The sequence below is a fragment of the Barbus barbus genome (genome assembly GCF_936440315.1).
Source record: "Barbus barbus genome assembly, chromosome: 49".
NCBI lineage: Eukaryota > Metazoa > Chordata > Actinopteri > Cypriniformes > Cyprinidae > Barbus > Barbus barbus.
In genome coordinates, this window is record NC_136727.1 from 3,369,589 (window position 1) to 3,513,767 (window position 144,179).

The 144,179-nt window shown below is 40.6% G+C and overlaps 3 protein-coding genes and 1 long non-coding RNA gene across 6 annotated transcripts; 1 reads left to right on the forward strand and 3 right to left on the reverse strand.

Moving 5' to 3' along the window:
- Positions 1–4,956: 4,956 nt before the first annotated feature.
- On the reverse strand, positions 4,957–39,168 carry LOC306867160 (uncharacterized protein). 2 transcript variants are annotated; one of them, XM_079412712.1, is made up of 7 exons: positions 38,481–39,168; positions 37,466–37,771; positions 36,846–37,184; positions 36,334–36,651; positions 9,269–9,379; positions 9,132–9,179; positions 4,957–6,256 (listed from the first exon to the last, which is right to left on the reverse strand). In XM_079412712.1, the coding sequence occupies exons 1-6, from the start codon at positions 38,524–38,526 to the stop codon at positions 9,148–9,150; spliced, it is 1,152 nt and encodes a 383-aa protein (XP_079268838.1). In that variant the 5' UTR covers positions 38,527–39,168; the 3' UTR covers positions 4,957–6,256; positions 9,132–9,147. The 2 variants fall into 2 exon arrangements, with proteins under 2 accessions (XP_079268838.1, XP_079268839.1); XM_079412713.1 differs by lacking the exons at positions 9,132–9,179; positions 9,269–9,379 and having other exon boundaries at positions 5,366–6,256; positions 38,481–39,165.
- A 22,777-nt stretch (positions 39,169–61,945) lies between these two features.
- On the reverse strand, positions 61,946–76,509 carry LOC306867473 (T-lymphocyte surface antigen Ly-9-like). The gene is made up of 4 exons (XM_079413136.1): positions 76,363–76,509; positions 75,741–76,070; positions 63,179–63,466; positions 61,946–62,648 (listed from the first exon to the last, which is right to left on the reverse strand). Exons 1-4 carry the CDS (start codon positions 76,409–76,411, stop codon positions 62,521–62,523), a joined length of 795 nt encoding a protein of 264 aa, XP_079269262.1. The 5' UTR covers positions 76,412–76,509; the 3' UTR covers positions 61,946–62,520.
- Positions 76,510–80,289: 3,780 nt separating this feature from the next.
- On the forward strand, positions 80,290–113,329 carry LOC306867156 (uncharacterized protein). The gene is made up of 5 exons (XM_079412709.1): positions 80,290–80,458; positions 81,019–81,348; positions 99,658–99,804; positions 102,020–102,087; positions 112,307–113,329. Exons 1-5 carry the CDS (start codon positions 80,398–80,400, stop codon positions 112,358–112,360), a joined length of 660 nt encoding a protein of 219 aa, XP_079268835.1. The 5' UTR covers positions 80,290–80,397; the 3' UTR covers positions 112,361–113,329.
- LOC306867157 lies at positions 92,309–101,632 on the reverse strand. 2 transcript variants are annotated; one of them, XR_013783995.1, is made up of 6 exons: positions 101,526–101,632; positions 101,041–101,113; positions 100,455–100,518; positions 99,643–99,772; positions 96,640–97,524; positions 92,309–92,652 (listed from the first exon to the last, which is right to left on the reverse strand). It is a non-coding gene; the product is annotated as an uncharacterized lncRNA (long non-coding RNA). The 2 variants fall into 2 exon arrangements; XR_013783996.1 differs by lacking the exon at positions 92,309–92,652 and having other exon boundaries at positions 96,376–97,524.
- Positions 113,330–144,179: the final 30,850 nt, after the last annotated feature.

Here is a 144,179-nt window from a genome sequence, read left to right on the forward strand (position 1 = left end):
ACCTGCTATCTGCTCCTCCACCTCTATCTCATTACCTGACTCTGACATTATCACCTAAAATTTTTAACTCTAATGGCAGAAGAAAACCCCTTAGCAGATACGATAAAGCCCTCGTTATGAACTGTATAAACATAAAATATCAGAACATCAGATTAAAGTAGCTAGCACATATGCATTTACATATAGACACTCAAATAACTGGTAATTGTCAGTGTGAATACCACAATAAACAAAGTTATCAAAGTTCTTAAATCCAAAGTGCGAGAAATGTAAATATGAAATCCTCAAAAAAAACACATTTAACTAAGTGAATAAATGCAAAGTCCAAAATAAAAATGTCTATGGGTCCTTAATTAGAAAGAGTCCATGTGGATGCATGCAGGCATGAGTGCAAATGTAACCACAGTTTTTTGTTGCTCTCGTTGCTGAGCCGGTAAGTATTAAATGTTCAGTCCGAGAAGCCGTTCATCCGTTGTTCGCCTTATTGCTGTACTATAGACTGTATAATAGTGGGTTAATACTCACAGTCCCACATCAATGTCCGTGAGTGTGGCTGTACTTGACCATTGCACCGAATCCATGAGACCGCTGTCCAAAGTAGGTCAGGCGCGCGACGTGAGGATGCCTCTTGATGACACGATGTAACAGAAGCTGTAGCCGGCGCCGTGAAGACCCTCCGTGTCCCGTCGTAGACAACACGTCGTCAGTATCGATGCGGGTCAAGCTCTTACTGTAGCAAAACCCCAGCCAGACAATGGTGAAGCGTACTGATATTTCAAAAAGCCTTTATTTTCTTACGCTTTTTTCTTCTTGAAACACCGTAAGAGCTACAGGACAGATAAATAACATAAAATTAGCTCTTACAAACCCAAACATTAGCCGAAGGCCACATTAAACAATATATTGTAAATATATATATATAACAATATTACAAATAGCCATTTATAAAAACCTTTTTATGGCGTTGCCTCAGTCAATATTAACAATGCTGAAAAGTTTGTTAACATAACTTCACATGACATAAGTGATACACATTTAAACACTTCAAGTCGAATAAATTAACCTACATATCAATGCACATAAACATTAAACAAACCAAACACAATACTTGTTCCCGTTCCAGCTAGGTGCTTAATTATCCCCTCCTTTTCTTTAGAATGATTTCGGAGTGTTTAGAGCGACATGAGATTTTTTCCCCTTTTGTCCATGTGTGCGTCTCACTAACAAGTCCCCCTTTCTAGATGCGAAATTAACGTTCCACTATGGAGGCGGAAATAAAGGACTCATTACATTAACAGGGGAGACAATAAAGCGGAGAAGTAATTACCTTATTTACTCTCTTCTGAGAGTTAGTTACAGGCACCCTAGCGCAGTTATGGTCAGATCGAGGGACCAACTTCCGTGGAGGCGAACGGGAGTTGCGAGGAGCATATGCCGACTTAGCTCCTGATCTACAGCGGCATCTTGCACGTCAGAAGATCAGTTTTTGCTTCAATCCCCCATCAGCCCCTCACTTTGGTGGAGTTTGGGAGAGGGAGGTGAGATCGGTCAAGTCAGCCTTGTACACCGTTTTGGGTTCCCAGTCGGTTCCTGAGGAAGTCCTGACGACGGTCTTGTTGGAAGTCGAGGCTATCCTTAACTCAAAACCTTTGGGTTACGTATCCTCTGATGTGGCTGATGCTGACCCAGTGACCCCCAGTAGTCTCCTAATGGGGCGGCCTGATGGATCTTTGCCTCAAGTCATTTACCCAGAATCAGAGATGTTAAGCCGCAGAAGATGGAGACATTCCCAGATCCTGGCTGATCGATTCTGGTCTCGATTCATCCGTGATTACCTTCCTAGCCTACAGACCAGGCAAAAATGGCAAGCCTCACTTCCTGACCTCCGAGAGCACACATACGTCATGATTGTCGATCCTCAGTTGCCCCGAGGATTATGGCCTGTAGGTAAAGTCATTCAGACCCACCTCAGTCCCGATGGCCACATTAGATCAGCAGATGTGCAGATCAAGGATCATATCTATACCAGACCGGTGGCCCGCCTGGTTGTCCTACAGACCTTCCCTGCAGATGGTCCTGGGGTTCTGAACCCTCCAGTATAGAGTCGCCTTTCCTGAATACAAAGATGTTTCACATCTTTGGGGGCGGCTGTTGTAAAGGCTCCTTTAAGAGAGGGCTTTTATTCTGACGTCGTCTGAGCAGTAACGTTAGTTCAGCCGCTCCTGCCTGCTCAAGTTTACCTATGTCGAGTCGATCGCTGAAAGGACATTTCTACTTGTTGATTTGCGATATCCTGCAGCTGTTACATTGAGGTGTTAGTCATTGACCTACAAGTAAGCCTGTTTGCGTTATTTCTGTGTTCATTGAGATCGGTATTGAGTTATTTATAACTGCGTCACCCGCACATGTATAGACATGCCCGCAGTCATTGTTTCTGTTCATCTGGCTTAATGATGCCGCTCGAGATGATTATTTCTTCTTTTATTGATGTGTTTCTCACTGGTTTGCTTTCAATCATACTTTAGTGACGTGATATTTATTATTTTGAGCGGTTTATACCAAACTAGCGATCACAGTTGATGTATCGTGATTATAGCCATACATGGAGGGATGTTTATCATGTTAGATGATCGCTTATGGCTTATTGTTTGTACTATTACCCATTATTCTCCCTTCTTGAATTGTATTTTTCACTGAGGAAAGTTACAGATGAGGATTTAGTATACTTGGCTGCCTCTATATACCCATGGATGTTTATGATTGTGTATATGTTTAATTACTCTTATTCATGATGGTCTATTGTATTTCTTGTATTCCAGACTAATGCCTCTACTGCCTGTAACTTGATAATATCCTACCAATACAGCATCTAAACTCAACGCCTGTCTCCTCATCCTTATATAATATTGTGCTCTAACCGGCACCCAGGGGGTTCACTCATCCAATTGCAAATCAGATCCTGACAGTCAAAGTCTCTCCAATATACAGTAACAACTTTAGACAGTTTATATTGTAATAACTTTAACAATGTGCAGTCTGTGCAAAATATGAGTAGTGCAAATGCATGTGTGTAAAGTACTGTGACCAGTGCAGTAATAAGCAGGTGCAGGTTAGATTGGTGGTGTGGCGTTCAGAAGTGTCACAGCCTCGGGGAAGAAGCTCTTCCTGAGCCTACTAGTGCGAGAGCGTAGGCACCTGTAACGCCTGCCGGATGGAAGGAGGGTGAAAAGTCCATGGTTAGGGTGAGAGGCATCCTTGATGATGTTTCTTGCCCTGCCCAGACAGCGCTTATAATAAATGTTCTCAATGGAAGTTAACTGGGTGCCGGTGATCCGTTGAGCAGTTTTCACCACCCGCTGGAGTGCTTTGCGGTCAGATGCAGAGCAATTGCTGTACCATACTGAGATGCAGTTCGTGAGTATGCTCTCAATGGTACAGCGGTAGAATTCCACAAGGATCCTGGGATTCAGGTGAACTTTCTTAAGGCTCCTTAAGAAGTAAAGGCGCTGCTGTGCCTTTTTGACCAGAGTGGAGGTGTTATGGGACCAGGTGAGGTCATCAGAGATGTGGATGCCAAGGAACTTGAAACTCGACACACACTCCACTACAGCTCCGTTGATGTAGATGGGTGTGTGTGCATGGCTCCTAGTCCGCCTGAAGTCCACAATGATCTCCTTTGTCTTCTGGGTGTTTAGTTGTAGATTATTGGTGGCACACCACACAGCCAGGTGCTGCACCTCATCCCTGTAGGCTGATTCATCATCATCCTTGATCAGACCTACCACCGTGGTGTCATCTGCAAATTTGATTATGGTGTTGGAGCCATAAACAGGAACACAGTCATGGGTGAAGAGGGAGTACAGGAGAGGGCTCAGTACGCAGCCCTGTGGCACGCCGGTGTTCAGGGTGATGATGGAGGAGGAGAGGTTATCTAACTTAACGGACTGAGGTCTGTTAGTCAGAAAATCTAGAATCCAATTGCAGATGGGTGTGCTGATTCCAAGCTGGCTGAGCTTGGAGATCAGCTTGGAGGGGATTACAGTATTGAATGCAGAACTGAAATCTACGAACAGCAGAAATACAGTTATTGTAAGTAATCCATTCCAATATATATATATGAATAAATCTTAAATTATATGATAGCGAACATGTCTGTTCAGAAGAAAATATTGGTCTCCCAGACTTGCAATGGAGGACAAAAATGAAGAGAAAATTAAATATATTTATTTGTTTTCCAAAAATTAGCAGAGTTTGTATGGGTCTGGAACAACACGGGGGAGAGTAAATGTTTTGGTGAAATAACCCTTTAATAAGCAGCCCTCCACGTACATGGAAATTTGTGAGGTATGTGAATGTCTTGTCTGTTTTAACGTTTCAGTAAAGAAGTAGCTTTCTGAAAACAATATATTTATTTAAACAATATTACATGCCCTCACACTAGTGCTGCCATTATAGCATTCGAGAGCGCTGCGGTAGACAGACGTTAAACATCCACACAAAGCAGAGGAAATTATAAAACAGACTATTTACCTATCCTTACTGATGTGGATGCACCTCTATCTGAAAATGGATAGTTTAATAATTAAATGTTTTCTGTTTTCAAATGTTTTTCTCTTTTTAGGCCACTGATGGAGAACAGACGGTGACTGGGATGAATGCTGGTCAAAGAGGAGAATGACATTTCCCCCAAACTGATGCAACAATGGTATTAACGGAGGACGCTGCCCTGGATGTTGTAAAAGATGTCACATGCTGTGCTGATGGGGCTTCTTCATGACTACATAAGTTATGCTAAAGAGATCATGACAATTGACAGTGATACATGATCAGTATTCATGCATGGCATATGAAACAAACTGTAAGTGTAAAATTTGTAAAAACAAAATGTTAAATGTGTTGTTTAGTAGAAGTGGAGTTTACACGCTGTCATTCATACACATGCTCACACACTTTCTTGCACACACAGTTTCGGTTTATTATAAGCAAAATTCGATTGCATTAGTGACCCCGTTTATTGGCCGTGAACATCAGTTAATTTTGACACTTTTTCTTTGATGATGAACCAGCCAGGCCGACGGCCGTCGAACGGACTTCTCTAGAATGTCCAGATGGCCAGTACACCCATGCTCAAGAATATATGATCCATTCATCCATTTTCCAGTCCACTTATCTTCTGTAGGGTTGCGGGGATGATGGAGCCTATTCCCAGCATCCGAAGGCAGAGGAAATCACAGAAATAATATAATAAAAGCAACAGAACTTCACAGTCGACTAATTTTGTGAATAAAAAAAGACGCAGATCAGTGAATGTGACCAGGAGCTGTAAGGTAGGCTAACAAACACATAAGCACAACGACACCATATTACATTTATGCATTGTTTTATTGAAATTTGATAAGTATTTCAAAGAATTATGTAATTCTAAACATTGGTTCTACAAATATTTTTCCATTATATTTAAGTTTTAAGCCATTAACGAAACAACCCAGCACTGAGCTGACTCACACTAATACAAACTTTGATTTCAAACAAAACCTTTATGTAGATAAGAAAAAAAAAAAAAAGGTTTGCTGTCTTTGGACACCACAATTAAAGTGAAAATTCAGAACAGTGACTTTGCGTACTTGTTGTGATGGTACAGCCAGTTACTGCATTCATTAATCTGCATCAATGAGCTGAGTGTTTGTAGGCTAAGTGTTGAACAGTCTATTCATTTATTTATTTTTTTTCCTAAAAAAATAATAATCACAAACCATTTGCTTTATACTTTTAGTAAAACAGCTCAGTGCTACAAATAGACTACTTGTGATTTGAATACAAATAATGTAAAAAACAAACAAACAGTTAACTGTTTATTGCATGAGGGTGGGACAATAACCTGTCACTCACATGTGACTGCAGCAACAGTAAACTACAACTATCCAACCAATTCCAAAATCAAGTCCCACCCCACATTTTTTAATTGCCCATAGTTTGTAGTCCTTGCAAATACATATTTAAGGATTAAAATAGCCCAGCAGTAAAATCCCTCACAAATAGATAATAATATTACAAAGCAATGACCATCTAGAAAATGTTAAAATGATATATGCTTCTATTAATAAGTAAAATGTATATTTCCATAGGTTAAAGTTCTGAAAGCTCTGCTAAATATTTAGATGTTACAGTTCAGTTGCTTATGAAAACAGATGTTTTTAAAATGAGCTGAAATAATGTTGTGGGATCCTCTCAGATCATGTGACCTCCATATTTCTTCCTGTAAGAAAACAATGAATGAAAGAATGTATATACAGTAGAAAGAAATGAACACTGTGATTTAAAGGGCACCTGTTATGCAAAATCCACATTTACATGGTGTTTGGACATAAATCTGTATTAGCAGTGTGTGAACACAACCACCCAACAATGATAAAAATCCACCCGCTCCTTATTTTCCTTATTATTCTCATTAAACTAAATCAGTCTCACTAGGCCTGCCGTTTTGATTCTCTAAGCAATATGACGTCACATTGCACAGGGCCAGGCCACGGGGGCTGATTGACAGCCTTGCATTGCCATAGATTCCGCCCTCGGTGGTTGTACGCTGTCCTTCATTTTCTCCACGTCGCGTAAGAAATCTGGGTTCTCTGTGTCTGGATGTAAGACTGAACATATGAGTCTACATTTTCTCCCAACATCTGCGCTGCTGAGGATGCAGTGGATTTCTGGAGCACTTCTATTTTTGACAGTAATGTGCCTCAAAATCTACCTAAATACGTTTATGTCTGTGCAAATCATTTCACTCCAAACTGCTTTGTAAATGTTATGTCGTTATAATGCTTAATGTTTTAACTCTATTTGTGTGCGTGCATTATCAAAGTATTTTAATTGATCACAGCTTTGAGACACACCCCAAAAATGCCATTTTCCAGATGTTATAATAAAGTGAGTGACGTGACGTGGCCAAGTATGGTTACCCATACTCAGAATTGGTGCTCTGCATTTAACCCATCCAAGTGCACACACACACACACCATAAACACACACCCGGAGCAGTTGGTGATTCGGTGCCTTGCTCAAGGGTCTCATCTCAGTCGTAGTATTGAAGGTAGAGAGAGCTAGGGACATGTCTCTACCAATATACAGTGACTACCAAATAGTCCCTAGCAATAATTTTGATCAAACAATTAAATATATGTATACGTTTTTGTACCATTGATAAACCTAAGAAGTTAAAGTAAATACGTTATAAAACTGCGTGCTTTCAAGGACACACATTTAAAACAAGGGGTGGAATATGAACATAAGGCAGTCGTACACCGGATGAGAAGTGCAGTGCTGTGTTTACAACAACTCATAGGTAAGCTTATGGCACCTAGGTCATAGCAGTCAATAACAGTTCAAATAAAACTTGACTTTAGGAATTAACAAAATTGCGTCGATGAGTTTGAAATACGGTGTTTGATAAAACAGAGCAAAAAAAAAAAAAAAGGGTGATCTATGGCTATTATTAACTCTATATAAAGCATACAGACAGAAGGACAAACGTTGTGCAGAAAGATGCACAACCAAAAGTCTTTCAGCCTAGGAAGAAGTCATTATGTACGTTAAAAACAATTTGGGACAAATATAATTTGATTTTGGTAAACTATGTGAGTGGCGCTCTGTGGTGTGGCAAGATTTGAAACAACGCCCTGGATCGCCACGGACAGGCTTTAACTTTAACTTAATGTTGTTAAACTGAATGTACAATGCAAACTGTTAGTGGAAATATTATCAAAATAAAAAAACACTGTTCTGGGATCCCTAACAAAACACTGAAATAAGAGTGTGCAGTTTTTGTCAATCAGATGCTGTAAGAGGGGTTGTTTTTTGTGGTACACTCAACGGATGAACATTTAGAGACTGAAAGTCTAGGGGGGGATACATTCAAGGTTGCAACTGGTGCAAAACAACATCATTATCTCCTGAGAAAGAACAACGCGTTTAGGACCTGGTTACATCTCGACGTTGATATGTACTGGGTGCAGAATTCTGGCACAATATACTTACTGCGAAACCTCAGATATGTTGCTGAGTAATGGTTCATCTTTTTGTAATTGAAACAAGTGCACCCAACTGGGAGGAGGATCGAGTCTGGTACTTTCTCTCTCACTTGGAGGGTTGTTCTTAACCTGCACCTAATTTTGAAGTATAAAACATGGGGTTTCTTTCAGTTTCAGTGGAAGCTCAGCCGTGGGTTAAGTACACGTCGCCCGGCATTCTAGAACAGGTGTTGGTCTTCCGCTGTAACTGAAACGAGCTCCCCAGTCCACTGAAGAGTGAAGATGACAGCACAGTTCTGAGGTTGTATATTAGTTATAATACTTTTGCTTGGGGTTTTAGATTTAGTGTATGCTCAAGTTTATTATTCATTCACGTATATTATAATTTATCCATTCACTCATGATCATTCTTGTATTATGCACCGGTTTTATGATTATCTTTCTTGAATGTGTTTATGATTTGATTATCATCATTTTATGCATTTACTTATAATCAGTATCAGTATTATTGATATCAGCTGTGTGTACCAACAATAAACAGTTGTAATTGCTTGATTAGTATGGTGTACAGACCTTTTATTGGCACCTTCTCTTGCCGAATTAGCACCTCACTGGTCTCACATTAGTTTTGAAAACCAAAACAGAAACCATATAAAACAGATGCGCATGAAAGATTAATTAGCAGCGGTAAAGTTTTCTTTCATAATCATCCTGGTTACAATTCGATTAATATTAAAACAATGTTATGCGTGATTAACACACCCAGTGCTCTGATGCTGCTGTAATATTGTTGGTTCACAAAATCAAAATTGTGTAATTATTATCTGTAAAATATAGCCTACAAACATAAAAAAAACCTCTGATTATAAATTACGAAATTATGAATATGTTGGCTATCATAAGCTATAAATTAAGAGTTTAGATGACATGAAGCTGCCACCGGAGGAGATAGGGGGTGCTCTGCTCTGATGTCCCCTCCAATGTCAAAAGAAAATCTATGCCCTTGCTGTTTGAATTTTTTTTTTCCATTGGGATGCTTTCGTCAGCACAGTGAAATTAGAGAAATGAGCTGTCTACAAAGAAACACTACATGATGCAGTATCTTACCTCACATTTGGAATTTCTACAGAACTGCAGTATGTCTTCTTTCCGTGGCTGATTTGAAAACAATTACACACAATTAAATGCTAATTTTGCAAAATAGAGATGTTTTCCTTTTGCTATAGAATCTAGGTGATACTTGCCATTTTTATGTATCCTGTGGTAAATCCAAAAAGCAGCTACAGCTGCATTCACGAGCAGAAAAACAACAACACCAAAAATAATTGTTACAGCAGCTACAGACAGACCTGAATCTGGAACAGATAAAGACAGACCATCATTAGTGTGAATGTGTGTCTGATCTATAACAGACATTATGAGCAATGTTCCCTCTATGCTGCGCATCTGTCGTGACCCTGAAGAAGAAATAATGTGCCACGTACACGCAAAAATTAGTTGAGAAAGCCTACACAGGCAAACCACTATAGAATTGGTGTCGCTATAGAGTTTGGACCTGGTGAATGCGATTTATGAATGAATGAATGAATGAATGATGCATTTATATAGCACATTTATTGTGTATTGCCGTACACCCAAAGCGCTTTACAATCATGTGGGGGTCTCTCCTCAACCACCACCAGTGTGCAGCATCCACTTGGATGATGTCACGGCAGCCACACTACAACGGCGCCAGTGCGCTCACAACACACCAGCTACAGGTGGAGAGGAGAGAGTGATAGAGCCAATCAAATGGATGGGGGTTACTAGGAGGCCATGATTGATAAGGGCCAGTGGAGGGAATTTGGCCAGGACACCGGGGTTACACCCCTACTCTTTACGAGAAGTGCCATGGGATTTTTAGTGACCACAGAGAGTCAGGACCTCGGTTTAACGTCTCATCCGAAAGACGGTTTAGGTTATGTTTTGAGTCCCTGCAGAAATCAAATACTTTAAATGGAAATGGCTCAACACGAGAGTCAATGCAAACGCAATGACGTGTGAAATAAAACATCATCATGTAATAAAGATAGGCTTGATTAAGTGGTGGAAATAGTGGATGATGGGCACAGAGCAGTAACACAACTCGGAGACATTTTCAGTTATACACAGGTGTAGTAGTGTGCAATCTGTACTACATATAGGGATGTTTAGATAACTACATAAGAATTCACGTTCATGTTTTTTAAAATATATATTTAGTTTACAGATCTCAGTTTAAAGGTTTCAGTTTGTTTTCTATTCTATTCTATTCTATTCTATTCTATTCTATTCTATTATATTCTATTCTATTCTATTCTATTCTATCAGTTCAAATGCTTCAGTTTGTTTTTATATTATGTGATCCTCTCTGTGAAATCCAGGCTAAAGTCTCAAAATCTAATTATGAGATAACAAGCATCAAAGTTTGATTTAAACCATTTCACTATAATTTCAATCTTTGACATGGTCCTTCTCAGTCAATATTAAAGATATAAAGGTTACATTTTCACAGAATGTTCTTTACCTCAAGAATGATGATTTTATGTAGAAAATAGTAAATCACAAAAAAAATACTTTAGCTGGGTTTTCACAGAGAGAGTCACTTATATTATAATAGGCCTGTATTATAAACCCAATAAATAATTGACCTCAACAAAGTAATTCATGAGCAATATCTGCTTCATTTTTTCATATTATATTATATTATATTATATTATATAGTATTGTATTGAGTTGTATTATATTATTATAAATAAGTGAACTGTTCTGCAGGATTTTAAAAATTATTTGTAATAGAATTTCTTGGTAATACAGCACTGTAAAAAAAAGTTTTCTCAGGTTACCTAAAATGTGCATCATTTAGTTACATCATCATACATTGTCAAATCACATATAAATAACACATTAAAGTTAAAAGTTACACACTTTTTGTGTGTGTGCTGTACAGATCTGGTACAAAGAATGTTTTTGCTCAGGTGACCGAAATGTCTGCCCAACTGAGAAATGTTTTGCTCAAAAAAAAAAAAAAAAATTCATTTAGAATATTAAAGGGATTTTTAGACTGCGACGAGACGTGGCGACGAGACGTGACGTCTCCGTTCCCTCCTTCAGGGAATGAGGGTTACATACTTAACAGAGACTTTCCCTTTCTGTCGGTCACTATGAGTCACATCGGACCAACGAATTGGGATCCCTAACAAAGCGCCATGGATGCTGACCCTTCCAGTGTCTTGTACGAGCTTCCTGGGCCCCTTTTTGGTGTAGGCTGGGGCTTGCAACAACAACAATAATAATAATAATAATTCATTTTATTTGTAACACACTTTATATTACAACAAAATCCAAAAGTGCTACAATATAAAAAAAATCAAGCAAAAGCTCTGCTAATAAGGTGGGTTTTAAGGCCACATTTAAAAGCATCCACAGACTGTGGTGTCCTCAGATGGTCCGGGAGAGCATTCCACAAACTGGGAGCAGCTGAGCAGAAGGCCTGATCTCCCATAGTATGGAGCTTGGTCCTGGGGGATTTCAGGAGATGTGCTGAAACAGAGGGGGGGCGTCACCATGGACACACTGGTGGGTGAGGAGGGAAACCTTATATTCAATCCTGTTTGAGACAGAGAGCCAATGGAGCGATTTAAGGATAGGAGTTATATGATCATATTTGTGCACCCTCATCAGCACTGTTCTGAATGTACTTCAGGTTCTGGAGGCTTTTGCCAGGGATCCCAATGAGGAGAGCATTACAATAGTCCAGCCTGGAGGAGACAAAGGCGTGGAGAAGCTTTTCTGCATCTCCAAAAGTGAGCATAGGGCAAAGTTTGGCGATGTTCCTCAGGTGGAAAAAAGAGGTCTTACACAGATGTTTGATGTGATCCTCAAAGGTCAGATGTGAGTCCATTTTAACACCCAGGTTGGTGACTGATGTTGAAAGTAAAATATCCTGGCCAGAGAAAGTAATGCTGTTAATGACAGTTGTTCGGACCTGGTTTGGAGTGCCGATTAGGATGCCTTCAGTCTCGGAGCTGTTTAGCTGCAATAAATTTTGCTTCATCCACGCATTTATCTCCTCCAGGCAGGTGGTCAAAATGGAAGATGGCATGACAGAAGACGAAGTTGAGTTGGTCCTGATGTAGAGTTGAATGTCATCAGCGTAGCAATGAAAAGAAATTCCATGCCGGCTGATGACATGACTGAGAGGGAGCATGTAAAGGATAAACAGCATGGGGCAGAGCACTGAGTCTATGGTCAAAGTGTCTAGGTTGATCTTTTTCAGGTCCCTGAACTAATAGGGGCTAAGTTTGAAATGACCAGATCCAGTATGTGGCCCCTGAAATGTGTGGGGACATCAACATGTTGTTGGAGGTTGAGACAATCCCGTAATTGCAGAAACTCATCTGCAAAGTGGCAGGAGGGAGTGTCAACATGAATATTAAAATCTCCAAATATTAATGTTAGTAGAAATCGTGCAGAGTGTTGTAAGTAGATCATGAATCTCTGAAATGAAAACTGAGTTTTGTTTAGGGGTCCGATAAATGACAAGTATTGTCATGGTAAAGGGAGATTTACACTTAAATGCAAGCATTCAAAAGAAGACAATGTAGGCAAGGGGAGGGGGGACAATTACAGATTCTGTCTGTGTATTATAGCTAAGCCACCACCGCAACCATTGTTGCGGGCTTTCTCCAGGTAGCTGTAGCCAGGGGGACAGGCATCATTTAATGCTGAGTAGACCTCTGGCTGATGCCACGTTTCTATAATGCACATAAAGTCTAATCCCTTATCCATGATATGGTCTTGTATAAAGGATGATTTATTTGGGAGGGATTGTGTATTAAAGAGTTCTATTTTAAGCGTTAATGGAGTAGTAAATCTCTATAGAGGCCATAGTACACTGGAATTCACTCCACATTTTCTGTCCTGCTTGATGTGCAGGGATCTTGCGATGTTTCCCAATACAATCCAGCTTTGCATGCACAGATCTCGTGGTGTTTCCCGTGTTACTAACATCAAGAACAACACTGCTCTGATGACGCGGCAACCGAGCAACAGTGGTCCAGATGGATGGAATGGCTGAAGCAGAGCAGCCACGCCGGTGGTAAACAAGCTTTCGATGGAAACTTCTGTGGATATAACGCGGCCGTCGCAGAAGTACAAGTTCTTTAACAGCTTCAATGCACGTTGGAATGGTGCTGTTGTTGAAAGTCAGCAGAAGGAATACTTGAGCTTCATGCCGATCGCAGAAGCTCGCAGTAGCAGCACTAAACAACAAGAAAAAAAAGTAGGAGGGTAGGCAGCCTTCAGTTTGCTAAAATAATCCATGCAAAACTTTAGAAAGAGAAACAGCGAAAACTACAAACGCCAGCGCCTAACACTACAATTTAAAACAATCCGTGCAAAAACTGATTAAAACTTTTAAAACTATAAAAACAAACTGTTACAACGGAGAAGCGGCGAACAAAACACACCAGCGTCCTCTCTCATCCTTCACATATCTGGTATCAACATCTGGTAAACATTCATCAACAAGAAGGCCAGTCACTGTTGTCGTAGCACTAAAAAACGTATCCGTTCCACTTGGAATCTGAACGTGGCGGAAGCCCTATCCTTTTGGAAGCACTTACACATATGAACAAGCGTTTAGGTGCATATGGAAGATTAGAGGTGATTGTAACTATTGGAAAATGGCAGAAGTCTGCCGGGGAAACAGACTCTGAGGCTATACCATATTTACACATATGGGATCCACTTGGGTCACTACATATGGAACCCAGCCCTCTACCGGTTCTCACGGATTCATTGAGTGAGGGCCTAGCGCCGGATGTTCTGCCATGTCTGGCTGCCAAGGGGACGGAGGAGCTCGACAGGGTCTACAGTACAGACTCTCTGGGGCAGTTATAGCAAGCCGACTCAAGGCCGGGGCCTCTCAGTACTTCTACCCGTTTGAGGTGAGAACACAGGAGGATAGCGGCTCCACACGAAGGCTATAGAATCTAGCGAACGTGTTGGGGGTTGCCCAACCCGCAGCTCTACAAATATCTGTCAGTGAGGAGCCACGAGCCATCGTCCAGGAGGATGCAACACATCTAGTGGAGTGACCTTGCAACCTGAACGGGCAGAGCACACCCTGTGCCTGATAAACCAGGGTAATGGCATCCACTATCCAGTGGGCCATCTTCCCCTTAGAGATGGAATTCCCCTTCTGCCAGCCTCTGTGACAGACAAAGAGCCGGTCTGAGGTCCTGAAGCTTTGCATCCAGTCTACGTAGCATCTCAAGGCTCGGACGGGATAAAGCAAAGTCAGGGCTGGGTCTGTTTCCTCTGGGGGCAGCGCTTGCAGGCTCACCACCTGATCTCTGAAGGGAGTAGTGGGAACCCTGGGCACATAGCCAGGGCCTCAGGATTACCTGGCAGTCAGCCGGCCCGAACTCTAGGCACGAATCGTCGACCAAAAATACGTGCAGATCCCCAACCCTCTTGATGGAAGCCAGTGCAAGCAGGAGCAGAGTTTTCATTGATAGAAACTTCAGCTCAACTGATGGCAAAAGCTGAAATGGGCCCTGCTGTAGTGCTTTGAATACTAGAGACAGGTCCCAAGAGGGTATAGAGGGGGGTCGGGGAGGATTTAACCTTGTTGCCCCCCTAAGGAACCTGATGACCAGGTCTTGCTTCCCTACATACTTCCCTTCCACGGGGTCACAGACACATAGACTTTAAGGGTGGAGGGAGATAGCCTACACTCCAACCCTTGCTACAAGAAGGACAGCACAACTCTGATCGGGCATCTTTGGGGGTCTTCTCGGTGAGAAGAGCACCATTTGACGAACAGGTTCTACTTCAGGGTGTAAGCGTGTCTCATAGACGGTGCTCTGCCGAAGTGATGGTGTCGACTACCTCCTGGATAGAAGAAATTGCTCTTTTGTCAAGGTTTTGGGTACCACTGACTGTGAAGTCAGTTGTGGGGAAAAAAGAAACAAAAGATTCTCCCCCCGGCCCTCCTCTGGGGGAGGGAGTGGTGCGTTCACCATCTCCCGAAGATCAGCTTCCTCCATCTCTGGGTCGCCCGTCTCAGGGACTCTTGCTCTTTCGCTTGCCACAAGGTTTGGCGGGGACCTGGATGGGCAGGGCGGCTGCCCTGCAACTGGCTCTACGGCGCTGCTTTGCAGGAGGCTGCTGCATTTGCTGCGTGGGAGTGGGAGTGGGGGCGCTGGCGGGCGCGGTATGAAGCTCTTTTAGAACTTATGGGTCATGCCCACCCTCGTGCAGGTCCTTCAGTGCCTTGGCCTGATGAACCTACAACAACGCCATAGCATGTAGGGCTGAGGCAGCTTCTCCGCAGGCTGCATAAGCACTGCCGGTCAGGGTCGACGAGTACCTACAGGCCCGTGAGGAGGGCCCCGCGCTGCCCCACTGTCGAGGGTGGTGAGGGAAGACAAGCCACTGGGTTGGTTTCTGGCAGTGAAAGGTGCTGTCTACGACTCAGTGAGTTCGGGCCGTGGTGGAGGTTTCCACTCGAGCCCAACCCTCTCGGTGCAAGCCCGGGCAAGCATAGCCACCATTTCCGGATCTGTATCCGGTATTGCTGGCCACCCAGACGGATATAAATGGTACTCCACGAGAGAGTCTGTTCCCTGGGCAGCTCCACTGGCTGTGAAATGCCGGTGGAAGGAGGAGCCTTAAGAGGTTGGTTCCTTGGAGGGGAATTCCTCACTGTCATCATAATACCAGTCCGGCTACTGCCAGAAGTAGCGCTCCCCCGGCTGCCACCAGGGGGGCCCTAGATCTAGGCAGAGGCAAGGGCACCCCACCCCTTTGCAGGAAACGGAGCCTGGTACGCAACTCCGCGATGGTCATTTTCCCACAATGGGAGCATGACTAGTTAGGCATTAAGGCACGTGAGGCAGCGATCGTGGCCATCACCCGGCACCAGGTAACGACCGCCTCCAGAAACGCACGGGTGGAAGGGCATCTTTGAAAGACGCATCTTTATAAAGACGTCCACCCTTGAATGCTCTTTTAGAAATTACTCTTTTAGTGTGCTGAAGTACACAGGGGAGATGGCTGCCTACAACACAAACAGGGGGTTGTGCAGCCTGATGTGTGCCACCCACTAACATGGGAAGAACCACTGCCACTGAAGCGCCATACCACCAGCACGAGAGCTTCCGAAGAGCGTGCTCAAACTTGATGAGATTCACTCATCAGCAGAAGTCAGGAGCAAAACGATGTAATCACTCGGCTCCGAAGTGGAAAGCTGAGTATGCGTTTCACCTGCTGCCTATTTATGCTTGTTCTGTCATCAGTGGAAGCTGGATGCAATCATCATGTTCCAATGTGCATTGGTTCATTTAGTTTACACTCGAAGTAGATTGGTGTCTCTAAGCGATATCCCAATTCGTCGGTCCGACGTGACTCGTAGTGACCGACTGAAAGGGAACCCAATGACCCACGGTTGATGATTTCAAGTAGGACTATAAATCTTTGGGTAGACAGGGAATCGATTTGATTCATGATTCAAGAACTTTTTTTTTGCAAATTCAGAACAATTTGATTCCAGACAATTCACAATTAAATTTGACTCAATTAACAATCCGGTTCTTAATTCTTCATTGCATTCTTTATTTGTGCTTCCCTTAAATTCTTTAAATGCTTAGTCAGGGTGCAAATTACACGGCAACCTTTATGGAGTCAGAAAAAAATAAAAATAAAATAAACATTTGTCCATTGTTAGATGTTAGTTTAATGATGCTATATGGCATGACATATGGCATATGTAGAAATTTATGTAAGCCAATATAAAAAAAAGGCTTTAAAACTATTAGTTTGTGTTAACTATTGTCTAGAAAAGTTTTAATGTATAGGCTAACATTTTGTCACACCAGGGGCATCGCAGAAGTGAGGGGAACAGAATTGTCAAATGTAATAAATATATGTATGTATGTATTTATATATTTTTTGACAAAAAATAAATAAATAAATAAAATCATATCTCTTACTTTGAATTGGCTAAGAAATCAAATACACTGCTGGACTATAATTAATAATTTGTATTCTATATATACAGTGGGGGAAAAGAATATTTGATCCCCTGCTGATTTTGTACGTTTGCCCAATGACAAAGAAATTATCAGTCTATAATTTTACTGGTAGGTTTACTTGAACAGTGAGAAACAGAATAACAACGACAACAACAAAAATCGGAAAAATGCATTTAAAAAAGTTATAAATTGATTTGCATTTTAATGAGTCAAATAAGTATTTGACCCCTTTGCAAAACATGACTTAGTACTTGGTGGCAAAACCCTTCTTGGCAATCACAGAGGTCAGAAGTTTCTTGTAGTTGGCCACCAGGTTTGCACACATCTCAGGAGGGATTTTGGCCCACTCCTCTTTGCAGATCCTCTCCAAGTCATTAAAGTTTCGAGGCTGACGTTGGGCAACTCGATCCTTCAGCTCCCTCCACAGATTTTCTATGGGATTAACTTCTGGGGACTGGCTTGGCCACTCCATGACCTTAATGTGCTTCTTCTTGAGCCACTCCTTTGTTGCCTTGGCCATGTGTTTTGGATCATTTTCATGCTGAAATATTCATCCATGACCCATTTTCAATGCCCTGACTGGCTTCAATGCCCTGGCCCTGACGGTACATGGCCCCGTCCATCGTCCCTTTGATGCGGTGCAGTTGTCCTGTCCCCTTAGCAGAAAAACACCCCCAAAGCAAAATGTTTCCACCTCTATGTTAGACGGTGGGGATGGTATTTCTTGGATGCTTTGTTGAGCAGGGGGACCTAGCGGACGCTGCAGGATTTCAGTCCTTCACAGCGTAGTGTGTTACCAATTGTTTTCTTGGTGACTATGGTCCCAGCTGCCTTGAGATCATTGACAAGATCCTCCTAGTTCTGGGCTGATTCCTCACCGTTCTCATTATCATTGAAACTCCACGAGGTGAGATCTTGCATGGAGTCCCAGACCGAGGGAGATTCACTGTTATTTTGTGTTTCTTCCATTTGCGAATCATTGCGCCAACTGTTGTCTCTTTCTCACCAATCTGCTCTATTTTTCCAATCACAGAATAAGGTAGAAAATATACTTTATAGTTTCTGTACTTTAATAAATATGCCAATTAGCACTGCATCAAAGTCAAAATCGTGTGTTTATTGTCTTCACATTTTATCAGTAAACATGTTTCTGCTTTTTATTCAGCTTAGCTGGATGCCCTTGTCCATATCAGGGATTTCCTTATGGAGTGAATTTTGTGCTAAAATTCATCAAACAAATCCAGTGTTTTGCAAATAAACACAATCTGCTTTGCAAAGAAAAACTTGACTTTCAAACAAACGCAAAGTGATTTGCAAATACAAAACTCTATTTTAGAGAAAATGCAGAGGTATGGACAAATATATGTCTTGTGTGTTACAACTGTGAGACTAATTTGCCTTTTTATGAGGAAACTTGGCTTGATTTTCTCACACGTGTACAGGCAGATTTTCTCACACGTGCAATTGAGCAACTTTCATTTCCAAAAACAGCAGATGCGCTGTCGGTCAATTTACGCTAGTTTCCCGAGACCCGAAACACCTATTTACCTTTTCAGACCAATATGAGTGGGGAACAAGTGAGTTTCTGTCTTACTATCTCTTTAATTAACCATTTAGATGTTTTCACAAAGCGACCCTATAGTGTCAGTGAAATTCACAATAAGGGCTGTAAAGTTGTTAACATGATTGATTAGTTCAAAAATCAGTAGTGACATGGCTAAACATTTAACTAGGCTGTCTTTCCCTATAAAAACTGATCCATTCTCCGTACCTCTTATCCTCTGTTGGATCGTGGGATATAGAATATACATACAGTAATAATAATAATAATAATAATAATAATTCATTACATTTATATAGCGCTTTTCTGCTTTTCTAAGCACTCAAAGCGCTCTACATTGTGAGGGGTGGTGTCTCCTCGTCCACCACCAGTGTGCAGCATCCACCTGGATGATGCGACGGCAGCCATAGTGCGCCAGAACGCCCACCACACACCAGCTTACTGGTGGAGACGAGACAGAGTGATGAAGCCAATCAGTGTAAGGGGATGATTAGGAGGCCATGATGGTCAGAGACCAATGGGGAAGTTTGGCCAGGATGCCGAGGTCACACCTCTACTCTTTTCGAAAGACATCCTGGGATTTTTAATGACCACAGAGAGTCAGAACCTCGGTTTAACGTCTCATCCGAAAGACGGTGCTTTTTGACAGTATAGTGTCCCCATCACTATACTGGGGCGTTAGGACCCACACAGACAACAGGGTGAGCACCCCCTGCTGGCCTCACTAACACCTCTTCCAACAGCAACCTAGTTTTCCCAGGAGGTCTCCCATCCAGGTACTGACCAGGCTCAACCCTGCTAAGCTTCAGTGGGCAACCAGTCTTGGGCTACAGGGTGATATGGCTGTATGGATCAGTATATATTGATACAATTGTTCAACATTCAAAACAATGCAGGGGTCACAATAGATTGTAATACTAAAATGCAAATGTATCGGACAGTCCTTATTGTCGAGCCCTGCCATGGTATTTATTTAGTAAAACCATGGTTAATTTTTTTTTGTTAAATTAGGTTAAATTTTATTTAGTAAAACCATGGTTAATCTTAAGGGATAGTGTAGGATATCAGAACGAATCAGACAAATTAAGATTCGATCAGAACATCGAAACATGAGGAGCCAAAATTCCACAGAGGCCCAAGAAAACAGGACAATGTCATAAATCAGATCCCTAGCCCAGCCCGTCTGAAGAAAGCCTAACCAGCAAGCCTCTTTCACAGAACAGCTTGAAACATTAAGACAAAAGAACACTTATTGATAAGTCCAATGCAGGAAGGAGATCGTCAAATTTGGGGGCAAGTAATCAAGGCTGATAGTCAAAGAGATGGCCATCACGTGTTCCACAATAGAAATCACGAGCTTCCTTAGATTGACTTTCCCCCCACAAGACAAAGACTTAGACTGCAATTTCTTAGGAGACCCTTTAACCTCTCTCTGGTCTTCACAGAACATGTATTTATGTCCTACACAGAAATACACAGAGACTGTCTTTTCCATATGCACCTAAAATCATCTTAAAAGGACTTATGAGCAACTAATGATTTCTATGCATGACTCCATATCATGTATGTAACCCACACATTAGTCTATCATGTTTTAATCACATATTATGTATGTCTTTTTAATAACTAGGGAATAGCTCGAGGGTTAATATCCTTGTTTGGTATGTATGAGTTTGAAAAATCATGCTTTAAAAGTTTCTTCCAATCAATTCTTTGTCAAATGTATCATAGTCTTGTTATAGAAATCATGTCCAAAATTATACTTTGCAAGAGCGTGTAAAATTCGGACCATGTGACTGATACATGATTTATGATCAGGAGGAAAAACGAGCTAAGATCATATCTAATTGGTCAAGACACCCATTGGGATGGGTCAAGAGGCCGAGTTTAAAAACTCAAGAAACCATCAAATCACTCTCTTCTTCAAATCTCTCTCTCTTCTTCTGCTAACGTTTAGCCATGCTTTTTGCCATCACTTTCTGTGCTCTTTGAGCATGCTCTGGCCTACATGCCAGCTGCTAACATGATGAAACGAAAAACCACCAAGTCTCGTTACATCCTTTTATTCTTTTACTTTAGTTTCTTTTCTGCATCTTCAGCCAACGCCCAACCATTGGCTGCCCAAGAATTCATTACTAATGACCACTGAACTATCAGCCAATCAGCAACCTCGGGAAACCCCCTTTTCTGCAACTACAAAATGGAATCCCTTAACACACAGGCAACGCATTTTTGCTGAGCTGGTGCATTTAATATTAATTTTAGCCTCATTGAGAAACTCAGTGCGAGAGATAATTAAGTGATTGATGGTTGTTCAGGTCTATGCAATTGCACATATCGCTGTAAACTTGGGATTTCACATCCTTTCCTCAGTTTCTCTCTTTCTGCAACTTGTGTGAATGTGTGAATGCGTGTGTTCATGTGTTAGTTTACACGTCTTAAAGCCTTTCCACACTGAGAGCGAGGCGAAAAAGCGAGGCGAATCGCCTGCGAATGTTGCTTTCACACCGAGTGTGAAATGAATGTTCGCCTTCTGCTAATTCACTTCCCTTCTGCATGCTAGGGGGCGCCGTCCAACAATGCATTTTTTCCTTCATGTAGCATATGTATCTTGTGTGGTTTACATCATCCGCTGCTCAATATACAGCATTAAGCATTGTTTCTTCAGAAACACAAAATATCCATAATGCTTACAAGAATACATCTGAAATAATTAGAGGTACAATTAGCTACATTGAAAATGTATGTAATTATTAACGTTTTTTCTCAAAACCCACTTTAAATCATCATCGAGTGCTTGTAATAACTTCCGATTGTGATCTAAAATGGATTTTGATTCTATAATAGGCAGACATGCACTCTTTGCATGTTTTATAATGGACCGATCGCTTGTCATGTGTCATAAACATCCTTTATTGTTAAAATAAATACCACGAGCTGCATAAAAACATACAGAAAACCTATCTTCAAAATTATAGGTCTATTTGCTTTCATATTTCATGTGTAGAAAAATATTTATCTCTTTTTTTATATACAGAAGGGCAAGAGATATGATTACATGATTGACAGGTCTAGAGTGAACGAGTTCTGACTCATAAACACTCGCGCTCGTGGAAGATAGTGGACGATGCTCTTCAGATCACATAATTCAGATGAGAATTAATATGTTATTCTGTATAAAGAATAGGTGAGTATAGTCTGTTCTTAAATACCAACAATAACAAGAACTCAGCATTCACTCTCTTCTCTCTTGCAGAAAAAAGTCCTCTACTTCTGTGTTTTTACGCTCGTGCTCAATACAGTCTTCTGAGCTTTTAGCGCCACTGCGTCGACCTTTTGGGTAACAGCAGTTGCTCTGGTCATGTGACGTAATGCTCAAATATTATTGGACGGCCCGTGTTTTCGCTTAGCAAAACTCAAAAGATTTGTCGGACTGGACAAAAAAAAAAACATTTGCATTTTCGGTGCGCAAATGTTCGCAGTCTATGTGGAAGCATGCATAGGAAGCTGTTGTTATATTCCAGTGCGTCATCGCGTGCAAAATTCGTTTCGCTTTTTCGTGCTCAGTGTGGAAAGGCCTTTAGGTTTATATAAATAAAGTCTTATTTATATTGAAAAGAGAAGTATCTTGTGTTTTGAGCTTACAATTTAATGTCTTAAACTGCCTTTAAACTGCTAGGAAAACTTGGCCAACAGTTCTATGATGCCCAAAAAATTACCATTGTGAGCTGATCTCAGTAGCTCATTGTCTCCCCTGAAAGCGAGTCCCCTCTCCCCCAAAAACTGGATGACGGCGACAACTCGTTTTAAAACATCCCGCCAGTATTGTCTCTCTGCATCAATTTGTTTGATGATATCAGAATCAATTGTTGCTGTGCCTTTGGAGCGATTGTGTAATGCTAGCATGCAAGCTCTATGCTCTGCACTCCTCTCATGCTCACCAATCCGCTCTGAATGTTTCCAGTCAGAAAATCCATGAACAAAAGTATTGTCCTTAATGGAAAACAGTTTGCAAGCAAAACAATACACACAGCCAGTTGAAGGGGAGTAAAGTAGCCACTGCCTAGTCACTGTTTGCCCATTTGGTAGACAACAACTGAGTAAAGCATTTGTAAAGCTTCTACTGATACCCCCAATGTTTCTATCCCTGACTGAGGCAGGATACTTAGCACTTCTGTTTTGAAATGCAGCTACCCCTCTACTAAGAAGAATTGACTTGGCTGGGTCGGTAATGGTACTGGGCCATAAAGCAGGGTCATTGACAGTTTCACACCAGGAGTTGGGGTCTGTGCCCTCCTCATTTGAAAACTGTACCTCAGGCAATGCAGCTGACTGGTCTAATTGTGGCTCTGACACACCTGCAACTTTCATTTGATTATCTTTCTGTTGCTGGTGGTCTGTGGTAGCCTGGCAGGGTTGGCATCCGTGTCCTGTACCTGACTGGGTCTGCAAGGGTTCATAGACACTGTCAGATAACAATAATCCAGTGGTGAGCTCATCTTCATTGCTAGAACTCTGGTGACTGCTAACATTAGCAATACTCATCTCACTTTTATCCAGCGGCTTATCAAAAAAGTTTGATATTAAAGGAACGTCTTTTAGGAAAACTGCCTGCTTTGCCTCCTTCATTTTTTTGCTTTTCTTCTTGAAGCACCACTTTTTTGTTTGGGATCCATGTTATTTATGGAAATTGTGTCTTTATAAGGTGATCTAGAATTACTCTTGCAATACTATAGCTAAAATATAAAACAACAACAACCTTTTAAAAAGACTGTGAGTTGCTAGGTAGCAACTGCTACTTAGACTAGCCTTTAAAAAGGCCTGGATCTTTGGTGTACTGTTATTACAACTATGAAATATAATACAGTATAAAATAATATGCTAAGACTTTCAGCCTGTTATTAGACTAGAAAATCATATACTTCTGGTAATGAATAGTACAGAATATAATATGCAATATATAATATAGTATAATATAATTACAAATAATATATTATACAATTATATAGAATAAGAGAGAGAGGTTTAGAGAGAGAGAGAGAGAGAGAGGTGGAAAGAGAGAGTGAGAGAAAGTCAAGGAGATAGAGGGAGAGAGATGCAATATAAAAGGTAATGAGCCTTTAAAAAGGCTTTTGGTTGTTAATCTTGTGATAACAAAGAAGTATAGAAGACTGTATAGAGAGTACAAAGCAAGTTCTCAAGCTGAACTGTCTGAATGAGGAGTATTGATACTGTCAGGGGGTTTAATATCTGCAGTGAATTTTCAGTTGGATTTTGAAAAGTGCTCACAACACCTGATTGGCTGACCGGAGGAAATGTAACAATTTTGCAACAGTGAGAGAGTGGGGGAGGGGTAGCAACTGTCTACTACAGCATGCTGTCTGCTGTTCTAGCATCGAGTGAAATAACCATCAAACAGAAGTCAGAAAATATTAGAACTTGTCCAGTTTTAATCAACAATGCAAACTGATCATGCAGTTTGAATGTCATACAATTCATGCTCTAAATCAAAGCACTTTTGCTAATCATCCCATTTCTATTCAGCAGCCTGGTTATTACCATGAGAAAAGATAGGTCTCTCCCCATGATTTACGCATTGCAAGTTCTCCAATGTGAAAAAAAAACTGTTATTAACACCAACTTTCTCAATTAATTCAAATATTTAATATTTGGAGTGTCATTATTGATGTCACGTACATTCACATCAGATGAGACCAGAGCGACGAAAGTCATTATTTCTCTATGGAGAGTCGGCGAATTGGCCGAACAAAGCAAATTCACTGGCAGCGAAGCGAATTGGGCGACCAGAGCGAAAAAGAGAAGTTAAAAGTCAGTTAACCTTATGTAATGAGTTATGACGCGGTTCGGTGAAAACCAATTCTAATATATAGATTTACCAACGCCCCACGGTAACAGGCTAAATCAAACATTCCAATGAGCGAACAAAGTGAATAAAGCAAATTCAACAACGAAGCTTCTTCAACGGCCTTGGCGACGTGTTCGCTTTGGTCTCTCCTGGTGTGAACGTACAGTGAGAGCCATGTTGGGGCACGGTTAGTGATCACACTACATGTGTACCGTGTCCAGCTGAACCATGCCAGAATCCACCTGTTTACCATATCCCCGTACAGAACGGAGTGATCAGGGGTGTAGTGGTAAAATAAGAGGTGGGCGAACTACGAATTCTGTGATCACATTTTGTGCATAAACTATACTATGATGTGCATTTAGATCAATTGAGAAGTGGGTAAACTCTAATTCTGAAATTTCAGAGGTGGGTAAACCGTGTTTACTTGCGTTTAGCCTCCACTACAGCCCTGGGAGTGATTACACTGGTCAAACTCTTACACTGCTACACTGGTCTGGGGGCCACTCAGCGGGCAGGTTAACCGCCTCCATCCCACCATGCTACCGCTCACTAGTCAGAGGGCCTTCTGTAAGGCTGTTAACACGCCCCCTCCCCCCAGAAGCCAGGGGCCCCATGGTAGGGGCCCTTGTAATCAGATGGCCCTCTAAAGGTACACTACACCCTCCTCCCTAGGGCCTCCTAGTAGGGCCCTCATAATCAGAGGGCCCTCTAAAAGCCCCCATCCTCCCTAGGACCCCCTGGTAGCCAGAAGCCAGGACTATAATAGGAGGGCCTAAGAGGGCCTTCTAAAAGTAGGCTCCCATGCACCCATTTCCCTTTAAAGTTCCTATAGCAGGGCCGGGGGCCCCCTGAAAGCACCGACCCCCCCACCAGCACCACCACCACAACCACCACAATTCAAGGGCCCAACGCCCTCCCTATAGGGTCAGGGACCCTTGTAGGCAGAGGATCAAAGAATGTAGGCCCTCTAAAATAGACAAACGAAAATACATTGTTGATAAGCGTTGCAAATTGTTTTGGGCTAGGGGCCCCACGGGCCCCCTGCACCCCTAGGGCCCCTGGGCAGCGGCCCCGCTGGCCCGGTTCGTAATCCGTCCCAATGAATGCTGTCATTCCCCACAATGCGATTATGTAGTTTATATCTTTGATCTAACACATTACAGAGAATAATTATCAAAAGAACGACGATGATGGAAATTCTTGGATTTCAGATGGATTTCAGTAAACAAACAAACATATATGTCACATTTCTGCTCCGATTCCTATTTCCGTGTGCAAAATGTGGCCACAAGCTTTATATCAGCTTTTAGATTAGGTTATTATCTTCAAAATGAGACTGTGCTTACTTTTCTATGAGCTTACACGGCCAAACTACACCCTAATATGTCTCAGAAGTGCCGATCAATACTTGCATGGAGTTGAATGGTGCGTTTTCAAGTAGTTTTGCCTTAACACGATTGTGTAGGTGGGCGATTACGTCATCACGTAATGCATCGTATGTCTGAAAAGCCTCCAATCAGATCTGTCCAAAGAGACATCGATCAAACTCCTAGGTTGTATCCGAAATCGCCCCCTATACCCTCAAATAGTGCACTATTTGAGGTGACAGCCATTTTAAGTGGTGTTCGAAACCATAGTGGATGTTCTCGAGTGCACTCATTCAATCCCACAATGCACCGCAAAAGCGAGTGTACAACCGATGTACACTCAACGGCTAGAGAATCCCCAGAATGCACCGTAACTGTGCGTTCACACCATAGACATAATAAATACCTAGACGCCTCATTGGCCGCTCAACCGCACGTCAACGGCGCCGCCATGTTGGTCCGGGCAACTCTCCATAAATCTCATATCGGGACACAAGAAAATATACCTGACCCGGCGGCAGTTTGGGGATCTGCAGACCGTCGTACATTAATAAAAACAGATGTCGGGGTAGCATCTGTCTTTAATTTCACTACTCATTTACAAAGAGTAAGTTTATCATTATTAGATTATAAGGATTTCCTAGCTTATCATAAAACTGTGGACTGATTATATATATATAGGCTGTGGAGACTAAACCTCCACAGCCTAATGTTGTATTTGTACTAGTTAAAGCCCAGAACAGCCCTGAATGAATGGCCAGAATGACCCTGATCATATTCAAACCACACTCTCTTGGAACAGACTTCCAAGAGCATTTATAACCTTTGTAAGGGTAATTTTATAACAATAGAATTAGCTTATTAAATGTTTCTGTCGTTTTTGTCAAATATTTAAAAATAACCAGTTTCTTCAGTCAATCACAGTACTATAATCTGCATTTCAAATTATTTACACAGGCTGTTTAATGCTGATCATTTACTGTATGTGCATTTACACAAAAACTGCATAATGCAAATAGCCTAGTAATGAGAAACACAGGAACTCCTTAATGAGGGAAGCTGAAATATCATGACAAAATCATTGTTTATTTATTTATTTTTTTGAGGAGGGGGGGGGGGGGGGGGGGGGTCATATTCTGGTCTGTGTTAAACATAACTATACTTTGACATTTTGTTGTACAATGTAAACTACACACACTCACATTCCTATGTAGTAACATATATTAAAACATTTTTTTTTTACCACTTTAACTGTAAGTTGTACTGGATCCATAAAGGGTTATCAGTTACATTTGTTATTGTTTGTTGTGGAGTTTATATCTGTATAGAGTGCTATAGACTACCAGTGTGTCACTTTTTGATTTGTATTCGCAGTATTAATGAAAAAAATAAAAGCTCATATGTTGGGGTTGAAGACAGAGAAAGCAATGAAATAACTTAATTTCATTTAATGTACATTAAAATTACATTGCATGTATATATCACAGTTATACTACATTAATATTAGAATTATTAATTCAACACGAGTGTGATCTTTCACAATTTCTTAAGAAAATTAATAATTTTCCGAGCCTAAGTAAATAACTGGAGGATATAGTTATTTTTAACTCCATGTAGATCACAAACCACTGAAATCGGTTGATAAATGTTAACGTTATTGTAATTTTATCCCGAAAAATTCGCAGCTCCCCGTTTACCTCCATTTGTTTTTAAGGCAGTCTTGCCCGGATAAATATGGCGGACGGTTGACGTATCGCAGCAACGGCTCAAAGCGGCCAATGATGCGTCTAGGTATTTTATTTGTCTATGGTTCACACCGCCGCCGGCGAGAGCGTCAAAGTTCGCCCTGGCCGCCCTGACTGAGAAGACGCTGTAGAAACGATTTGTGGACGCGCTGACGCTCTGACGTAGATCGTATGCTCGTCTTGTATTTAAAGGAGCCGCAAAGGAAACAAGCAGGTTGATCCAATTAAAAGCCATTTGTGTGGTGTGGATTTGTGTTCATGGTTAAGTGCTAGTCTAATTTCAACATTATAGGAGACATTTACTAGCCTTGGTCTTTAATTAACATTAATTTGTGTGCAGCCTACATTACAAATTGTCCAGATTGAAGTGTAGCCTTAATGCAATTGGTCAAATCGGTGTTGTTTTGAGCAAATAAATTGCATTCCCGCTGAAAAACAAACGTTGTAGCGGGAAAATGTCCCCTATAATTTTTATTTATTTATGTCCCTGTACACAAACAGGGACACGTCAAATATTATCGGGAAACCCGCCACAGCAATAATTAATCTCTCTTCCATTTTGCTTGGGAACTAATGAGGTCGCAACCAAAGTTTACAAGGCTGCGTTCTCTGGAACCCTCTCAAGCGGAGGACTTCTACATTCCGATTGGTTGCTGCCCAACCGCGTCATAGCTCATTACCATAAAGTTGACCTGATTTCAACTCTTCTCGACGCTCTCACCGTCCAAGACTCGCCGCGCCGCTCTCGCCGGAGCTTGCCACCGGCTCACATTGAAAATGAATGACTTCCGGCCACATTGACGCTCTCGCCGGTGGCGGTGTGAACGCGCACAGTAAGAGTCGTGCACCGAGTGAATTCCCGCGTCTCACCAGAAGATGGTGCCCGCGGCTGAATCATCCATTCATTGATTTTAAAAGCCTTCGTCCACGGCGTAATACAGCATAATACAACACAGGTACAAAATTAATTGTAAATTGACTATTAGGGTTTATACATAATTTCCGTGACAGAGTTCAAGATAAATCCTTTAATCTTACTATTGGAGCTGCCCGTATCAAATGATTATTAAACAGCAAGTAAACTATGCAAAAGCGGCCATCCTTCCGGTGCACTCAGTGTCCGAATTCACTCACTCGTTTTCATTCACTCCTTCAAGTGAATTGTATGAGTGGACTAATGTAGGGAATAGTGAATGAGGGTATAGGGGGCGATTTCGGATACAGCCCTAGATCAATCTGATGCTGAGTTATGCCTATCCAAATAGAAGTCTGCAAGGGACTGTTTTTTGAGTCCCGCTCCCACCCATTCCCACGATATAGGCTATTCACTCTTTGTTCACCTGCTGTCCGCTTTGAATAATTTTCTTCCCGACCTTACCGTTCCCACTAAATTTAGATCTCGTTTTCAGAATCACACATTTAAATTTCCTCTACTGAAAGAAAGATAGGCTAACAAATAAAAGTATGCACAAAACTGTATTTGTTATTTTATTCGTCGTCAAGAGTTTTTATTGACAGCAAAATGTCAAACGAATTTTGTAAGACACAAAATTTGTTTAACATTTTGCTGCCAACACAGTAAGTGTCACAGAGAAAATAAAAATGTTGTACAAAAATTGTATTCCTTATTTTTATTCGTCTTGTCAGGATACAATTTGTTTAACATTTGCAACACAATAGGAACAAGTGTTGCAGAGAGGTTGTACAAAAATGCCCTATTATAATTTTATTCATCTTGTCAAAATACTACATTCGCTTAACATCTTAGCCTACAGGAAAAGTGTTGCAGAGAAAAATAAATAAATAAATTCGACATCTGTCATTTAAAATTATAGGCTAAGCAAAATATTAACAAACCAAATGAACGTTCTTCAAGGACAGCGCATCCACACTTGCTCTATCCTATCCTTATTAGATGGCGCCGCGTATGGCTGCTGTGGTGTGGAACACTCCCGTACTTTTGTTGTTTTTGTTTGTTTGTTCTGTGTTTAGTTATTCTCTTACTGTCAGTTTTACCAGAGACGAACTACTGGACATAAGGCAACACACACCGGACAATTTTTTCCGGTTTTTGATTATTCAGACGCTTTGTTGGATGTTTTGGTCGGAGGGGCAGCGGTCCTAGTCAAACGCGCGCTCAGACGGAAAAGAGGGAAGCGCGCCGGCGCGCTGGTTAAACTCCGCGAACGCGGCTTCCGAACTGCGCTCCCAAGCATTCATCTAGCGAATCTCCGATCCCTTCCTAACAAAATGGATGAACTACTTCTCCTCACCCACACAAATAAGGACTTTTCAAACTCTGCTGCATTGTGCTTCACTGAAACCTGGCTGAGTGAAAACATCCCGGATAACATGCTTCATTTGCCGGGATATCAGCTGTTCAGATCAGACCGCATCACGGAGCTAACGGGGAAAACGAGAGGTGGTGGACTATGTTTCTACATTAATGAAGGTTGGTGTTCAGATGTAACAACTCTGAAGAAGATGTGTTCTCCTAATTTGGAGGCCTTCTTCATAAACTGTAAGCCGTTCTATTCGCCCCGAGAGTTTTCCTCCTTCATTCTCGTGAATGTGTACGTGCCTCCGGACGCGTGCGTGAGCGCCGCGATGCAACAGCTGGCCGAACAAATATCTGAAACAGAGCAAAGGTACCCTGACTCTTTTTTTAATCATTCTTGGAGATTTTAATAAAGCAAATCTCTCCCGCGAACTGCCAAAATACAGACAGCACGTTACATGTCCCACCAGAGACAGTAATATATTGGATCATTGTTACACAATAATTAAAGATGCATATCACTCTGTCCCACGGGCAGCTCTGGGGCTCTCTGATCACTGTTTGGTTCATCTCATACCGACCTATAGGCAAAAACTCAAATCTTCTAAGCCTGTATTAAGAACTGTTAAGAGATGGACTAATGAAGCAGAGCAAGATTTAAAAGCTTGTTTTGACCTCACTGATTGGACCTCGCTGCCACCGATCTTGATGAACTCACAGAGACTGTAACATCATATATCAGTTTCTGTGAGGATATATGCATCCCCACCAGGACATTCTTATCATTCAATAATGATAAACTGTGGTTTACTGGGAAACTCAAACAGCTTCGTCAGGCCAAAGAGGACGCTTACAGAAGTGGGGATAAAATCTTGTATAACCAGGCCAGGAATAGACTAACAAAGGAGATCAGAGTGGCTAAAAAGAACTACTCTGAGAAGTTGAAAAAAGAACTTTCAGCCAACGATCCGGCGTCGGTATGGACTGGTCTGAGGAACATCACCATGTACAAGACACCACCCCCACAGTCTGTGGAGAATCAACAACTGGCTGACGATCTCAATGTGTTTTACTGCAGATTTGAAAAGGCCAGACTGACACCCAGCACCCACTCTGATCTGCACTTCACACATTCACCTTCCCCCCCTGCAACCCCCCTTACTCCATCCCCCACCATTCTACCTGCGTTTAAAGTCTGTGTAGAGGATGTGAACCGGGTCTTCAGAAAACAGAAATCTAGGAAAGCTTCAGGACCAGACGGTATTTCACCTGCCTGTCTAAAAGTCTGTGCTGACCAATTGGCCCCCATCTTTACACAAATCTTCAACAGATCTCTGGAGCTGTGTGAAGTTCCCTGCTGCTTCAAACGCTCCACCATCATTCCCGTCCCCAAAAAGCCCAAAATCACTGGACTTAATGACTACAGACCTGTCGCACTCACGTCTGTGGTCATGAAGTCACTTGAGAGACTGGTCCTGGCCTACCTTAAGTACATCACTAGACCCTTGCTGGATCCTCTTCAGTTTGCCTATAGAGCAAACAGGTCTGTGGATGACGCTGTCAATATGGGACTGCATTACATCCTGCAACACCTCGACAAACCTGGGAATTATGCAAGGATCTTATTTGTGGACTTCAGCTCGGCCCTCAATACCATCATACCTGACCTTCTCTCAGACAAACTGAGACAGCTCTCTGTGCCCTCCTCCATCTGTCAGTGGATCACCAGCTTCCTGACAGACAGGCAGCAGCTAGTGAGGCTGGGCAAACTCACATCCAGGACTCTCACCATCAGCACTGGCGCCCCTCAGGGTTGCGTTCTCTCCCCACTGCTCTTCTCCCTCTACACGAATGACTGCACATCAAAGGACCCCTCTGTCAAGCTCCTGAAGTTTGCGGACGACACTACAGTTATAGGCCTCATCAAGGACGGTGACGAGTCTGCTTACAGACAGGAAGTTGAGCAGCTGGCTGTCTGGTGCAGTCTTAACAACCTGGAGCTGAACACGCTCAAAACTGTGGAGATGATAGTGGACTTCAGGAGAAACCCCCCTGCTCTCCCCCCACTCACCATCATGAACAGCACTGTGACTTCAGTAGAGTCATTCAGATTCCTGGGAACCACCATCTCCCAGGACCTGAAGTGGGACAATCACATTGACTCTATTGCGAAAAAGGCCCAGCAGAGGCTGTATTTCCTCCGCCAGCTAAGGAAGTTCAACCTGCCTCAGGAGCTGCTGAAACAGTTCTACTCTGCAATCATCGAGTCTGTCCTATGTTCTTCTATAACTGTTTGGTTTGGTTCAGCTACCAAAACAGACATCAGAAGACTACAACGGACAGTTAGGACTGCTGAGAGAATTATCGGTGCCCCTCTGCCCAGCCTCCAAGAACTTTACACCTCCAGAGTGAGGAAAAGGGCTAAGAAAGTCACTCTGGACCCCTCACACCCAGCTCACTCTCTCTTTGAACTGTTGCCCTCTGGCCGGCGCTACAGATCACTGAGCACCAGAACAGCCAGACACAAGAACAGTTTTTTCCCCCAGGCCGTATCCCACCTGAACAACACATAACACACCCCGGTACTGTACATCTGTAAATAACTCATCAAATCTTCATCTGTACATAGGACACATGCACATTCACAGTTCTGTCTATGGTCATGTCTCTTTTCTGTATATTTTTATTTTTATTACTATTGTTATTCTTAATTATTGTATATTCTCTTCATTAGTGTTCTTTATCACCTTAATTATATGTTGTCTGCACTATGTTTGTACTTTCTGTACTGGAAGCTCATAACACCAAGACAAATTCCTTGTGTGTGCAAACACACTTGGCAATAAAGCTCTTTCTGATTCTGATTCTGATTCTGCAAATATCTCCTTACTATTTCCCGCAGACACATTCATGGTTATGTTTGCTAGGGTTTTTCAGCAAGCTTTAGCCTATTGCGTGCATTTGAACGCAGAAGTATTCAGCTGTGCTGAAGTCACTTACGCACCTGCTGCTGCGGGACACTAAACACCATCGAGCTGCTCTCAGTCGCAGCACGGTCTCGTGTTGTTTCCACCAGCGCGGCAATTTTTTTCATCGCTAATCGATAGATGTCTACAATATAAAATAAGGAGAAACCCAAAACAGGCCCGATGCCCAGCCCGCGTCTGAACCATGACGTGGAAATTGGCCCGAAGCCCGGCCCTAGAGGCGTAAAAAAGTCGGGACCCATCGGGCCCGGGCCGAAATGCAGGGCTCTACTGACCGCTACCGCATTTTATTCGGGAATTTAATCCCGCGCTTGCAGACCTCTATTTCCAAACACGAGGGAAGAGGGTGTAAAATGATACCATTTTTATCCCTTTATCCCAATATATGTGGGTTTGGTACTGTTTCAAATGCAGGTGTGCTTGATCTGGCAGAACGGAGAATGGAGTCCCCTTGTGGACATATTGCCTCTCTTCAAATAAATATCTGTAATGTTTAAAAAATAAATGATACAAATTATTTTTTCCCTTGTTTACTGGCACCTAGTGGAATCAAAAGAAACTTTCTGCACGGATATGGATCAAACAGATCTTAAATAACATACTTTCAAATAAAAACTTAATAAAAAAAAATTAAATCTAAATTTGAGTTTTTATTTGTGTTTATCATAAAATTATGAAAAAATTAAATAAAAAAGAATAATTCCACCCTTTGTACATTTGTACATAGGTTTTTAGACACATTGTTTTTGCTCCGTCCATGCAATAAATGCGCTGCAGCCTTCAACTGCTCAGGTAATGTCAATGGTATGACTGAAAGCCACTGAAAAACTACAGAAAAGTAAAAGTACTTTTAGTTTAGCTGTACTGGCCACGAGTACTAAGGAGAGATCATACATTGGCTGCTCAAAAAAAATTGTCAGTGAGAGCTACAAACTGTGCAAGTGCAATTCTGTGACAGGTGGCAAATAGTGCAGCAAGCATGTGAAGGAGATATGTGAGGGATGAATAATGCTGTTTAATGTCTCCATTAATTCGTGCTTGCAGAAATTTAATGTGTACTGAATATTTTGCTGTAGAAATAACTAATTAAATAATTAATTGAATTCTTAGCATTTTAAATCGATTACTGTTCAAAATCAACGATTCAAAAATCCATGTTTCAAGATCGATGCATATGCATCATGAGGGTTTGCAATCAATGCATCGAGAAAATGAGTGAATTGTACCCAGTGTTGGGTAAGTTACTTTCAAAAAGTAATTAATTACAGTTACTAATTACTTCATCAATATTGTATTTAAATTACTTTACTAATTACTCTATCTGAAAAGTAACTTAGTTACTCAATAAGTAACTTAATTATTCAAATCGCTAATTAGGCTACATCTTAAAATCCCTATAAACCTTAATAGAAATTAAACTCTATATTCTTTCAATTCGAGTCAAACATATAATATTTTAGCCTTTTAGCTTTAAAACAACTGTAATACTTAAACATTTTTATGAAAAAAATGTAACCACCTTTGGTTAACAAATAGAAATACTCTGCAAAATATCTGAATAACAAAAAGGCTTAAAAGTTAAACAATACATTTCAGTTTGGCAAGATGTTCAGGAAAAACCCAACTAGTAAAATCTGTACAGGTTTATGTCAAAATAACACGTTAACTGAAAGAATAAATTACAGAAATGATCTTCTCTGCTGAATAATGTCAGATCGCGCTGTTCTTATGAGGTAAATTTCTCATAGCAGGTCTTCTTTCAAAAATGATGAATATTAGATTTTTTTTTTTTTCTTAATATTTTACTTTTTTTTTTTGTATCTAGGTGAGGGCATATGCGCGCAGGTGACTGCATATAATGAGCTCAGACACGGGAAAGACTGTACCTTGCTTTAGTTTCATACGGATTGCATAATCAGAAACATTAGTTTTTAATTTGAATTCGTTCAAGTGTCAAGTAGACACTTCAAGATTTTTAGATTCTATTGATTTTAGCCTTATATGTATCTGAGTCAGAGCCGGCGCCAGGGCACCTCCATCTGTGATTGCGTGCAGTTTCTGACGCTCGCTAAAGCGTGCAATCGCTTTCTTATGTGCGCTGTTTTACCGGTTTCACTTTCGCTTTCGAAACGATCACGTTCAGCAAGAAGGGGAGAGGATGGAAAGTGGGGGGCACCGTAACTCTGCCCGCGAATGCCCCCTCTTGGTGCCGGCCCTGATTTGAGTATTTAAGGTTTCTCTGTGAATCAGGAAAATCTGAAAGTGAACGCACCCGCACGCGGAGGGTTAAAGCCGCCGCATTCAATATCTTTAGACGGTAAATTTAGATTTCAAATTCAATATTGCTTTTAGAACTGTTGAAATTATTTACTGTATGTAACGCAAGTACTTTATAAGTAACTGTAATTAAATTACCTAAAAATGAACAGTAATCCCTTACTTTACTTTTTCAGTGGATAAGTAATTTAATTACAGAAACGCGTTACTTAGTAACGCGTTACACCCAACACTGATTGTACCACCCCTAATTTCAAGTCTGAAAAGCCCTTAAGAATTCTGTTACATAATTTGTTGCATGAGTGGCAGTGATCACTAAGTGACCAGGGGCCCGTTTAAGTTTAAACAAACTCTGAGTTAACTTTGAGATTGGAAACTCTTGAGTTTTTGGTTTCAGAACAGCTGAATTGAATTTGTTCAATTAATTCTGAGTAGGTGGACTCTGAGTTAGGTGCAAGCGCCACAAGTACATAAAACCATGATCAATGGAGCTCCGAAATTACAATTCACCATGGCAAAAGCACCCGACAAAACGAGTTCTGCATACTTTTGAGTCAACATGTAAGTTTGATTCTGTTATAATATCAGAGGTGAAAACTGGCAGAATGGTAAGTTATTGAACTAATTTTCATGTTATCCCAAGAGGGAAAAAAAAAATTGGTAGTAGCAGCTTCAGTAACAAATGAGTATTAAAAACAATTCAAGCATGTAAAGCTTTAAGCATAAAAAGTTAATGGTTGTAGACTATAAGATTTTGCAAGATTTTTGTGTCTATTTCAATAATCAGTAGCTCTTCTCACATAATTAAATGTTTTACATTTCTTAATTAGGGTAATGGAATTTACGTTTGACTTCTACTCAAACAACATTCTCTGTGGGAATTTCTCAGGAAATTGTGGTTCATAACTAATCCCATTAAAATTAATTTTGCATACTTCCCTTTTTAGATTCCTGTTTCTAAAATAAACCATAAAGCTGTGATAATTAGTGAAATAGACTTTACCAATAATTTAAATAAATGTATAATAATTTAAATAAATTGGGGGAAAAATGTTGCTTTAGTAGTTAATAATATCACTTAGGGCCTTTAAGTATATTTTGCAAAATTTACAACACCGTGGTATTGTAAACAAATATTATTTCATTTAAACACTTGATATACTCACCACAGACAAAAACAATGAATTTTCTGAATATGGTGTGGCTGTTGCCGGTGATATCGAGGTGATAGAGTCCAGCATGTTCAGGTGTGATCTTTCTGATGGTCAGAGATCCAGTTTCATAATCCAGCTCCAGTCTGCCTCTGAATCTCTCATCAGCAGCATCAAATGTAGGGGATGATGAAGCTGATTTGTTGATTTTTGCTATGACATGGTCATCATGTTCAAATCTCCATTGTATCAGATCATCTCCTTCTAATTGAGTAAGACCAGATTCCAGAATGACAGTAACTCCCTTGTTCACTGGCACTCTGTTTAGTTTATCTGTCTCGGGATAAAACATGTAGAACATTCACAAGGAGATTCACAGATAATAATAATATTAATAATACTATTCCTATAAAATGTCTCTTTTTTTGCCTTGACATTTTGTTAATAATAATTTCAAAGTATTTAAATTCTTCACAGTGCTGATTTGATTATGATCATTATTACATTTAAATAGTGAACCAACTCACCACTGATAGTCACATTGAATGACTTGTGTATGGTGTAGCTGCTCTTCTTGAAATCAACTTCATAAAGTCCAGAAGTGCTGTTTCTGATGTCACTGATAATGATATCTCCAGTCTGATGATTCAGCTGCAGTCTGCTTCTGAATATCCTGTCAGTGCTTTTATCATATGTAGAGAAGATGTGTTCATATTTCTTAATTTTAGCAATAATATCTTTACGTCTAAATCTCCATAGTATCTCATCATCTTTCTGTATTTCAGGAACATCGGTGTGTAGGACAACAGAATCTCCCTCTGTCACTGATACAATCGTTACTCCATCAGACCCACTATCAGTCACAGCTGAAGAACAAACACAAATAGTTTTTCAGTCAGTTATCACTTTCATAACACTGTCACAAAACAGATTTACAGAATATCACCAGATTTTGCATCAGGTGACTTTCGGCAGTCTGAATTTAATCTATTCAGTCTGTTTACATTTTGTAAATGTTTAATGACAGTCTATAAATGACAGTTTGCCAGTTACATTGTGCATGTTTAACAATTAAAATATCACTGAAATTAAATTGTTCAGTGCATAAAAATTATGTAAATAACATCATCACATCCGAGACACTCACCACTGATGTTGAATATCGTTGATGATGATTCTGTGCTGGTAATCTTTAGTACATATTGTCCAAAGTCTGTCTTTCTGATATTTGTAATTTTGAGATCTCCAGTCTGAATGTCCAGCTGCAGTCTGTCTCCGAACGCTCCATTCGATTTAACGAATCTTGAGACCATGGACTCCTTATTGACTCTAGCAAGGAGATCTCCGTGAAACCTCCACTCTATCACATCAGGTATCTGTACATCAGTGTGTAGAGTGACAGAATCTCCCTCCTTCACTGACACACTCACCAAAGATGTCTCACCAAACACACCTGGAGAATAAACCGACATATTAACTAAAATATAATAAGAGATTGGCCTATTAAGTCTTACTAATAAAGCACACGTGAATTGCTGTATAAAAATATAGCCTTAAGGAACTGTCATGAATCTAGCTTCTATGGTTCCTCCCACTTGCCAGCAGAGGGCTTCCTCACCTGAGAATTGACTTTTGTTATCCTGCTGAACCCTACTTCCCATGATTCCTGTACCTCGAACTGCCACATTCACCTGTTCTCTATTCGTACTGTTTGCAGTGCACACATCATCTCATTGCAAAGTCGTCTTCTACCAAGGCTAATATTTCTGAACGTGCTATTTGTTTCCACTGAATTGCCTTTGTTTTGAATTTCTCTTTACCTTGTTTTGAGCCTTGTTAGCTGCCTATTGATCTATACGTCATTTGCCCAGTTTTTTGACTATGACCCTGTTTTGCCTTGGCCATTGCTATTGCTGAAGAATGAACCTTGGCTGTTGCTTTTAATAAAAACACAGATGGATCTCAATGCATTGCAGCAACAAGCACGATTTCAAAATAAATACTGCAAAGAAACAGTCACATTAACACGATGAAACACTATTTACTAAATAGAAATACAGGTACATAAATGTAATGCATCTTTAAGTTTTACTTCAATTCGATCGACACCAACGGAAAGTGAAAGTGTTGTAGTTATGTAAAAAAAAAACAAAAAAACTTACCGATCACGCATAATGGGATCAAAAAGAGCACAAGTGCGTTGTTCATCTTGATGTAGAATTGAGTATGTTATATAAATGATTCTTAGTTCTAATGTTATTAATGTTCTCTGTTTGTCAGCGCAAACGCGACTTACATAATGACTTCAACACACTGATGAAGTTTTATATCTGAATTATATCGCTGAGTTCTAATATGCTTAAAGGGCTATAATGTTTATTATTTTCAAGAAAAGCAAGAAGCGCAGCTCAGTGGGCTATCTAAAATGGCAGAATCCTCTCGCGCATAGCGAAACCTAACGAAAGACAAGTCCATAAATGGAGGAAAACTCCGGTAGTGTAACACCCTAGAAAGTCCCTAACATGGCCACCACCCATTTTGGATATTATAAATATGCGCATGACATGAATAGATGGAGAAACCATCTCTCAAAAGCATTAAAAGCCCAGGCGTTCTGTTGCCTAACGTTTTGAGAGCTATGTGTTTCCAGTGGTGTAGTCCTAAAGAAAAAAAAAGTGGTTTTACTTAGTCGCCCACCACCACCACAAAAAATAAAATGCATAAAAGAGACTTGTGTTGGTTTATTAGTAATTTATATAGTAATTTAGTCATATTAATACAGTAATACTAAAAATGGTTGACAGATTATTTTTCAAGTAGTCTACCGCGTGACTTCCTGGTTGTTCCAGCCCAGTTTTGTCAACCGCAATATTACAGTTCTATATAATTTCAACATGTTTCTTTGGATTTATATACATTGTGAAAAGTGCTTCACAGATGCATCTGAATTTAATTTAATGCAAGGTAGACTTTACTTTTACTTTATAAAAAATTACTTAATATGAAATACATATTTCCATATAATTTTTTTTAATTTTTTCCCCTTAAATTAGCATTGGCTTCAGTACAGTAGAAACTTAAAAGCCAATAATTTAATTTAAAAATAGTTTATATTTATGATATGATCCCCTCACACAGCATGGGTCTTTTATACATGTAAAAATCATAGCCGATTTTAATATTTGGGAGGGGAACTTGATTTTGCAGTGTGTAGGCAGGACTGGACAGGGGTTAAAATTTGGCCCTGAACATATCCGGCCCACAAGGTTTTTTTCTTTTTTTTTTTTTTTTTTTGGAGGGGGGTATAGGGCCTTCAATTTGGAGTAAATAAATGTAGAAATAAATCACGAACGAAACAAATACTGATAGACATTACTAAATTTACACCAAATGTAACAAACTTAATGAATTTTTGTCACAAAGAAATGCACTTATTCTATGACTTACATCTGTGGAACACAATATATATTTTGTAGAATACCAAACTGTTAGCCTTGATTTCTACTGTATGGACAAAAATATTGTGAATTTCTCAAATTATCTTTTTTTTTTTTTTCACAGTAGAAAGAAATTCATAGCTACAGGTTTGAATTTTCATTTTTGGGTGAACTATCCCTTTAAGAAATTTAATATTTGTAAATGATACACACCTAATTCATATTAGACGCTGATATTTGTCTTTAAATAGGGTTCTTAATTAATAACTTTCTATTAAATTTATTTAGAACTAAACATTTAAAGATAAATAAATTCTTACTTAGAATTAGGCTAGTAAGATGGTGGTCACAAGAAAACCATGGTAAATTACTATGGTGCTGAATTGACAAGCTTATTGTCAGTCCTGTCTTTCTGTGTTGTGTGTTTCCCCTCGTGCCAATATTTGGTCTGTTTCCTGTTCTCGTTTAGTTCTCCTCATTAGTTTACTAGTCCCCAGCCTTGTGTCATTTAATTATCTAGTTTTCCCCAGTGTTTATTAGTTCTCTGCTCCCCTGCCTCTGTGACTGGTCTCTATTGGGGATGGTGGCGTGACGTCACGGCTCTAGCGCCGCGGTGGCTGATGGGAAAAATCGCCATTTTGTGACCCTATTGACTTTTTGTGACGCACCGAGGAAGTTTTAATCATGGGAAGAACCTGTTGTTGTGGTGTTTGATGTAATGTCCGTTCACACGATAGACCGGGGGCATAATGTACAAGACGCACGGGCATAACGTACTCTTCGCAGACATCCCAAGGTCATTTAAAGTTTGTTCCAGGCATTTCATTCAGGTAAGTGTATAAACTTCACTAAGCAAATTATTGTGTTCTAATTTTGTTCTGTTCCCGAGAGGAGTAGTCATAGGTTCCTCTGCATTTTGTAACTTCGCACTATTCTGTCGACGTTGCGGAAAGTGAGCAAACTAAGTTAGATTAGTTCAAATAAAGTGCGCTGAATGAATGCGATCAAAACAAAGCACTCCGCTGGGCCACTCGGGTATGCCGAGGTGTAACGTTAACCCAGCCAGAACTAGAGACTGAAGCAGGAGAAATTCACTTAGCTAACACTTGTAAATGCAATCCAATAAGGTGTAAATCTAATAATCATTATCTGTACTGCCTTAGGCTACCCAAGACTTAGCACTTGCACGTTGTTGCTCTTTTGTTGGTTTTGATTGCTTATGTCCTCATTTGTAAGTCGCTTTGGATAAAAGCGTCTGCTAAATGACTAACTAAAATTAAAAATGTTAAGCACGTTTGCCATCTGTGAGTATTTTCCACACGAGTTCAGTTCGAACTGAAGCGTAACGTGTGTATGTGCATGCATGCGGCGCGCGCGCGCACACACATACACGTGTTTATACACCATATTGCCAGAAGTATTTATTATGACTGAATCAATCATGTCTTTTTGAACTTTGCCTTATACACAGGCACAGTCATGTTAGACTAGAAAAGGTTCATGTCCAAACTGTTGCGATATAATTAGATGCACAATTCCATAGAATATCATTATATGCTTAAACATTAAGATTTGTACTCATGGAAATTACTAAAGTAGTTCATTAGAAGGGGGTGACCCAATACTTTTGGCAATATAGTGTATGTGTATATAGTATTCCCACTGTTGATTGCAATTTGTTTCAATATGGCTACTTTTGTCTCCCCAAAGGTAAACCCGCATATGAGATGGACGAGTCTCATCCAGACCTGGCTCCAGCGCTGCACCTGGGTCACTCTGAAGTAACAGCCACAGTGTCTATTACTATTACGTAAAACAATACCAATTAGTTTGTTGCTTGTTTGTTCATTTATTTATATAGCACATTTAAACACAACTAAAAGTTGACCAAAGTGCTTTACATAAAATACAGCAAAGCAAAAATATAAACTAATAATTAAATATAATAATCCCAATAGATAAATACACAAAACACTTCATTTAATTTGCCACAAATCGGTCAAGAAGATGAGATTTAAGCATAACTTTAAAAATGGATAAAGTTGTTCGGATGGCAACCGGAAGATTATTCCAGAGTGTAGGACCAACAATTTCAAAGGCTTGATCGCCGCGGTGTTTTAATCTGGACCTAGGGATTGATAAAGTTCCCAAAAATCTGGATCTGAGTGGTCTCACGGATTTGTGTGTTTGCAACAACTCAGTGAGGTAAATTGGTGCAAGATTGTGAAGTGCTTTAAAAACCAATGTTAAGATTTTATATTCCATTCTTGCTTCCCTGTAAGGATGAAGAACTTTCCCTTCTTGATAAGTTAATATTTGCTGTATTCTAGTTAACATGTGTCCAAGTGTTGTTGTTAGGCCAGATGAAACTGAAAAGTGTGCATGTTGAATGGTAAGACCCCAGGTGAAATTTTGGGTTTCAATTTGGTGTGAGTGAATGTGTGGTACCCTCCTGAGATTGAACATGTTTGTATTTGGTGTGCGTGTACCTTACAATGAACATGGTATGCTATTTGTACATGAAATGCTTCCCTTGACAATTTGATCAAACTTTATTTTAATAAAAAATCTCCAGCAAAGTGAAAACTAAGTTTCTTGTGCTTCTTGTTTAACTACACCGAGAAACACTGAATTTCAAGTAACAGGCTAATACTGAGTCAAGTAAAGCACTTCTCAAAACTCTTAACTGAGTAGGCCTAAGTGCAATTCTTTCATAAACAACAGCCAATTTATTACTGCTCTTTCACTTGGAACATGAGGCTGCATGTCCTTGAGTAAGGTTTTGCCACCAGTTCCGGGAGGCACACTTTCTTGAATTCTTGTGTTTTTTTTTTTTTTTGTTTTTTTTTTTTTTTGTAGACGAGGTTCCCAGAACTCCTGGTCTGGGAAGACACGCACCACAGTGAAATCATTTTCAGTCCAAACAAGATCAGTGATTTGACTTGAGTAACAAATCTGAAATGCATCTTTACACAATGTGTAAGCAGAATATAATTAGTGCTGTGCAATTAATTGCATGCGATTGTCACGCACATCTCGTCAGCCGGTTTGTGCGCTATTATGAACGTGATATTGCGTAGCTTGTGAGTGAACTACGGCTCTCTGTATCAAATGCCGCCCCATTTGAAAGCACGTGATTGAGATTTACTGCCCAGCCGGCTGATGAGATGTGCATGACGATCGCATGCAATTAACTACATGGCACTAATTATATTCTGCTTACACATTGTGTAAAGATGCGTTTCACTAATCATAGGTAGGTAAGCAAGATGATACACACCTTTTGTACGAACAATGGTTTTCTCACAACTCGCCGGTTTGTAAGCTTCCAAGTCATGGACCCAGCCATTTGTGAACTGAACGGGGGCTTCCAAAGGGCTCCTGCCGTAGCGGAGGCGATCCCGCCATGGCCACCCAAGCTCCCTGACCCGTCATGGCCTCCCGAGTCCTGATTGCCATCTGTAATCAGTTTTTGGCAACTGTATTTTATGGGTTTTATTAACCATTTAAAAGGTATTTCAACAGATAAAAAGGACTTGTAGAAATTTTCCTCTATACTAAAAACCACGGTCAGAGACAGTTTTTTGAGAATTTACTCATGCAAGAAGGTCAGACAATACAGCAGTGAGCTCTGAAATATGTGTAACAAAAATAAGTGAGCATACTTCTCTGCTTTTATACCCTTTTGGCCCACTGTTTTCAATAGCTGTCTCCCAATCTTACCATATATAGCCAAGTAAGCTTGATTTAACACATTTGATTTCCTCACATAGCGTCTTCCTGAAATTCTTACAATATCTTTTTTTTTTCCCCCCAAACAAGCAGGGCATCGAGACATGTTCTCATGCAACCGTAGAAGCAGGCCTCATGCTCAAACAGTTATATGGTTACTCATATTATTCAAAGGAATATTGTACTGTAAATATGGAGTAATATGAAAAATACTGAATAATATCTAAATATTGAATAATACAATTTTCTTTCACCGACTGCATGAGCTCGGTCAAATATCACCCTCATGTATGCAATCGAGTCTCATGCAGTCCTTTTTATCTGTTGATAAATTACATATATGACATACCCATAAAATGCAGTTTTACACTCGCCAAAAAGTAGGTAACACTTTAGAATACTGTTTCTTACTTGCTGCATAACTAATAAAGAATTATTGAAGAACTAACAGGTACTTATTCATTAACACTTAACTCACTACTGTCAACTCAGTCATTCTTGAGACATGGGACAAAAAATGTCCAGCAATGGTAACTATCAGGTTTAAAAAAATAAAACAATTTTCAATTGTAAATGTTATGAGGATTAATAATAGAATGTATTTAACACAATCATCCCCTTCAATTTAATTGTATCATTATTATGTGAAATCTGACACATATTGTCTTCTCACTACATCTAAAACAGTGTGTCCACAGAGAAGGGTTCAATCATTCATATGCTGTAAATGTCACGAAAAACACACAAGGGAACGAAGAGACGAGGATAAACTTAACAACTGTCCTTTTAATAATCCAAACTCAAAATCCAGGGAACACAGAACAGGCAAAGACACTCAGGAACATGACATCGACTTTAATACCGGACACTAGACAAGGGATAACACAAGGCTTAAAGGGTTAGTTAACCCCAAAATGAAAATGATGTCATACTCACCCTCATGTTGTTCCAAACCCGTAAGGCCGTGTTCACACTTGGCGTCTTTTTCACATTATAATCCTATGGAGTAAACCGTGTTTTCAAAAAAGTCCTGAGCGCTTTTTAAAATGCCACCGCCGGCGTCTTTTTCTGCAGCTCAGAGTGTTTTTTCGAGTTGAAAAAAGTTAAACTTTTCTGAAAAAAACGCCCTACGTCAAGGCCTTTTTGACAGCTGACCAATGACAAGCGAGTAGCGAGATCTGTTGTTTCCAGAAAAATGGAGAAGGTGCCGCAAACCGTGCATCATCCAACCGGAGCTCCTGGACTAAATTGTTGTAAGCACCATATTGGTTTCTTCCTCGTATAATGTCGTGCACCCACAAACGTCGTTGTGAATCGACATTTTCTTTCCCGTTAACTTCAAAAGTCAACGCAAGAGCCAACTTTTTACTCTTTCTTGACATTTCTGCAGTACACAGCGCTAGGCTACTGTTGCAGCTGTTGCTATGGCAACAAAAGACGCTCTCGGCTGCTATTTGTAGCAGACGCTGCCAGCTTTGTTTTTCATTAAAAAACGCTCTTGTCAACTTTTTCTAGTCCAAAAAGACGCCAAGTGTGAACACGGCCTTAAGATGTTTTTGATGAAATCAGAGAGCTCTCTGACACTGCATAGACAGCAACACAACTGAAATGTTCCCAGGTCCAGAAACCTAGTAAATACATTGGTAACACAGTCCATGTGACATCAGTGGCTCAACTTCAGTTTTGAGATGCTACGAGAATACTTTTTTTTTGCGCAAAGAAAACAAAAATAACAATTTACTCAACCATTTTTTCTCCCCCGAGTTACGTCTCAAGGAGAACACAAAACAGGACTCAGGTCTAACAATGACATGGCTAAAAATGTTTTTTTAAATATCTCATATCAAAGCAAGGTTGTTTTTCACTGACACATGCATGTTTCATAAGGTTTCAAAGTTGTGTCCCTACTTTTTGTCAACACCGTCAGACTTTCATTAAAATGTAATAATATCAGGGAATATCAGGGGCAGCTGTCACTCTACAGCAGAGGACCCCAACCACCGGGTTGCGACCCACTACCGGGTCGCAAGAATGTTCGGGGGAAAATGTGTATAGATATGACGCTCTGTTATTTATTGTGCGTAAATGATTTTTCTAATTATTCTGTATTTTCGTTGCATGCAATTTGATATCGAGTAGCAATTTGACGATTTTGTTAAATTAGTAAATAAAAGATTGCTCTGATCTGTCATATAGGCTATTAGGGCTTAAACGGATCGCAGTTGATCAAATCGGTATGCCGCGCTGTCTGAAACACGTCTCTATGCTTGTGTGTGCTTCGGGTGTGTGCCAGTACAGCACAAGCATAGAGACATGTTCGGCATACCGATTTGATTCCTCTTTCATGTATCCCTGCGTTTAAGATACATATGCATGGGGGGTTGCCGTTACGTCGCAATATTGGAAATATTTCTGTTTTAAACCATGAAGGCGAGCCAATGGATTTCACAACAGCAACATGCAAACTTTGCGCAATAGTTATGCCGGTGAACGTCTTAACTAAAGTCATACAGAAAGTGAAAGTAAAAAAAACTGATGGAGTTTTCTAACACTACATTTCTAACGCTGCATTCTCAAGAAGCGAATATACTTCAACGTGCTGATAACAGTCTAAATGAATCGACCTGTTTTAATGACCATCCACAACAACAACCCCCCACCCCCGGGGTGTTTTTTTCAAACCGTAACCGGTCCGCGGTGTAAAAAAGGTTGGTGACCCCTGCTCTACAGGACCCCCTTGCAACAATCCTCCTCTGCAGAGTGCATCACTGTCAGACAGACTCAGTTTTATAGTTTTAGAATATTTTAAATCCTACTGTTATTATTTCCTGGTCACAACCATGATATGTCAACACCATATTCCAATTTCTGAGGAAATTATTTGAAATATTCAGATCATTTTATTCTCCTGAAGCTGGTTCTATTAGCATCTAGCATCAACAACAACAACAAAAATGGCTGCTACATGAATTTAGTGTTGTTTTTGGCGGCCTGTTTTAATTTTAGTTTTAGTCTAGTCTTTGTGTGAAGCTGTTAGGACGATTCTAAGGGCCCGACGATGGGGAAACATGATTTCAACCGAGGAGAACGCTATAGAGCCCTGCATTTCGGGCCAATTTTCACATCATAGTTCAGACGGGGGCCGGGCCTCGGGTCAGTTTTAGGCTTCTCCTTATTTTAATATTTTAGACATCCATCAATTAGTGATGAAAAAAATTGCCGTGCTGGTGGAAACAACACGAGACCGCGCCGCGACTGTCAAGAGCGACTTGACGGTGTTTAGAGTCCCGTAGCAGAGAGTGCCGCCAGCGCAGATGAAGAGTTCTGCGTTCAAATACACGCAATAGGCTGATGCTTGCCGCAAAGCCCCAGCAAAAGTAATTACCATGAATGTGTCAGGGGAAAATAGTAAGGATATATTTGAATTATTTACTAAAAACGTATGTTTTCTGTGTCAGTGTCGCAAAGATGAAGATGATGATCCTGATGATGATCTCCTCATTAGACGTGCCTTTAGAGAGAAGTGCATCTTCACGGATTATAATGAAAGAGTTTTTGTTTTCAATTAGATTTATTTCGTTAAGTAGTAATTTAAAGCTTTCTATAGATATATTTATCATGTCTGTGAGGCATGTATTCGCTGACTTTCGGTTCATTTTTGTGAAGCGCTCCTGTTCAAGATGAGATGGCGCATCATTTTTTTTTCTTTATTTTATAAAATTATTTTATATATTTTATAAAAAGTTTTGTTGATATTGTGAGTGCACACAAATAAAAGTAGACCCTTTATAGTTCCCTAATGATGTATTACTCTTACTTTTATGAGCAAAAATAGTGGCGTAAGTTATTTCCATTGAAAAAAATGCAATTGATTGCGCTGGTGCCTCCATGTCCTGCGCTTTCACTTCCACTCTCTGCACAAACTAGGATGCAGCGCACATTTATCTAGGTTTAACGTTTAAACATTGTTATATGCTTGAACTGTTTTCGTATGTCTATAGATTTTATTTTAGTCAAGTCGTGATGATTTGAGAAGGCTAAATTGATCAAACATGGCTATGATCAGCCTGCCAGTCTGCCGCTGGCCGCTTGGTCGTTACTTTAAGAAAGCAAAAAAACATATTTATCGAACAAAAAATAAATGCTCCAAACGTTTTTCTAAATTACCTTAACAATAATAAAAAAAACTTAACGAAATATAATCACTTTGCCATTACATACAAAACTGAACTATTTTAATAGCTGAAACAGTAGGCTATAACCTGATTTGGGAGAAGGGGAAAAAGACAGGCTTCTGACGGACTCGGGCTGCTAATTCTGTTAAGCTCTCATATTGTTACTGTAATGAGGAGTCAGAAGCGGTCGAATCCATTTGCAGTGTTTATTAAGATCAGTATCAACAGCAGGCAGTGGTCAATCAACAGCGTCTAGGATATCACAGAGAACCAGAATCATAAGTGTATTATCAGGCTTGGGTCAGGGCAGGCAGCAGGCTAGGATCAGGTCAGAAACAGAACAAACAAAAAAAGGGGCAGGCGGCAGAGTATCTCAAGGCTCAAGGCAGTCCAGGATCATACACAGAATAACAGACAAGGTAAACGCTCTGAAATGTCAGACGGGGCTAAACAAGACTTCATGTTGGAGGAGAGTGAAAGTGTGGCTTAAATAGTGGGGTTGATGAGAAACACCTGGCGTGATTAGTCCTAGGTACAGGGAGTGTAGGTAATGGAGTCCAAGAGAGTGTTAGTACTCGGGTGAGGGTGCCCTCTGGTGGTGATCGGAGAGAAGCATAAAGGCCTGACTGTGGGTGAGATACGGTAATTTGCAGGTAGTGCTAAACGATATGAGACTGGGGCAATTTGTCTAAGGATTTTGAATGGCCCCACGTACCTAGGGTTGAGTTTCTTGAAGGGACAACGGAGATGAAGGTCTCTGGCTGAGAGCCATACCCACTGACCAGGAGTAAAACTCGGTCCTGCTCTGCGGCGACGGTCAGCTTGTTCCTTTACTCTCCAAACTGCCCATTGTAGGTGTACGTGGGCTGCGTTCCATGTCTCCTCACTCCTTCTTAGCCAGTCGTTGACAGCTGGAAGCTCTGAGTGTTCACCTGACCAGGGGAACAGTGGAAGTTGGAATCCTAGAACGCACTGAGAGGGGGTAAGTCCGGTTGCTGCCTTCCTGAGTGAATTCTGTGCATACTCTGCCCAGATTAGATATTGGCTCCAATCATTCTGGTTGTTGTGACAGTAGGAGCGAAGGAAGCGGGTGACTTCCTTGGCCATTGGCTTTGGGGTGGTATCCTGAACTGAGACATATTGATGCTTAGTTGCGGACAGAAAGCTTTCCAGACCAGTGAACACATACTTGACCTGTACATACATAGTCGCCTATATTATATATTGTGTATTTTTTATTTTTTTGCTGCTTTGTACACTGGTTATTGGCTATTTGTTGTTATTTTGTTTTATTACCTGTGTCCTGTCCTGTTACTGTCTTTCTGTTGCACTGTGGAGCTTCTGTCACTACAACAAATTCCTTGTATGTGTAAACATACTTGGCCAATAAAGCTCATTCTGATTCTGATTCTGATTCTGATTCTGATGTGAACTGTGGTCCCCGATCGGAGACTATGTCCTCTGGGAGGCCATAAAACCTGAAAACCTGTTGTATTAAAGCTTCAGCTGTCTCGAATGCTGTGGGTAATTTCGTGAGGGGAATTAGACGGCAGGCTTTGGAGAAACGGTCGATCACGGTGAGTATGGTGGTGAAGTGATTGGAGTTGGGTAGATTTGTTACGAAGTCGATGGCGATATGGGACCAAGGTCGTTGGGGAATGGGAAGGGGCTGGAGGAGACCTGCCGGTCGATGATGGGATGACTTGGAGATATTGCAAGTGTCACAATTCTGCACAAACCGTGTTACATCTGATTGGAGGGTTGTCCACCAGAAGTGATTAGAGACGAGTTGAATGGTGGCATTGATACCTGGATGACCGGCGTTGCGGAGCTCGTGGACACACTGCATGACCCTTAGGCGTAGTGCGGAGGGAACGTAAGTTCGATCAGGTGGGCATTCGGCTGGAGCTGGATCATTAATGAGGGCCTTGGAAATCTCAGTCATAATATCCCATTGTACAGGTGCTAGAATGGTGGTGGAAAGCAGAATGGGTTCTTCCGTGTTTGATGTGGGAAGATGGTCGAACTGTCTTGATAGGGTGTCCGCCTTGCCATTCTTGGATGGGGGTCGATAAGTTACTTTGAAGTCAAAGCGTGAAAAGAACAAGGACCATCTTGATTTTCTGGGGTTGAGTCATTTGGCGGACCTGATGTACTCGAGGTGATCTGTTAACACGAGGAATGGTAATTTTGCCCCCTCCAACCAATGCCGCCACTCCTCAAAGGCGGCCTTCATGGCCAATAATTCTCGATCACCCACATCGTAATTCCTCTCCGCTGAGTTGAGTTTGCAGGAGTAGAAAGCACATGGGTATAGTTTGGGTGGATTACCGTGATGCTGGGAAAGAACTGCCCCGATTCCAGTGTTCAAAGCATACACCTCTACTGTGAATTCCAGGTCTTGATTGGGATGATGTAAGATGGGGGCTGAAGTAAACCGCTCCTTTGACTGTTGGAAGGATTGTTCGCTGACATGTGTCCAGTTTAGATGTTGTTTACCCCCTTGAAGTAAAGATGTGAGGGGGGCCGTGACCACACTGAAGTTCCTGATGAACCGTCGATAGAAGTTTGCAAATCCAAGGAAACACTGAAGTTCCTTTACCGTTGTGGGCTTAGGCCAATTGAGCACCGCCTGTACTTTACTGTCAAGAACTCCTCCTCTATGTACTGCTTCATCGTCTCTGACTCGGGTTGTGAGAGAGGGAAGATTCTGCCTCTGGGGGGGCGTCGATCCTGGGATGGGGTTTATGACACAGTCACTAGGTCGATGTGGAGGGAGTTTGGAGGCTTTGGCCTTACTGAAGGCCTCAGACAGGTCCTGGTATTAGATGGGTAATTCGGGGTTCGATGGGTCTCTCCTCCGCGGGAAGAGTAGTAGGTTTGTAGCTTGAAGTCAGACAGTGATGTTGACAGAAGGAGGAGATTCAATGGCGAACAGTCTAATGGATTCGGTGTGTAGTATTCCGGTTTGAAGTCTTAATTCGGGAGTCAGGTATTTGATGCTCCCAGAGCCCAACGGTCGTCCATCTAGTGCTGCCACCGTTACCCGGGATTCACATGAAATGAAAGGGAGGTTATGAGAATTGGCAAATGAAAGTGATAATGAAAATGAAAATGACTTGTGATAGTTACCTTATAGACTCAAGAATGCATCCATTCCAGACACGGAAGATGCTCTGATTTGAATTCCCAGTATTTATTTTACCAACCAAACATGTTACAAGTACACACACATCTCCTCCGGCTGGCCCGACCATCGGTCCCTTTCTCTGTGTCAGATTTAACTTTGTTGTCGTCTTCTAAATAATGCCGCGAGTGGGAAGTGGAAGCTTGAGGAAGTGACGTCGCCTGCGTCTGTGCAGTGCGACCTGATGCAGCCCCTGAAGTGAGGCATATGAAACAGAAATACTGCAAAATAATAATAATAATAATAATAGCGCGACTAAACAAGACAAAATAACGTTATAACATTTAGTTTTGTCTCGTTTTGGTCAACGAAAATGAAGAGATATTTTAGCATAGTTTTTATTTTGTAAACCACATTTAGTCTCGTTTTAATTTGTCAACAATATTGCATTATACATTTAATTAATAGGTGCGTTCGACTTCATGCAGCACTTCGCAGACCGATCGGCGGCTGACTTGAAGCAGTGCATGCCGGTTAGAAAATTTGTCCAACTTGAACAGGCGCCAACGCCACGTCACGGTCACGTGTGGCATCAAAGTACCGAGAGCGTTTCGAGGGCAGATGGCTCACTCAGCCACCGCAGTTTCTCCAGAGCGACTGTAGGAGTGCTGATGATGACACAACTGTTTCACGATTGGCCAAATTCACCACATGACAACAATAACGTGTGTTTCTAACATCTTCAAATCCAATACTGCTCATAAATCTGTTTTTAGAACAGTAAAAGCTTTTTTACTGTAGTCGCAATGTTATAATGAGTCACGTTTATCATTAAACACTGATAAAAGCATATATATACCCCCACATTATTAGTATTTAAATAGTTTACGTTGAACTTTATTCTTGAGCAGATGGCGCTTTATTAAGCAGTATATAAAAACTGTTTCTGTTGCTCATGAAAACGTTTCTGAAACGTCTGTGTATTTGACAAATATTGCATTTTATTCACTTCATCTGTGATAGAGTATGCAAACACCGTGTGAGTGTCACTAACAGGAGCAGAACGTGTCCGGCTTGACATATCTATTTTCAACTCCGCCCCTGACTGCAAGCGGCTACTCTCGTTGATCGCTGTCTGTAGCCGTGCTTCAAGTCGAACGCATCTATAGTCAACGTCACATGACCAGCATTTACGTTGCGTCTCGTTTTGTCATGTGATAAAGTTTCGTTGACGATGATATTTAGTCATAATTTTTGTTGACTAAAGCAAAACTACATGAAACTCCATTTGTTTTGTGAAAGAAATGCCAAATTTGTCAACAGCGTCAGATGTCACCACCATCAGATTTTGTGTTCCAATAATATATCAAAATACTTTATAAACTTTTGAATAAAAGCTTTATAAACAATAACATACTCACTGTTTGTTGTGTTTGTTTTAATATAGTAATTGATTGATTCAATGTATTTAATAGGTAAAAAGACTACAAATTCAGATTTTCGTCATCACCGTCAGATGTGTTAGCGCCGTCAGTTCTGTCACCTCCATCAAAGGAATATTTTGATAATATTTAATTATGATATTTTATATTTGTTGTGGAATTGTTGGTCACATGTGAAAGTGCAATCTGTCTGCTAACATGAGAATGTGTTTTGAAATGTTAAAAACTTATTGAATGCTGTTAAAGAAAAAGTTGAAATTATATTACACACTCCAAGGTAAAAAGCACATTTTGTTAAAAAAAGAGAAAAGTTGTGCGGTTGTATCAAATCATCAGTAGCTTAGTACATATAAGATACATAAATGTAGTTTCATTTGTCTGAGTACAAGGTTTTATTTTTTAAATTTTGCACCCTGTTTTGTCCCACTTCTCAAGAATGATAGTGACAGTTAGCTAATCAATAACTAATGTATTCTGTCATACCTCCTGAAGAACTACTATTAATTATCTACAAGTTAAGGTTCAAGAAAAATAATAATCAGGCTGTGGCCCACAAATCAAGTACTTAAGTAAAAGTACAGATACCCCAATAAAATATTACTCCCAACCCTCTACATTGGGAGTAAATCACTCGCATATGCGACTCAATCTTCACTCTAGTCACTAAATGATGTCTAATATTAGCCAATGGCTAATAAATTCTCAGATTTTACTCGCCAGTGTGTGAGTTGGAGGCAAAGTATAAATTTAGCACAGATATACTGTATTTTCACTCGCCGAACACACGGACTGAGCGCTTCAGAGTTTCTCTCTCTGTCAAGCAATCTGTGCTATTTTTCAACTCATCTCAATGGAAGCGCAGCGCACCTGTATTTGACATACCATAAACTCTAGTGTAATGGCACGACTCGCCGTCGCTTTGGTGAGCACACAGAGCAAGAGAGAGACTAACATACATGCAGAATTGACACACTATATGTAAACGATATTCCGTTTCACTTTATTTTGAAGGTCCCTTTAACACATTCTGTTGACTATATGTAACATTGCACCTACATTTATACTAAGTTAGTAGTTTATTAGTAGACTGGTAGGGTTAGAATAAGTTGACGTACTTGCAAAGTTACTTACAGTCAGTAGAGTGTCTGTTGGGAGACCATCACAATAAAGAGATTGCAGATATGAACTACAACCAGTCTACTAATACTCTAGTGAGAGTTAGTTGACATGTAGTTGCAACATTACTTAGTGTCAACAGAATGCTCAAAAGGGACCATCAAAATAAAGTTTTACCCGATATTTTTTGTTGTATTTTCCTGTCAAAATAACAGTTCCTTTTGGATTTTTTCAGCTTTTAAGAACTGCGGTTTTCCAGTAGTGGGCGGAACTAATGCACAAATGACAATCTCATTGGCTGGTGCTCACCTATTATCTTCTATTTTGATTTCAGGGAATCAGTTCGAGTGAACGCAACCTAATTAATATTCATGAGTCCAGCAGCTCGTTAATCCTTAGTGCGTTTTATACTGTTCTTATTAGCAGACTTCGTATTATTATTGTTGTCATTATTATTATTGTCTTATCAGTATTGTTAGTTTTTTTTTCCATTTTTTTTTAACAGAAACACTGAATGACCAAAAAAAGCACCACCACCTGCCCTAAATTCAGTTAAAATGCCTATTCATTCATACATGGTTACTAAGTTTTAATTCTAATGACTAAAGTTCTATCATTAAATAATACTTGATTATCATAATGTCATATTATAATGCTTGACTGACTGATGTTAAGTGTAATCTCAGATATTTAAAAAGCTGTTCCATTTTACAAACATACACAGTATATTACAGAGTGTGTGTGTGTGTGTGTGTGTGTGCGTGCGTGTATATATATATATATATATATATATATATATATATATATGCCTAGTATATCAGTCTGGCGAGTAAACTAAAAAATTTACTAGCCAATGGTGATTCAATTGCCAAGGTGTCCGTAGAGGGTTGCTCCAGTAAAATTATAAATAGGCCTATTCATTTTCAAAATTAATTGAGTAAAAGGACAAGTACATAGTGCTACAGTAGCAACTTTGTTACAGTCCACCACTACTATTATTAGCCTATAATGGAAATTAAATATGCATTTTGTGTGCTGCACAAGGACTCATTACTATAATTGTAAAATAATTGCTCATTAAATAATTGCTTTGTGCGCATGTTCTGTAGGATATCTGCTTTGGAAAGGAACCCCAGCTCCACTGTCTTGCCATAACTATCCAACTTACTACAGATACAGTATACTCTGTAAAATGGTGGTTTGTTTATTTATTTACCGAAACACTGGGATGAACCTGTTGGTGTCATGGTGCACTGGGGACGAAGGAGTGAGGAGTCCTTCAGAATAAAATATCTTTTAATAACGGTCATATTTTTTTGTTTTTTAGTCTTGGGTAGTTTTTGTGTTGTGTTAACACCTAACACCTGTATACTTTTGATAATAAAATGTTTGTTAAATTAGTTAAAATGTGGGCAGTATACAGTACATGTTAAAACGGAATAAAATATGCTGTATTAAGAAATGTTCTCATCTGAAATAAAGACCGTAAACGAGTTGTGTCATGAATTTTACAAAGTTTATGATTACTTTTATAGGATTTTTAAGAGTGTAAGTTTGATTTGAGTCAAAATGATGTAGTAATTCTTATTTACTAATAGGTTCACTTTAGAATACTGTTTCAGGTTCTAAGTAATTGACAAGGTCTTCACTGGGGATCAGTCTCTAATATTAGCGTAGATGCCATTCTTCTTACGATTTAACAAGTACATTGGGTGTTATGGGAAGTGTTCTTGGTTCTGGTTGACCTAATTAATGCAGCCTAACAATGCTTTAACGGATTTGAATATTAGAAGTGTATTAGTGTATTATGTGTAAGCCAGGTTAAAGAGATGGGTCTTTAATCTAGATTTAAACAGACAGAGTGTGTCTGCCTCCCGAACAGTGTTAGGTAGATTGTTCCAGAGTTTTGTCGCTAAATAGGAAAAGGATCTGCCGCCTGCAGTTGATTTTGATATTCTAGGTATTATCAAATGGCCAGAGTTTTTAGAACGTAATGCATGTGGAGGACTATAATGCTATAAGAGCTCGCTCAAGTACTGAGGAGCTAAACCATTCAGGGCTTTATAAGTAATTAACAAGATTTTAAAATCTATATGACGTTTAACAGGGAGCCAGTGCAGTGTTGACAGAACCGGGCTAATATGGTCATACTTCCTGGTTCTAGTAAGAACTCTAGCTGCTGCATTTTGAACCATCTGGAGTATGTTTATTAAGGGTGCAGAACAACCACCCAATAAAGCATTACAATAATCTTATCTTGAGGTCATAAATGCAAGAACTGATATTTCTGCATTTGACTTTGAGAGCACAGGTCTCAATTTATATATATTTTTAAGTCAGAACAATGATGTCTCACTCAGATAATTCAAACTGTCTTTATTGATCATGCATACAGTGTTGGGGAAGCTACTCTGAAACTGTAGCTTGATAAACTACAAGCTATGTTAAAGTAGTTAAGCTACAGTCAAGCTACCCTTCTGAAACAGTACCTATCTACACAAGTTACACAACGTTGTATATTAAAAATAACAGTATAAGCATTAATGAGGAATCTTTTATGTATAATATTTGAAATTTAAAACAATGTAGGATCAGAAGAAGTCAGACAAATTAAGATTCAATCTGAACATTGAAACATGAGGAGCCAAAATTCCACAGAGGCCCAAGAAAACAGGACAACGTCATAAATCAGATCCCTAGCGTCAGCCCGTCTGAAGCAAGCCTCTTTCACAGAACAGCTTGCAACATTAAGACAAAATAACACTTATTGATAAGTCCAACGCAGGAAGGAGATTGTCAAATTTTGGGCAAGTAATCAAGATTGATGGTCAAAGAGATGCACACAATGGCCCTTACATGTAAATGAATCATGTCATGATAGGAATCATGAGCTTCCTTAGATTTACTTCCCCCAACCAAACTAGCAAGACAAAAACCAGACTGAAATTCCTTCCTTCTACACAGAACTACACATAGACTGTCTTTTCCATATGCACCTAAAATCATCTTAAAAGGATTTATGAGCAACTATGCATAACTCCATATTGTGTATGTAACCCACACATTAGTCTATCATGTTTTAATCACATATTGTGTATGTCTTTTTATAAACTATTCAATAGCTTAAGGGTTCATATTCATGTTTGGTATGTATGAGTTTGAAAAATCATGCTTTAAACATTTCTTCCATTCAATTCTCTGTCAAATATATCATAGTCTTGTTATAGAAATCATGTCCAAAATTAGATTCTACAAGAGCGGGAAAATTCGGACCATGTGACTGATACATGATTTATGATGGGGAAACAGAGCAACACCCCTAAGATAATATCTAATTGGTCAACACACCAGTTGGTTTTGCCACCGCATTTTGAAGCTGCTTTTTAGCGCTCTTTGAGTATGCTCTGGCCTACATGCCAGCTGCTACTTAACACCACGATGAGAAGAAAAACCACTTAGTCTCGTTACATCCTTTTATTCTTTTACTTTAGTTTATTTTCTTTCCATTGAGATTCATGTTCAAAAGTTAAGTTTGCTGCAAAGTCCAGCTCCAACTGCACCCGCTTCAAACTTCAACTAGCAACGGACTCTGAAACCATTCGTCAGCCAACGCCCAACCATTGGTTTTCCAAGACTTCACTACAAACAACCACTGAACTGTCAGCCAATCAGCAACCTCGGGAAACCCCCTTTCCTGCAACAACTTGGGATTTCAAATTTTCATTCTCTAAACTCATCCTTTCATCACTTTCTCTCATTCTGCAAATTATATGAATGTGTGAATGTGTGTGTTCATGTGTTAGATTAGTTTACATATCTTAGATTTATCCAATAAAGTCTTATTTATATTGGAAAGAGAAGTATCTTGTGTTTTGTACTTACAAGTTAATGTCTAATACTGCCGATCTTTACTGTGCTATTTAATAGTGTTTTCACTATATTTTGGATTTTAATATCCAGTGCAGAGCCATGAAACAGTGAGTCTGTTCAAATTCCCTATAAAATCTTAAATGATTCCCTTTGAGATAAATTGACCCTTTTCCCTTACATTACAACAACAATGATTATTGACGGCTATTGAGCTAGCCGGCCTTACCGCCCACCGAGCCGACAGAACAGCTGACTCGGGTAAGAAGATCGGCAGAGGCTTGTGTATTTACACCAACAACTCTTGGTGCACAAACACCACTTAAAAGACTCTGTTGCCCTGATGTGGAGCTCATGCTGCTTAAATGTAGACAGTTTTATCTCCCGAGATAATTTTCTGTTTCTGTGTATATCTGTGTTGTGTACATCCCCCCCAGACTCTAATGCTAAACTGGCTCTAGCACAGCAACATGACAGCATTAATAACAGCCTAGCTGTACACCCTGAGAGTGTCTTTATAGCAGCGGGGAATTTTAATCATGTTGACTTAAAGACTGTATTTCACACATTCCACCGTAATGTGAACTGTGCAACCAAAGGAGATAAAACACTTGACCAGGTGTATAACAAATGTGACAAATGCTTACAAAGTCCAGGCATATCCTCATCTGGGTTTGAGTGATCATATCTCACTCATCTTCCATCCTCGGTATACACCCACTATTAAGCCTGTTAGGCCCATGGTGAAGCCAGTTAGAATATGGCCTAAAAATGCTATCACTGAGCTACAGGACTGCTTCCACCACACAACCTGGGATGTTTTCAGAGACTGGGAATTACTAACAAGTCAGGCCCTTGATGAGTACACCACCACAGTGATGGATTATATACATTTCTTTGTAGACAGGGTTACATCCTGGAAGCTGATTCATGTCTTTCCTAACCAAAAACAATGGATGACACATGAGGCCAGGGATGCAGCCTATAGGTCTGGGGACAGGGGGGCTTACAGCACTCAGAAGGGGCATCAAGTCTGCCAAACTGGATTATAAAAAGCAGATTGAAGCCCACTTTAACACCTCAACAAACTCCCGGCAGGTGTGGCAGGGAATTAGGGCAATATCGGACTACAAAGGATCAACATCTGCCTCTGTGAGTAGTGGTTCCACTTTATCAGAGGAATTAAACCTGTTTTATGCCCGTTTTGATAGGGAGAACAAGGAGACGTTGTTGCCCCACCTGCCCTCTAACGACAACACTGCATGAGTCCTGAGCCTTCATGAAGTGAGACTCTGCCTTAGCAACATCAACCCCAGGAAGTCATCTGGTCCAGACGGAGTGCTGGCCAGGTGCTAAAGGACTGTGCGGCTGAGCTGAGGTCTTCACCACCATCTTCAACCTGTCTGTGTCCAAGCCATGGGTCCCAGCATGTTTCAAAGCAGCCATAATCGTTCCTGTCCCCAAACAAGCCAATGTCACATGCCTGAATGACTATAGGCCTGTGGCACTCACACCTATCCCTGCCAAGTGCCTGGAGCAGCAGGTCATGAAACATAAAAAAGGCCTTACCACCTGCTTTTGACCAGTACCAGTTTGCATACCGGGAGAACAGATCAGCAGAGGATGCCATTGCTATTGTGCTTCACATACTTCTGGATCACCTGCAGCACAAAAACACCTATGCAAGGCTGCTTTTCATTGACTTTAGATCGGCTTTTAACTGGATACTGGACTTTTTAACCAACCGCTCTCAATGTGTGAAAATGGGCAAGCACATTTTAAACACCATATACATCAACACTGGTGCCCCTCAGGGTAGCGTGCTCAGTCCACTAATCTACACACTTTACACACATGAATGTTCTGCCTCCTTCCCCACTAATAACATCGTTAAATTTGCAGACGACATAACTGTGCTCTGCCTCATGACAAACAACGAGATGGCATACAAGGAGGAGACAAAACTACTGGCAGGGTGGTGTAAAAAGCAAAACCTGGCTCTTAACATTAAAAAGACAAAATAAATTATAGTGGACTTCCGTAAATTAAACCATCCTGGACATTCACCTCTCTACATTAACAGAGAGGCTGTAGAGAGGGTGAACAGTTTTAAATTCCTGGGTCTCACTGTGTCGGAGGATCTGTCCTGGGGAAATAACATCAGGACAAGCTGTAGGGAAGGCCCAGCAGCGTCTTTTTTTTCTTGGGGAAGCTTAAAAGAGCTAAACTGCCCAAGAAGCTCATGATACATTTCTACAATTATGCAATTCATAGTGTGCTGACTTATGGGCTGCTAGTGTGGATCTCCAGCTGCACTGTAGCTGAACAGCAGATGATTCAGAGGGTGGTAAAAACTGCTGACAAAATCACCTGGACTGTCCTCCCGGAGATTTCTACTGTGTACACCTCCTGCTGCCTGCGTAGGACATACAACATCATAAGAGACCGGTTTCACCCAGCACACAGCTTGTTCCATCTGTTGGCCTCTGGTAGGAGGTGCAGGTCCCTTCAGGCCAGGACCACCAGAATGGCCAATGGCCTCTATCCCCAGGCAGTCAGACTGAGGAATAAACACTATTCCCCTCTCCCCTCTCCACCCACTTAAATTAATATCCATTATGCACCATTCTTTAACAATTGCATTAACTGTGAACTCGTCTTTGCATTGCTGCAGCACACACAACAATACACATCTTTTGGTTCTTACTGTTTCTCTACCTCATACACGTTATTCCTTGCCAGTGTCGTATTGTCCTGTTTACATACTGTGCTATTGCTGATAATGTTGGACCTTATTATGTCACTGTTTACATTACTAAGTATTTGCACTTTATGAAATTTCACAGTCAATTGATGCTCTAATGTAATCACATTGTTCTATAGCAATGACAATAAATTATTCATTCATTCATTCATTCACATACGACTCTGATAGGGAAAGCACTGACAGGTGTGATTTGGTCTAATTGCGGTTTTTCTGCTTAAAATTACAATTTGTCCATAACTCTTTTTGGTTAAAAATAATCCAAAATCAATATTTGAGCAAGTACATAACCAGCCAGAGTTCAAAACTGTCGCCTTACTTTAGCCCGATTCACAATGTTAGTTTATAATGTTTTCTAATTTGAGTGGTACAGGTAGGATTTCGCAGGAAATTCGAGCACGGCACGTCACATCACGTCACGTCACATCACATCTGTAAATAAAAAGAAGTTGTCCCGGCTACTAGGCTATCGCATGTGAGGATCCTGCAGGTGGCGGATCATTTATATCTGTAGAATGTTGCTATCGGGTGATCATGTGATTGCTCTGAATGTATTCACCTGTGGACACAACATCAAAGGACTCTTTAAAAAGACGTGTGTGACACAAAGCTCTGTTTTCCGAGGTGGTGACTTGTGGGGTACGTTTTGCAGTCTCTCTGGGGCAATAGGCCCTCCGGAGATGAAGATAGACAGTTAGTTAAATTCCAGTGTGTGAGAGAGTTGAGTTAGGGCGGGGTGTTAACTACTAGAGTCACCATCACCTTGGTGTTTGGTTGGCGTTCTGCCCAAAATGCTATAGTTTAAGGATGATGCATATGATTCTATACTATTGGACTTGAGTGATTCCCCTGTTTTCGAATGCGAATGGATTTGTGAAAGAACTGTGAACTTCAACTCCGCCTCCTTACCATATGCTTTTCTCCTGACTGACTGTTTGCTGTGGACACTCTTCACCCCACGGTTGGGTCCTGCAAGCCGGGGGAGAGGGAAGTGTTTTAACTTATTCCTGTGCTAGTGTGTGAGTGAAGGAATGAATTGGGGGTGTGTGTGTGTGTGTGTGTGTGTGAGGGGCGATTGGTGTAAGAGGGGGAGTCAGGGAGCATAGCGAACAGAGTAACACACCTTACTATGCAGTGTAGGTTGATGAGCTTTTTTCAACAGGGAGCACCACTGTATTAATGTATTGAATTTGAAGACTCACTGTCTGTGTGTGTGTGTGTGTGTGTAGATGAATTGATGTGGGGGACTGCGTGTTGTCCCGTGCCTTTTTCTTCCACCCTCATACTTGCACCTGTGCCTTTTTAGAAGTTTTAAAAGGAAGTATTTTCTCTCTGGTACAACAACTGGTTGTTGAGGTCTATTTTGACAGACATAGATATCAACAAGGTTCATTACATAGCCTTTTCTCACATAGGAGCTAGAATAATTAAATTTATCATTTTGATGGCAGATTGTAATCCAGAAAGGATTGTTTGTTTATGAAACACATGTGAATTAAATTATATTCCAGTTTTAAATGCGTTTCTGATTACAGATAGCCTGGAATTACACAAGATTTGTATTTTAAAACCCTCATCTGTCCCTCGGGTCAAAACGACCCGAAACTGATTTTCAAAGATTTTTAAAAAAATTGAGCGTTGATCGTCATGATACAAGACTTCTTGACTTTTGTCACACTTGCACCGGGAACACACAAACATTGGAGAAAAACATCTTTAGGGTGAAATATTATTTTTCCCCAAAATAGGACTAAGTCTGTTTCATTCATACTGGAAGCCAGAGGGCACCCTTGTGCAGAAACTCCACATATGCATCACAAAGTAATAGAACTCATAACGCTCCAGGAAATCCATAATATGAACAAAGGCATCTATCAGTATTGTTTTTTTTTTTTTAAGAATTAAAAAAGGATCTAAATACCATTTCATTGTCAGAAAATAAGAAAGCAAGAAAACTATATAATTTTGCAATGACTTTAATTGGTATACTGTAATTGATGGTTAAATGTCTTACCCTCAAGTTCTTATGTATTTGTCTTTATTTTTTAATACTTTTTCTCTTGTAATCTTTAATACTACTTTGATTTCAGTTGACATAATATATATATTCTTGATACTTTGTGTATTATGTACAGACATCCTTTAAAATGTCAACTCTCTATTATTGTTTTGCATTAATAATAAAAAAAGGCATCGCTATTGCTAAAAGGAAGATTGAAATGCTTGAACTGATTAATCACAAGGACAATAATCCCACAATTTTCCCACAATTGTGACAATAAATGGTTTATCTGCGTTCGTCATGCCATCTTGTGTTTTTTCATAATAATAAAGTAAATTTATAATCCATTGCTAATCGACATTAAACAACATTAGTATGTGATCTTGTAAGAAGATCAACTAATCAGAGTAGCTGTCCAGTCAGGCAAGTAAAATTCTCTTTCACTTGCCCCTTTCAAAAAAGAGGTGTCCTGACAAACAGTGGACACAATTTGAGAAAACATGATTCATCTGGGAGGTTCTAATGATGATGAGTGCTATGTCATCTCTCCTGTTCAACTTTTCTGGATATGATGTCATACACTATAATAAAAGCAGAAGCCACGCCAACCACAGCGGAGATGGCCAGACGAGTCACAGCTTCAGGAACATGACAACAGAAAACACAATCTGAGGAAAAAAAAAAAAACTACATTAAACAGGACCGTACATTTTTACAAGAGGGCTATTTAATTTGAGAGGGAAACTAATTTAAGAGTAAATTACTCTTAAACTATACCTATTTATCATTGAAAGCGTGTCTTATTTCTGCACAGTGTAGTTGCAAAATAAATTAACCACTACCTGGTTTTCAACTTCAATTTTCAAATTGGTTTGAACAATTTGAACAAACTGATCAAACAAAGAAGACAAATACTTGCAAGCCCCACAGAAACACTGTGTTTTAATAGTTGGCTCTGAGAGAATATTTCATCATTTGAGAAAAAGAAAAACATTTATCCTCATCACTTTTATTTTAACAAATCACCTCTATTTTAATTAAATATTTATTAAAAAAAATATTTCAAATGAAATATCTCCTTAATCCAAGAACAATAAAACCAAAATACACTAATAATTCAATAAATAAAAATACAACAAATCAGCAAACAGGAAAAGATCTGCTCAGTGAATAAATGCTAATATCACAAGTGATGTACCTGGACATGGTTGACAGGGTTGAGTGTTGTTGAGATGTGTAGTCTGGTTGATGAATGAATAAGCCACAACACAGCTGTAGGAATCATCCAGACACTCAATTTCCAGAGGTAGAGAAAGACTGATGCTGAGATCAGACACACTGATGCTGGACAATACACTGTTTCCTTTGTACCAGGAGAGAGTCACATGACCCACATTCACCACGGAACACACCAATGAACAAGATGATGATGATGATGAAGAATTTTGTGGGGAGTCACTGATAATGACAGGAATGGGCAGACGAGCTGGAAAACATGAGACAATCAAGTGAAAATCCAAACAAATATAGACCGTTTCATCGGGCGCACGCGCCTGGTCCGAAGTTAACTTCTGGTCTGTGTTTGTTTATCGGTTTGGTTAGTGGTGCCCAGTGCCGATCCTAGACTTCTGGGGGCCCAACGCAAAACTGTGTCGTGTGAGTGTGTGTGTGTGTGTGTGTGTGTGGGGTGGGGGTAAAGATTGGATGAAATGCATTTGTCCGTGTTTCACTCCATCTCAAATTGTGCTCGCAGAAAGCGCTCGAGAAACAGTATCTCTTCCGTGGCTCAGTAAGCTTTCAACTTGTTTTTTTATTTATTTTTTTTTAAAAGTAAGAGCAAGAGACTGTACGACATTCACGTTACACGATTTGGCAGATTTTTACATAGAGAGCGTGACAGCGCACCGCATTAAAATAAATGATCATTCATGTTTTCATAACCGCTGACCAAAATCAAAAACGAAACTAAAATTAAAACATCTTTGAGAGCAAGGGACCCCCCTGGTGTTTCGGGGGCCCTACGCAGCTTGTGTATTCTGCATATAGCGAAGATCCCAGCCAACATTGATATGTGGGCCCCATATGGGTTATACCTGGGCAGCATGGGTTCCATGTGGGCATGGGCTGAAAATGGGCAATTTATGTGGGTCCCATGTGTGTTTCATAATGTGGGTCCCATATAGGTTTAAACATATGGGTCCTTTATGGGATCTATGTGGGTAAAATTATTTCACACTTAAAATACATCCTTATATCTTTAATTTTTTGGTTAATAGTAACTTTTTAATAAAGAAGATAGATTTTATGGATCTGATCAATATAACTATTTTTTAAATGAAAATGCATGATTTTCTATTGTGATGTCTCATTTTGTTTGAATTATCAATATTACAATGCTGTCTCATTTTGTTTGAATTATCAATATTACAATGTTAGCCTGCTTATACATTTATCAAAATGTATTTGTTTCCTTTTACTGTAGCCTACACATTTTAGCAGGGACGATCACAAATTCCAGAATTTATATGGGTCTCACATGGGAGCTACACGCTCAACATTATCTCATCCCTGTCTCTGAATTAACTCTAACAGTTAATTACGTAAAATGACGTGTAATGTTGTTTTTATCTGACATTTATCAAGTCGTATAGCCAATTTTTGTTTATTTTGTGCTTTCCTGTTGTAGTTTGTGGCTGTAGCCACCATTTTTTGTCCCCTGAGGGAAAAATGAAATTCCTCACCAGCCGATATATAGCACTAATTTTGAATGACATTCTGAATTTGCTTTCTGACATAAGTTAAGTTCTGAAATATGGGCTTTCAGGCTGTGTACCACCAAATTTATTATGGCTGTAGTGATTAAAGTTAAAAATGAATGATAAGTGTAGATTGCGGCATTACAGTAAATCTGCTTATGTTGCTAAGCCTTAAAACCAATCACACACGTTCATGTTGATTTTATGAATGTAGTGACCAATCAGCGTTTAGATTAGTCATCATGCCGTAGTATTGAATTTCACGCTCTGAATTCTGCACTCACTCTTATAAACAACAATGCAGATAGATTAGATTCAACTTTATTGTCATTTATGCAGAGTACAAGTACAGAGCTAATGAAATGCAGTTAGCATCTAACCAGAAGTGCAAGAATATAGTGTTTTATATACATATAAGTGCAGAGTAAGTGAAGATATGATTTACAGAATATACAGTGGAATTGCTATACAGGTATACAGTATTGAGCAGAGTATATACAGAATATAAATAGGAATGCAATGTAGGGATTGTATGTACATTATGAACAGAGCAATGTAGATTATATAGATTACAGATTATACACTCACCTAAAGGATTATTAGGAACACCATACTAATACTGTGTTTGACCCCCTTTCGCCTTCAGAACTGCCTTAATTCTACGTGGCATTGATTCAACAAGGTGCTGAAAGCATTCTTTAGAAATGTTGGCCCATATTGATAGGATAGCATCTTGCAGTTGATGGAGATTTGTGGGATGCACATCCAGGGCACGAAGCTCCCGTTCCACCACATCCCAAAGATGCTCTATTGGGTTGAGATCTGGTGACTGTGGGGGCCATTTTAGTACAGTGAACTCATTGTCATGTTCAAGAAACCAATTTGAAATGATTCGAGCTTTGTGACATGGTGCATTATCCTGCTGGAAGTAGCCATCAGAGGATGGGTACATGGTCAGAAACAATGCTCAGGTAGGCCGTGGCATTTAAACGATGCCCAATTGGCACTAAGGGGCCTAAAGTGTGCCAAGAAAACATCCCCCACACCATTACACCACCACCACCAGCCTGCACAGTGGTAACAAGGCATGATGGATCCATGTTCTCATTCTGTTTACGCCAAATTCTGACTCTACCATCTGAATGTCTCAGCAGAAATCGAGACTCATCAGACCAGGCAACATTTTTCCAGTCTTCAACCGTCCAATTTTGGTGAGCTCGTGCAAATTGTAGCCTCTTTTTCCTATTTGTAGTGGAGATGAGTGGTACCCGGTGGGGTCTTCTGCTGTTGTAGCCCATCCGCCTCAAGGTTGTGCGTGTTGTAGCTTCATAAATGCTTTGCTGCATACCTCGGTTGTAACGAGTGGTTATTTCAGTCAAAGTTGCTCTTCTATCAGCTTGAATCAGTCGGCCCATTCTCCTCTGACCTCTAGCATCAACAAGGCATTTTCGCCCACAGGACTGCCGCATACTGGATGTTTTTCCCTTTTCACACCATTCTTTGTAAACCCTAGAAATGGTTGTGCGTGAAAATCCCAGTAACTGAGCAGATTGTGAAATACTCAGACCGGCCCGTCTGGCACCAACAACCATGCCACGCTCAAAATTGCTTAAATCACCTTTCTTTCCCATTCTGACATTCAGTTTGCAGTTCAGGAGATTGTCTTGACCAGGACCACACCCCTAAATGCATTGAAGCAACTGCCATGTGATTGGTTGATTAGATAATTGCATTAATGAGAAATTGAACAGGTGTTCCTAATAATCCTTTAGGTGAGTGTATATACCCATTATGAACAGCAGAAACGTGAGAACAGTGGTAATAAATAAATACAGCTGGATGAGTGTGCAAAGTATTGATAGAACAATGTATTCTATGCAAAATAGCAGTAGTGCAATATTTTATAGAAATAGTTTACTGTGCTTCTACAGTAACAACTTTAGACAGTTTATAGTGTAATAACTTTAACAATGTGCAGTCTGTGCAAAATATGAGTAGTGCAAATGCATGTGTGTAAAGTACTGTGACCAGCATAGCATGCAAGTAAGAGATTAATTTTACAATGTGCACAGCTTCATTTATTAAAACGAGAGGTTTTACCAAGGTGCATAAAACCTAACATAAAGATTATTTGTGGTGTTAATTAATGTGACATTGTGAAATTTTGTGATATAATAAATGCTGTTGATTGAGGCTAACTTTTTTTAACCTATGTAGCGCCCCCTAGGCCTATCTCCTGGTACTAAAGGGCGTTCCTGGGTTCTTAAATGAATCCTAGTTAACTGTATATAATATATGGAATTCTTGCTGACCTCCTGTTTAAATGTCTGTTTGTATAACTTTACATGTGCTTTGAATAACTAATAAACTTTTAAACCACAACCCTGTGTACTTTTGTGTAACTGACTTAAACCATTTTCACATGAAATATAATTTACATATTCAATCTATTACTCAACGATATCTTACACTAAATGAATACTCAGGACTCAAGTTATCAAAATGTAAAATAAAAATAGGGTTTACTGAATAAATAAAATATTAAATTCACCAAAAGAATGAATTCTCACTATAAACAAAAAAAATACAAAATGTATCAATGAAGAAAAGTATTCAACAAATACTCACTTAGCTTATTGAATAAAATTAAATCACCTCAAACCTCAAGTTTGAATTATCCTCAAAATGTAAAAGAAATCAAAAGGTTACACGTACCTCAATAGCCTCAAAATGTAATAAGAGCTTAGAAACCTGTAGGCTATCTTAGCCTCACTTTAGCTAACATTCAACAGTAGGCTAAAATACAGTACATATCGCATCAGCATGAAACACACGCGGGCCCACGCGCACACACACACACACACACACACACACACTCACACGTGATTTACCCACCCCAGTCCTAGCCGGCAAAAGAGCTAAAACACAACAGTTAACCGTTGCAGGCCTGGAGCGTCGCTTGTATTCGGCGTGGCCAATAAACAAAATGACCCCTTCACTCCCTTTGGAGCAAGAAAAAAAACAATTAAAGATACCTTAATCCCAAATGATAGTTCTTCCGTCGATTACCACACCGTCACAGATAGGCAGTCTCTCACACGCGATGTCCATGGACTGGAAATCACTCACTCGACAGTCATCCTCTCGGCGGCGAAATGTTAGCTTTGGCAAAACGTCAATAACTACACAGTCTTCGGTTTCCAAGTTCACAATTCAGTCCGATTGTGTGCACAAAACATAAAGTCCAACTGGCAAATATACAACGTTTGTCACATTCTATTTTACAGTTTAAACACTAAAGCACGGAGCGAGTCCTCGACGCAACTCCTACTCAGCTATTCAGTCTCTCTCCTCTCCCGCGGTTGTCGACCTTTCACCTCACGTGTCATTCCATGCATACAAAAGTCATATAATAAATTTTTATTTTACCACCAAACATCAGAATATTACATGTTACATTATACATTTCACTTTACCAATGAAATTCTTTAAACAAAACCCTTAGAATAAATTTAAACAAACAATTGTATAACAAACTACAACTCCCATAATCTCTTTCACTTACCCAAAATGAATAGAATGGAGATGAACTACAATAAATTTGTTTCTCGATCTTACTTCTAAATTCTAATTTTTGTATATCTTTAAGATAATTTATTTAGTTTTAACGTATAATTATGAACCTTAATTAATCTAAATTATTTAGCACTTAGATAACTTAAATGCTTTTTAGCACTGGGCTACACCTAGACTATTTTTAACTGGTTTCCCATAATCATTAATCATGAAACATCTGTAAATGCTTAATATATAAATATATAAAACACCCAAACCAGTAAAAATAAATAAATACAATAAAAACTTCAACCACATTGGATGTATGTGATGTTAATTAATATTAGCCTACTCAGTACTTCAATTTAAAATTGCACTGCACCAAGGACACTGTAAAATAAAGTGTATTATTGTAGCTGGACATTTATATATCTAAACTTATGCTTTTACAGGTGGGCTGAGGAAGAATACTACGATTAATGATGTGAAGCAGGAGGAGGCAGAAAAGACTCCAAGTGGTTTACTGGGACTACAGACAGGTGGATAGAGATTAGAGAACAGCACAAGAAATACTGTCTCCAGGAGTGTTATCAGTTTGTGATGTTTTGTTGTGCGTTTCTAAACTGTGTAGTTTTTGAGACAGAATATATTTTATTATTATTATTGAAAGAGGCAGATCTTTAGTAACACCATGTGAGATTCAAACCCACAACCTCTGGATTAGAGCCAAGGTCCATCCACTGAGCCATACATCCAAACAAATTCTTTACATTGCTGAACTTGCAAACGATGTTGAGTCACAAAAACATGAATAATGTACTGTTTTTGGGCAGTCGTGGCCTAATGGATAGTGAGTTGGACTTGTAACCTGAAGGTCGTGGGTTCGAGTCTCAGGTCCGCAGGGATTGGAGGTGGAGGGAGTGAATAACCAACAGTCTCTCCACCCTCAATACCACGACTGAGGTGAGACCCTTGAGCAAGGCACCGAACCCCCAACTGCTCCCCGGGCGCCACAGCATTGGCTGCCCACTGCTCCGGGTGTATGTTCACTACTGTGTGTACACTTGGATGGGTTAAATGCAGAGCACAAATTCAGAGTATGGGTCACCATACTTTGCCACACATCACTTCCCTTTCCCTTTTTCTGTTTGCATCGTTTGAATAAAAATTGGCTTTAGCATTGATAGGATACCCTGCTGAAAAATCTAGCATAATCCAAAATAAATTCCATGTTGGTCCAGGCTGGTTTATACTGGTTACATAGTGCGGCTGTTCTGCTGTTTTGCAGCTACCAGAATCCCATGCTGTTCCCAGAATGCAAAACATAATTTAAGCTGAAAACCAGCAATGCTGTTTTTTCAGCAGGGTACAGACTTAATTCACTTGCACACAGTCAACCCCCCCCCCCCCCCCCCCAAAAAAAAAAACTACATATACACCTTTTTCTTCGCTTCTCCATGGAGGGCGCCATAGCGGTGAGTGACTTCCTGTAGGATGCTTCGAACTTCCGTTTAGTAATTGTCATCAGCTAGAGGACGTTGATGGTAATGGCGAATCGTGGAGGCTCAGCCTTTTAAGTTTGTGCGGTAAAAGGCTGTCACAACAGCTACAGAAAAATGAAAAACTTTCTCGATCAAGAGTGTTATGAACACAAGCAAACAATACGAGCAGAATGTCAGTGTCCAAGGCCATTTAAATTGCACAAGATGCCGTCCGACGACGAGAGTAAAAGACAATGGCTCGCAGCACTTAATTTGAAATGTCCCCCTCGTAACGTCAACTTATGCTCCTTCCACTTTGTGGACAGACAACCAACGACAGAAAATCCTCATCCCGAACTTTGGCTTGGATATGATCGTCCATTAAGAAAGAAGAGAAGACGACGAACGTGTCCGGACGAAGGTGAGACCATTCACTTAACGTACGTTATTTACACACTAAAGTGCTATTGGGACTTCACAATTAACCTTAATCGAAATGCGTCTTTTCAGTATGTCTGGACGACCAAGTTCTCATGATGTGTGCTTAAATGCTGAATAAAATTCTGGTTTCTTAAAGATGTTTAAGTATATTCGATAAGTAGCCTACATTCAATATATATTCAGAATGTAAACATAAATGTGTTATGAAAACAAAATGTTGTTGCAATGTTTTCATGGTCTGATTCAAATCGGAGTGAAGTCTGATTCATTTAACATATCTTTATAGAATTACTAATCAGAAATTAAGTTTTGATATATTTACGGTAGGAAATTTACAAAATATCTTCATGGAACATGATCTTTACTTAATATCCTAATTATTTTTGTCATAAAAGAGAAATGCATAATTGAGCCATACAATGTATTGTTGGCTATTGCTACAAATATACCTGTGCTACCGATGACTGATTTTGTGCTCCAGGGACACATATTGGTTTTATTCACCGTGATGAATCGTTTAAAGTCTGACTTGAACTTTGAACACTCCGCTTTGAGATTGTTCTTGTAAAGTGTTTAACCAAGTGTGCACACACTTAAATATTGAATACATATTTTGGCAGCAGAGTGTAGTCTGTCTGATCATTTTACCAGCTACAACAGTATGGCACCATAAATGTTTACCATTTGTAGCTCAAATCACAACATTTAACAAAATAATACCTAAAAGTATTTGTTCATAAACTTATTTTGGTTTATAAAATGTGGAAAGTCAGCATTTTGTTTTTCATAATGCCAATTAAAAGTGTATAAGTGCTAAACTAGAATTCTGCATTATTGTATCCAACATTAAATTAACTATTTTCAAAAAATCACATATAAATCTCGAAAAATCACCCTTTTCAAAATAGAAACTCACCCTGTACCATATAATAACCCAGCTAATGTTAGATGCTTCAATGTATAATGGATTGTCTGTATTTATAGGAGCTGGTGTTTACGAAGAGCACTCTGGAAAGGATGAACTGAGACCTGAAGAAGAGAGTCTTGCATCTGTCCCCAGTACCAAGCAATCAAATGTTGTTGACCACATCTCTAAAAACGTTGCCTCTGTTGGTACACAGTGGGAAGACCACATCTTCGAGGAGCATTGTTACGTCAAGAGACAACACAGTGTAACTTATGTAAACCAGTCAACGCAGTGCGATACTTTCAAGCCTCCTAGTCTGATGAATGACTATGACTCAAATCTGTACACTGGTCTCCCACTCCACACATTTCATACCCTTGTAGCTGTTTTGCGTCCCCATGGGAATCTGTCTTACCAGACTGAAATTGAACAGCAAATCTTGCTCACACTAATGAAACTGAAATTAAACCTGTTGATAGAAGATCTAGCCATTCGATTCCGTATATCAGTAAGCCAAGTGAGCAGGATACTTTCTTTTTGGATTGACACCATGGCTGTAGTCTTGAAAGATCTGATACCATGGCTTCCCAAAGAAACAATCAGGGCCACAACACCAGAATCATTTAAGCAACATTATCCCAATATTACCTGTATCTTAGACTGCAGTGAAAGTGAAGTGCAAAGACCAAGGAACCTAGACTCAAGGTCTGAATCTTACAGCCACTATTATGCTTGCAACACTATCAAGTATTTAGTGGCTATTGCACCATGTGGTCTAGTAATGTTTATATCTGCAGCATATGGGGTGCAGTGACAAAGTGACAAATTTATCACGTGTGATTCTGGCATTCTTGAATATCTCCATCCAGGAGATGAAGTGATGGTGGACAGGGGTTTTTTGATTAGAGACTTGTTGTTTGAAAGACAAGTTAATTTGATAATTCCTCACTTCGCCAACAAAACACAGCTGACAGAAGAAAAAGTCACATGTAGTCGCAGGATTGCAAATGTAAGGATACATGTTGAACGTGCAATTAGGAGACTGAAAGTATACAAGGTGTTATCACAAACTTTGCCTATCACCCTTATGCCAAAGATAGATAAAATTCTGCGTATATGTACAGCTTTAGTGAATTTAAGTGGTGAACTGATCCATGAATCAGAAAATTAAGTTATTTTAAAATGAAATCTGGTCTTCATTTACTCTCCCTCATGTTGATTTTTTTTTTCTTCTATTGAACACAAAAGATTATTTATTTTATTTTTTTGGAGAATGTTGGTAACCAGACAGTTGATGATAACCAATGACTTCTATAATCTTTTTTTTTCCACTATCAAGTCAATGGTTACCGTCAACTGTCTGGTTACCAACATTCTCCAAAATACCTTTGTTTGTGTTCAACAGAAGAAGAAAAAAACAGTAAATAATGACAATTTTAATTTTTGGATAAACTATTCCTGTAATGCTCAGACTGCTGTATTAGTCATGTATTGTACATACAAGTATTTAATAACAATACTTGACATTTGTAATTCTAAAAAAATCCATCTCAATATGATTTCTATTTCATTTTACTATGTACGTATATACACTTTAATCTAATAAAAAAAAAACATACAAGGAAATATCAAATAAATACAAAATTGTTTTGAAAACTTGTCTTGATACATTAAAACTTTTTTCCTCTCCATGTCAGCATCTGTACACTGTTTTTAAAACTCTGGTAATCTTTACCTTACCAATAGGTTAAGCTTTTTTGACTACATGTAAGTATTTGTCATTCAGTTTGAATCGTCTTGCAATGAATTCATCTACTACTCTGGGAAGCATCACTGAGAAGTAAAAGCCTCTCAGATGAGTAACCTGGTGTGTTGAATACTCCGCATCGTATGGTACATTTATCAGAATGTGTTCCTTTGGAGACCAGACAAGTAGTTTTGCCATTCTCAGCCCAGTACAAAACATCCCTAATGTATCTGTCTGTAGTAGCCCCTGACTCCGTTCCTCTGTAATTCAGGCTTCCCATCAACCACTTTGATGTCACTATTATTCATAGTGAAATTGTCTGATAGAGAGGTGGTGGTGTTCTTGGGAACAGGGCACTTTATTTCCAGAAGTTCCATACCATTTACTATGCCATCAGGGCTTGCAGACAGCCATGGCTCTGTCAGGCTGACCCTGATACCTGAGTGGGAGACCTGTAGACCTTTTTCTACAAGAAGGCTCCGAGCTATTGCCTCTTTCTCACTCCCATACTTTGTAGCTGCATTCCCCCGAAAGGTAGGAAAAGATGCTCTCTGATGAATTTATAAGGATTTGTTGTTGCCCGTACTGGTACACGTTTAGCTGAACTAGCAGTGATCCTTATCTGTCTTGCACTATGCCAAACCTCTGACAAACTCTGATTTTGTGTTTGAATCTCCAATTCAGCTGCCTGGTCACTATTCAGTTCTATGTATTTGCTGTAAAATGCTCTCTTCCATGTGGCTGGTGGAGTTCTAAGCTGTCATTGTCATTCCCTTGCACTGATACATTTGCATTGTAGCATTTTTCCAACAGACAGTTTTTTAGTTCAAAGAGTGGTTTTGTGTCTGATGAACTGACTCTCTCCCTGAAGTCATGATGTGTGTCATAGCTTGGTGTAGATGGTAGCCTTTCTCCCTCTCTTGTAGATGAAGCACTATACATCCTCAGCTTTGTGATGTTTAAATGTTATCTGACTAATTATTTTCTGTTGAAGGTTTTTTCTGGTTCCTGCATTCCATCTACACTGTTCATCATGTGCAAGATAGCCCTGTCATACCACTGGTTACAGCATTTTGCACCGTTAAAAAAAATCAGTACATAGTTTACTTTATTATTTCACAGTACATCACTATTAGCACTTTTTAAGAGCTAAATAATTTAGGGAAAAGTAATTAAATTACATTAATTACTTAGTAACTAATTACACCCAACACTAGTCACAACTGAATTCTTGATATCAAAAATTTGGATTTGAATGACAGCTTATGGTGACATTTAGCTAGTGAAAATACAATTACAGATATCAAGAATTCTAGTCTTCAATAGTTGAAATTTAATTCCTGGTATCAAGAATTAGCATTTTAATTAGTGAAAATTTAAATTGTTGATATCAAGAATTCATATCCTGTGAATGAAAGTTAAAACGGCTTATAATCTATTTATAAATACCCACCTTCCACAACACAGCAGCAGCATGCCTACAAGACCTGCCAGGGCCAGCTACACAGGAGCATCCAGCTGTTTCCACTACTCCGTTATTTTGTAACATCACCCACGCGATGTGATTGGGTTTATTTATAGACTGACTCGGCTCCACCTCCGCTTTCAGTAATGTAAACTGCTGATGTTTATGACAAAGTATTCGTCCAATTTTATTACTGTGTAGATAACTGTATGCTTTCGTGCTTTTATAATTTCTAAGCTCCTCGCTATCTACACCCTCAGACAAAACAAGATAATTGATTATGTCAACATATGTGACTGCTGGCCATTGTTTCATATCATCAATCCAGGATGTGGCGCTGGTCAACTTCATAGGATGAGGAACACACAAAGTTTCTTTGTTTACGGTCTTTGTTAAATAGTCTTGATTGTGCAGCCACCGCGATCTAATATTGTCATTGCTTGTTGCCATTGTTGACGTTAAAAGTACAAGTAAAACAGATTACAACCGCCGTTTCAGAGCTGTCCAAACAATTCTGTAACCATACATGCATATCTCTGTAACTAAACTCATCAAGCCGCTAACCGGAAGTTCGGAGCATCCTGCCTACATGTACACGCAAAGCATAATGGGTAATTTCGTGTTCCATGAAAAAGGTCTATAGCAAGTTTTGTTTTAATACAACAAAGAAATGCTATTGATACAGTCTGACTAACTTTGCTTTGGCTCGAAAAAAGTTTTGCGTGGTGAGTGGATTCTGACTAACTGAAACACTGTTGTTCCAGAAATCAACAGATATGCTGTCAGTCATGTGTCGTGTGAGTCATGCGGTTCCCTCTTGTGCCCTTGTGTCTGTATTAGTTTATTAGTTTCAGCTGTGTTTTAGTTATTATCTATGATTATCCTGTGTATTTATGGTCCTGTCTGTTCAGTTAGAGTTTGTCTGGTCTACTTGTTACTTCTAGTGTTCCTGTGTCTGCCCTGCCTTGTCTTGCCCTGCCTTGTTCGAATTAAAGACTGTTATTTTGAGTTTATCCTCATCTTCGTGTTTCTCGTTCCTCCCCGTTGTGTGCACTGTGACATATGCCTGTGATTGGCTACAATGTTCAATGCTGCAAAACACTCTGGAGAGCAAACAAATACACTACTGTGAGGTGGCTACCACTTACTTTTGTTTTGTTGTTTATGTTTAATTTCTTATTAAAATTACGTTTTCCGGTTCCTGTTGGCTTCTTCCCTAAATCTTGAACTTTGTTACATGCACATATACATTTTCATTAAATCATCCTGGCAACACATTTTTAAGTCTCCTGACCAACCTGAGGGTCACAACCCAGGGTTTGAAAACCACTGGTCTAATTATGACAATAAATATGCCAAAATCTGTAACATATAATACAACAGAATATAGCTGTAATTCTCTACTCACCATAGACAGTAACATTGAATATGATTTCAGTCTCCGTGTTGCCGCTGATGGTCACTTCATAAAGTCCAGAGTCTGTGGTTGTGGTGTCTGTGATGGTCAGAGATCCAGTCTGATTGTCCAGCTTCAGTCTGTCTCTGAATCTCCCATCAAGAACACCATCCTTTATTGAGATCTCATTGGTTGCTCTGTTGATTTTAACTAAAAGAGTCTTTTTAGTTCCATACTTCCACATGATAAGATCGTCTGTCAGTATTTTAGTAACATTAATCTGTAGAGTGACTGAATCTCCCTCCATCACTGACTTCATTGTATCTGTATCACCAAACACACCTGAAGAACACAGACAGTTTCTCAGTCACACATATTAATGTGAAGTTTAATCTAATTTCTACTGGAGTTTGCAGTAGTTGTGAATCAGATATTTTAATTCACATATATGTCTTAATATACTGTAAATTTAAGCTTTGGTTTCGTGGTGAGAGTTACAAAAGGAAATAGAACAGTGGGGGAAGAAAATCTCCATTTATTAATGGTGGAACTGAAACCCATTAGATCTTTACACAAATAACATGCAACTGTAATTGTAAATTTTTTTTGTCTATAACTCTTGTCTATAACTCACCAACCAGACTGCAACAGCACAAACAGCAAAAAACAAATGTGTGAATCATTTTCTTCAACTGTTCCGTGGTCTGAAATAGTTGAACTAAAGTAAAGTTGAGTACAGACGAAGCTGATGACAGTGTTAACTATTTACTTCCTCCAGACTGAATTACACCACGCCCCATGCCTTCAACCACACTTCCTCTCTCCAAAACCCTGCCCCCAAGACCTGTCAATCCAAAATGAGTCAAGTCAAGTCACCTTTATTTGTATAGCGCTTTTAACAATCAAGATTGTCTTAAAACACTTAACAGTATCAAATTGGAGGATAGAGTGTCAGTAATGTATAATAATAAGATTAAACACTCAATTTTCAGTTAAGACGTATCATTATTGAATTCAGAGATGCCATTGTCTAGCTCAGTTTAGTTTAAATAGTATCTGCGAAATCAAATTGACGATAATCATTAGAAATTAAGTGTCTCCAACTGAGCGAGCCAGAGGCGACAGCGGCAAGGAACCAAAACTCCCTCTGTGACAGAATGGAGAAAAAAAAACCTTGGGAGAAATCAGGCTCAGTTGGGGGGCCAGTTCTCCTCTGGCCAGGAGATTATCTTTTATTTATTGTTTACTTTTTGTTTTAATCAAAATTTTAAATGTATAAATGTATTATATTTCTATTTTATATTGTTGCCATTTCTAACAATAATAGTATTATGTAGTTAGGTATTTTATTATATTTTTAGTTATTTTTTTATTTTTATTTTTATTGTATTTAAGTCCAGGTCTTCACTAGGGATATGTCCCCGGGGCTCATCCAGGTGTCCCGGCCTCCACCAACGATCAACGAACATCATCTCCCGGTGCCGATCCACCATCTGATCTGGACACAGACTGAGAAACAGAATAGGAAAGAAACAGAGAAATATTAGCATAGATGCCATTCTTCTTACGATGTAATGAGTACATTGTGTGTTATGGGGTGTGTTCCCGGTTCTGGTTGATCTAATTTATGCAGCCTAACAATGCTTTAACGGATTTGAATATTAGAAGTGTATTAGTGTATTATGTGTAAGCAAGGTTAAAGAAATGTGTCTTTAATCTAGATTTAAACTGACAGAGTGTGTCTGCCTCCCGATCAGTGTTAGGTAGATTGTTCCAGAGTTTGGGCGCTAAATAGTAAAAGAATCTGCCGCCCGCAGTCGATTTTGATATTCCAGGTATTATCAAATGGCCAGAGTTTTGAGAGTGTAGCGGACGTGGAGGACTATAATGTGATAAGAGCTCACTCAAGTACTGAGGAGCTAAGCCATTCAGGGCTTTATAAGTAGTTAACAAGATTTTAAAATCTATACAATGTTAAAGAGGGAGCCAGTGCAGTGTTGATAGAACCGGGCTAATATGGTCATACTTCCTGGTTCTAGTAAGAACTCTAGCTGCTTTATTTTGGAACAGCTGTAGTTTGTTGATCAAGCGTGCAGAACAACCACCCAATAAAGCATTACAATAGTCTAACCTTGAGGTCATAAACGTATGAAATAGCATTTCTGCATTTGACGTTGAGAGCATAGTTTGCAATTTAGATATGTTTTTGAGATGGAAAAACACAGTTTTACAAATGCTAGAAACATGGCTTTCAAATGAAAGATTGCTTTGAAACAGCACACCTAGGTTCCTAACTGATGAAGAAGAAATGACAGAGCAGCCGTGTTAGATAGTGTTCTAGGTTATTACATGTGGGGTTTTTAGGTCTGATAATTAACACCTCTGTTTTTTCAGAATTTAGAAGAAGTTACTCGTCATCCAGTTTTTTATATCGACTATGCATGAGTGACTGGTAAGACAACCTTCATGTTTTCTGACAAAAAAAGTCCTACACTTAAATTCTTTCTTGCTATTGATATGCTGTCACAACATTGTCAGAAAACTATCTCTGATCTGAAACGGTAATCTGCCAGAAGGTACGTGCTCCATGTGTATAGATTAACAATTACATAATTTTCATTGCTGTAATTTAAATGTATTTGTCTTGTTAGTTAATTACACACACATGTTGTGAAACTGGACTACAGCCTAAACACGCTACACGCATGCTCAACTCAGCTGAGACACAAATGCTTTGTCCAAATACCCACACTTGCTGTCTTTGCACTTGACAATTTGCATGACGTATTTCTTGTGTTTGGTCCAAGTGTTCAAGTGAGGATGAAGACCACAAGTGTGTGTCAAACTTTTCATTACCTGATGGGACACACTTATAGTGTTGTAAAAATCCAAGTGTTTACATAGCTTTATTTTAATTTTAAATACTATTAAAATCAAATTTAAAAAAATTTAAATTGACTAAATTTACAATCAGCTTCTAAATGTCTGTTCAGTAGTCCCTATAACAAATTTTAATTTGTGGTGCTTCTAATTAAATGATAAAAAGCAGTTGCAAATGTACAACATAAAGGGAAAGAGAAGTGTGTGGTGACCCATACTGGGAATTTGTGCTCTGCATTTAACCCATCCAAGTGTACACACAGTAGTGAACATACACCCGGAGCAGTGGGCAGCCAATGCTGTGGCGCCCAGGGAGCAGTTGGGGGTTTAGTGCCTTGCTCAAGGGTCACACCTCAGTCATGGTATTGAGGGAGGAGAGAGTGTTGGTTATTCACTCCCCCCACCTACAATCCCTGCTGGACCTGAGACTCGAACCCACAACCTTCAGGTTACAAGTTCAACTCTCTATCCATTAGGCCACGACTGCCCCTAAATATCACCAATATCAGTAAATTTCTGAAACCTTGTTTTAACTGTTATTCCCCAACAATGTTTTTTTTTTTTACCAAACTTTGTATAAAGATGATTCTCAACTATGTTATAACAGAATGATTCGATATACCTTTTTTCTTTCTGCAAAACGTTCTGCAAAACTCTCTCGGTGACCGAGAGAGCTCAATGCGCTGCAACTTCAGAAAACACATGCAAATAGAAAAAGCACTAGCAAATCAAGAAAACATCTTCATCAGTTTGACAGCAGGTGGTGCAAATGCTCACAACACAAACAAATAAAGAAACATGCTGCAAATGCTCACAATACAACCAAATAAATTTTATTTGCAGTGCGTTTCTTTGTTTGGTTGTGTTTTGAGCATTTGCAGCGCGTGTGTTGTCAAAAATTGACGAAAGTTGTTCCTGAATTTGCAGGCGGTTTTTTTCTGTTTGCAGTGCGTTTCTTTTTTTGGTTGTGTTGTGAGCATTTGCAGCGCATGCGTTGTAAAATTGAGGAAGTTGTTTTCTTAATTTGCAGGTATTTTTTCTATTTGCAGCACGTTGAGCTCTCTCAGCCGTAATAATGGAGTACTAATTGACAAGATTTTCATAATAATATATAATATTTCATGGAATATTGAAATATAATTTCTTTCCCTATTCATTTGTTATGTCTTCCAAAATGCGTAATAAATATGCTTTTAGTTCCGGTGTCCTCATATGAGGACATGTATGAAATCAACGCCCTGTTTCGTAACAGAAAGTCATATTTTGATTTGAAACCCCATAACATTGTCCTGAGATGTTGATTTATGACACACAGGTAAAAAATTAGACAGATTTAAATGATAATTACAAAATATTATCATATGTCCATAAGAGTGTCACTAAATTAATTTCAGACATTTTTGAAGACCAAGTAGAGGGAGTGGTCATGGTGAAACATCCAATCATTTGTTATCTCTGAAAAGCCCTGAATGTGCTCTGTACAGGATATCCAGACATAAAACTGTGGCGTGTATAGTCTCAGAGAAATTCACTAAAATATAATGTCCTCATATGAGGCCGCAGGGTCTTAAGAGGTTAAGGGCACTTCGCTTTGCCGTTTTTAAAACCTAGGACAGTCTTGCGCACTTACTTCCTGTCACGTGCACATGCTCTCAAGTGGCCAAGACAAGTGTGAGTATTTGGACAAGGCAAAAAACTGAAGTAGATGAGTTTACAACAGTCCACAACACTCTCAGATTACCTTTTGTAACATCTTGAGTGACACTATTTAAAATCCCAGAGCTGTTGGATGGAAATGTTTAAAGAAAAAACATTGTTTTTCTTCTGGCTGTTCTCTTACCAGCTGGGTGGTAAGTTACTAATATTACTTTTTACAGTTAGTACAGAACAATAATACATCAGTTAATCAATCAAAAGGTGTTTTGTCACTTTTATTCTCAGATATTACTATGAAATGTACAGCAGTCTGGATTTAGATTTGTGATTTCATATCACAAACAGATTTTGTTTCATTTATCTAAATGCCCTGTTAAATCATGAACTTGAGGCTAGTATACCAAACACTGTACATTCAGTCAGTTATTCTAATTTAAAGGTACAAGGTGATTTATAATCTTTCAGTAATATGTTATTTGTGTAGAGATCCAATGAGATTAACTTCCACCATCAATAAGTTTTCCCCACTGTTCTATTTTTTTGTAACTCTTACCACTAAATTAAAGCGTAAAATGTACAATATATGAAGATACGCAAATTCAAATATGTTTTCCACCGTTTCCATTATTTTCCATTTCTATTTTTCTACCTTCCCAAAGTTTGTAATAATTTCACAACTACTGCAAACTCCAGTAGAAATTAGATTAAACTTCACATTAATATGTGTGACTGAGAAACTGTCTGTGTTCTTCAGGTGTGTTTGGTGATACAGATACAGTGAAGTCAGTGATGGAGGGAGATTCAGTCACTCTACAGATTAATGTTACTAAAATACTGACAGACGATCTTATCATGTGGAAGTATGGAACTAAAAAGACTCTTTTAGTTAAAATCAACAGAGCAACCAATGAGATCTCAATAAAGGATGGTGTTCTTGATGGGAGATTCAGAGACAGACTGAAGCTGGACAATCAGACTGGATCTCTGACCATCACAGACACCACAACCACAGACTCTGGACTTTATGAAGTGACCATCAGCGGCAACACGGAGACTGAAATCATATTCAATGTTACTGTCTATGGTGAGTAGAGAATTACATCACACTCTATTACACACTACCTGCCCAAAAAAAAAAAAAAAAAAAGTTGTCATTTGGATTTAAATAAGCAAATACTTAAACGTTCACATGATGCTATTTTAAAGATTATTATTTTGTGTGTTTGGTGTAACAGAATATGTCTGCTCTGATTGGCCAACTGGCACAGTGAATTGTGATTGGCCGCACACCACAAGCCGTGTCGGAAATGTAACGCCGCTTTCCATAATCGTGAGCTTCAGCTTTCAAAATTATAGTAAAGAAAGACAGTAAATAATGTCCTTAGTTTTACCATCAGTTCAAGCCCGAGAGGGAACAGAGTCGTGTGACAGATACAGTGATGAAGCTCATATGTGTTTGCACACAAGCCGCGATTGTGTGACCCTTTCTCCCTCTCTCACACATGCGAGCACACACACGCACACACATATACAACACATTTAAACAGTCACTAGCAATACTTAAACTAATAACAAAACACACAGTTGCTGATTCAGAAGCGCCAGATTGTCATAGCAAAGTCAGAATTATCTCCTCTCCTAGGTTCACGAAACGGTCGTCCATAAAATGTGTTGTGATAACATCTGGGTTGTACTGTTCTGTTGTGAGCAATCTTAATGATTCCTAATTGCATCTACTTTCGGAAGGCCAAATAAAATGCTTTTGCTTTCACCTATGGCGCTTTTCCACTGCATGGTACGGCATGGTACGGTTAAGTGCAGCTCACTTTTGGGGGGTTTTCCACTGGGTATAGTACCTGGTACCTTAGTACCACCTTGGCCGAGGTTCCAAGCGAGCCGTACCGTTACTAAAACGTGACGTGTAAACACTGCTGATCACTGATTGGCCGGAGAAAATCGTCACTGCCTGCATCATTTGAATTTTTTTTTTTTTTTTTTTGCGTAATTTGAATTTGCGGCACGAGACACAACAGACCCGCTAGCCAACGAAGGATCGAACGCAACTGAGCGCACCTTTCTTTTAACAATCAAAAAAATGGCTGTTTCGTTGTCGGTTGAGGAAGTACAGACGTTCCTCTTGTGATAGCCGATGAGGACCCAGTGAGAGCGTGATGGAGCGATGTGGAATTAAAAAGTTTTTCAGGAGTCACGGCAGTAGTGGCGGCGCAACTATAACGACACGTGAATAATCACGACCACTCTAAAGCGGTACTAAACTGCAGTGGAAACGCAAACCGAGCCGACCTGAGCCGTTCCGTGCCATTCTGAACCGTGCCGAGCCGAGTCGCACCACGCAGTGGAAAAACGCCTCTAGAAACACAGAGTGTCTCCCTGACATGGCTGCATCAACAATACTGCGGTTACTGAAATCACGGCTTCTTTCTTTGCGTGAACATTTGTGCTGCATTATGCAAATATTTCCATATCTTGACGTCAAGATGTGGGGGCGTGTTTGAACGAGCCGTTTTAGGAGGGTGTGGCAGAGTCTTAACTTTGATAAAGAATATCTCTTTGGTTTTGAGACTTTAGTCTTTGCAACTTCAGGAATCTTGTCTATGCACAATCAGCTTGTAACACTTGAAATCGCATCATATGACCCCTTTAAGAGTTTAGGATTGGATTATTGCAGCTATTAATATGATTTAGCCATGTTGTATCTTTGGCAACAATTCTTTTAACCTTAACTGATTCAGTGTGTAGCTATTAATTTCTTAAACAACCATGTCAAAAGATGTACCCATGTCCATTGACAAATTCTAAATTTATTGAGTTTAAATTGTGAAATAGTGGTTCAGTGAGCATGCAGAATCATTTTCATGTATGATTTGAGCTTAACCCTATGGGCTTGGTGCACAAGATGGCGCCGGTGAGCTTCGGCGACGCGAGTGTGTGCATACTTCCGGTCTTGCGACGTTCGCATTTACCGTAAGGGGAAACTTCATACGAAACTTGGCTAGATAGAAATAATTAATGTTTTTCAGATTAAAGAGCGGATAGTGGTACATCAAAGACAAGAGAAAACATCCTCGCTACATTATTGCGTACCTCTGTGTGGAAATTCATCAAGATAAAGCACGGAGATTTCTTATTTCTTCTGTTGATGAGGCTCAACATCAGCACTTATCAGTCTACAGGGATCTCTTCATTCAAACACAAATCATTCAAACGTGCAATACTGTACATTTTCGGAGAGTTGATTTTGTTCTGACTGCTAATTATAAGATCATAAGGTTTACGACTGTCAAACGAGATGCTCAGAGATATCTGCATGTATTTATATTATATATATTTATATAACTTTTTGATAACAATTTATAACTTTAACTGTACAATTTAACATAATATGGTAGGTTGACATTAATTAAAAGATCGGTGTTTGCATTACCTGTGTGTTTTATTAATATTTATCTGTTTTGTGAAAGCACATTTATTTTTACGATCTCTTTTGCATTAATTATCAGATAAAACAAATCTTTAAATTAGTCAATTAGTGTGTGTACACACCATGAGTTACACTTTAGTTTCGTGAACAGTAGGGATTAACGTTAGTGTAAATTTCAAATGCACTGGCCCAGTTAACATTTATAGTATAGTGATAATAGCAGTGTAGATCTTATTTGCCTTTTAAGTGATCTTATAAATCCCGTAAACATGTATAGAAAGTAATATTTGTATTTATCCGGTTCTCTGCACTGGCATTTAGCACAACCGGAAGTATCTATGCACACACACGCTAGACCGGAAATCCAAAATGGCGGAGATATGCAACTAGCACATTGAAAGTCTTTAAGATGTACTGGAGTCAACTTTACAGAATGATTTGACTCAAATTGTCAATACAAGGTCTTGGCCAAAAATTAATGCAACTCTTGATGGAAATAAATGTTGTGATGTTTGTTTGTCAAAACAATGCCGCAATGAAAGCACAATAAGGTGGTCCAAAGAAATATTAGAATGTGCTACTCCAACACATCCAAAAGACTTCATCTCGCACAATGAGCCTGATGAATCCTGGCATTGTCATCCTGGAATATGGACATGGATACATCTTCCAAGATGGTTGTTTGAGAAATAAAAAGCTACTGCATCAATTAGGGTTAAAGGAATTGTTGCCAAACAAAAACACTGCACTAATGATTCATTCTAGATTTTTATTTTTTTGACTAGGTATTGTAAATTACAGAACTTGGCATATTTAGTGTCATAATTATTCTTAACACTGAGAGATTTCTCTCTCCCTAATACCTTTTCAATAGTCCACATGACTACAGTCTAAATGCAATGAAAAAAAACGGACAAATCCTGACTGTGTGTAGCGTCGTGAATATATATATATACACACACACACACATATACATATATATATGTGCACACACACATACAGGTGCACCTCAAAGTGAAACTTTCATATATTCTAGATTCATTACATGTCAAGTGAAACTTTTTTCAAAAACATTTTTTTTTAATTTTGATGATTACAGCTTGAAACATTCAGTTTGATTACATTCATGAAAGTCAAAAATTCAGTATCTCAAAATATTAGAATATTTCCTAAGATCAATAATAATAAAAAAAAAAATAAAAAAAGAATTTGCAAACCAGAAAAGTTTAAGTTCTGTAAAGTATGTTCATTTATGCACTCAACACGTGGTCAGGGCTCCTTTAGAACAAACTCCAGCATCAGTGAGGTGTGGCATGGAAGCGATCAGCCTGTGACACTGCTGAGGCACTATTGAGCCTTCAGCTCGTCTGGATTATTGGATCGACTGTTTCTCATCTTTCTCTTGAAAATATCCTATAGATTCCATATGGGGTTCAGATCAGGCATGTTGGCTGACCAATCAAGCACAGTAATATCATGGTCAGCATCCACTTGAAAGTGGTTTTGGCACTGTGGGCAGGTGCTAAAGTCCTGCTGGAAAAGGAAATCAGCATATTCATAAAGAATTTCAGCAGATGGAAGCATAAAGTGCTCCAAAATCTCCTGGTAGATGGCTGCATTGACTTTGGACTTGATAAAACACAGTGGACCAACACCAGCATACGTCACGGCACCCCAAATCATCTCTGACTTCAGAAACTTCACACTGGACTTCAAGCAGCTTGGATTCTGTGCGTCTCCAGTCTTCCTCCAAACAGTCTAGTTCTTTTTCTCCTTAGCCCAGATAAGATGCTTCTGACGTTGTTTCTGTTTTAGAAGTTGCTTGGTAGCCCTTTTCCTGAAGACGTCTGAGCGTGGTGACTCTTGATGCACTGACTCCAGCTTCAGTCAACTCCTTGAAAAGCTCTCCCAAGTGTTTGAATCGGCTTTGCTTGACAGTATTCTCAAGCTTGCGGTCATCAAGCTTGTGTACCTTTTGCTGCCCAGTTTCTTCCTTCCAGTCAACTTTGCATTTAATATGCTTTGATACAGCACTCTGTGAACAGCCACGCCTGTTCAGGGGTGCAATGACCTTCTGTGGCTTATGCTGCATTCACATGCTATCGGAATTATCATAAATACAAGCTTCCTAGTCGGAAATTGGACATGAACTGACTTAGGGGCTGTTTACTCCTGGTCATTTCATGATTTTTTTTCTGATCAGATAGCTATACAATCGTTAAAAGACCAGGTGTAAATGCCCTCTGAAACGCATTCGAGACGGATATAAATCCGATTGCTCAAACCACTTCAGGAGGTGTTCTGGGCCGCATTCCAGACGAAACTGGACAAGTGTAAATGCATCTGGTTGCTGAAACCACATATGCTAATTTTACTCCTTCCAAAATATAAAAAATAAAGGTGTGAGAGCGTTTTATAGGCTCTATGGTATGTTGTAGTCAGACATGACAGAGTTAATGCAACAAGCATCACCGCGGATGTGTATCTGAGTATCTCTTCAGCAAGCTGGCGCGCAAACTGGAGTGAATTAAACTGAAAGTAAGTCGCAGACGCTCAACACACAATCATCCTCGTTAAAAGTAGTAAGACTAACTTATCTTTCCAGTTCTGGTGCAGCACTCTCTCCTGTTGCGGTCTCTGGTATTGAAATTATCTGCTAAAGAATAAAATGCACGTGCATATACATTGTTTTCATTGAAGTGAACTCTGTTAAATTTGCATATAGGATGGGAATTAAAGAACGGATTTATATCCGTTTTGCGAAGTGTAAATGGAAACGTTTTAACAAATCAGATAGATATCCGATCAGAGAAAACGCATGAAGTGACCAGGTGTAAACAGGCCGTTAGAGATGCCTTATATGACCAATTTCCGACTAGGAAACTTGTATTTACGATAATTCCGATAGAACATGAATGCAGCATTACCCTCTTTGTGGAGGGTGTCAATGATTGTCTTCTGGACCATTGCCAAGTCAGCAGTCTTCCCCATTATTGTGGTTTCAAAGAAATTCTTAGAATTTATACTGTAGGAATGATCATTTAATGAAACTTAAATGCAAATATTCTAATATTTTGAGGTACTGGATTATTGACTTTCATGAGCTGTAAACGCTAATCATCAAAATTATAAAGTAAAACATTTCAAAAGTTTTTGTTTTAAGTAATGAATCTAGAATATATGAAAGTTTCACTTATTGAAATGTTACAGGAAAAAAAATGAACTTTTTCCACAATATGATTTTTTTTTAGATGTACCTGTGTGTGTATGTATGTGTAGGTATATATATTTAATTTTTCATTTTTTTCCCATATAAAACCCCTGTGTCAAACTCCAAATTATGTCTTGCAAGCATGGACAGACTCACCAGCCACTTCATTATGTACACCTGGCTAGTACCAAATTGGACCCCCTTTTCGCCTTCAGAACTGCCTTAATTTTTCATGCCATAGATTCAAAAAGGTGAAGGAAACATTCCTCAGTGACTTTTTTACATTTTAACGTGATAGCATCACACAGTTGCTGCAGATTTATTGGCTGCACATTCATGATGTGAATAAGGTGCTCTATTGCAGTGGTTCTCAACATTTTTAGCTGTTATGTACCCCCTCAACCCTATACAAAAGGTTTAAATACCCCTTCAACAACCCTAAACCAGAGAATTGCATGCACATGTTTTGCTTTTGAATTTATATTTATTTAGGCAAGGCAAGGCAAGGCAAGTTTATTTATATAGCACATTTCATACACAGTGGTAATTCAAAGTGCTTTTACATAAAAGAAAGTGAAATAGACATTAAAATCAATAAAAACATATAAATAAAAATAATAAAAACAAGGAATTTTAAAATGATATAGAAAATGATTTAAAATAAATTTAAAGAAAATTATTACACCTAAAATTTATTGCAGTCAGTTCGGACATATAGCACAATGCTCATTCAACAAATGCACAGTTAAACAGATGAGTTTTGAGTCTTGATTTAAATGTGGCTAATGTTTTAGCACATCTGATCTCTTCTGGAAGCTGGTTCCAACTGCGGGCCGCATAATAGCTAATTCAGACTCCCCTTGTTTTGTGTGAACCCTTGGTATTTCTAACTGACTCGATCCTAATGATCTGAGTGGTCTGTTCGGTTTATATTCAGTGAGCATATCAGCAATATATTTAGGTCCTAGGCCATTGAGTGACTTATAAACGAGTAAAAGTACTTTAAAATCAATCCTAAATGTAACTGGAAGCCAGTGTAAGGACCTGAGAACTGGTGTGATATGCTCAGATTTTCTGGTTCTAGTCAGAATCCTGGCAGCAGCGTTCTGGATGAGCTGCAGCTGTCTAATGGTCTTCTTGGGAAGGCCGGTGAGGAGACCATTACAGTAATCCACCCTGCTGGTGATAAAGGCATGAACAAGTCTTGACTGGAAACAAAACATCTAATTCTTGCAATGTTTTGAGATGATAGTATGCTGATTTAGTTACTGCTTTGACATGACTACTGAAACTAAGGTCTGTCTCCAGAATCACCCCAAGATTTCTGACTTGATTTTTAGTTGTTTGACCCCTAGAGTCAAGGTATGCATTCACCTTGAGAACTTCATCTTTGTTTCCAAATTCAATGATTTCAGATTTCTCCTTGTTTAACTGAAGAAAGTTCTGGCACATCCAACTGTTAATTTCATCAATGCATTGGCAGAGGGAGTCAATGGGGCTGTAGTCATTTGGAGATAAGGCTAGGTAAATCTGGGTATCATCAGCATAGCTGTGATAGGCAATTTGGTTCTTCCTCATTATCTGACTTAGTGGGAGCATATACAGCTTAAACAAGAGCGGTGCAAGAATTGAGCCTTGTGGGACTCCACATGTCATGACCGTCCACTTAGACTTATGCTCTCCTACACTCACATAATAACCTCTCCCTTCTAAGTATGACCTGAACCATTTGAGTGCCATCCCAGAAAGCCCAACCCAGTTTTCCAGTCTGTCTAAGAGTATGTTATGATCGACAGTGTCAAACGCAGCACTAAGATCTAGTAGTACCAGCACTGATATTTTGCCAGAATCAGAATTGACGTGAATATCATTTATTATCTTAATGAGTGCTGTCTCTGTGCTGTGATGTGCTCGGAAACCAGATTGAAAATTGTCCAGGTATCCATTTGACTTTAAGTAGTTGTTCAGCTGATTAGAAACTACCTTTTCAATAATCTTACCTATGAAAGGAAGATTTGATATGGGTCTATAGTTGCTCAACATGGTGTTATCAAGATTGCGCTTTTTCAGAAAGGGCTTAACAACTGCAGTTTTAAGGGAGTTTGGAAAAGTCCCAGAAAGAAGTGAGGCGTTCACCACTTCTAAGAGATCAGCTTCTAAACAGTTAAGCACATTTTTGAAAAAGGATGTGGGAAGTGTGTCAAGATAGCAGGTTGAAGATTTAAGGTGCTGTACTATTTCTTCCAAAATTTTGTTATCAATTTCTTTAAAAACACACATAGTCACTTCTTTTTTAAAATTGCGGTCGAATCTGTGTGACCTCTGCATAACTTGAGGATGTGCCAATCTCCTTTCTGATATTATTGATCTTCTCAGAAAAGAAGGAAGCAAACTCATTGCATTTGCTGTCGGAGAGCATTTCACTGGGAATCTGACTTGGGGGGTTTGTCAGTCTCTCAACAGTCGCAAAAAGAGTGCGAGTGTTGTTTAAGTTACTGTTTATAAGGTTTGAAAAGAAAGTCTGTCTAGCTGTGGCTAGTTCCACATTGAAAGCATGAAGGCTGTCTTTATAGATGCTATAGTGAATTTCGAGTTTCGTCTTCCGCCACATCCGCTCAGCTTTTCTGCATTGTCTTTTCATGCTCTGAACTGCTGTTGATTTTCTCCAAATTGATTTATGTTTCCCCGTCTTCTTGCTGACCTTTATCGGGGCAATATCATCAATAACATTCTTAACTTTTGAGTTAAATGACTCCAGGAGAAGATCAACAGAGTCTGCAGAAATGCTTGGTGTTAATGATATTGCCTCCATAAATAGCGCACTAGTGTTCTCGTTAATGCATCTCTTTCTGATAGAGACAGATCTAGATTCAGTGGTGACTGAGATCAATATATCAAAGAAAATACAGAAGTGATCAGATAGTGCTACATCCTTGATTACAATGGATGAGATGTTTAGACCTCTACTGATGAGTAAATCTAGAGTGTGTCCACGATTGTGTGTGGGTCCATGCACATGCTGACTCAGGTCAAGAGTGTTTAAAACAGTTATAATTTATTTTGTAGTTTTGATTTCTGCATTATCTATGTGAATATTAAAATCCCCTGCAATAGCAAAACAGTCAAACTCTGAGGAAATCATTGATAACAGTTCAGTGAAATCATCAACAAAGGCTGGAGAATATTTTGGAGGCCTGTAAATAATGATAAACAGGGTGCGTGGAGCACCTTTCAGCACAATACCTAGGTATTCAAAAGTCAAATACTGACCAAATGACATTTGCTTGCACTGATAAACATCTTTAAACAGAGCAGCTACACCTCCACCTCTCCTAACAGTCCTGCAGACACTTATAAAATTAAAGTTAGGAGGGGCTGTTTCAGTGATGACTGTTGAACTGCAGCCGTCTTCTAACCATGTTTCATTTAGAAAGATAAAATCCAGGTTGTTTGTGGTTATTTATTATTACTTTCAGAGAGACGTTTTTAAAGCTGCAGTCCGTAAGTTTTGCCTCTTTGTCGCCATCTGCGTTTGAAAACCTGGAATTGCAGTTCCTTGCGGAATATTTTTTATTGCATGGGTTGTATTCCGGCATGGCTCCAGCGCAGATTATTCTAATGTTTTGAGGAGTATGTGTAGCTGTCAATCACCACACCGATGTGAATCCTGTACTTAGTAATCACAGATTCTAGCTTGCGTCTTGGAATATATGACCCAAATAACAATTTTCACCGTATATTGTCATCTGAAGAAGTAAGTAACAAGTCTGCCACGCTTGCTCTGACCAAATGAGGAAAAAAGCATTACAATAAATCGCGCTACCAATGGTGATTAAATCTAACGATCGGTTAGCTCATTCAGATTTCAACTGAAAGTTTTTTTCTGGAAAAGTGCCAGCAACAGTGACAAAAACATAAATAATGTATACATAATAATAAATTACAACATTTAAATATTGTGACTGTAAAGTTTAACTATAGATCTTTTTTGTACACGCCTACATGTTACATCATGGACAATTCAATTCAATTCAAGTTTATTTGTATAGCGCTTTTTACGATACAAATCATTGCAAAGCAGCTCTACAGGAATTTAAGTTTCCACAATATATTTATATATTGCAGAACCTTGATATGTTTATATTTCAAATTTGAAGACGATACCATGAAAAATGAGATTCCTGCAATATTTTTTATGAAAATATTTATAGTCCCCCCAGCCCCGCTGTTTGAGGAAAAATAACCACCCAATGTATTGCAGACTTATACAAACTATTTTAGTCATTATACATATTCCTGCATAGTTTTTCAATTATAGAATAATAGACAGAATTTTAGACATCTTATAAGTGTCTGCGTGTATTTGTGCACTAAAAAATACAAAAATAATTGAGTAATAAAAAAAATGCTTTGTATAGTATGTATACTGAAGTATATATTCTGATTGCCAGACATAAACTGATATTGGCAGACATGGTCATACAGTCAGTAATCACACGCTGATGTGCGTCCATACAGATGATAATCATACAGATGGGCCATATAATCAATAATAGCTGATCATTGAATCACAATGATAGCCGTCATAGAGTCGGTAATAAACACGCTGATGTGCGTCCATACATATGATACGGCACATTCCCCACACACACATATAAAAAATGTTGAAGAAAAAAAAACAAACAGTTTTTTATGGAAAAAGCAGATCGCTAAATTACGTCCCGCTCAGATGACAGCTGCGTCACAGCGTGCGTCACGCTTTCAGGAGAGAGCACCAAATTCAAATAAACTATATTCCGCTTATCTTAGACTTTTTTTCCGTGGACGGTCTCATTCTGTTTGTAAAACTGTATGCTACAACACCGTGTTGTTTTTTTTACCACCAAGATGCTGTTTTTGAGCGTAATTTATTCCATAACGGATGCAAACAATCCCAGATAGCACACGTACGTCTGCAAGATGTCTGTTAAAGATCTCTTGATCTGGAAAGCATCTGCTGTCTACAAACGTCTGACAGATGTCTTTAATATGTCAGTTTTACATACATTCTAAATCATAAACATCTTAAAGACATCTAATAGACATTTATTTGACATCTAAAAGGAAAGGTCCTATAGACGTATTGTAGATGAGCAAACAGCCTAAAAAATTCGTCTTGCAGATGTAAATGCAGACGTCAAATAGATGTCTCCGAGATGTATGTGTGCTATCAGGGATAACTCTCCCGAAGAAATGAAATGTAAACAAAGGAATATTTATCCTTATTACAACGTTATTGTTTCGTTGGACTAAAAGTGCTCGCTGGTATGTTGTTCTGTGGACCCTTATCTTTCTAACTAAACTGGGATTTCAGCAGTGGACGCGTTTGTGACTCGTTATTACAATGAATCTGGTACGTACTGCTTTTTTATTCTGCATGTTTTGATGTGTACTGCTTACACAAATGTAGCAAATACATACATCGGAAAACAGCGATCTGTCGTCGATGCTTGAGGCTTAGACCTTCAGAATGATATATAGTTTGTCAAGATTAACCCATTTCATTTATTCTATTTATTCTCGTCGGCGATCTGGTGCAGGGTAACAGGTCTTATGGCAAAGTTTGGTAATTCTGTATGTTGTCTGAGCGTTGGCATCCTCCGAAGTCCTCTGAGGGGTTGGCATTGTCTTTCCTCAGGTGTTTGGCCATCTCAGATCATTTAAGGGTTGGAACCAGACTGAAGCTTCTGTAATTCCTAGTTACGCAGAAACAGAGAAACAAATAGAGACATAATTAGCGTAGCTGCTGTTCCATCTAAGCAAAAATGATTTGTTCAACCCAAGCTAAAGAATAATAATAATAATGTACATTTGATCAGATATAACCGCAGTACAAGATTATAAAATGAATTATGTGAATGCTTGGCTAAAAAGATGTGTCGTTAATCTAGATTTAAACAGAGAGAGTATGTCTGAACCCCGAACGTTATCAGGAAGGTTATTCCAGAGTTTGGGAGCCAAATGTGAAAAAGCTCTACCTCCTTTAGTGGACTTTGCTATCCTAGGTACTACCAAAAGTCCAGAGTTTTGCGACCTTATGGAGCGGGTTGGATTGTAGCGTGGTAGAAGACAAGTTAGGTAAGCAGGAGCTAAACCATTTAGGGCCTTATAGGCAAGTAATAATATTTTGTAAATGATACGGAACTGAATAGGTAGCCAGTGCAGAGACTGTAAAATTGGGGTAATATGATCATATTTTCTTGACTTAGTAAGAACTCTAGCCGCTGCATTTGGGATCTGTAGCTTGTTTATTGAAGATGCAGGACAACCACCTAGCAGTGCATTACAATAGTCCAGTCTAGAGGTCATGAATGCATGAACTAGCTTTTCTGCATCAGAAACAGGTAGCATGTTTCGAAGCTTGGCACTGTTTCTAAGATGGAAGAATGCTGTTTTTGTAACATGGGAAATATGATTTTCAAAGGACAAGTTGCTGTCTAATATAACACCCAGATTTTTGACTTTAGAGGACGTGACAGAATCTCTTGGATTACAATTTACAACTAGACGGATCCACTGTGTACTGTTTTTTGGTCCAATAAGTAATATCTCTGTCTTATCTGAATTTAATAGGAGGAAATTATTGGTCATCCAATCTTTTAAATTTTTTTACACAATCTGTTAGCTTAGTTTAGAAGTTTCATCTGGTCTTGTTGAGATATATAGTTGAGTATCATCAGCATTACAATGAAAACCAATCCCGTATTTTCTAATAATATTACCAAGAGGCAACATGTATATTGAAAATAGCAGAGGACCTAGGACAGATCCTTGTGGTACTCCATATTTTACTGGTGATAATTGTGATGACTCTCCATTTAAATGAACAAAGTGGTAGCGATCGGACAGGTAGGATCTAAACCATCTTAAAGCCTGCCCTTGAATACCAGTATAGTTTTGTAATCGATCTATGAGTATGTCATGGTCTATAGTGTCGAACGCAGCACTAAGCTCAAGTAATACTAGCAATGAGATGCAGCCTTGATCTGAAGCAAGAAGTCATTTGTAATTTTAACAAGTGCAGTTTCTGTACTATGATGAGGCCTGAAACCTGATAGAGACCTCATAGAGATAATTTTTTTGCAAGGAGCAGCACAATTGAGCAGACACAACTTTTTCAAAAATTTTAGACATAAACGGAAAATTTGAAATGGGTCTGTAATTTGCCAGTTCATTAGAATCTTGTTGTGGTTTCTTAATAAGAGGCTTAATAACCGCCAGCTTGAATGGTTTTTGGACGTGACCTAAAGATAACGATGAGTTAATAATATTGAGAAGCGGTTCTTCTGCTACAGGTAACAATTCTTTCAGTAGTTTGGTGGGTACAGGATCTAATAAACACGTTGTTGGTTTAGATGCACTGATAAGTTTATTTAGCTCTTCCTGTCCTATAGTTGTAAAGCACTGGAGTTTTTCTTTGGGTGCGATGAATGAAGCTGAAATACTAGACGCAGTGGAATCTACATTTGTCATTGTATTTCTGATGTTATCTATTTTATCAGTAAACAAATTCATAAAGTCATTACTATTAAACTGTGAGGGAATATTTAGATTGGGTGGTGTCTGTTTATTTGTTAATCTAGCCACTGTGCTAAATAAGAACCTTGGATTGTTTTGGTTATTATCTATGAGTTTGCGGATATGCTCTACCCTGGCAGCTTTTAGAGCCTGTCTATAGCTGGACATACTGTTTTTCCACGCAATTCTAAAAACTTCCAATTTAGTTTTTCTCCATTTGCGCTCAAGATTACGAGTTTCTTTCTTGAGAGAATGGGTATAACTGTTGTACCATGGCGCAGTACGTTTTTCTCAAACATTTTTCAATTTGAGGGGGGCAACAGCTTCTAATGTATTAGAGAAGATAGTGCCCATATTGCTAGTTATTTCATCTAGTTCATGTGTATTTATGGGTACACAGAGCAGTTGAGATAAATCAGGCAGGTTATTTGTGAATCTGTCTTTGGTGGCTGGAACAATAGTTCTGCCCGGACGATAATGCGGAGCCATATAATTAATATCAGTAACACGCAGCATGCACGATACAAGGAAATGATCAGTAACATCACTTTGAGGTACGATATCTATATTGGTAAGATCAATTCCATGCGATATAATTAAATCTAGCGTATGATTAAAACGATGAGTGGGCCCGGTGACGTTTTGCTTGACTCCAAAAGAGTTTAATAGGTCAGTAAACACAAGTCCTAACACATCATTTGTATTATCAACGTGAATGTTAAAATCTCAGACAATTAGCAGTTTATCAACATTAACTAATAGATCTGAGAGGAAATCTGCAAATTCTTTTAGGAAATCTGTATATGGCCCTGGCGGTCTATACACAGTAGCCAGAGCAAGAGATAGGAGAGATTTCTTTTGCATATCTAACAGTGTAACATTAAGCAGAAGTATTTCGAATGAGTTAAACCTCCTGTATCCTGTTTTCTGAGTAACATTGAGAATATCACTATATATTGTTGCCACACCGCCGCCACGACCAGTCTGATGGGGCTCATGTTTATAACAGTAGCTTGGTGGAGTAGACTCATTTAGACCAAAATATTCATTTGGTTTGAGTCAGGTTTCAGTCAGGCAGAGTACATCAAAATTATTATCTGTGACTATTTCATTTACAATAACTGCTTTGGGTGCGAGTGATCTAATGTTTAGGAGCCCAAGCTTTAAAAATAGTTTTTGTTCATTTATTTTGCGTTTTTCTGGTTTAATCATGATCAGATTTTTTCTAGATCCTGCATTAGATTTATATTTTGACCTCTCTATTCGGGGAACAGACACAATCTTTTTACACTTTTCAAGAATTTTACACCTGCACCATCGAGAGCGTCCTGACGGGAAGCATCACTTCCTGGTTCGGGAACTGCACTATGCAGGACAGACGAGCCCTCCAGAGGGTGATGCGTTCAGCGGAACGTACCATCCACACCGAGCTCCCTGACCTGCAGGAGATCTACATCAAGCGGTGCCTGACCAGGGCCAGGGAGATAGTGAAGGACCTCAGCCATCCCAACAATGGACTCTTTTCTCTGCTGCGTTCAGGGAGGCGCTTCCGCTCCATGAAGGCGAACACAGAGAGAATGAGGAGGAGCTTCTTCCCGCAGGCCATTTGGAGTCTTAACCACTCTCCACTCTAATCACATCACCCCACACTTTCACTTGCACAATTTCAACTACAATCTGCACTAATGTCAGTCTCAGTTGTAGAAGGTTACGTGAGGATAAATGAGTGGGATTTACATAACATTTGTCTTTAGTATTCCTTTTACTCACTATACACTTTACTGCACTGCACAGCACACGGGCACTTTATCATACACTTTACTTTATTTTATAGAATCTATATAGAATCATTCTATTTTTATTCTCATATATATTTTTATTTTATTCTATTTTATTTTATTGCTAGTTTATTTCAATATATATGTTTACTGTACTTATTTTCTATTTGTATTTTTGTAAACTTGAGGTTTTCTTAATTTTGTTGGACAATTTGTTGGACAGTCGTACAATACATTTCACTACATGTCGTACTATGTATGTATATGTATGTGACAAATAAATTTGAATTTGAATTTTATCTGTATAGATTGGACAACGCAAGTACTTCTATCTTTTAAGTGGGTAGAACAAAAGTCATCATAACAGTTATTTGAGAATTGGCTTACTAGTCAGATGGAGCGTAGCGTCCTGGAGATGTTGTCTGACAGGAGTTCTGCTCCGACTCTGCTGGGGTGCAGGCCATCAGCACGAAAAAGCCTAGGACGCTCCCAGAAAAGATTCCAATTATTAACAAAGAGCAGTTTCTGTTCTTTACACCATGACAATAACCATTCGTTTAAAGCAAACAGTCTACTGAACCTTTAGTGTCCTCGTCGATACGTGGGAAGCAGTCCTGACACGATGATCGTCGTCGTGGGTGATGTGCTGCATACTGTCTCGATCAGGCTCCTGAAGTCCCTCTTCAGTGTCTCCGTCTGCCGCAGCTTGGTGCCATTAACCCCTGCGTGCAGCACGACAGCACCGATGCTCTCGTCGCCCTTCAGGATCGCGGGTATCTGCGCAGAAACATCGAGAACACGAGTACCGGGGAAACAGTGAGTGTGCACTTTACCTTCAGCTAACGTAGCACGGACGTGCCGGACGATGGAGATCACAGCGTCGTGTTCCGTCTCGCGGAGGTTCCGGGTGGAGATCTCGAAGACCGGAGGCGGCGGAGGGGGAGAGGTCATCGCCCGGGGTTTGGCGATGAAAAGTCTTCCGCTGATGGTACACCCAGGGTCCGTGGCATCCCGGCGCCGGAGTGAAGGACATCTGGGAAGATCGCGTCCTGGGTGCACAGGCTCTGTGCAGTGAAACACATGGAGTAGAGGTGGTGGGAGTGTTAGCAGCGTGATGTATACTTACCCCGGACTTGTGAGCGTCAGCCCGGGATGTTTCCAGCGCGGCTCTCCGCTCTCTCAGCTGGGCCTGCTTCTCCACCATGTCGCGGATCTGCTTCTCCACGGCCTCCAGCTCCAGCTGCACCGAATGCAGCTCGAACGTGTCCTAACCTGCACTCAAAGGTAGACACAAATCCGCCATTTAAGCAAAAGTGAAACAATGGTAATGTGTGTGAATAGAGTATTAGCAATCTAAGCGAGATTAGCGGCAGCCACACTGCCGATGCTAACGGGCTATAAGCTAATAGCAGGCACTAAAACTAGTGATAACAAGGCGCTCTGATTGGTTTTGTTTTAGAATGCTAGTGGATATATTCACACGTTATAGAAACTGATAGGGTATAAAATTGTTTTTAAGATAAAGACGATAAAGAATCAACTTGACGGAGCTCAAACTCAAAACACGCAGTCACAAATCAGCGCATGCGCATGATATAACTTGGTATGTGCACTTTAAAAGCTAATTTAATTATTTCTGTTAGTACATTACATACAAAGTCAATGCAAAGACGTGTATAATGCGAATTGGTTCAAGTTTCAAATTTGCATGACACGTTGGCTTTCAAGCCAATCAGCAAAGAGCTTATTGACATCTGGTTTGACACATGCGGTTTTATCAGAAAATGGAGGAGAGCATTGCTGTAGTTGTCTGCGGGCACCCATCATCCTCAAGTAGTGCTGGAAGCAGCCATCATTCCAGCATAGTTCCTGGAGAAGATAATGAAATTCACTGAGTTGTGTTGCACCTCTGGATGGAGCTGTGAACCAAGATATGTCGGAGTTTGGCTTTCTGGCATACTTGGGACATCCACAACATCTACAGCAAGCAACGTAATGCGAAAATACACTTCGCTTTTGGTGTGCACATATCGTTATATGAAAGGATGAATAAAGCAATTCTAGAAACCAGTTTGAGGTTATTTGAGCTTTGTGACATGGTATGTTATCCTGCTGGAAGTAGCCATCACAAAATGGTCAGGAATAATACTCAGGTAGGCTGTGGTGTTTAAACAATGCCAAATAGGTACTAAGGGGCCCAGATTATGCCAAGAAAATATTCCAATTACACCACCAGCCTGAGCCGTTGATACAAAGCAGGATGGATCAATGCTTTCATGTTGTTTGCTCCAAATTCTGAACAAACTGGATATTTTCTCTTTTTGGACCATTCTCTGTAAACCCTAGAGATCGTTGTGCATGAAAGTCCCGGTACATCAGCAGTTTAAAAAAATACTCAGACCAGCCTGTCTGGCACCAACAACCATGCCATGTTCAAAGCAACTTAAATCATCTTTCTTCCCCATTCTGATGATCGGCTTGAACTTTAGCAGATGGTCTTGACCAGGGGTCTCCAAACTCCTGGAGGGCCAGTATCCTGCAGAGTTTAGCTCCAACTTGCCTCAACACACCTGCCTGGGGGGTTCTAGCATTCCTAGTAAGACCTTGATTAGTTGGTTCAGATGTGTTTAATAAGGGTTGGAGTTAAACTCTGCAGGACACTGGCCCTGCAGGACCAAGATTGGACACCCCTGGGCTGCGTTTCCCAAAAGCATCATAAGCTTAAGCACATCGTAGACTCATTGAAACCAATTGAGCTACAATCAATTTAAGCTTGCGATGCTTTTGGGAAATGTAGCCCTGGTCTTGACCATGTTTACTTTAGTTGCTGCCATGTGATTGGCTGTTTAAATATGTGTTAACAAGCAGTTGAACAGGTGCACCTAAAGTGGCTGGTAAATGATGAACCATATCCATATAAATTCTTATTATTTTTGCATACTGAGGCATCTCTCCATTGTTGTACATTAAAAAAGAACATATCTAATCAGTATGGCTGCTTGAGGTCATGTGGGTCATGACCATCAGATTGCACTTAAAGGATTAGTCCACTTCCAAAATGAAAATTTGCTGGTAATTTATTCACCCCCTTTTCATCCAAGATGTTCATGTCTTTGTTTCTTCAGTTGCCAAGAAATTAAGTTTTTTTTTTTTTGAGGAAAACATTCCTGAATTGTTCTCCATATAGTGGACTTTAATGGTGCTCAACGGATTGAAAGTTAAAAATGCAGTTTCAATGCAGCTTCAAAGGGCTCCAAACGATCCCAGCCAAGGAATAAGGGTCTTATCTAGTGAGCTAAATAATCACAATAAACACTCACCGACTGTTTAGTGTTTGTGACAGATTTTCTACTCAAACACTTTATCACTTTAATGACTGTCCCTCTTTACCCATTACAAAACCAGAACCGGCCTCTACTTCATGTCCTCTAGTCTCTGGATCTCTGATAGTGCCAGTCTCTGCTGCTGCTGCTGCTGCTGGATCTCTGTTGATTGTTGCTGCAGTCGGGATCTTCTACATCTGCAGGAAACACAGAAAAACTGATCAAGAAGGCAAGTGTTACCTAGTGTTGAAACCAGGGGCGTAGCCATCATTTCAAAAGTGGGGGGGACGGAATGTCTAGTGTTATACCTGTTTTTTTTTTTCAGTTAACCCTTGTCTAATTGACAGGTTTTATTTTTAATCATACCTTTTTGCTTAATATGCTTTATGATTATATTATTATATATGATTATAAAACAGAAGGAAAGAAAGAGAGAAAAAAGAAAAAAAAAAGAAATACAACAGCTTGTCACTGGGACAGTACCCTTAAAAGGACATCTTTGTACCTTATTTACCCCAAAAAGTTTTATAGTTGTACATTAGATTCAAGATTTTTATTCGTCACATACACCATTATACAGAGTATAACCAGCAGTGAAATATAAGTCAAACGGTACAAAAGTCATTACGGTGCATATTGGTACTCTAATGTACTAATATGCACCTTTTTGAGTATAAGTTACAAAGATGTCCTTATAAGGGTACTATTGTTTAGATATTTCAGATTGTGAGTGTTGTATGTAGAGTACATGGCACACAGTAATGGATACTTGCACATTCACATACTTCTTTATTCTGTTCTGTTCTATTATACATTAGTCTGATTAGTCTATGTTAAAAGAAATATCTTATCATAGACAATGCCGTAAATAATCTTTACCTCTGAAGCCTCACTGAAACCTTCTGCCTTATTCATCCTCAACTGTATTCACTTCTGCCTCTGTCTACAGCAAATAAAGCAGTGTTTGAAACATGTACATACAGGGAATAGTGACATACAGAAGAAAATAACACATTAAGTACACTGCTGGACAATAACCAGTCATTTGTATCCTAAATTATTTTTTAACACTTTAGAATGATAAACACATTCACTATTAACTATTTCCGACTTTTGCCTCAATAAACTCTTAATTTACTACTTATTAATAGCTTGTAAGGTAGTCGTTATAGTTGTTAAGTTTAGGATTATGGGATGCAGAATATGGTCATGAAGAATACAGAATTAATATGTGCTTAAGTATTAATAAACAACCAATATGCAAGCTAATAATTACATACTGTGGTTAAAAATGATAGCTGAGAAGTTGTTCATAATACTAATGTTATTTTTTATTTTTCTATATTTGACTAATTATTTTCTATGATTGGTCCATATATAATCCTACAAACGCTTGTGTATTAATAGATTTTATACAATATAAAAACAGCCAAGTGTTAAAAGCCACTCTATCAGTTCTTCTCACCTGTTAAGTTTGTTTTTCTTGTGTGTCGTCCTGATTCTGCTAACAAACCTAGGCTGACTGTTTCTTGTTCATTCTTGACAACACATAAAAACGTCAAATTAGTGCAATAATGACAGAGCAGCCCTAAATTAAGATTGATCCTGTATCAGATCAGTGCTTGCATAAGTTACTTGATTGAAATACATCATGTATAGTATTGGCTGAGTTAAACATGTCACAATGCTGAAAACGCTGTAAAATCTCAGTTCAACATTATCTTTATTCTTATTTGAAGGGTTCTGATAACATACATACGTGTTAAAATAAAAGACGTTACAAAAGAGTTACGTAAAAATACACTGAAAATAAATAAGTGCATGTTTGTCCAGGCAGCTTTTTTCCCCTCCATATAATGAACATCAAAACTGGCTAATTATTCAGCAAGAGCAATAGGCAGAGTCACTCAACATTGTGCAACACTATTCGGATACCACATGACAACTTACGCTGCTTGACTTCTTTGTAAAAAACGAGTGAAGAGTTTGTTGCCGCTTTGAACTCATCTCGACCGAATAATGAATGATGGATACAGCGCGGGACCGCGGGCGCGAGCCTGGGCATGTCGTGACGTCACAAACTGAGTGACTGATTGCCATGGAAACGTAAACGTCATGTATACATTTTCTTGTCTTTTTGAATTTTAAATCATTCTGCATTTATATACATTGCTCCATTAAAACCTCAACATGTCGAGAACACAACTGTCCAATGAAAAAGTGCGGGGGACGACTTCACTTTTTATAAAAAGTGGGGGGGACACGTCCCCCGCGTCCCCCGCGTAATCTACGCCCCTGGTTGAAACATCTGTAAAAATACATAAAGTATTATATTAATTGAGTTTATACTTTAATATTACACCTCAAATAAAGTATTTGTATAACCAAAACAAATTTCGTGATTATGTCTCAATTTAATGCATCTATTATTGTTTCTGAAACAGCTGAGGCCCATGAAGAAGAGGTCACTTACGCTGATCCAACATTCTACAAGAGAAACTCACAGAAACCAGTAAGATAATCCACTCTTCATAATTTTCAGCAGAAACACATTTCAATTAATTTATTTTATTTTATTAAATTACAACAAATAAAACTACTTTTGATTATTAAAAAATAATTTTAAAAAGTATGAATATGACATTTGCCTATGACATTTAACTACTCTAAAAAAAGTGCACTAGGGTGTGAAATAAAATCATTCTTTGTTTTTGTTTTTGTGTGCATTATCTACAAGAAACCCTGGTTGAATCTGTAAAGAAGAATTAACTTCACATTTTCACTAAAAATACTGCTTTACCAGTTTAAAAGTCAGTGAGCAAAACTTAAGAAAAAGTGAAGTTAGTTTTTAAAATGTATTGTGTGGCACATATCTTTAACAGTAAAACAGGAAGTCCGCCCAAACTTAGAGTGATTAAAAAAAAGTGTGAAATGTTTCCTATCCTCACCCAATTTCCTGAGATTATCACAACTTTAAAAAATGCAGCTGAAGACAACCCTCTTTAACAAGCATTTAACTCAATGGCAGCTTTTTTATGTCTATATTGTTGCATTATGTATAATAGCACAGCATGCAGCATAGTATAACAGGCTAACAATCAAAAGTTACACTACCCTATTTCATAAGGAGATGCGTGACAGCTGTATACATTCATCTTTTGTATATTTTCCATTTTTTCTTTTTCTTAAACTGGGCTCCTGATGACTTATACAGTACCTTTATCCAATTAGTTCATTCGACATTGTCTCAGTAGCTAACGTTATAGGGATCATATAAAATCACGCTGTGTGAAGTAATGATGGTCTTATGTCATACTCCTTTGCCACCAGAATTGAATTATTCATGTTCTGGGGCCAGAGTCTGTTCTTGTCCCGTTCTTGGACAAGCGACCTTTAGCCTGTCGCAAACAGCGACTACATGCTGCTATGTGTTGCTTACCTGACTATAACCAGTCTATAACCAGTGTTTGTGCAGGCAGTTCAGCACCCCTGTTTTGCTTTTCATAGTACCAGGAGTAATTCTAGCATACCGGTAGCTCACATAAACCACCGTCTTGGGACCAATATTAGGGACCAACATGAAAAGCTTTTCAGAAAATCACAAAAGCAAAAAAAAAAGGAACAAAAACAAAGAACATAAACATAAACAACACTTACTTGAGGATGGTTAGCTAACTAACCTAAACTACAACTTGATTCATAATTCATATTCATAATTTTTCTCTACCTCATATTACTGCTATTTAAATACCATGGACAACTTTTTGCACATTCCTCTTATTACTATTTAAGTCAACAACATACTGACCTGTACTGACCTGCACATTTATATTTATATTTTTTATCTTTTATTTTATTTTATTCTCTTATTTTTTCTACTTTTCTTTTTCTTAATATTTGTATACTTTATAATTGCACTGTCCTTGGAGCGGACCTGACCTACATTTCACTGCTGGTTATACCCTGTATAATTGTGTATGTGACAAATAAAAATCTTGAATCTTGAAACTTCCACAGAGTTAAAATATTTTTCAGAGACAGCATTCATACCTGTGATTTCTATCTATTGTAATTTAACTAAACAACAACAACAACGCACCATTCTGTAACAAAAAAAAAAAGACAAAAAAATCTAAGCAGCTAACAAGTTTTCTGGGACAGACCAATATGAAGTGCCACCAACAACCCTTAACTAGGCAGAGACCTCAGGTGTTAGCAGTAATCAGTCTTCTACCCCATCCAATTGGCAACTGCACTCAAGAAAAAAAAAAGAGAAAACAAGAGAAAAAGAGCAGGGGCTTGTAACATAAACAGAAACTGAAAAGATGTAAGGGCTTGAGTTGAATCTTCCTGACCAAGAATCTCCATGAATCTCCCTTGCTGCAGTGCGCTTCTAGAAAGGACACAGGACAGGCCATTTTTCAGATCGCTAGTTCTCGTTTTGGTAGCCTATCGTTCACTGCGGCTTCCATACTGAGACTAGCTATACAAACGCCTGTCATCCGATTGCAATCCAATGACAGGGAGCACATTTTTAAAGACAAGACAGTTGGGTCATTCTTCAAATTAGTTTAATATGCTATATCCTGGGGGTGTAACGATTTGTTTTAACAACGATTCGATTCGTATCAAGATTCATGGTTGTTGATACGATACAAGGACGATATTGGTTCATTTAGAACGATACGATCCGAAATCGATTCAGTAACTTTTTATCCAAAAATTCTACCAGTGTGACTGAAATAAATACCTGGATACTGGACAGTGCAGGTTAAGTTTCCTAGATTCCTGTTGTTTCTTGTAAGGGAATCAGGTATCAATTAATTATGGATATAAACAAACAAGTAAACAACAATTAATGGCAAATGCATTCATATTTTATTTGAATAAAGTGCAACAAACACATTAGGTTGAATTAACAGGAAGTTAACCTTTTCTGCTCTCATTTTCAATATTCAATACATTTTCAATAAAAGTACAATAAGTGCAACCAACATTTCAACAGTAGGTTTGCCTGCTACTTCTGCTTTTGTTTTTCAACATAAAAATAATACAAATACAGTATTAATATAAAAAATAAAGTGCAATCTCCGTCTTTGCAAAAGCCAAAGTGTTTCCACACACTGGACCGCAATGGTGGCTTGATAATTTCGCGCTAGTCGACTTCTCCTCTGCCATCCGCCATGCTGTTTTTTTTTTTTTGTTTTTTTTTTATTAATGCCAAGGCAAAGATAGAAGTACAGAAAATAACAGCATTATATACAAAGAGGTGACATTACATGCAAAGCACCATTTCTAGATGTATGTAACAATTAAATAATCCAAAACCAAGTTTAACAAAGTAAGTCGAAAAAGATTAAATAAATTGAATAAATTAACTGTCTTAAGAGCTTTAAGATTCTTGGAATAGCTTGGATATACTGTTGAACCTCTTTTTTTAAAAACAATAAATAAAGGATTTTGATGAGTGAACTTACTGCGGTGAATATGAAACTTTGCAAGAAGTAATAATAGGTTAATTATAAAATATTCATTAATTTTATCTTTTTGTATATTAATGTTGGCTCATAAAAGCGTCACGTGATCCCCTGTGTGACCAACAGTCTTGTGTTCTGGGGTTCACGTTTGGTGGTTCCAGTGACGCTGCGCAGAACCATGGTCACATTAGCACATGAGAATCATCAGGGCATAGTAAGGACCAAACAGAGGTTGCACAAGCTGTATTGGTTTCCCGGAATGGATGCTATGGTTCAAACTCAGATTGCAGCATGTTCGTTGTGCCAAGAGTCAGACAGGACTGCAAAGACTACTGCTTCTCCATTACAGCCAGTTCCTCTCCCTGAGACTCCATGGTTGAAGTTGGGTTTGGACATAGTAAGACCCTTTGAGACAGCTGCTTATGACTGTAGATAAAGACTGTGTGCAAATGGCCATTCTTCAGGAGCTACCATGGAAACAAGCTGTCTTGGACTTTTTGCAGACCTATCGTTCTACCCCAAATGCAAAAACTGGCGTTTCACCATTTGAACTGTTGTACGGTAGAAAAATGAGGACCAAATTCACTATATTTACACCTCACTCCAAGAGCACACATGACAGGGAAGTCCTACAGCGATTGTTGATTCATCAAAATAGAATGAAGCAAAATTCTGATGCGAAACGAGGGGCTCGGATACCTACATTTCAGGTGGGAAATAGAGTGCGTATTCGGAAACCAAAGCACGTTCCCAAAGGTTATCCAAAGTTCACACAGCCTGTGGAAATAAACACCCAAGCACGTACAGATTGGCGGATGGACGACTGTGGCATTTTTCTCAAGTGTCCTTGGTCCCACTGGTTGGGAAGCCAACTTCAGATAAGCCGGCTGCTGATGGTTCAGAGGCAAATGTTCTTAATACTGATCAAGGCTTAGAAAGACATTATGTTAGACAGCGTAAACCACCATTTTGGCTGAAAGACTATGTGAGCAAGTAAAAGCATACAGTGGTTTGGATTACTGAATGTACTTACATAAATTGAAGATGGAGATTGAATATAGTCATTGCTATGTATTATTTTGTTCGATTCCTGAATGTAGAAGTGAAATGTCCTGAGAGTGAGAATTTAAGGGATGTAGTTACAGTTCCTTAGTTACTTTAAAGGAACTTTTGTTATAAGATGGAAGTTATGCATGTATGTTCCTATGGAAGTTATTAACTGTTTGAGTAATTGGTGCTGTGGAATTGTTACTTAACGGGGGAGAAATGGTGTCCCTGTTATGCAATGCTATGCTTAATAAGACCACTAGAGGGAGATTATATGAGTGGGAAGAGAAGGAGAGGAGTAAAAAAAAAAAGGAGCACAACATTAATTTTGTCCCGTTTCATTTAATCTATTCGTAAACAATGACACGTGCAAACAAAGAGCGTTCAGTGCACTGGCATCCTGTGCAGGTTAACAGGTTAAAAGAGAAGAATAAGATGAGTAATATGGCGTATTAAAATGAACTTAGTGTACTACATTACAATAGATTTTAAGACATGCTTAGTATTCATCTTACTATTATTTTATTATTTATAATGTGAAAAGAATATATACGTAGATAGATTCAGACTTAGATTCAATTTACTCCATTAAAACTTAACTTTGTATATCTGGAAATACATAAGACTTCATTTAACTCAAAATACCATCCCATATGAATTGATAAAGACAGGTTTACAAGCTAAAGAACCTGTATGCACTGCCAGTGCGCACTAAAATGACTGGAAACGAAATTGAAAGAATCACCGGTTTACAATTTAACGTAGGCCTACCTTTAACTCAATTTTATGATGCTTGCTTAAATGTAATTGTCATAAAATCGTTTGTGTCTTGACGTAGATATGACGACATGACAGACATGATATTCAGCACTAAAGGTCCTTGTAAAATGAATCGATTTTTCGTATGCGTTTTTTTCGTATTCGTTATCCTAAAAAATTGTCACTGAGTCCGATGAGTATTAATCCATTGCAAAAATATTCACAAAACAATACAAAATGGAGCCTTCAAGCTGTGAGAATGATTTTGTTGTCCTCTCTCTTCTTAAAAAGAGAAAAAGAAAGAGATATAGAGAAGAAGGAGAGTTCCACCTCCTTATTAAGGAACTGTGTGATTATCACTGGCGATTTACGCTTACTTCAGGATGCCAGTGCCTCAGTTTGATGCTTTGCTAGCAATATTGGAGACACATATTAAAAAGAAGACCACCAATTTCTGTGAACTCAGTGTGCAATGACCTTTACAGTGATTTGTGCTGCGAGATGAAGTGGATGAACTTGTCAATTGCCATTCTGGATTTTGGCGTTCGCATATACGGTGGCTCTGAACTGTGAAAACACCACTCAAAATGCTTGCTACGGATGCAAAAAATGTAGAAAATCAAACCTGATCTGAATTTTTTTATGACAGACGAACGTTTCAGGGGCAGTGTCTAAACATGATTGACACAACGTAAGGTGTTTTTTTATATTCATGCCAAAATTTCAGATGGAAATTTATGGACTCGGTGTGCAACGATCTTAATGATATTCAGCGCTTCACATTTAAGCCTAGGGCGAAAAAAGCAATAAGCCCCAAGAAGCCGTGGTTTACAGTGAATTTAGAACAGCTAAGGGGTGTTGTTGGGCACGAGGGGTGTTCACAGGGCTTATTGTTTTTATAAAACAGTAATTCCAGATACGTAGTAATGTTTCACAAAATAAAACAGAGCAAATACAGTGTAAAGATATTAATAAAAAAACATTATTCTTCTGCCAAACAATGTAGTTCCTCAAAAACGGTTATGGTTCCAACAAAGTGGTTGACTAGCAACACACAAATGTAAACAATGTTTGTAGAGTAGAGTAATGAGTAAATGTCTGTAGAGTCATTTACAACAACTTGGCTCAATCAGAATCAAGGACTGGAACTATCCGTTTTATAATGGAAGTTTTTAAACATGCTCTAATTTCATAGTTTTGCATTAGATAACGACAATTAAACGACTAGTAAATGTTCACCTCCATCTGCAGAAAGCATTTCTCTTTTGCAGCAGGTGCGACACTTCAACATGGAGACACAGAGTTATGCATATGCCTAACAAAAACAAAATTGTTTGCGCATTTTCAATGCATGGAAACAGCGTAATACTACACTCAGTGCTCTTAAAAACAAATATAAATTTACCATTTGATGAATTCTCTCGTCTGAGCAGAAAAACACCCAAATGTGGCTGCTTCAGACCTCAACTCAAGTGCCAGATTTGTAGTAAAACCAGACTTCGGCAGGAATGGAGGTGAGAGGACAATAAAACATGCGCAGTTAGTCATTTCTAATGTGTTTCAATGGCGCTTTAGCCTGCCAGAGAGGGCGGAGCCGACCTGTATATAAGTCGGCTCACATCGCCATTCATCAGAGATCATTCTCTTTCAGTGACAAGGATCATCTCTTCGCTGACTCTGGAAGAAGCCAAGAACCCGAGGAAGAAGAAGCTCCAGCTCTGCTCGCCACCGTTGAAGATGCCCAAAGCAGCGAGGATTCCCTGTGGCCATCCGGCGCCTGAAGAGCAAGGGGGGAGCAAAACAGCTCACTTTAATCCTCCATCCCTCCGAGATACTCTGAGCAATGGAGTTTTGTTTCCAGCGGGTCATGACCTGCTGGTGCAGCGCATACCCAAATGTTTTTTAAAAGATAAAGACATACAATAAAGAGCAAATTTCCTCTTCATACTCTCTCAAACACTCACGTGAATGCGAATTGCCCGTTTCCAGGCTGTTTCCTGTCAGGGTAGACCACCACTGTATCAAGGCTGTGGCACCCTTTACAACCTCTCGCCTGTTCCAAACAGGAATGATGTTAGGCCTGACCTCCAGAGGGAAGGTAGTCACAACGGACACGTCCAACTTGGGTTGGGGTGCCTTGTTGGAGGGCAATCTGGCTTTTGGCTCCTGATCAGCCCCGGAGCAATACCTGCATATCAACTGCCTAGAGATGTTGGCGGTTCTCTTAACCCAGAAAACCTTCCTCCCAGCCTTGAAAGGGCACCACGTCTTGGTCCAGTCAGACAACATGATGGTGGTGGCTTATATCAACCACCAGGGCGGTCTCAGGTTGCACACTCTTTGCAGGATGGCTCGTCGCTTCCTTTTTTGGGCACAGAAAGAACTCCTCTCGTTAAGGCAGATTGAACCTTGGTGCAGACATGCTGTCCAGAGGCAAGGTAGCCCTGGGCGAATGGGAGTTACACCCTCAAACGGTTCAAGAGATCTGATCAGTCTTTGGGAGGGCAGAGGTCGACCTTTTTGCCTCAAAAAACAACTCTCACTGTCCACCATACTTCTCGATACAGCAAGATGCTCTGGTGCACAACTCGCCCAGTGCTCGCCTATACGCATTTCCCCCAATCGCCCTGAATCAGCTCCCAGCGAGAGTAAGCAATACCATTTTGGAGGCAAGAGCGCCATCTACAAGACGCTCCGGTTACTGAGGTAACTTCGGTTCCCTGAGATAAGAGAACGAGTGTTGTCACTTGCCGCGCTTTAAGCTGCACGCGAATCGATGACTGTCGCTTCATTCGAATGATCTGATGAATGGGGCTGCGAGCCTGCGTATATACAGGTCGGCTCTGCCCTTTCTGGCAGACTAAAGTGCCATTGGTTTGTGCAGCTACACAAACGTGAACAAATCTGGCTTCAGTACAGAGTAAAACAGGAGTTTTTCCCATACACACGACGCTCGTTCCCTCGTTATCTCAGGGAACCAAGGTTACATCAGTAACTGGAGCGTTTTGCTAGGCAGCAGTCACTGATGGGCGGAGTCCAGAAAATTCAGGGTTTTTTGTGTATTTTTTTTCTGCACTTTCAGTGCAATAGCAAAATAATACCATGCAACTACACTGAACAGGAGTACCGTTAACACTGTAGATTGTTAATTAAACTCTTTGGGAATTACTAACTTTTAACACTGCCATAATATTACATAAAGTAATATCTTTATTTATTACTTTAATATTACACTGTTGATCTTACTGTAGAAGCTGTCATTACTAGTGGAGCTGGCAGTTGACTAACAGCCCTTCAGGTAGAGTCTGAACTCCCTCACTCATTTTTATTTACTCCTTAAACTGAACTTCTTTCTTTCTTTCTTTTATTTATAGAGCACTTTCACACAACTACCAGTTGATCCAAAGTGCTGTACAATACAGCAAAAAATACAACAGATATAAAACCAAAGTACATCACAACACAATATAACAATACCATTGACAAGGCTATGTAAAAGCTATTGACAGAAGATGGTTTTTAAGCTGGCACTTAAATACAGGCAAGGAGGGCGCAGCTCTAATAGAAGCTGGTAAATTGTTCCACAGAGTGGGGCCAGCAACAGCAAAGGCTCGATCACCTCTGCAGCGAAGCCTCGATCTAGGAACAGAGAGGAGACCAAGGTTACTGGATCTTAGGGATCTGTTAGGTTTATAGGTAGAAATTGCCTCAGAAAGATAGGACGGGGCGAGATTATGCAGAGATTTAAAAACAAAAATAAAAATTTTAAAGATAATTCTAAATTTAACTGGTAACCAGTTTACTGAAATAAGAATGGGCGAGATGTGATCGAACCTTCGTCTGCCTGTCATTAATCTTGCAGCAGCGTTTTGGACCATCTGCAGACGCATTATAGAAGACTGACTTATACCATAGTATAATGAATTACAATAGTCTAAATGAGATAAAACAAACAAGTGAATAATCTGTTCAAACTGTTTTACAGAGAGTAAGGATTTAATTTTGGATAAACGCTGTAAGTGGAAAAAACTTGATTTGACCACTGCGGTAATTTGTTTCTCAAAACCCAGGTTGCAGTCAAAAAGAACACCAAGATTTTTGGCACAGGGTGTAAGGTAGGAAGAGAGATGACCAAAGTGAAGGGCACAGTCTTCATATGACTTTAAACCAAACAGAATGATTTCAGTTTTGTTCTTGTTTAACACTAAAAGATTCTGCTTTAGCCATATTTGCAATTCGTTTAAACAATTCAACAGAGGTCCTAAAAATTCTTTACTTTTGTGTTTCAAGGGAAAGTACAACTGAGTATCATCCGCATATAAGTGGAAGGACACTCCATATTTCTCAAAAATAGCACCCATTGGTAGCATGAATATAGAAAATAAAACTGGGGCAAGAATTGAGCCCTGAGGCACCCCACAGACAAGTGGGTGTGAGGACGAACTATGTTGGCCAATGGAGACACTAAAACTTCTGTTTGCTAAGAAAGATTGAAACCATTTCAATACCTTTCCTTGTAACCCAACACAACTGTCCAACCTGGAAATCAAGATCGAGTGGTCAACCATATCAAATGCAGAGCTTAAGTCTAGAAGCACCAAAGCTACAGCATTCCCTTCATCTGTTTCTATTAAAATATCATTTACAACTTTTAGAAGTGCAGTTTCCGTGCTGTGTTGAGACTTAAAACCCGATTGGAATTTTTTAAGAATATTATTTGACATCAAATGGGACTGTTTTCTCAAGGATCTTTGAAAGAAATGGCAAATTTGATATAGGCCTGAAATTATTAAAATTTGAAGAATCAAGATTAGGCCTCTTTAATATTGGAGTTACTGTAGCTGTTTTTAAGCAGTCAGGAACAACCCCAGTAGTTAAACTAGTATTAAAGATTGATAGAAGATCGTGTCCAATGATATTGAAAATCTGTTTTAAAAATCTAGATGGAATAATATCTTGAGAAGACGAAGTTGGTCTTAGACGTTCAACAATGCCTTTACAGAATTCAAAGGAAACAGGCTGAAAGTTATTCCATAGCACTTGACCACTTGAACTATTTTAGTGGAGTAATGTAGGGAATGAGTGAGGGTATGGGGCGATTTCAAACACAACACTTGGTTTTGTAGTACACACGCTGAGGTTCAGGTGCACGCTATAACCAAGACATGGCTCTGTGTGTGCACTTTTGGAGTGTAAGCACAGAAAATAGCGCTTGAGCATAGAATTGAGTTATTTCACACCTTCTTCCATTTGAACAATTTAAATGTTACACATCACTCTGTTGTGGTTAAACTTTACAATTAATCCACATGTCACATGCATGCCGAACCGTGGGGCGTGATCCCTACGGATCAACGACAATCTGTTACACATCTAACTGAATATCAATCAATCTTCAGGATGAATCTGCAACATTTTTATTACTACATCTTGTGTCGTTTTTTACAGAAAGTTAAAGAGGAGGATGACGTGGAGTATGCCCCTGTCGCCATGAGAAGATGATCAAATGATCTGATGATCTATTGCTAGTACCAGATCAAGCTGTGTGATCATTTCTTTAGGAAACTCCTGTGAAAACTATTTTTGAGTTTTGAGATTGTCGAGAAAACACAATTTAGTACTCATTATGAAAACATATACACACGATATTAAAATATAAGATTCTTATTTTCAGTAAGATATTTTTTTCTTTCTTTCAGTTTTGCTCTAGGTTTACCTTGAATATTGCTAAGAAACCCCATGAAACATACAGCAAGGACCATTATGAAGAGTTTTAAGTGTGATACTTATAGATCGAGTAAAATGCTCTCCTAAAAACTGCTTTGTACCACTTTAACTTCTAAGAAAAATCGTATAGACAATCTTATAAACTGCAATATTACTGTTCTGTAAAAAAGACCTGGAGTTCAACTTCTTTTGAAGGTCCCTGGCATTTTGAGGTTCTGGCCCCCACTAGCTGCTCAGTTTGCCAGTCAAAGTGAAACTTTCTGTGGTCTGATTTATTTACAGCTGTACAGAGATATGGTTTGATCTGTTAGTGGACAAACAGCTTCTAAGCATATGTCTAATACTGGACGTCTGTGGTTGATGTCAGTTTGTGTGTGTGTTTGTTATGGTGCGTCATTAGTGTGTGGTTTAAAGGCTTTTTTTCCATTCCTGCCCATATAATGTTCACAGTTTGATTTCTGCTTTACACAAAACAGCTTTACTATAAAATACAGAAAATATAAATGCAAGTGTTTTACAAAAAAGGTTTTCAATGAAACATTGATATTACTATAAAATATATATAAAAAAATCATTTTGTGTGCATAATATCAATATACTAAATAAACAGTGCTGGTTTCGGTAGTTATTTCCAGCTCTAGCAGGAGAACCAAAAGTCATTTCTAAGAAGAACTATTCTTGCTATAACTCTTTCTTTAAATAAAGATCATATCCTTTTTTTGTCTGTCAATGCTGAAGAGAGCCAATAAAAAAAAAAAAAAAAAAAAAATTACAAAGTATGATTTACTGTGGTCATGTTCGTTCATGCATCATGTAGATGTTCAGTTGTTGTTAATTTCTTAAACGTTACATATGTTTTCTCAAAGTAATTTAGCTAATTTGCTCATATTCATAAAAATAATGAAAGCAGTTACAGCATTTTTACTTTGTAGGTGTGTAGTGTGACTCCCGAGTCATAATGCCATGGGACTGATCGCTCTGTATTACAAATCCTTAGGATACATGTCAGACACAAGTCTTCAAGATGTTTTTACTCTGAAGCATCTGCAATTATACTATGAATGAATGGCTCTATATCAAAGGGCTTTTACCCACATTATTGTGTAGATAAGATTTCTAACTGCAGTGGCTAACTGGCCATGTTAACCTTTACCTTTTTGTATTTCATTTACTGGAAAGTGGGGCACTGCATAGTGTGTCATCTAGTGTCCAAAATAAGACTTCACCTCTGTAACAATAACAGCTCTACCTTTGACTGACAGGGTGCGATATAAATACATCTCACAGCAGAACAACCAAATGTCAATAATAAACATTTATAAAAGTATAATACACCACTGACCACTCTAAACCAGGGGTGTCCAATTCATGAAGATGTTCATGAAGATCTACCTTCCTGCACAGCTCAGCTCCAACTTAGCTGTCTGTGATTATTAAGTGTTCCTGAAGATCTTACTTAACTGATTCAGGTGTCTTTAGTTTGGGTTGGAACTAAACATTGCAGGAAGGCAGATCTCCAGGAATAGGAACACCTGCTCAAAACAACTCTTGATCGGTCTGAATCACAATAACACACCCGCCTGACCAACTTGTAAAGAAATGACTCAAATAGGGAATTACTGGTTTTGATTCTAAATGTCCACCAGAAATGTCCCCAACTAACTAACAAAATCCAACACAATGAAAAAATACCCTGGCATATTTAGCCGACCTGTGTCACATGATTAAGACTCTAAAGAATAATATCAATTTGTGGAAAATGGGCATAATATGACCCCTTTAAAGCCTTGTGCCAAAACACCCCTGGCATATTTAGCCGACCTATGTCACATGACTGTGAAAAGTGAGCACACTCACCACATTGACTCTCACACCACACTTCTCTGGACTGCAATACCCATCATCCATTGCACAGATCACAGCTGTCACCATTCACTCATCACACTGAGCACACACATCTGATTCTCATTATTACACACACTATATAAGCCTGGGACTTGCTCTTGCTCGCTGCCGAGTATTGTTAGCCTGCTACTTTACCAAGTGTTCTTAGTTTTCATAGTCTTGCCTTGCCTTGTTTATCTTGCCGTGTCTGACCCTGCCCATGTTTCCTGGATTTACCCTTCGCCCTGCCGTTTGGATTATTGCTCTCGTTTCTGGATTTTCTCTCTGTCTTGCCCCTTTGGATACTGTTCGCCGATCGTTGACCCACGCTTGCTCCACGGATTGCTCTGTTTTACCCTTGCCATACTTGTTTGCCACTGTCTGACCTTGCCGGTTTTCTGACCATGATTTATAATAAATCTTTGCATATGGATCCGCACGTCTCACGTCTCGTCAGCTCCGTGACAGAATACTCGGCCCCAAGAGGATTCAGCGGCTTTTCAAAGGATCAGGAGAATGGTATGGACATAGCATTCCTTTTGTTGCGGTTCAAGCAGGGTACCCGATCGCTGGAGGAGTGTATCGAGGAATTCCTGAGGTTAGCAAATGACTCTGATTTGCCGGATTGTTTTCTGATTGATCTGTTTGGTGATGGCCTTAACCAACCACTCCGATCAAAGCTCTTTCAAGAGGGTCCGCATTCGTCACTCGCTCAGTTCATGGATTATGCTTTGCTGCGTGTTGGCTCTTCATTCACTGTGCCCCCAATTGCTTGGTCACCGCACTCACTCGCGAAATGGCGGTAACAACCACACCCCTTCAGGTCATCGCTGTCAAGCCAGAGTCCGCTCACGTCACGCCGGTCCAGCCAGAGTCCGCTCACGTCACGCCGGTCCAGCCAGAGTCCGCTCACGTCACGCCGGTCCAGCCAGAGTCCGCTCACGTCACGCCGGTCCAGCCAGAGTCCGCTCACGTCACGCCGGTCCAGCCAGAGTCCGCTCACGTCACGTCTCATGCAGAGTCCGCTCACGTCACGCCGGTCCAGCCAGAGTCCGCTCACATCACGTCTCATGCAGAGTCCGCTCACGTCACGCCGGTCCAGCCAGAGTCCGCTCACGTCACGCCGGTCCAGCCAGAGTCCGCTCACGTCACGCCGGTCCAGCCAGAGTCCGCTCATGTCACGTCTCAGCCAGAGTCCCTTCACGTCTCAGCCAGAGTCCCTTCACGCCTCAGCCAGAGATCTAAGGTGAGTCCTTCGAGTTCCCTGTCTGATATCCAGTGTGATGGACCCACCACTGATGTCAGTGCGAGTAGCTGGCATTCCCAGGGCCTCAACCCTGGCTGTTACTGAGACTGTTCCCCTGACCTCAGTTCTTCCTGTTATAGCGGTCGCCATTTTGAGTGTGTGGGCTGCACACTGTGCTCCTGAGGCCTCTTCAGTCCACGAGTCTGCCCTAGAACCTCCAGAGGAGGCGGCGTCCACTGCAGAACTACCAGAGGTGGCAGCTTCCGCTGCAGAACCTCCCGAGGTGGTGGCACCCACTCATGAACTCACTGTCTGCCTTGTCACGGTCACGGAGGTCGTTCCCGAACTCACGGTCTGCCCTGTCACGGCCATGGAGGCCGTTCCCGAACTCACTGTCTACCCTGTCAAGGCCACGGAGGCCGTTCCCGAACTCACTGTCTACCCTTTCACGGCCACGGAGGCCGTTCCTGACCTCACTGTATGTCCTGTCACGGCCAAAGAGACCGTCTGTAAGCTCACGCCCTGTTCTGTCATGGCCAAAGAGGCCGCCTGTGAGCTCTCGCCCTGTCCTGTCACGGCTCAAGAGGCCATCTGTGAGCTCACGCCCTGTCCTGTCACTGCCAAAGAGGCCATCTGTGAGCTCTCGCCCTGTCCTGTCACGGCTAAAAACGCTGTCTATGAATCCTCGTCCTGCCCTGCCACGCCCCCTGAGATCATGAAGGCTCTCCCTGTATTGTCTGTCTCTGCTCTCCCTGTATTGTCTGTCTCTGTTTCCCCCAGATCTCAGACTCTGCCGCGGTTTCCTGCCCAGTCTGCTTCCTGGCTAGGGTTTTCTGCTCAGGTCTGGTGGTCCTCTGCCCTGCCGTGGTGGTCTTCTGCTCGGGTCTGGTGGTCGTCTGCTCCGCCCTGGTGGGTTCCTGCTCCGTCTGCTCCGCCTTGGTGGGCTCTTGCTCTGTCCTGGTCTCCGGTTCCTGCTGGATGTCCTGCTCTGCCCCAATCCCCGGTCTTCCCACTTCCTCAAGGACCTGGCCCTCCGTCCCTCCCCCTGTTCCGCCTCCGCTCCACCGCCTATGTCACGAATCTGGTCCATGCTCTTCCGGACAATCACCACCAGATGTCATTCACTCACCACATTGACTCTCACACCACACTTCTCTGGACTGCAATACCCATCATCCATTGCAAAGATCACAGCTGTCACCATTCACTCATCACACTGAGCGCACACATCTGATTCTCATTATTACACACACTATATAAGCCTGAGACTTGCTCTTGCTCGCTGCCGAGTATTGTTAGCCTGCTACTTTACCAAGCGTTCTTAGTTTTCATAGTCTTGCCTTGCCTTGTTTATCTTGCCGTGTCTGACCCTGCCCATGTTTCCTGGATTTACCCTTCGCCTTGCCGTTTGGATTATTGCTCTCGTTTCTGGATTTTCTCTGTCTTGCCCCTTTGGATACTGTTCGCCGATCGTCGACCCACGCTTGCTCCACGGATTGCTCTGTCTTACCCTTGCCATACCATATACCATAGTATAATGAATTACAATAGTCTAAACGAGATAAAACAAACAAGTGAATAATCTGTTCAAACTGCTTTACAGAGAGTAAGGATTCAATTTTGGATAAACGCTGTAAGTGGAAGAAACTTGATTTGACCACTGCGGTAATTTGTTTCTCAAAACCCAGGTTGCAGTCAAAAAGAACACCAAGATTTTTGGCACAGGGTGTAAGGTAGGAAGAGAGATGACCAAAGTGAAGGGCACAGTCTTCATATGACTTTAAACCAAACAGAATGATTTCAGTTTTGTTCTCGTTTAACACTAAAAGATTCTGCTTTAGCCATATTTGCAATTCGTTTAAACAATTCAACAGAGGTCCTAAAAATTCTTTACTTTTGTGTTTCAAGGGAAAGTACAACTGAGTATCATCCGCATATAAGTGGAAGGACACTCCATATTTCTCAAAAAATAGCACCCATTGGTAGCATGAATATAGAAAATAAAACTGGGGCAAGAATTGAGCCCTGAGGCACCCCACAGACAAGTGGGCGTGAGGACGAACTATGTTGGCCAATGGAGACACTAAAACTTCTGTTTGCTAAGAAAGATTGAAACCATTTCAATACCTTTCCTTCTAACCCAACACAACTGTCCAACCTGGAAATCAAGATCGAGTGGTCAACCCAGGGCCGTAGCTAGAGGATTGGGGGCCCCCTGAAAAAATATTGATGTTGACCCCCACATCAATACATATAGATGTATACAGGGGCGGACTGGGGCCAAAAAGTGGCCCTGGACTTTTTGGCACAGAGCGACCCACCAAACCCCGTCCACAACACACCACACCATAAATGAGTGGCATAATCTTGACATTATAATTTGTCTTTTCTGGTGTATATGGCAAATAGTAAAGAATTTTAAAGAATTTTTACAAGGGACAGTTTAATATCACTAAAGTTAAATACCAATATTATCAGTCCAAATGACACAATGCTCTGGTATCGTCCAGAAGACTTAAATAGTGCAGAATGTGGACTGTTTTAATAGGCCTTTCTATTGGTCATATACAGTATTTGTCCTTTTGCAGGAGCTTGTCATCTATCATTATAAGTAATAGAGCTCCAATTGTGGAGAAGAGTATACAAATTATTTTGATGATGAAAAATTCACTAAACAGTACTGTGAAATATATAATGTTACAATTTAAAACAGCTGTCTTCTATGCGAATACATAGTAAAATATAGTTGACTGCTGTGATCTGCAGCTGAATTTTCAGCATCATTGCTCCAGTCTTCAGTGTCACATGATCTTCAGAAATCATTATAATATACTGATTTACTGCTCAACAAACATTTCTGATTATTATCAATGTTGAAAACTATTGTGCTGCTTCATATTTTTGTGGAAAATGTGATACCATTCAGTCTTGGGTAAGATTAAAAATATAAATTAATATTTTTCTTCAACAATGTTGCATTAAATCAAAGATTATAGAATACAAAAAGGGACTTTGATTTAAATTGATTTAAGCGACAGTAAATATATTTACACTTATTACAAAGTACTTATATTTCAAATAAATGCGGTTCTTTAACTGAGAACCATTATACCAATAATAAAACCATTATTAATAACTGATAATTAAACCGCAAATTAGGCATCATTGTTTTACTGTATTGTTGATCAAATTAATTCAATATTCTTTCAAATAACTAAATAAATAAATAAAAAACCTTAATTATTTCAAACTTTTAACTACCAGTGTGCTAATGGGTGTGAATTATTAAGCAAATTATATTTTTATTAGGCCTATAATATAAATCACTTTCCTATGCACAGCACTCGAAAGCAAAAGTCTTCAGATTTACAGTGTTCTAGAGTGAGATTGAGAATGATTTTTATAGATATTTAAACATTTTCTTAGACACGTAAAATCATGGAACAAAGCAGATTTGCAAGAACTCTTATCTCATGTCGACTGAAAACTGCATTATAGCCTACATAGTGACAATTCAAATAATGGCATTAAAATATGAGACATTTGAAAAGGCCAGTAATAGTTTGAATTCCTAAAAATTAATGTCTGTTATTTAACTAAAAGGTTGGCAAATATTGCTGAATTGTCTTGTCATGTTTAGCTGCTTACATCTTACCTCAGCTGGCATTCAAGTCGCGCGCAGCTCAGCATCTGTGAACAGTAAATCCCGCCTTCTACACTTTGATTGGCTGTTTCAAACATTTTGACATTGACGAGCGCTTTTGGGCTGCCGCACTGAGCTGGAGCATGCTAAATTAATTAGAATTAATTAGAATGCCCTGGGCCATTCGTCTGGACCGATGGAAGGATATACGTACATTTACTACAATCCAATTTTTTATATATATTACGCAAAGGGACGGACCACATTGTACAGCGGCCCACCGGTCTCAACTCTGATTGGTCGTCTTGTTCACTATATGGGGTGGGACTTCTGAGAATACTTCGTATTAGACTAAACCATTTTTCGGGAGGGTAGACAATTTCTTTAACCAAATTGCATGCTTTTTTTGTGGTTTTCATAATATCTTAGTTATACAACTACTAAAATATTAGAATTATTCACAGAACATGGGCCTTTATAGTATAATTCCTGGATTTTGTGGGGCCCCCTGGGCGGTGGGGGCCCCTAGAATTGTCCCCACCTTTCACCCCACTAGCAACGGCCCTGGGTCAACCATATCAAATGCAGAGCTTAAGTCTAGAAGCACTGTGATGAAGACGAGCCCACCAGCTCGCCTTCGGGGAAAAATGTGAGTCCGTGAAGGGATGTAAAAATGATGGCTCACTCGCAAAAGCACTCTTGTGCAAGGTGGAATTTATTTACAGTGCCAGAAAGATTGTCCACAGTGAAGAATATATACAAGTGTACCCAAAAATGTCAAAAATCCAAAGTATCAAATAAACAACAAAAGGGAAAAATAAACCAGAAAATAATCCAACAATGATATATTCCATAAACAGGTATCCACAATATACGAAGGGTTTTGCTTGAGGCACCGCAGTAGCACTCTTGCATCGACTTGGTAAACAAGTCCTGTCTCTATGTTTGGCCTCGGCTTATATAGGCCAAACCCCGCCCCTTTTTTGGGCCATACCATTCACCGGTAAGAATAACATTTAACACACAAATACCACATCTATTCGTTATCTATTATACTTAATACTAAATCACTTCCAATCTATTTATATATATAATAAACACTTAGTCCACTAACACACAATACATTTAACACATAATTTCCACACTTAAATACACCTATTCATACTAGACAATGGTTTCGCCAGCTTCCGGTTGCGCTGCGCGGCGCGACCAATCCCGAGATGTCATAATCGGCTGCCGCTTGTTTGTTCGGTTTGGTCGGCGCGGTGTTTCCCGCCGGAAGACTGACTACGCCCACACAGACAAACATCACAGGGACGAAACGACACGACAAGTGCAGTGTAAGTGTATGAAATGACTGGGAAATTGATATGTACAGAGAAGAGGGCTGCAATGGGAGAATGTCCAGGTGCTATCAGGATTGCGTGTGCACCCGCTACTCTGATAGCGGCAACGGCTGGGAGGATGAATGAGGTAAGTAGTGGTGTGTGTGTGTGTGTGTGTGTGTGTGTGTGCGCGTGCGCCAGTGCTGCTTCCCCAGCGGTGGCAGCTAATGTGACTTTATCACATCACCTTCCCCCTCTCCAAGCCGCGTACTGGCCGGAAACCTGGACAGGTAGTCGGCTACCACGTTGAGTCTGCCAGGTCGATGCCGTATCTTGAAGTGGTACGGCTGCAGGGCAAGGTACCATCGTGTGACTCTGGCATTGTGGTCCTTCATGGACTGGATCCAGGTTAGGGCTCGGTGGTCAGTTTCTAGATCAAAATCTCGACCAAGGAGGTAATAGCGCAAGCTGTCCAGGGACCACTTGATGGCGAGACCTTCCTTCTCGACCGCCGAATATCTTGTCTCCCTGGGGAGTAGCTTGCGGCTGAGGTAGACAACTGGCCTCTCTTCTCCTGCGCTTCCCTGGGCAAGGACTGCTCCAATCCCTGTTGCGGACGCATCTACTTGTACCAGGAACCTCTGAGAGAAGTCTGGACTCTGCAGGACTGGTCTGGAGCACAGTTTTTCTTTTAGCCTATTAAAAGCTGTCTCACAGTCATCGGTCCAGGGAATAGGGTTTGTCACAGTCTTTGACAGCAGGTTGGTCAGAGGAGCCGCGATGGAGGCAAAGTTTGGCACAAACCTCCGGTACCAGCCCACCAGTCCTAGGAACGACCTCACTTCCTTCTTGGTCTTTGGTTGTGGGCTCCTTTGAATTGCCTCCACCTTGTCCACCTGTGGTCTCAGCTGTCCGTTGCCCAGATGATACCCCAGGTAGTTCGCCTCTTGCCTTGCCCACTCACATTTTGCAACGTTTAATGTCAGTCCTGCTTCCTTGATCCTCTTTAGGGTTTGCTGGAGATGTTGAAGGTGCTCTACCCAAGAGTTACTGTGGATCACCACGTCATCCAGGTACGCCGCAGACCAGTCTTCACATCCTTGGAGTACCCGGTCCATCAGCCTCTGGAACGTGGCTGGTGCCCCGTGAAGGCCAAAAGGAAGGACCGTGAATTGGAATAGTCCTAGAGGTGTTCGGAATGCAGTGTAGGGTCTGGACTCAGGGTTGAGGGGTACCTGCCAGTACCCCTTACACAGGTCTAGCGTGGTGATGTACTGGGCTCTTCCAATCTTCTCCAGCAGCTCATCCACTCTTGGCATGGGGTATGCATCAAACTTAGATTGGGCGTTGAGCTTGCGGAAGTCAATGCAGACACGCAGGGATCCGTCCTTCTTAGGTACGATCACCATTGGGCTGCTCCACTCGCTCATTGAAGGTTCAATTACTCCTAGCTCCTTCATCATCTTGATCTCCTCCTTCAAGGGTTCCACCAGCCTCTCAGGCACCCGGTAAGGACGTTGACGTGATGGTGATGGATTGGAAAGGTGGATGGTGTGATGGGTCAGCTCAGTCCGTCCAGGCCTCTGACAGAACAAAGCAGGAAACTGGCTCAAGAGGTGCTGCAGTTCTTTCCTTTTGGAGTCTTCTAGGTGAGTTAGACTCACCACAGACGGCTGTCTCTTTACATCCTCTGATTCCTCTTCCTCTTCCGCCTCCACCTTCCTTACCAGCAGTGATGTTTCTGGTCCCTTAACGGGTGGCACCTTCCACTCCTTTAAAAGGTTCACATGGTAGGTCTGCCTGGTCTTGCCCTTGTCTGGATGATGAACTTCGTATGTTACTGGCCCCATCTTGCGGACCACAGTGTATGGCCCCTGCCATTTAGCCAGTAGCTTGCTCGTTGAAGTTGGCAACAGGAGTAATACCTTCTGCCCAGGTTGAAACTGTCGTAGCCTGGCGTGTTGGTCATACCATCTTTTCTGCGCTTGTTGTTTTTCTTGGAGGTTCTCTTTAGCTTGTTCTCTGTACTGTTCCAGTCGGTCTCGCATCTCCAGCACGTACTGCACGATGCCTCTCTCCTCCTTGGATGCAGGTTCCTCCTCCCAGCCTTTCTTCAACAGGTCCAGGGGTCCTTGTACCTGCCATCCGTAGAGGAGCTCGAATGGCGAGAATCCCGTTGATGCTTGGGGTACCTCTCGGTAAGCGAAGAGAACAAATGGTAGCCACTTGTCCCAGTCTCGTCCGGTGTCTGCAACGAACTTCCGAAGCATGTTCTTGAGAGTTTGGTTGAATCTTTCCACAAGACCGTCTGTTTGCGGGTGGTAGGGAGTTGTTCGGAGGGCTGTAATGCCCAACTGCTTATTCAGCTGCCCCATCAGCCGTGACGTGAAGTTCGTTCCCTGGTCCGTGAGTATCTCCTCAGGTATGCCGACTCGGGAGAAGAGTTGAACCAGGGCATGGATGATCTTAGGTGTGGTGATAGAACGGAGTGGGAAGGCCTCAGGATACCTTGTGGCGTAGTCGCTGACTACCAGGATGTAGCGATACCCAGCACTGCTCTTTTCCAACGGCCCCACAACGTCCATGGCAATCCGCCTAAAAGGTGCAGAGATGACAGGGAGAGGTTGCAGGGGTGCTCTGCCCCGCTGGGACACAGCACTTGTCTTTTGGCAGATGGCACATGTGTTACAGTGTGTTTGCACGTCAGTGTATAGTGTGGGCCAGTAAAATCGTGAGCTAATGCGTGCGTATGTTTTCTGTTGGCCCAGATGGCCGGCCCATGGAACAGTGTGTGCAAGGTGCAGAACAAGAGGACGACAACAACATGGTACAATTAAACGCATCACATCATTGGTTCGCACATACAACACACCATTCATCACAACATATTCTTCATTGCACAGATTTGATGGTTTGTCACACTCAGCTTTGACAAATAAAGGTTTCAGAGTTTCATCTTCCCTTTGAAGTTGTGCTATGTTCCCTGGGACCTTCCAGCCATTGACTTCAAGACCCTCCACTGAGGCATCTGAGGCTGGGGTTCCCAGGTACTTCTCAAGCCGCCGTTGGCGTCGTGACTTTTTAGGGCCTTTAGTCCCACCCTGCAGCAGACTACTATCAAAGTCTGGCAGTGGCTGCAGACCTGCCCTGCTGGCTTGAGCTCTAGTAAGAGCAGGACATGACAAATCGACAGTGGTGGTGGTAACAAAATGTTCAGAGTCCTTGATGGTGGGTTACAAGAGTTCATAAAGCACTGGCAAGTCTCTTCCTAGAATCATATCAGCTGGTAACTTGTCAACTACAGCAACATTAAGTAAGTACATTTGTTCTTGTACCTCTACCATTACCTCAGCTTGGGGATACTGCTTTACGTCCCCATGCACGCACTGAACAGAGGTAGTATTCACATAATTGACATTATTTGCAAAGCATGATTTCAACATTGACAGAGAACTTCCAGTGTCCAAGAGCGCTTTCAATTTACGCCCATTAACAATCACATCATATACATTCTGACTCTCCCCCACAGAATCAAAGTCACAGTCCCCTTCTCTAGGCACATAACAAAACCCTGTAAGTTTCGCTTTGCGAGCAGGACACACGGCTGCTTTGTGACCCGGCTGCTGGCAGTAAAAGCAAAGCAAGTCTTTGGCCATTGACTTTGGACCTTGTGCATTCTCAGATAGTTCAACATGACCCCTTTCAGACCCAGAGTGATGAGGAACGCCACGTACAGTACCTTTGAGTGGTTGAGTACGAGGAACACCACGATGAGCATTCAGGTACTGCTGTGCCAACTTTGCTGCCGCCCGTCCTGACCTCGGCTCGTGCTCTCTCACCCAGGTGCGTGCGTCGTAGGGTAACACCCGAAGAAGCTGTTCCAGGATGATGGCCTCGCCAATCTCCTCTTTAGAGTGCTCCTCCGGTCGCACCCAACGCTTGTACAGATTCTTTAGCCGGTGGTAAGTCTCTGTTGGCGACTCTCCACCTGGGACTGTAGTTGATCGGAAGCGCTGACGGTAGGTCTCTGGAGAAATGTTGAATTTCTCCAGCAGTGCTTCCTTCAAGTCATCGTAGATCTCTGCCTGCTCCTCGTCCATTGCCAGATACGCCTCCAATGCTTGCCCTGTCAGCCACGGAACCAAACGATAGCTCCACTCCTCCTCAGGCCACCTCCAGGTCCTGGCCAGACGCTCGAACCGCCGAAGATAATTCTCGATGTCTTCCCCCTGCTGGAAGCTCGGCATCTTCGGATCAGCCCACTGCATTGGCTCTCTTGGCGCTGTGACTTTCGCGGAGTCTTGGATGTAAGCGGGTCTGTGTCTTGTGGATACCTTTGGTGCTGGCGTTGGTAGCTCCATTCGGACGCTCTCCATGTCAAGCGAAGTCTCCGCAGGACGAATCGACTGCACGATGGACTCATGAAGACCTCGGAGCTCCCGCAGATATCGCTCCTCTCTCTGCTCTTGAGTGTCGAGAAATCTGCGCATCAGGGAAATCATTCCCTCGCCAGCTGTAGCGTCAGGAGTGAAGGGCTTGGTTGGTGGTTGACTGAACTTTGGGGAGATTTTGGGAAGACTCGTGGTTCCCTCCTCATCCTCCGTAGTCTCAACCGAATTCCAGGCTGCCTCCTCCTCTGATGCCACCTTCACTTGGGATCGTAAACCCGGCCTGGGTTTTCTACCTTTCGGCGCTGTCTTGCGAGTAGCCATCCCACCGCTGCCACCAACTGTGATGAAGACGAGCCCACCAGCTCGCCTTCGGGGAAAAATGTGAGTCCGTGAAGGGATGTAAAAATGATGGCTCACTCGCAAAAGCACTCTTGTGCAAGGTGGAATTTATTTACAGTGCCAGAAAGATTGTCCACAGTGAAGAATATATACAAGTGTACCCAAAAATGACAAAAATCCAAAGTATCAAATAAACAACAAAAGGGAAAAATAAACCAGAAAATAATCCAACAATGATATATTCCATAAACAGGTATCCACAATATACGAAGGGTTTTGCTTGAGGCACCGCAGTAGCACTCTTGCATCGACTTGGTAAACAAGTCCTGTCTCTATGTTTGGCCTCGGCTTATATAGGCCAAACCCCGCCCCTTTTTTGGGCCATACCATTCACCGGTAAGAATAACATTTAACACACAAATACCACATCTATTCGTTATCTATTATACTTAATACTAAATCACTTCCAATCTATTTATATATATAATAAACACTTAGTCCACTAACACATAATACATTTAACACATAATTTCCACACTTAAATACACCTATTCATACTAGACAATGGTTTCGCCAGCTTCCGGTTGCGCTGCGCGGCGCGACCAATCCCGAGATGTCATAATCGGCTGCCGCTTGTTTGTTCGGTTTGGTCGGCGCGGTGTTTCCCGCCGGAAGACTGACTACGCCCACACAGACAAACATCACAGGGACGAAACGACACGACAAGTGCAGTGTAAGTGTATGAAATGACTGGGAAATTGATATGTACAGAGGAGAGGGCTGCAATGGGAGAATGTCCAGGTGCTATCAGGATTGCGTGTGCACCCGCTACTCTGATAGCGGCAACGGCTGGGAGGATGAATGAGATAAGTAGTGGTGTGTGTGTGTGTGTGTGCGCGTGCGCCAGTGCTGCTTCCCCAGCGGTGGCAGCTAATGTGACTTTATATCGCGCGCAGCTCAGCATCTGTGAACAGTAAATCCCGCCTTCTACACTTTGATTGGCTGTTTCAAACATTTTGACATTGACGAGCGCTTTTGAGCCGCCGCACTGAGCTTGAGCATGCTAAATTAATTAGAATTAATTAGAATGCCCTGGGCCATTCGTCTGGACCGATGGAAGGATATACGTACATTTACTACAATCCAATTTTTTATATATATTACGCAAAGGGACGGACCACATTGTACAGCGGCCCACCGGTCTCAACTCTGATTGGTCGTCTTGTTCACTATATGGGGTGGGACTTCTGAGAATACTTCGTATTAGACTAAACCATTTTTCGGGAGGGTAGACAATTTCTTTAACCAAATTGCATGCTTTTTTTGTGGTTTTCATAATATCTTAGTTATACAACTACTAAAATATTAGAATTATTCACAGAACATGGGCCTTTATAGTATAATTCCTGGATTTTGTGGGGCCCCCTGGGCGGTGGGGGCCCCTAGAATTGTCCCCACCTTTCACCCCACTAGCAACGGCCCTGGGTCAACCATATCAAATGCAGAGCTTAAGTCTAGAAGCACCAAAGCTACAGCATTCCCTTTATCTGTTTCTATTAAAATATCATTTACAACTTTTAGAAGTGCAGTTTCCGTGCTGTGTTGAGACTTAAAACCCGATTGGAATTTTTAAGAATATTATTTGACATCAAATGGGACTGTAGCTGAGTCAACACAATTTTCTCAAGGATCTTTGAAAGAAATGGCAAATTTGATATAGGCCTGAAATTATTAAAATTTGAAGAATCAAGATTAGGCCTCTTTAATAATGGAGTTACTGTAGCTGTTTTTAAGCAGTCAGGAACAACCCCAGTAGTTAAACTAGTATTAAAGATTGATAGAAGATCGTGTCCAATGATATTGAAAATCTGTTTTAAAAATCTAGATGGAATAATATCTTGAGAAGACGAAGTTGGTCTTAGACGTTCAACAATGCCTTTACAGAATTCAAAGGAAACAGGCTGAAAGTTATTCCATAGCACTTGACCACTTGAACTATTTTAGTGGAGTAATGTAGGGAATGAGTGAGGGTATGGGGCGATTTCAAACACAACACTTGGTTTTGTAGTACACACGCTGAGGTTCAGGTGCACGCTATAACCAAGACATGGCTCTGTGTGTGCACTTTTGGAGTGTAAGCACAGAAAATAGCGCTTGAGCATAGAATTGAGTTATTTCACACCTTCTTCCATTTGAACAATTTAAATGTTACACATCACTCTGTTGTGGTTAAACTTTACAATTAATCCACATGTCACATGCATGCCGAACCGTGGGGCGTGATCCCTACGGATCAACGACAATCTGTTACACATCTAACTGAATATCAATCAATCTTCAGGATGAATCTGCAACATTTTTATTACTACATCTTGTGTCGTTTTTTACAGAAAGTTAAAGAGGAGGATGACGTGGAGTATGCCCCTGTCGCCATGAGAAGATGATCAAATGATCTGATGATCTATTGCTAGTACCAGATCAAGCTGTGTGATCATTTCTTTAGGAAACTCCTGTGTAAACTATTTTTGAGTTTTGAGATTGTCGAGAAAACACAAGTTAGTACTCATTATGAAAACATATACACACGATATTAAAATATAAGATTCTTATTTTCAGTAAGATATTTTTTTTCTTTCTTTCAGTTTTGCTCTAGGTTTACCTTGAATATTGCTAAGAAACCCCATGAAACATACAGCAAGGACCATTATGAAGAGTTTTAAGTGTGATACTTATAGATCGAGTAAAATGCTCTCCTAAAAACTGCTTTGTACCACTTTAACTTCTAAGAAAAATCTTATAGACAATCTTATAAACTGCAATATTACTGTTCTGTAAAAAAAGACCTGGAGTTCAACTTCTTTTGAAGGTCCCTGGCATTTTGAGGTTCTGGCCCCCACTAGCTGCTCAGTTTGCCAGTCAAAGTGAAACTTTCTGTGGTCTGATTTATTTACAGCTGTACAGAGATATGGTTTGATCTGTTAGTGGACAAACAGCTTCTAAGCATATGTCTGTTACTGGAGGTCTGTGGTTGATGTCAGTTTGTGTGTGTGTTTGTTATGGTGCGTCATTAGTGTGTGGTTTAAAGGCTTTTTTTCCATTCCTGCCCATATAATGTTCACAGTTTGATTTCTGCTTTACACAAAACAGCTTTACTATAAAATACAGAAAATATAAATGCAAGTGTTTTACAAAAAAGGTTTTCAATGAAACATTGATATTACTATAAAATATATATAAAAAAATCATTTTGTGTGCATATGCATCAATATACTAAATAAACAGTGCTGGTTTCGGTAGTTATTTCCAGCTCTAGCAGGAGAACCAAAAGTCATTTCTAAGAAGAACTATTCTTGCTATAACACTTTCTTTAAATAAAGATCATATCCTTTTTTTGTCTGTCAATGCTGAAGAGAGCCAAAAAAAAAAAAAAAAAATTACAAAGTATGATTTACTGTGGTCATGTTCGTTCATGCATCATGTAGATGTTCAGTTGTTGTTAATTTCTTAAACGTTACATATGTTTTCTCAAAGTAATTCAGCTAATTTGCTCATATTCATAAAAATAATGAAAGCAGTTACAGCATTTTTACTTTGTAGGTGTGTAGTGTGACTCCCGAGTCATAATGCCATGGGACTGATCGCTCTGTATTACAAATCCTTAGGATACATGTCAGACACAAGTCTTCAAGATGTTTTTACTCTGAAGCATCTGCAATTATACTATGAATGAATGGCTCTATATCAAAGGGCTTTTACCCACATTATTGTGTAGATAAGATTTCTAACTGCAGTGGCTAACTGGCCATGTTAACCTTTACCTTTTTGTATTTCATTTACTGGAAAGTGGGGCACTGCATAGTGTGTCATCTAGTGTCCAAAATAAGACTTCACCTCTGGAACAATAACAGCTCTACCTTTGACTGACAGGGTGCGATATAAATACATCTCACAGCAGAACAACCAAATGTCAATAATAAACATTTATAAAAGTATAATACACCACTGACCACTCTAAACCAGGGGTGTCCAATTCATGAAGATGCTCATGCAGATCTACCTTCCTGCACAGCTCAGCTCCAACTCAGCTGTCTGTGATTATTAAGTGTTCCTGAAGATCTTACTTAACTGATTCAGGTGTCTTTAGTTTGGGTTGGAACTAAACATTGCAGGAAGGCAGATCTCCAGGAATAGGAACACCTGCTCAAAACAACTCTTGATCGGTCTGAATCACAATAACACACCCGCCTGACCAACTTGTAAAGAAATGACTCAAATAGGGAATTACTGGTTTTGATTCTAAATGTCCACCAGAAATGTCCCCAACTAACTAACAAAATCAAACACAATGAAAAAATACCCTGGCATATTTAGCCGACCTGTGTCACATGATTAAGACTCTAAAGAATAATATCAATTTGTGGAAAATGGGCATAATATGACCCCTTTAAAGCCTTGTGCCAAAACACCCCTGGCATATTTAGCCGACCTATGTCACATGACTGTGAAAAGTGAGCACACAGTCACACGCACAAAAAAAATCATGATTTTTGAAAATTCAAAATTATTTTTGCAAATAAACTCTTTATATCCTTCCTGCTATTCTGTCCATCGCTCTCAGTATAATGGGGAAGTGGGTGTCTTTGTGTGCGTGTGACTGTGTGCTCGCTTTTCACAGTCATGTGACACAGGTCGGCTAAATATGCCAGGGGTGTTTTGGCACAAAGCTTTAAAGGGGTCATATTATGCCCATTTTCCACAAATTGATATTATTCTTTAGAGTCTTAATGAAAAGTCTGTAACATACTTTGGTTAAAATTTCTCATTGGTTACGTAAAAAAACACCTTTTTTACCCTCTCAAAAACAGCTCTATTTAGAGCAAGTGGTATTGTGTCATTCTCCTTTAAATGTTAATGAGATCTGCTGAACCCGCCCGTCTCTTCGGAGCCCTCTCCGAGGGACTGTTTACTTTAGCTGAATTCCTCATGAAACTTGCTAATTAGCCAACGTGATCTCATGAAAATACGTATCTATTTGTACGTAAAATTTGTCCACGGAAAACGTATGCTTGTGACGTTTAAACAGACGTCTATACGTACTATATACACGTATTTGAGCTTCAAAAACGTAAAGGGTCTTACGTATTTTCATATAATTAACGTATATATGGTTAAGTATAACCTACTGCATAATTTACAGTGGATAGGTAGAAAATGGCAAGATTGTGACAAACAAATTATATGATAAATATGCGATTGCGCCTTGTAACATATCTTTTAATAATAATAATAATAATAATAGTCAAGTTAAGTCACTGTTATTTTGTTACGGGGCTGACAAGACGTGAGACGTGCGGATCCATTTGCAAAGCTTTATTAAACAACATGGTCAAGACAGGCAGGATCAATCAACAGCAGACAGGTATGGCAAGGGCAAGACAAAGCAATCCGTGGAGCAGGCGTGGGTCAGCGATCAGCAAACAGTATCCAAAGGGGCAAGGCAGAGAGATAATCCAGAAGAGAGAGCAATAATCCAAACGGGGAGCGAACAGAGTCCAAACGGCAAGGCGAAGGGTTAATCCAGGAAACACGGGCAGGGTCAGACACGGCAGGAAAACAAGGCAAGACTAGGACTAGGATAATGGCTCTGTAGAGTTGCTATCGCTTGGGGAGTGATATACGCTAACAATACTTGGCCCTGAGCAAGAGCAAGTCCCAGGCTTATATGGTGTGTGGTGGTGATTGAAATGATGATCAGGTGTGGGCGAGATAGAGAACAGCTGTGCGTGTCGTCAGTGCAATGTATTTTGGGAACTGTAGTCCAGTGTGCTGTACGAGTCCATGTGGTGAGTGAGTGACATCTGGTGGAGAGTTAACGGAAGAGCATGGCCAGGATTCGTGACATATTTATATATCGCTTTTTACAATGCCGATTGTGTCAAAGCAGCTTTACAGTATTAAACAGGGAAATATAGTGTGCTGAAAGAAGCGGTGTTCTGTTCTCCTCTGGCCAGACAGCAGTTGATTCTAATCTCATAGTTCAATCAGTTGATTCTAATCTCATAGTTCTAATCTCATAGTACCAGTTTAAGTCACTGATGCTTGCGTACAGATCTACCACAGGCTCTGCGCCCTCCTACTTCCACTCACTATTACGAACCTTCATCCCCTCCAGAAGTTTGAGATCTGCTAGTGAGCGACGCCTTGTGGTACCATCACAGAGAGGCTCAAAATCACTCTCCAGAACATTCTCGTTCACCATTCCTGGCTGGTGGAATAATCTTCCCACCCCTATCCGGAACGCCGGATCCCTGGCAACCTTCAAGCAACAACTGAAAACTCATCTCTTTCGGCAGTACTTGACTTCATCCTAAACTCAAAAAAAAAAAAAAAACTTTCCCTCTATCTTTCTCCACCTACTAGCTTGTACTTATTTGAACAATGACTGAGACTTGGTGTTACGAGCACTTCCTCTGTCTGACTGCCTCTTCAAGATGAATCGCTTTTTGTATTCCCCAATTGTAAGTCGCTTTGGATAAAAGCGTCTGCCAAATGACTAAATGTAAATGTAAATGTAAATGTCATAGTAATAATCAAAGATATTAATAATCAATATAGCGAGGACTCATACTAATACTACTACTACTACTAATAAATACATTAATTGGCGTTCAAATCACGTTCCTTTAATGTGTAGGCTACAGAAGACATATTTTAATCGCCAACGCTAAAGAGCCCTTTAGGTCCATCTAAGTGCCCCAGACGGAGGGGGAGCCCCAGATACAGTTATATGTCAAATAACTTGTTCTACGTTTGTGAAAATAAATTGAACAAACAAGTGTGTGTCATTACTGCATAAAAATAATATATTAATGCAATACCTATAATTGTCACTAATTTGGTCCATGCTCTTCCGGACAATCACCACCAGATGTCACTCACTCACCACATTGACTCTCACACCACACTTCTCTGGACTGCAATACCCATCATCCATTGCACAGATCACAGCTGTCACCATTCACTCATCACACTGAGCACACACATCTGATTCTCATTATTACACACACTATATAAGCCTGGGACTTGCTCTTGCTCGTTGCCGAGTATTGTTAGCCTGCTACTTTACCAAGCGTTCTTAGTTTTCATAGTCTTGCCTTGCCTTGTTTATCTTGCCGTGTCTGACCCTGCCCATGTTTCCTGGATTTACCCTTCGCCCTGCCGTTTGGATTATTGCTCTCGTTTCTGGATTTTCTCTGTCTTGCCCCTTTGGATACTGTTCGCCGATCGTCGACCCACGCTTGCTCCACGGATTGTTCTGCCTTACCCTTGCCATACTTGTTTGCCACTGTCTGACCTTGCCTGTTTTCTGACCATGATTTATAATAAAGCTTTGCATATGGATCCGCACGTCTCACGTCTCGTCAGCGCCGTGACAATAATAGCCTATTATTGGTATTAATAGGTATTATTGCATTTGTTAGGCTATTTATTGTTATATTGTTAGTCTATTGAACAGAATAGGCGGGATTTTACGTAAGTAATAATTAATGTAGATTACATGGTTTTTGACGTATTGATGATCATTTGTATTTAAAAAAAAAAAAATGTAGTAAAATCAGTGAAATCATCATCAGGGTTAGTTTTCCAAAACATAACTGTTGCGACTGACCAATTAGAATGGAGAATTTTAGAGAGCGCTTAATAAAAAGGAAGAGAAAATAAAAAAGAAACAAAATGTGGTAAAAGTGTTTGAAATAAAGCATGAAATGTTTTGAAATACACACACACACACACACACACACACACACACACATGCGCACACACACATTAGCCTTGGCTTTAATTACAGAAAAAAATACCATGCTGGGTAATTGCATGTTTTTTTTTCATACATATATATATCGTACAAAAATCTGCATATATTTTTATGTTGTGCTTTTAAACGTGCTGTGTTCAGGTACGAAAATAATCTTTTCGCTTCGGACCACTTCCGGTGTTTCTCGTTTTGCATATAATCTCCCGCGCATTTCATCGTGCAAAGGAAATTAGTTGTACAGGTAAGCGTCCTTATTTTTTATTACTTGTTACCTGACATTATATTAAAAGTTAACTAGAGTATACATTTAATATTTCTATATTAGTTATTATGTAATGGTTTTCACTTGATATGTTATTTCTCATTTAACGAACTGTTCAAAACTTTCAAATGTAATGATGTATTAAAATGTTTCTGCATAGATGTGCTAATGTTATCCAAACACCAAATCAGCATGATGCAGCATAAACAATCTCTAACGCGGTCAGTAATTAAGATGATGTTTTATGAGCTCAGATTAGTGGATATTGTTATACTGTACAAATGGGTGCTATTTAATCCACCTGTACATATACACTTTAAAAAGCACACTAATGGCGGAAAACAGCTGTATTTTGGAACATGGCTGGCGCTAGTTTAAGATTTTTGATGGGAGTCTGAGTTCATCTTCCACTGACCAGCTGGTCCAGGCTTGCATTAGTTTAGATCATTTCATTTCCTGTTTGGACCAGCTTTGATCAGTTTATGACAAGCTTGAAACAGCTTGGATAAACTTCGACCTGTTTATAACCAATTTATGACATGTTCCAAAACACAGCACCATACCAGCAGGGTTAACAAGCATGGAAATTGTATTGGTCTATGCTGTTTTTAGAAGCTATTAACAATGTAACAATTCAGTGGATAACTTGCTACATGGATGCTAATATTAAAATGTCTGTTTTTTGTTTATCACAGGATGCCTGGGTCCACATTCAAAAAAGGCAGTTCATGCAATGTCTACATTTCTGTGGCTTGCAAAACCTGTAAACAGTGCGGACAAAAGCAAGAAATGAAAAAAGCTGTAAAAGTTGCCAAAAAATAAATAAAATAAACGATGGGTCAGAAATATGAAAGGTGCAAATAATTTCTGTAAACTTGAAAATTCTGCAAATGTTCTGGTAAGTCACTATATTAAATACATTTAAATGTTAAATTTGGCCTTTGAAGCATGAAGAATGATGTACTTTATTAAGTGTGTGCATGTGTGTCTATTTGTGTGTAAGAGAATGTGTGTGCGTGTGTGTGAGAGAGAGTGTGTGCGTGTGTGTGAGAGAGACTGTGTGAGAGTGAGTGTGTGTGTGTGTGTATGTGAGTGTGAGTGTGTGTGTGTGTGTGTGTGTGTGTGTGTGCATGTTTATGTGGTTTATGAGGACACAAATTTGTATAATGACATGGGTATGACAGAGGTATTACAATATGAAGGTGGTTTATGAGGACACTGCCTATGTCCCCGTAATTCAAAAGGCTTAAAAACATACTAAATGGTGTTTTTTTGAAAATCTAAAAATGCACAAAGTCTCCTGTGAGGGCTAAGTTTAGGTGTAGGGCAATAGCACACACAGTTTGTTCAGTATAAAAACCATTACGCCTTTGGAGAGTCCCCATAAACCACAAAAACCAACATGTGTTTGTGTGTGTGGTGTGGGGTGGGGTGGGGTGGGGTGGGGGGGGGGGGGGGGGGGGTCTCATGTAAAGCTGAAATGTGAAGTAACCACTGTTTTCAAAAAGATTCCAGAAATCTCCCGTCTTCCACTGGTTATACAAACACAGAGTTGTTGTGTCTGGCTCAGTGGATTGATCAAGTGTGTTGTGTATAAAATAGTGTTTTATGAACTTATCTGTGATATTTTTCAACCACATTTATAGCATATGTAGTCAGATGGGAGATTAAACAAATACAGCTTCTTTATATTTTACTTACAATAGCTTATTTAAAAAAAAAGAAAATATTTACACTGCCTTAATAATTTTATTAAAAGTAATATTTTACATTCAGCATTTTTCTATTGTTCTCCAACTGTTTTTTCCCTTGTGATTACAGATGCACAAAATGCACGCATTGTCGTGCCTCGCAGGACCACGGTGCTACATAAATACAGACATACAACAATGAAGTAAAAAACACTATAAACCAATACACAACTAACCTACTGACAGATTTAACTATAAGTATACTATATATAAGTATTTACCCTATACAAACTAAAAGAATAAAGGATAAAAAATACAAACTATACGAATGCTTCACATAAATATTTACCCTATACAAACTAAAAAATAGAGGATAAAAAATACAAACTATACGAATGCTTCACAAATACTGTACATGTGCAAAGAGAGACATTTGAGTCAGCAGCTGGTTGGGGAACAGTGCGGGATGATTTGTAGTGCATGAGCATGTAAACATACATATATTGCTGAGTCTTTTGTGGGATTGTGTACACGCAGCAGTGTGTGTAAAGTGTCCATAGTGCACATAGTGTAAAGTGTCCATAGTGTAAAGTGTCCATAGTGCACATAGAGGAGAGTGTGGTACTACAGGTGGTTTTTACAGGCCCACTCACCTGTGTGTAGCACACTTCGGATTGCACATGGGGGTCTATGTTTCAGGAGGTAGGGGTTTCAGAGGGGGGCGGGGTGATTTGAGTTCAGGGCTCTCACTGTCACGAGGCCGGACTGCAGGTCTGCCCTTCCCCACCAGAGGTCGCCATCTCCCTTCCTTCCGGACTCCACTCACAGGATTACACGCATACACCTGTTTCATTGCACACACCTGGCTAATCATTACACCCACAGCTGATCCCCATCACCACGGACTATATAGCTTCCACCTTCTCACCACTCTGTGTGCTTTCATTATATGTTTGTTACCCGTGATTCATGTCCTGCTTCCGTTTCTGAGATCTGCTTATGTTATGTTTTGTTTTGGTTTCTGTTTATTGTGCCGGGTTGGCCTTTTTGTTAGTTTGTTTTATTAAAGACACCTCCCTGCATTCTTGGACCCAGACCTCGTTTCTGTAACGTGACACTCACAGCCTGGGGGAAAAAGCTGTTGAGCAGTCTGGCGGAGCGGACTCTGATGCTCCGGTACCACCTGATGGTAGGAGCTGGAAGAGACTGTGGGAGGGATGGGTGGAGTCCTTCACGATGCTGTTGGTTTTGCTGGAGCATCGTGTAAGGAAAATGTCCAGGATGGAGGGGAGACGGGCACCGATGATCTTTGCAGCTGTGTTCACTGTCTGCTGGAGGGTCTTGCGGTCAGCAGCACTGCAGTTCCCGTACCAGACAGTGATGCAGCTGGTCAGCACACTCTCAATGGTGCCTCTGTAGAATGTGGTGAGGATGGGTGGAGGGAGACTTGCTCTTTTCAGCCGGCGGAGAAAGTGTAGGCGCTGTTGTGCCTTTTTGGAGAGTGACATGGTGTTGGTGGTCCAGGTGAGATCCTCTGTGATGTGCACCCCCAGGAATTTAGTGCTGCTGACTCTCTCCACAGTCAAGCTGTCGATGGTCAGTGGGGAGTGGTCAACGGAGTTTCTTCTGAAGTCCATCACAACCTCCTTTGACTTCTCCACATTGAGGGACAGATTGTTTGTGCCACACCACTCATCCAGCTGTGCCACTTCCTCTCTGTAGTGTGTTTCATCGTTGTTGCTGATGAGACCTACCACTTTTTTGTCATCAGCAAACTTGATGATGTGGTTGGAGCTGAACTTGGCAGTACAGTCATGGGTCAGCAGTGTGAAGAGCAGCGTGCTGAGCACACAGCCTTGTGGGGCACCTGTGCTCAGTGTGGTAGTGCTTGAGGTGTTGTTTCCGACACGGACTGACTGAGGTCTTCCAGTTAGAAAGTCCAGGATCCAGTTACAAAGGGAATTTTTAAGGCCCAGCAGGTTTAGCTTATTTATGAGCTGTTGTGGGATTGTGTTGAATGCCGAGCTGAAGTCAATGAACAGCATTCTAACATAGGAGTCTTTATTTTCTAGGTGGGTAAGAGCCAGGTGGAGGGTGGAGGAAATTGCATCGTCCGTAGAGCGGTTTGGATGGTATGCAAACTGGAGCGGGTCGAGTGTATTGGGGAGGCTGGTTTTGATGTTATGCATGACTAGCCTCTCAAAGCACTTCATCATGATTGGAGTCAGTGCTATGGGATGGTAGTCATTGAGACAGGACACAGGTGATTTCTTTGATGTGATTTATGATTGTTGTGGATTTGAGACATGTGGGGACGACTGCCTGGCTCAGCGAGGTGTTGAAGATATCTGTTAGGACATCTGTCAGCTGTGCAGCACAGTCTCTCAGAATACGGCCAGGTATGTTGTCAGGACCCGCAGCCTTGCGTGGGTTAATCCTAGATAGGGTCTTCCTTACGTCGGCTGGAGACAGACAGAGCGCCCGATCGTTGGGAGGTGTGGGCAGTTTTTGTGCAGGTGTGTCATTCTGCATTTCAAACCGTGAATAAAAGTGGTTGAGTGCATCGGGGAGGGATGTGTCCTCATCACAGGCCTGTGGCAGGGGCTTGTAGTCAGTGATGGTCTGAATGGCTTGCCACAGGCTCCGTGTGTCTCTGCTGTCTGTGAAGTGGTTGTTGATTTTTTTGGGCATATGACCGTTTTGCATTTTTGATGCCACAGGACAGATTGGCTCTTGCTGTTTTGAGGGCTGCTTTATCTCCTGATCTGAATGCTTCATCTCTGGTCTTTAGCAGCCCACGAACCTCTGCTGTCATCCATGGCTTCTGGTTGGCACGTGTGGTGATGGTCTTGGTGACTGTCACATCATCAGTGCACTTTTTGATGTAAGCAGTCACAGTTTCAGTGTACTCATTCAGGTCTGTGTGGTTGTTAGGTGGCTGCCTCTTTAAACATGTTCCAGTCTGTGTCCTGGAAGCAGTCCTGCAGTGCTGAGATGGCATTGTCTGGCCATACTGTGATCTGCTTCTGAACCGGTTTGGTGAGTTTGAGAAGTGGTCTATATGCTGGGATTAGCATAACAGTGATGTGGTCTGAGTACCCGAGGTGGGGCGGGATTCAGCCTTGTAAGCGTTCTTAACTGTTGTGTAAACAAAGTCCAGTGTGTTGTTTCCCCTTGTTGCAAAGTTCACATGTTGGTAGAACTTTGACAAAACTGTCTTTAAGTTTGCGTGGTTGAAGTCACCGGCTATGATGAAAAAGCTGTCGGGGTTATTTGTTTGTTGTTCACTGATGGCGCTGTACAGTTCACGAAGCGCGTCCTTACTGTTTGCACACGGGGGGATGTAAACCGCTACAATAACAATGGCCGTGAACTCCCGCGGCAGATAGAACGGTCGACACTTCACAACCATAAACTCCACCAGCGATGAACAGTGTTTTGATAATACCGCAGCATTGTTACACCAGTCTTTGTTGATATACACACACAAGCCACCTCAGCGGGTCTTACCAGACAGTGATGAATCTCTGTCCGCTCGGAAGTTGGTTAGCCCGTGCAGTTGAATGGCGGAGTCTGGGATGTTGTCGTTTAGCCATGTTTCGGTGAGAACAACCACACAACAGTCCCTTGCCTCATGCTGTGTAGACAGACTGAGTTGAATTAAGTCCAGTTTGTTTTCCAGAGAGCGAACGTTTGAGAGCATGAGTGTTGGAAAAGCTGGTCTTGTGGGGTTAGCTCTTAGCCTAGCTCGTAAACCTCCGCGCTTCCGTCCTCTCTCACACCGCTTGTGACGCTGCCTTGTGCGGGTGTCGTCAGTAGGCGAGGCCGCGGTCTCGAGGTCCGGCTCCAGCAGTAAACAAAAGCCTCGTAGCTTCTCAGTAGCCGCCGGCGAGAGTTGATGTTCGTATGCGTTGCTGATATCCAAAAGACTTTGGCGATCATAGATGAGTTCTGGGGTGATTTCCTTAAGAGTTAGCGGTAAACTGACACTATTTGGAGACGAACAGACGACATTAAAAGACACAAAAGCACCGTCTTTGGGACCCGGAGTAGCCGCTGCGTCTGACCGCGCCGCCATCTTGGATTCTCTTCTCTGTTTGTTTATCTATTTGTCTGTCTGTCTCTCTGTCTATCTAATCTATCCACTTATATTCTTTAGGTCCAGAAGACACAAGTGCTTCAGCAACCAAAAACATGCATCTGCCTGTCTCAAAATCCATTAAAGCTAACAATGTACAGTCACTGTCTGTCTGTCTATCTTTCTCTGTTTGTTTATCTATTTATCTGTCTGTCTCTCTGTCTATCTAATCTATCCACTTATATTATTTAGGTCCAGAAGACACAAGTGCTTCAGCAACCAAAACATTAATCTGCCTGTCTCAAAATCCATTAAAGGTAACAATGTACTGTCACTGTCTGTCTGTCTATCTAATCTATCCACTTATATTCTTTAAGTCTAGAAGACACCAGTGCTGCTGTACGATCCTCTGCTTCAGCAACCAATATACTTCATCTGCCTGTCTCAAAATCAAACAAATTTCGCTACAAGATTAAAGGTATTTCCCTTAATGTCAGTTTTGCTTGCTTATATAACACATTCATGTTTTTCTCAGTGCATTTCTCAAATCAGAAATAAAATTTTCAAAACTACTTGTTCGACCTCCACATCATCTGGTCACTTGTGCACATCATAAAAAGTTTCTCATTCTTTTGAAAAAGTTGTGATTGCTTTGGTACATTCATGCAATTGATTATGTACATTTGTCTGCAGTTTCCTACATTAGTTGGTAATGTTATATTGCTCAAAATGTATTATATAGTTCTCTGTCCTTTAGTCTTACCCCTCAAAACATTTAGATGTGACTAATTATCAGTCATCATCTAGACCTATATTTTGTGTTTAATGAGCAATGTACCATTAAACTGCATTTTAAGAATTAATTTACTATTACAGTTTTTCTCAGTCACTTTGGTACATTTCTCGAATCATCCTTGACATTTGCAAAACAGTAAGTGCATTTCTCAGAACAACTCGTACAAATAGCAAAACACCATGGATTACCTGCAAAAGCCAGTCTCTTGCTCAAAATACTTAGTTCATCTCTCAAAAATAAATATATGTGTCAATGAACATGTCAGTGCCCTCAGAATGACAAGTCATTGTGTACGGATAAGACAGTCAAATTGCTTAGTCATGTTGTCAGTATAACAGTGTACTCTGGCTACAGTTTGGATGACAATTACTGTACTGAAATGCAGAAGGCTGCACATCTTCTGTATGCCATATGTCCTTTCAAAAGTACAAATTTACACATTACTGTATGTGGGATATTGATTGAAAGAGACTGTTTCAAAATGTTTTAATTATATAGATATGGTCGATCTCATCAAGATCTCAAGATCTCATCGAAAGACCGTGGCACACTTCAGTGCAAAGAGAGCTCACCTCTTGAGTTTTTGGAATTTCTTCGTCCTCCCCGCCATGCTGTAATGAAAAACTTTGAATTTTGTGCATCCATGAGGGTGGACCGGGATGCAGAGCTGAATTATGACTGTCGCTGTTGCACTCATCGCAATTTAGAATACCTTTGCAATCACGAGCAAAATGTGATGATGATGAGCAGCACCTGAAGCAGATCCCTTGCTCTTTCAAGTAAGCTTTTCGTTCATCGATTGTCTTCAGTCTGAAGCCTCTACATTTCCTGAAAGGGTGGGGTTTATTGTGGATTGGACAATATTTTGCTGGGTCATCTTTAGAAGGCATTTTGTCTTGAGGTGCATCGTGTGAGATTTCAGTTCCTTATCAGTCGGTCACTCCGAGTCACGTCGGTGACCGACGAATTGGGATCTCGCTTAGAGAGACCAATCCCCTACGAGAGTATCTAAACGAGCCAATGCACATTGGCATGCGATTATTGCATCCAGCTGCCGCTAATCACAGCGTGAGTATAAGTAGGCAGCGGGTGCAGCGCATATTCAGCTTTTCGCTTCGGAGCCGAGCGGTTACATTGTTCTGCTCCTGATCTCTGTTGACGAGTAACTTCAACGAGTTAAGCACGCTCTTTGGGAGACTCTCGTGCTGGCGGTACGGCGCTTCAGCGGCGGTGGTTCTTCCTGTGTCGAGTGGATTGCACACATCAGGCTGCACTACCCCCTGATTGTGTTGCAAGTGGCCATCTCCCCTGTGCGCTTCAGCACACTGAAAGAGGGATTTCTCTAAAAGAGCATTCACGGGTGCGTCTTTTTAAAGACGACGTTGCATCTGGAAAACTCGACGTTGCGTCTTTGTAAAGACGAGTTGGGTCTTGCTTCAGACAACGTGTCACCCGTGCGTTTCTGGATGCGGTCGTTACCTGGTGCCGGGTGATGGTCATGATCGCTGCCTCACATGCCTGGGCAGTAAGCATGTTGAGGTGGCGTTCGTGGATGAGGCATCTTCTCATGGTGGGAAGATGATCATCTTGGAGTTGCGGGCCAGGCTCCGATACCTCGACAAAGGGACGGAGCTCTGTTGCCCCTGCCTTGATTTGGCTCTCGCTCTGGCTGCAGACAGACGGGGACCATTTCAGGCGGTGGCATGGTGGCAAACCCTCCAGGGAACCAACCCTTGAGGGACCATCGCCCCTCTTGCGCTCCAAAACCAGTTGAGCTGTCAGTGGAGCGTGCTGGGCCCTCTACAAGGGGAGCACCAGCAGTTACCCTGGCGCTCCTCCCGATGACCAGACGTCGACTGCTGCATCGGAGGGTGAGCTGGAGATTTCTGGGCAAGAAGATTCGGCTGCTGCTGCTCCGGCAGTAGCAGTGCCTGAGTCGGATCTAGAAATCACGGCTATGCTTTCCCGGGCCACTGAGAGGGTAGGGCTCGAGTGGAGATCCCACCGTGTCCCGAGCCCTCGAGGTTGGACGACTGGTTTCTCGGGGTAGTTTGCGCTGGTTCTCAGCGCCCTGCCCCAGTGCCTCTCTCCCGGAGGTGCATGGGGAGCTTACCAGGTCGTGGACGGCACCTTTTACTGCCAGAAACCGCCCTGCTAGCTCCTCCCCCTCACCACCCTCGGTGGTGGCGCAGCTAGGGGGTATACGGGGGTCCCCCCGGTGGAGCGGTCGGTTGCGATGCAGTTGTGTCCTAATACCGTCTCCACTCGGCGGGGCGAACCGTGCCTCCCCTTCCGGGCCTGTAGGTACTCGTCTGGTCTGTCCGGCGGTGCTTATATGGCCTGTGGGGAAGCTGCCTCCACCTTTCGCTACGGCGTTACTGCAGGGTCCTCAGGCTAAAAGCACTGAGGACATGCACGGGGGTGGTTACGATCCGGAAGCTCTGAGAGCTTGTACCTCGGGCCTCGCGCTACGAGCGACGTAGGTGACGCGGTCTCTGGGTCGTGCGATGTCCACACTTGTGGTCCAGGACGTTCACCCCTGGCTGTGTCTGGTCGACATGGGGACACCGACAAAGTATCGGTTCCTCAAGGGCCCTGTGTCCCAGACTGGCCTCTGCGGCGACGTAGTCGAGAACATGGCCCAGCAGTTCTCGGCTGCTCACGAGCAGGTTGAGGCGATCCAACACCTCCTGCCCCGGCGGGCAGCTGCTGCCTCCACCCGTCCGCCGGCTGCAGCGCCCCAGCCTGCTTGTCGCCGAGGGCGGCCCCTGCGTCCGTCCCTGCTCCCGCACCGCATCCGCAGCAGCTTCCAGAAGCGGTGCCGTTGAGCTGGGCGTAGGCAGCCCGCCCCGCCCGTCCTGGCCCCCGTCAAACCTGGCGGTGAGCGGAAGAGCAAGAGGCACAGGACGGGCGACCCAGAGAGAGAGAGAGGACTGCTTGGGAGGTGGCGGATGCGCCTCCCCCTCCCCCGGTGGAGGGCCGGGTGGAGATTCTCCTATTTCAAAAATCTCGACAAGAAGCGGTTGTCTCTGCCCCTGGGTCCCAAGAGGGCATGGAGAGTCGCGGACGGACCAACTCCGGACCGCGCTCATCCTCCTCTTCGCCAGCTGGCAGCAGTGGGCGGTTCGAGAGCGTCATCAAAGGCCCTACTCACGCACCCTCTGCCAAACCTCGGAACCAGGTAAGCGCGCACCGCACACTCAGACCCCTTGGTCCGCCACGGGCCGTGTTCCTGTGTTCCACCTCGCTGCCCCACCACGGGTACGTCGGTGGTCCCGCTGCTCCGCTTGTACGGTGTCTGGGTGCCTGTCTACCCAGCCCGTCTTGCTGGCTCCAGTGGACCATCTGACTTGGCTATGCGGTTCAGTTTCCTCCCAAGTTCAGGGGCATCCACCTCACAGCAGTGAAGGCAGCTGATGCTCATGTTTTGTGTGGAGAGATCGCTGTCCTACTGGCGGAGGACGCGATGGAGCCGGTCCCTCCAGCCGATATGAAGACAGGGCTTGCAACCCTTACTTCATTGTGCCCAAGAAAGCGGTGGGTTACGACCGATCTTGGATCTGCGTGTCTGGAACTGGGCCCTTCACAGGCTTTCGTTCAAGACGCTCACGCAGAAACGCATCTTTGGGTGCATCCGTCCCCGAGATTGGTTTGCAGCGTCCAACCTGAAGGACGTGTACGTCCATGTGTCGATTCCTTCTGCGCCACAGGCCATTCCTGCAGTTTGCGTTGAAGGACGGGCATATCAGTACAAGGTCCTGCCCTTCGGGCTGTCCCTGTTACCCCGTGTCTTCACGAAAGTTGCGGAGGCAGCCCTTGTTCCCATGAGAGAACAGGGCGTTCGCATTTTCAACTACCTCAACGACTGGCCCATACTGGCCCAGTCTCAGGACCAGTTGTGCGAACACAGGGATTTGGTGTCACACCTCAGCCAGTTGGGCCTTCAGGTCAACTGGGAAAAGAGCAAACTCTCCCCGATGCAGAGGATCTCTTTTCTCGATATGGAGTTGGATTCGGTCAGTCAGACAGCACGCCACACGTAGGAACGTGCTCAGTCGGTGTTGAACTGCCTGAATGCGTTCAAGAGCAGGTCAGCGGCCCCACTGAAACAATTTCAGAGGCT

What these genes read in the sequence shown, in the direction of transcription:
- LOC306867473 (XM_079413136.1), bottom strand. Translation starts at nt 76,411, where the DNA reads ATGATTCACACATTTGTTTTTTGCTGTTTGTGCTGTTGCAGTCTGGTT. An exon ending in GTGCTGTTGCAGTCTGGTTG is followed by an intron (nt 76,071 to 76,362) that starts GTGAGTTATAGA and finishes TGTGTTCTTCAG; the next exon opens with GTGTGTTTGGTGATACAGAT. An exon ending in ATTCAATGTTACTGTCTATG is followed by an intron (nt 63,467 to 75,740) that starts GTGAGTAGAGAA and finishes CATGTTTTCCAG; the next exon opens with CTCGTCTGCCCATTCCTGTC.
- LOC306867156 (XM_079412709.1), top strand. Translation starts at nt 80,398, where the DNA reads ATGGAAATGTTTAAAGAAAAAACATTGTTTTTCTTCTGGCTGTTCTCT. An exon ending in GTTCTCTTACCAGCTGGGTG is followed by an intron (nt 80,459 to 81,018) that starts GTAAGTTACTAA and finishes TGTGTTCTTCAG; the next exon opens with GTGTGTTTGGTGATACAGAT. An exon ending in CAGAAAAACTGATCAAGAAG is followed by an intron (nt 99,805 to 102,019) that starts GCAAGTGTTACC and finishes TTTCTGAAACAG; the next exon opens with CTGAGGCCCATGAAGAAGAG.
- LOC306867160 (XM_079412712.1), bottom strand. Translation starts at nt 38,526, where the DNA reads ATGAACAACGCACTTGTGCTCTTTTTGATCCCATTATGCGTGATCG. An exon ending in GATCCCATTATGCGTGATCG is followed by an intron (nt 37,772 to 38,480) that starts GTAAGTTTTTTT and finishes TTTATTCTCCAG; the next exon opens with GTGTGTTTGGTGAGACATCT. An exon ending in CCACAGGATACATAAAAATG is followed by an intron (nt 9,180 to 9,268) that starts GCAAGTATCACC and finishes TTTTCAAATCAG; the next exon opens with CCACGGAAAGAAGACATACT.